Here is a 144,179-nt window from a genome sequence, read left to right as displayed (position 1 = left end):
ATATATATACATACATATACATATAGAGAAAGATACAGCGAAAGAGAGAGAGAAAAAGAGAGAGCAAATCAGGATGGGAACTGAGGAGCTGGTTGAATTAAGACCGAAGAAAACCTCGGAAAGAAAAGGGGAGGATGCGGTAGGTCATTGAAACAGATTAATAATTTGTAAAGACAGAAAGAAAGTGGAGAAAAAACAATCACGCCATATCCACGGAATGAATGGTGATAAGTGGGGCGAAGCTCGAGAGGGGGAGATCATCGGTAACCGTAACTCTCCCGTGAAAGTTCGCCCATTACATCATTAAGAAAGACGTAAGACTGTGTGCGTACATTGTACAAATCAACGTTTATTTTCGGAGTCAATGCTCCCAGGCCCAGACCTGGTGAAAGACCCCACGCCACCGAGGACTACCCCGCACCTCCACCACAATTTGTCACGTAGGATGGGACACAACGGTAAAGAAAGAAGAAAGAACTTTTATCTAGGGCGAACTTGTGCCCGAACAAGACGAGAGGAAACGAGCAAAGGTCCTTGCGTCTCGTTCGATCTCCGAGAACGACTGCCTGCGTTCGTGGCGTGATCTCTTGCGTGATCTCCCCCTCGCAGTGCACGTGCGCTCGCGCCTCCGTTGGCGAACACAGACAAGCTCGCGCTCCCGGTGCCGAGTTTGCGCTGCCGGTTGCAGCCGGTTCTTGCGCGTGCAACGCGGCCCACTTTGCGGCATCTCCGAAAGCATGCGGCGGTCACGTACCACGAGACACAAGGGATGGACAGACCCATGACTTAAGGAGCTTCGCCCCTAAAATGCCCGCCGGGTGTGATCCGATCCCACGACCTCCAGAATACGCGTATCGTGCGATGACCACTACTCTAGGGGAAAATTTCCCAAATTTTTCCCTCGGGGGAAGACCCACTAGGGTAAAATAGCCCCGCCGGTAGCGGTCTTCGCACCAGACGCGTATTCTGGTGGTCATGGGTTCGGATCCCATCCGGATCCCACCCGGATCCACTTTTTTTCTGTCTTTCCAGATTCTTCATCTGTTTCATTGCCTCTCACGTTCTCCCCTTTGCTTTCCGATGTTTTCTTGACTGCCAACCCTTGTTTCTGTCTTAATTCAACTAATGTTATGTTATATACAGATGTAACATTCAGGGACAAGAAAGGAGCGGAGTGGGTCAGGGAACAAACGCTTGTTAAGGGCATATTAGTAGAAATTAAGAAGAAGAAATGGACGTGGGCAGGGCATGTAATGCACAGGCATGATAACCGTTGGTCATTAAGGGTAACAGAGTGTATCCCTAGAGAGGGCAAGCGTTGCAGGCGGCGGCAGAAAGACGGGCAGATGAGATCAAGAAGTTTGAGGGGATAAATTGGTCGCAGTTAGCACAGGACCGGGGTAATTAGAGATTATTGGGAGTAGCCTTTGCCCTGCAGTGGGTGTTGTTGATGGGCTTTTGATGATGATGATGATGATGATGATGATATATGTTTTTATGTTAACAGCACCGTCGTAGGCTATATTAGAAATTGCTAGAAGTTGTGAAGTGTTCTCATTTATTCAGTGTGATTCTGTTCTTCTTAGTACACAATCATTGTGGAAGTAGGTTGTATGATGTCATATTGTTTAGTGAAAGTTAAAAAAAACATCGCGTGTATTTCGCAAGGCCATTTTAGCTACCCTGAAGAACTGGTCAGTCATGATAGTCAGAAATGTTTCTTATGTACAGCATATGTTGTGATGAAGTGCTCTACCTGCTCTTGGTCTGATGCCTTATACCGGGGGACTCGGGCTCCTCCAAGTGAAACTCTTTTCACATTTGCCTGAGCCCACCAGCATCTTCGTGATGTAAATTAAGAACTTCAACTTGAACCTTGAAGCCTAATATCAGTGACCAAGCATAACTTGCTGCCATTTATTTCGGCATTACTTCGTTTGAACCACGGAAAAAGTACTCTTAAAAATAGTGTAATTGTGTGTTATTTCCGGTTAGTTTCAACATGAACCGCAAGTTCATTCGTTTTTGCCTTGCAGCCATAACGCATTGATGCGGGAAGACTGAAGAAATTATATTGCGTAATTAAGCCTGCTTACGTGGTTTAAAGGGAAAGCAATTTGATTTCCGCTGGCGATACTCACCAAAGCCTCCTTTCCTGCTACATTGTGTTTCCGTCTTTTGGCTTATGTTTCTTCGTTTTCGGGCGCGAATTGCTCTGACAGGCAGACTACAGTAACATTGCACACCATAACTTATCGATAATCAGAGTTCTGTGTAAGTGGTATGCTTGTGGTCTACGCTCTTGTCGCCAAGTTTCCGTCTCACGCATTGTTACGAGAGCGCTAAACGCACTAGGCGTATCCTGATACGTGTCCCGCCACTTGCGATGCGTGATGTAGCGTGATGGAAACGCTTGTCTGTTCTGCCGTCGATACCCCTCGTTCGAATCTCATGCAAACTCAACCGTGTGTTCCTGAAGCAAACGTTTACTGACTTAGTCGAGCCGAGTTTCGCCGTCACCAGCAATTCAACTTCATTTGGCCGCTTCTGCGGCGTAACCTTGGCATCGCATAACGCCACTCGCCGTGCCGTGCTAAGCCGTCATCGCGTGGGCAAGCCACCCCAACACCCTCCGGGATTGGCGCATGAGCTCCCTGCAGCTGGGTTGCCTCCTGACCCCGTGGCCCGCCGGGAGCCTGGCAAAGAGGAAGGAGCACCGTTCTCGCCTAGTCAGTGCGAGTTTGGCAGAGAAAGCGAGGCGGGATCGTCGTCTGCAAGCGTTGTGCCGTAGCAGGAAACATTGAGGAGTCGTTGGCGATGGGCGTCTGACCACCCCGCGCACATCGTACGGCAAGCTGCTCACCAAAACTTAACCAGGCTAAACCAAGTCTTCGATTTGCATATCAAGGGTTGGCCATTGTTTAACTTCCGGTCATTTTTTTTTGTAGCAGGAAACAACAACGCCGGCTTTTTGCCCAATGTGGCACTTCATTCTGGAACTTACGACTGTGACTATAAGGGATTGCTTTCGAGAACGGTTCAAAAAGAATGCAGCTGCAGATGTCAGGCCAGAAAGAGAGATCTTTAAAAGGTACAAGGCGGTGGAAAGATATCTGGTTCTTGCGAATTCGGCAATGTTACAAATTAAAAATACATACGCAAAATTTTGGTGGCTGAAACGCAGTGTTTCTGGTAGTTGTAGCCCCAGTTTCGGTATACATGAGGGGATACGACTGAGCAGTGAGGATTAGAATTGGCAGAAAAAGCGCGGCTGCCTCTAGTGTTGCTTCACTCCTGTGGTCCGACTACGCGTTGTTTTTACTGGGGTGCTGTTCTGTCGAGGGGATGTTTCGTCGCTGCGCGGGTTTGGTGGTGTGCCGCTGTGTCGGTTACTGTTATGACACCGTGCTGTCTTCTAAATTTTGTTTTGACGCTTTCTCTTTTCTCACGTTATCCCCGTCGTTGGTAGGCAATTTCGGAGGCTTATCTCTTTCTTAGCACTTTAGTAAACCTTCACTAGAAGCCTAGCTCTTTATCCCCCTCCCCCGTAGGTATTGGGGGGGGGGGGGGGGGATTAACAGGATTCATGCAAAGGGCGATCATAACGCCATAAGGGGAAACTGCTCCTCGTCGCCTATGAAACACCAGGCCGTCTAGACGCACCCTATGTTCGCCTTCTTTTCTCGTCCTACTAAAGAACCGCAGAATCAGCAAATGTGTTTCTCGTCCCACTAGAGAAACGCAGAATCAGAAACATCCCACGCAAAGCATACCAAACAGCCATTACGTTCGAACAGAATACACAAAATATACGCAACAGAGTGGGTTGCAGTAAAAAAACTTCTGTTTTTTGCAAAAATGATTAGGGTTACTGTGTCTTCAACCAATGGTGTCAACGTGAAAACCGTCGACTCTAGCTTTCCCACTGAGGCCAAAACGAGAAACCGTATTAGCCGTTACTCAGCAGAATAGAATAAGTTCTCCAAGAAAAACAGAAGATGTCGATTGTGGAGGTGCCTCTGCGGCCAGGTGTAAAACACTCCGCCAGGTCACGATGTGCGAAGGCAAACTGCTTTACCCCAACATAGGTTGCACACCCGCGAGAGAGAGTGACTAAGAAATAGTCAACGTTCTGCGCACGGCCTCAGCTTCGAGGTAATCGGAGAAATTGCAGAACTTGTCTCGCTCTGTCCATGCAGCTGCCGCAGTCTTCTCCTCGAAGAGTCGGAGCCACTTGTCAAAGGGAACATCGTCGCTTGCTCCCGAGTACTTGGGGATGGTGATGGCTTTCTTGGATGTTGTCATGATGCGGGGTTGCACGGTAAATTCTGTCGACTAGTGTAACGCAGGAGACATGGCATCCGTCGAACCAACACCTTTATTACAAAGCTGTCTTTGTAGAAACAGTTTTTGCGGTCGCAAACAACTAGTTCATTAACACATTTTAAGCCCCAGAAAGCTTTGCGATGAAAGATTATTATAATCTTTGTATAGGCGCGGAGTTTCTGGGAGCAGGAACTGCAAGCGCGTTCGACGACCAATCTTATCATTAATTAGGGCAACATGACAGCGGCCGATGAGGATAGACGGAAGAAGTGTCGAGCCCGGAAGGGGAGAATACAAATGTTTGAACATCGGGGCTGTTCTAGCACTGCCCTTAAAGGAGCCAGGAAGACAAAATACAAGTTTGGTTCATTCAAAAGATTGCCTCGTTATATCATGCTGACACCACTTTCAACGTAAACTTCGCTCAAATAAGCTGCATAATTAGGAAAAAGTGGAATGGTCATGCGACCCACTAGCTCAATTCCCGCAACAGAACCTATGATGTCATACCAGCCAGCTCTGCGATTTGCGGAGGCCGGAAAAAGCAAATGCAAATTAGGCACAACTTGTAAGCTTGCCGAACAAGCTATTTGCGCTTAAATTTAGGGCACATTCTTTTAAATCAGTAAGAATGGTGGGACAAACAGTGGAAGTTACGAAAGCACACGTAAACATAGAAGTACCGATGCGTACTGGTGTTGGTACTGCGCGCACTATGCTTCGCGCACTATGCTGCGGGGCTTTGGGGTTGTATCAGACGACACTGGCCGACTGACGCAAGGGACGATGTCTTACGTGACCGTATTTGTCGAGCGGGCACCATGTTTGACGAAACGATTATTGTCTCCATGAACAAAACAAGCCAGGTCTAAATACGTTCACAAACATACCAAAGGCAGAAAACGGCTTGCCTCGGTGTGGTGGAGACATCTATAGGTTAACTAACAGTAAGCAAGTCTCCGCTCCCACGGCCGGACACGCCTCGGGAGGAGAAGAGTCGAGTCTGGCCGTGCCGCACCACACTAAGTTTAGCTCCTATGATGTCATTTCAAACGTCGTTCGAACACACGTTTTGGCGGGGTATCAAAATTTTAGCTTAAATAGATTAATTTCGCAGCGAATAAAGCATTTTTTCTTCAAGAAAAGCGCGGGGGCACTATAGAACACGAACTCTTTTAAATATAACAAACTTTTATTTTGTCTTTAGGGCTCCTTTAACGTCCGTCTCTGCGTGTATCCTCTCGCGCTCTCTCCGCAGCAGGTTTCTGCTCCCCCCAAAAACCGGTTCTCGCATATTAAAAATCATACAAAAATAAATAACAGGTTTTAGGGCCTTCTTTTCTTGATATCGAAGTCTTATATTGCCAGTGAGAAAATTTATTCCGAGAAATTCAGTTGTGTTTACAAGGGAAGCCGACTTTATGAAGATCGGTGTAAGCTTCGACTTTGTAGGCTAGGTCTCTCACATTGCTTGTCGCACAGCTAAGCCTGACCACCAACGGAGGGAGAATGATTAGAGAAACAGGTTCTTACTCTTGTGCTATCTAAAGTATTCCGGAAAAAAGTACATGGCAATTAGCCGATAATACGACTCTACCATTGCTCCAAGTTTCATTTACTTATCGTGAGTAGTTAGTTCACAGTGAAGTTGTAAAGGTTACAGAATTACTGTATGCTGGGCGTGGCTATCTACGGAGGGAGTATGCTTGTAGAAAATGGCTGTGACGGTAGTTTTTCTGGAACTATTCGGAAAAAGACTATATGACAGTGAGCTGCTAAGAGGACCGTAACATTATCCACTACAAAGAGGCCGAGAGTCCATAGAATATTCGTAGCTCCCACCTGGATGATCAGCTATAGTTGATTTCCCGGGCGCAGGTGGCTTTACATGCCCAGGATGTCCTCGACTGAGGACGCACCCCGCGCGAGAGAACGGCTCCACCATCTTCCGTTCTACTCAAGACAAACATTCATTCCTCCTCATCCTCCGTTCCCTAAAACCCTGAGAGTTTCGTTGAGGGATCAGAGCGTCCTTGCAGGTGAATAGCGAAGTTTTATGTTTAGGCGAAAGGACAACCTTGCGATTTTGTGTACGTAGGAAACTCCTCCCCCATGCGCATGCGTGAAAAAGAAACGGTTTGGAAAGGCGTTAGAGCTAAGTGGGAAGGAGCGACAGTGTCTCGTCGCAGAGGGCACGCAAAGCGAGCTACTTGGTGAAGCACAGCTGAAACGACCACCGGTGGCAGGGGGTAGCCTGCGGAGGTTTAGGCGGAGCCGCCTCAACGTAACAATGGCAAGCACCGCCCGTTCGCTACTTCGAAATGGGTAAACCATGCGTCATATGTACTCCTAACCGGCAAACAGCTTGCGATCAGCGACGCCGTGAGCAGGAACGGAACGAGCTCGTCTACGCCGTTCCCATGCTGCAGCCCGGTTGCATCAACAGGCCAGAAGAGTAAAACACGGCTAAACAACGCCAGCACGCTACAGCCTCACTGGTTAAACATCTTTACGGAGTACAAGAACGCATTTTTCTTCAATGAGCATATATACCCGGAAAATAGCCCTTTAAGACTTTCTGTAAATTGTCGGTCGTTGGCAAGGAATGAATATTGACGGCACCCGTTGCCCATCGCGTCTTGTTATGATACGTTTTTCGGGCTTAACAATGCTGCGAGGGAAAGGCGCGAGCAATGAGCAGCCAGTTAGAAATTCAGCACTATTAATAAATAGGGTTGTTCGCTTTCGGGCTTTATATGTTTAATATCGGGGGTAAAAATCCGGTGCTATTGTTAGACTTATATTGGGGGAAGTCATGTTTTTTTTTTTTTTTTGTAAAACTATTCCGAAATTCGTTTTTTTTTGTTAAATTTATATTTGTACTACTTAATACACTCCGATCATTTTATCACAAAGTAACTTTAATCTGTTGAAATTGCTGACTTTTTCAAGCTGGTGATCGGGAGGACATCAGGGTTTTCTAGCAAATGCTTTCCGAAATTTGGCGTTTCCTTGGAAATCCATCAGTAATCATGACAGAAAACAGGATTAAAATCCTCTAAGAAATGAAACATTTTACTCACCAAAAGCTGGTCATCGATGTTTTGCACATTCTTGTATACATGCCTTATCATCTGCATGCGCTACACGTCGGTCTCCGTTCAAGACGTGCGCGACCATTGAACGTATCCCCGCCGGGAGAAAGTGCTCTCGTCACCAAAGCTTCATTTAGCTAAGAACAATAATGTCAGCTCAGTATTTGCCAGCCTGGGGCATCGAGTGGTAGAGTTCGAAAGTTGTGTTTTTAGGGCTTGCTTTCAGCAAGTACTGGCTGAGAACGGCGGGCCATCAGCGCACGATTGTGCAGATCGCAACTTCTAAAAGGCCCAATGGGGGGAAAAATCTCGTACAACCAGATGGTCTGTTCCGAATGTAAAAATCGGTAAAAACCAGGTTTTACCAGAAAACGAGCTCCCTGTTAGTAGAGTGCCCAACTATGGCCTTACTGCGTGCGCGCCTTTCCTTCCGGTTACTACTTGCGCTGGAAGCTTGAAACATGTACCACTTGCTCGGTAATATTCAAAATACAAAAAACTGGTTGCTGCAATCATAGAATGTGGAAAGTGGCCTAAAAGCCATCGAGTCAACTATGAATTTGTTGTATTGTTTATTCCGAGATTTTCCCAGAATCAGTTTGGAGCCGCTACATTACAGTGAAACGGGGCGTTTTTTGTTTTTTTTTTTTTGGAAATGATCCAGATCCACCAAACGAGATTTTCAGGAACAAGGGGAAGTTTGTTGGCGCACCTAAATGCAGCGCTGTATTATATATTACATATCAGCTAGGGGAAGTTTATGGTCATGAGTAATTAAAAATTACTCCGTTAATGTGAGCCCTTATAGGGTTAAAGTTTGGATTTGTCTCATATTGAATTAAAACTCTTATGTTGGCGCAGCTTTCTTAAAAAAACTTCATTTAAATTGACTTTCAAGCGTGCTGCTATTGAGTTTTGGTGGAAACGGTGTTAAACATATACAACAGCGCTTCAAGAAAAGCAGAGCTATGACTGGAGAGCAGGTGAGTACCATAGGCATCATTAGCAGCTCTTTTCGGATTCCTTCCAAGGATAATTTTCTTGGGCACGCCTAAAAGCACTCACGCAGTAAGAAAGCTCTGCATTGCATCACCGTGAATTTCTAAAACGCTTCTCAAGAAGGCTGCTCATATCTTCCTCTTAATCTGGTGCAGTGGTTCGTACCCTCAGAGGGGAGGACGCGGGCTGGAGATTTGCCAGGGCTTGTAAGCGGCGGCGATTTAGTTAAGCCCTAGAATGGTAAATATGGGAGTAAAACAAATAAATATAACCATCTGGACTTATTCTGTAGGGACGAGTAAGATGAAATGAAATCATGGAGCTATAAGCTGGATTCACAGCTTATAGCTCCAGCCCCCTCCTCTCAAAGTAAAATAAAGAATTGAATTGAATGCGACTGAATAAAAATTGTTTTACATCTCCAAGTTTTATTCTGTTTACTTCTTCTTCCGTTCACTTCATCGTTGACATCTGGGGAAACATCTTTCACCGATCTCCTAATTGCCGCCAGAACTTCCAAAAATCCAGCTCCAAAAAGGAAAAAAACTAAACAAAAAGATTACGAGAACACCCAAGAAACAGTCTGAACAGTCAAGCGAAAAGCAAACTCGCACTGGGAAAATGCATTTGGCTCATTGTGATGAGTGAAACAGCACGACCTGGCTCATTTTCGGTACGAACTATGACCTGCGTACCCGTTTTCATGGCAATATCTCAACTATTTTCTTTCCACTCCTTTTTAGTGGAAAATTGCCGAGTTTTTCTTGCCACTGCAGTTTTATCCGACTGAGTTTCAGTTTCTGGATCTGGCTCATTTTAAAAAAAAAATAAAAAAACGCCTCAAATGTGCCCAACGCTATTTTGGGGGATTGCGCAAAAAAAAACTTCAAAAGCAGCTTTACCAGTCGGAGTTCCGTTCACTTTTTATTAAAGCGTTTGCAACGACAAAAAAAAAAAGAAGACCAAAATTCCAAAATGTAATACCTGCGTTTCCGCGACACTCAGCTTATTTCCACGGATTAAGCTGCATTGACATATCACATACAGACATTATTTACCACTTCCGCTCCTGACGAGAAAACCCTGGGGGCTGCTAAAAAATAATTATTTAATAAATTTTTATCCCCTCGATTTCCTATACTTGGAAATTCACAATAGTTTTGATTTCGGTAGAGGACGCCGCAACACGTACATGCCCAAGATACGACTATATTCTTCTTTTAAAGCAAAGCTCCTTTTAAAGCCTCTCACTGACCATCTCCGTACAGAAACACGCTCTTATGAAAGGGAATATTTTCTATTAAAAGGATGATTGTGGGTGAAGTGCAGAAAAATTAAAATGCTTCATTGCGAATGTTGGGGACTGCTCCGTTAGGCCTCTTTCGCAAAAGGTTGATGTGTAGCAGAGAGACGAAGTGACGCAGGTGTGCGACGGAGCAATGTATATAGGTCTAACGTCATATTCTGTGGCCAAAGTCGATCGCCGGTACCTACAGCTCGTCGTCCGATTAGAATGACGGTGCTCTCAAAGCCGTAAGGCTGTAAGCCGCAGGACGTTAGGCATAACGTCACATTCTGCTGTTTAACACATTGAACCGGTACCCACTCCAAAAAGCCCTTACTGTACGCCAAGAAGCAGGTACCGAACCCCACCAAAAACCCAAACGTCACGCTTCACACTTTCGATGCTTGATTCGCGAACGGAAGCTTCAGAGGTTTTGGTAATCTCAACTGAAAACGGCTCCATCATCCGGACGACTACCGGGCTGTTCCCACACTCAAACGATTCGGGCATAGCATTCTGTACTTTGTCGCACTTGACAGAACCCTGATGCTCTGCGCGACACATGGGCAGGGCTAGCGCTCAGGGAACAAAGTAAGCTGGCAGAGAGACTCACACAGGCACGTTCCTAAACTGCTTTTGCCCTGTAAACTAGCTCGGAAAGAAGGAGAGGCGCACGGACGTGTGTTGCTTTCAACAGCGAGTAATCAGCCTGCACTTACTCGCGCAGTAAAAAAAAAAGGTCTTGCTGCCATGGCGAGCGTCAAGGTTCAACAAGTCGATTTGATTGTGAATGCGTTTCTTTAATGACAACACACTCAGCGTTGTGCAGAAAATTGAAATTAATTGTCCGGTGAAGGTAATGGGTGGCACTGTGAGGCAAATATTTTGATTCATTTCATGGGACAATGTGTTCTCTCAATGTCACGAAATTGAGTGCTGCCAAAAGAATGAAATATATTTATGCGCAATACCTCTCGTGCCTTAACAATAGAGTTTTTGAAGCAGAATTGTATTATTATGAGGGCAAATTTTTTTTTTTTTTGAAAAGTCAAGAAGCAGCGCAATCAAGTGCCGTAATGGTGAATTCTAAATTTTCTAGGAGCAATTTCTTTTGGGATATCAGCGCGCGTCCCAAACTCCCACTTACGGCGTATTAGTGCAGAAATGCTTTGTATTATAATACAGCATCCAATAATTATTGTACACCGTTTTTATTAACGTGCAATAGACGCTCGGTTCGTGGCATTTTCCTTTTGTATTCCCCCGGGAGCCTACTAGAAATTTCTCTTCCCGAGCGCCTATGAATCATCGCTCGGCCGCTGGCGTGAACCGCAGACACAGCGAAATCACGCGTATCAGAGTACAAAGTAAATAACAAAAAATAAATGGCCACTGCTTCGTGACCATGAGAATGCTCAAGATTGGCCCGGAACCACGCACCGAACCAGCATCGAACCGCGTCGAACCCTAGAGAAGCGGAATATTCCAGCCGACGGCGACGAGAGTTGTGTGTGTTTTTTCGTTGCGTTGGTGCGGGTATAAAAGCAGCGCCTGCGTGCAGACAAACCAGCACCGCTGGAATGTCGTAATGTTGCCGTGGCTTTATGTTGCGCTTGCATTATCATTGGCGACTAGCGTCTTTGAAGACTACAGCGTGGTCGGGGTTTTGAATTACCATGATCGCAATCGGACGGCCGGGCCCACGCCGAAGCAGCGCTTCATAGGTAGCATCGTCCCATGACAGCGTTGCATCATCCGGCCCGGTAGGTGAATATTGTACGACTTTCTTGTCTTGCATATGCATCGAACTGTTTTTTTTTTTCTCCTCTACTCCGATACATTTGTTGTTAACGCGTTTTGCCTGTAAACGTGCAACTCTCTAGCATGTGTACTGTACCATACACCGCCTGTTCAAACATAGCTCTCTTTGCTAATCCATTCAAGCGCCTCTCTCATTCTTTCCACTCTGGTGTGCGAAAGCCGCGCATTAGACGGTCACCCCCACGTCACCAGTGCCCTTTAAATTCGGTCCGGTTGATGCCTCGCCGGGGTTGGCTTTCCACGTCTTCTTGACAGCGCATCCTCAAAAGCAAACGGTGACAGTGCGAGTAATGTGGGCGTGTTGCTATTAAAGCCATATATTTTCTGAATTCCTTGGGAATATACCGGTAGAACAGACCGTAAAAAGCAATTGGGCATGCCATTTCGGTTAATCTTATTACATACAACTGTCAGTTTGCCGTCTCCGTATTACGCGGGGAAATTCCTGCCATACAGTCTAACTTTTTTAACGCTTAGCAAGCGCGAGTGTCGGCGATTTTTTGCACGCTTGTTCCAAGCGTGATGTGCTTTCATGGTGAAAAATCACGCGTCCTAAGCATGACTCGTGGGATGTGTAACGCTTACGAAGTGTGAGTAAAATGTATTTTTGCACGCTTGTTTTAGGCGTGGTGAACTAACACGCTGAGCGCTCACGATTGCAATCCGTGACTGGCGGCCATCTCATCGCTTAGTGAAGGTGAAAGGAGGATTTGTACTTACCCGATGCGGCATTCTCCAGCTGTGTATAATACGCCTCTCTGACAGCCAGGAATCGTTTAAATAAAATCTGAAAGAAGATAATAGTTGCTGTGCCGTATTTATAGTCTGTCTAGCTTGGGGCACCCACCACACCTATAAACACGGCAGAGCAAACGTTATCTTCTTTTAGCTTTCTTTTTGAAAGATTTCTGGTGGTCAGAGAGGCGTATTATACACACCTGGAGAATGCCGCATCGGGTAAGTACAAATCCTCCTTTCACCTTCACTAAGCGATAGGAAGGGCGCCAGTCACGGATCGACAAGTCTCGCATTGTGATTGCGGCGTTAATGCTTCGTTATACACTGCCCCAAACTTAGTAGTGTTAGCAGAATAAGGTGGTTAAGGATTGCCTCTGAATTTCGGTTGATAAACGGTTGTTAATTCGGTTGAAGGCAGTGGAAGGCAAACATTCATAAAGCATCTTGAACAAGTGTAACATGCTAATCCCATACAGTTAAGCTTGTGATGTGCATTCTTTCAGCGTCATTATCTACACGTAGGTGAAGAAAATTGAGGGAAAACGTCTGTAACTATTGCTGCGAAGGTCTAGATTCTAAAACAAAGCAGAGGGACAACACAATCAAGACATTTAAACAAATTTTAAATTTGACTGAAACTTCTTTATTCACAATAACTTACAAGAATGCTTCCATACAGAGAAATCCGAGAAATAAAGACAGCAACTATAAAATAGGCTTCTGATGAACTCTTCATGCCGCTTTAAAGCAGTGCGTGAGCGTTGCTATGACCTTAACTCAGTCGAAGTGTAATTACATCAGCAAATCCAGTACCATTTTGAGCGCCCATGGAATTTCGTCGATGCCATCATGTCTTATTGCTACCCGAAGGAATCCTTGCAACTGCCCAAAAGCAGACGGATACGTAACGTCCTCTATGTAATACACACACAAACACACCACGAAGGCTTTTTCCACATGACGTGTCCAGTTGCAACTTCACGATTTCTCTGGGTTCTGCAGCATACCAGCTTCTTGTGGTCGCCTCATACAGTGCACCGGCAAGCGATGTCCACGGGTGAAACCTGGGAAAGATAAAAAGCTGCTTCAATATAATTGTTATACACGGGGTTCAGCTATCATACACCAAGATTTTTAAAAACAGCAGCGGCGTAACTCGAAGAAAGTTTAGTGCATAGTGTTTCCAGTACAGTGGAGTTGTGGCCCGCCCACGTGGTAAAACAGCGCTTTCAAATAAGCTGATTCAAATACCTGCTTTGCCTGTCACACGCCCGAAGAGGCGGTGCATCATCCTGATGATGGCATACATGGAAGGAGCAGCAACAGCAAGTTTCGCGGGGAGTATGTGGCAGAAGGCACAATTAAACTCTGTCGCGATTTGTTCTTTTTTTCTCTTCTTTATTGCATTCCGGCTAACTCAAAGGGAGCCTGTTCGAGGGCAATGCTTTATGATGCGGGCTAAAGCGCAGTCACGTGTTATTTCTCATATTTCGCCGGCTTTTCTTGTCAGTCAGAATAAATTAGCACGCAATAAGCACGTCGGTTAAAATACCGCAGTCAGATGTCTCTCGTGGGTACCTACAAGTTCCTCATTGACACTTTAAAGATTGGGACAGCACTTCTCAAGTTTAAAAACAATTGCAATTAGCTAATTCAATATCATAAACAAATAAATTACTGGCCGCTACTCCATTTTACTGGAAACATTATGCACCAGGTTTTCTTCGCGTTACGCCATCGCTCTTTTTAAATATCTTGGTGCATGATAGCTGGAACACCCTGTAGACTGATGCGTTCGAACTGTTACACAACATACAAACTGCTGCTGCGATGTGCAGCATAAATGCGCACATCTCTGTAGAATGGGACACGATTTTCAACTCTTCGTAATGTGCACGTCGACCTTGTGAATTGCGGTATACAATATTTTTCGTCGTTTTCTCAGTGCTCTGCGGGGAACGGAGAAAACAGGCGGCTCTTTCACCGGAGGTGTCGCTCCTCCTCACCCGAGAACGGCCACCGACGAGAACCGCGAGCGCGGCCGCGAAATTTACCTCCAGGGAGCCAAAGATGCCTAGCGCGAGGCGCCGAGACCGGCGGAAACCGTACGGCGAAAGAGAGAAACGACTCACAGCCACGGTAAGAAGAAACGCATTCCTTCCTTCTTTATGGTCATACTTCCCGGTCGACCGCATGACCCGTGTCCAACAGAAGCTTCAAAGAGAACTAAGCCTGGCCAAAATGCGATGTTCCGAGGTCAATAGGAAGACCTACACAATACACTAAAAACGTCGTTATTCCGAAAATAGCTCTAAAATACCAAGTGAGCAAAGGTGTCAGTAAATAATTTGATTACCCGGGTGTTCCAAGTGACCGCGGATGACACCTAACTGCCCACTGTAACAACACCACCCGGAAAGGAAAGTGCAGTTCGCCGTGTCACCCGAGAATTCCCGGCAGTCGACACTCGGTGTTCTGGCACCTACCGCGCGGCACACCACACGGGCCAGTCGATGTCAAGTTAGTCATCACGTTGTTCCTTTTTCGCCACATTTTACCGCAGGAAAGTGAGCACTCCGCACAGCACACACTTTTGCACAGCACACACAATTGCAGGCAGACACGACGCACAAAGCGCCTGCTTCAGCCGATGCCTCCAACGGCTCGAACTCCGTTTTCCCGCCAAAATCAATGAAGCGAGCGCCGCCTTTCCATGCCTTCGCATTAAAAAAAAGAAAAAAGAAACAGGAAGTGTGAGTCACACCTGTATGCAGCAACCCGTCGCGTGGCACCATTGGGGATATGTATCACGGTATGTACATACGTAATGAAGAGAGGCGCGATCGCCGGCGCTGGGTTTTCTTAAGCGTGATTTTTCCGGTTCAAACGCATACAATCCTGCTGTTGCGGATCGGACACCTCGTTGCCGGTACGCCGCCAGGAAACGAAGCCGTGGGTCCCCTGATCGAACGTCCCTTTTAATGGCGATGACTTAGTTAGAATGATGATGATACTCATGCCCTCGAGCCAGGAGCCACATCTTCTTCCTCTACGATTTCCAACACCTGCATCACGCGTAAAAGAAATTGAATGTGGGTTTTCTTGTCGCGCGTCACGCTTAGAATGTAGAGAACAACGCGTATTTTAAAGGGACACTGAAGTGAATTTGTCAAGCTCCCGTTTTTGCTTGCACTGCGTAGACTGGCTCAAATTAGCACACTTTTCATCGTTTATCCGGTTGACAAATCGGTAATTATTTTACAAAGCGCGAAAGAAGAAAAACTACCATGCGCGGTTTGCGGCGGCCGCACCGCCGCACCAACTAAGGCTGTGACGTTGGGAGGAGGGGCGCCGTGATTGGACGATGCCCAAGGTTAGCAATGAAACAAGTTTCGGTTTCGGTTTCGGTTGTGTAAAACATAACCAATGGCGTTGTTGGATGGGCATTCTCAATATCTCAGTAATCATCGTACCGCGCTTCTGCCATGTTGTCGGCTGTAAAATGCACAAGATAAGCCACCCAGGACGGCTTGTAGTCGTAGCATTCACTAGCTAAGACCTACGCAGTGCATGAACGCCCTCCGCGTACCCGCAGACGCCCAAATGTCATGCGATTTTCCCCCATATTTGGTGCTTGCCTCCCTCATGCCTGTATCGTAAAAAGCGTGTTCGCACCAGGCCAAGGGTCTGTTCATTCTGGCCTGTGCCCACTGCCTGCAAGCAGTCGGTGCTTATGGCAACAGCACGCCAACGAGAACTCGCTAGCGCGCCAGTGCCAGCCTGCGCGCGTTTTGTGAATTAGTTCGTGTAGCCGTGAACGTTGCGGCCCAAAAAAAGGTAAACTCAATATAGAAAACATCGGCGGAAAACAAAAAAGTTAACTTACAAAAAAAAAAGCACGTACCCGCGGGGATTCGAACTCGTGACTTGCAAAACACTTGCGGTGACACACCTAGCGCCCCAGACCACTGAGCCACGGAGCGGGATACGGAAGTCTTGCTAATATAGGGTATATATTGTACAACCGGTTTACACTTTTATTTAGTTTTGGCATTTCAAGCAGCTTAGGTGACTATGTGTTGTACCCCGCTCGTGCAGTAAGCGTCGCCCGAGTTTCCACAGTGGCTCACGTCTAGCAATTGCATTTCGTAGACGGAAAAGCGTTCGCAGATGCGTAGTCGTGCTGCTGACCGCTGTGCTTGTTCGCCCAGCGCAAAAAGTGCTTCCCGCGCCCTAGTTTTACGCTGTACGGTAAAAAATATCAGTTGATTTTATTTCCTTAGTACCTATATTGACTTCGCTGACTCTTCTCCCGCCTTCAAGAGGCCTTATATTTTCCTACTGGCGTACCAGTCAGCGAAGCGTCGCATGTGCGCTTGAGCAGCGCTTGCGTGAAGCGACCTTGACTTGGAGCTAGATACAGTGTACAAACAAACCAAGTAAAGAAAGGCACATTTTTCCATTCACAAACGTGTCCTGGCTTCGTTTCAACTAAGCGAACGAATTGCGACCAAGCAATTTTTTTTAACCTCCTTGATTGCGACGACCCGCCGGCGGCCGGCCGACGAAACGCTGGGCCGACTGACTCTGTCTGAAGGCCGGGGAGCCGTGCAGTACCGCAGCCAATTGCCAGCTCATCCCCTCCTGACGTCACACGAAACCGCCACAGAAAATGGGTGAGCGTAAAGAGAGGAGGACAGCATTTTCGAATTAGTTTTTCTACTAAATAAAATCGCGTAAACGCGCCTAGAGTGGTCGAAACATGGCCTGGGGACTCCGGACTACAATTTGCGCTAGTAATCCCGCAATGTTTACATATCACTTCAGTGTCCCTTTAAGTCAGGTGGTGCTCAAAAAGAAGTGACAACAAGCAGCGTGTTTCATGCTTACTACGCGTGACCAATGTTAGAGAGACACACATATAATTAAAGTATGTTTAAGGCAGTGTGCTAATATCTAAATGCTCCAGTTCACAAGTTTTATTTGACTGTTGTTGGTGTCGGCAACTCTAATATTGCTGGGGTCAGTAATACAGCTACAAGCTCGCTGCAGGAAATTCGCTTACAATTATGGTTGGGTTTGTTCGGTCAACCAGAGTGTGCCAGAGTGGCAGGTAGTAATGTCGCCAACTGAGGGAAGGTATTCGCGAAATGCATCTTTCAGTACCATCCCATTATTAACGATTTTTTTTACAGCATCAGTTACATTCCTTCAGGGCTGTATACGGGTTTGGGGGTTCGAACCCCTCCCGAAATCTTTTCCAGCCAGCACGTAAGCAATATACTTACTGTTGCTTTCAGCAAAACTGCCCCCTGCCCAAAATCTCTACATCCCCCCCCCCCCCCCCCCGAAAACAAATTCTGGCTATGGCCCTGCATTCCTTAATACAGTGTTAAGTACTCTCCAAACCTTTCACGTGTGTCATGTTGAGTTCAATTAATCTGAAAGATGATTCTTTTTTACATTCCGAACATGTTTAGTGAAGAGATTTCTATACTTTTTGAATGCTTCGAGGACTTCACGTGGTTTATTCAGTGCAAATGTCTCATAAACTCGGAACGTTCGTTATGTACCCGAGGTGTTTGACCTTTTTTGCATGTTTGATACCACTTGACAGGAAATCACTGCAAGTAAGTTTCAGATAACCCTTTTTACATAAGCCCTACACTTAATTGGGATCGTTCGCTCCGAATGTATTCTTCCAATTCGCTCCGATTAAGAAGTCTCCATGAACGCACTGTGTGTCAGCTGTGATGTGTCGTAGGGGGCTTACACGAGGGATCCGACAAGCGTTTCCGGTCGACATCTTTAATTTGGACGAAAATTTTAGATAATAATAATATTAATAATAATAATAATAGTAATAATAATAATAATAATAATATAATAATAACAATAATCAATCAATCAATCAATCATGTTTATTTACGTGCCCAGGAACAGCCAGTGGCCTGAGTGCTGGTGCACGGATAGTTACATGCAAACAAAATGCAAGAAACATATTGCGAGAAACAAACAAGCGACAAGACACATACAAATTGAAGTAGCGAAAATTACAGAAATAAAGCACAGGCGGAGCCTGGGTACAGGTAAAAAAGAAAAAAGAAGATGCCTTTGTGGCTCAGCTTATTGTAATGAATACACAACAAGCAGAGAACAAAGTTTGACAGTAAGACGACGAAGACAATGACAAGAGTATAGAGACAAATGATAAGACAAGCATGATAAGTAAACAGTTTCAAAAACAGGCAACTATATTGGTTAAACACAACCGCAGAGAGACCAAATTTCAGCAATAAAAAAAAAAAGAAAAACGAACGACAGAGATATCATAGATGTTTAACATACTGTGTTCAACAGCGCAGTACGGTAAATTGTAAAGGAGCTTTGAAAGATGTCGAGGCGTTCAGATAAGCGGTTGTAGCAATTCTGTATTCTGCGCACAGGAGAATGATTGGAGTTGCGCGCAGCGGTCAAGAAAGGGCGATGCGACCTGGTGGGCCTCTGTGGAACACTAAACTCTAAACAGTTAAGCAGGTCCGCGCAAGAAAGGTCACCATGAACAATTTTGTGAAGAAATGTAAGGTCTGCACGCATACGTCTGCAGGTCAACGAAGGGATGGAAGTAACTATGGGTAAGTCAGAATCAGGATGAAAACTGTGATTGTAATGACGGTGCGTAAATATGGATAAAAACTTCTTCTGCACACGTTTTATTAATTCACTACTAGATTTGGAGATGCCGTTCCAGGCAACAGAAGCATATTCTAACTGGGGGATACATATTGCATTGTATAGCATTAGAAATGGATCTGGAGAAGAGAATTCCTTTGTAATCCGACACACATTTCCAAGACTTCGGAGCGCTCGGCGGGTGATGAGCCTAATATGAGAAGAAAAAGAGAGGGTACTGTCGAAAAGAACCCCGAGGTCCCTAATCTCCTCAACCCTTTGCAAAGGAGCTCCCTCTATACTGTAGGAAAACAGTAGACGATGGGTTTTCCGGCTGTACGTGACAACCTTTGTTTTAGCTGGATTTAAAATTAGACAGTTTTTGCTGCAATAATAATAATAATAATAATATGACTTTATTTTCAGCAAAAAGAGAAACTGTACAGAAGTCAGGCCTACATATAGCTCCTTGTAGACAGGAGGAAACATACGGGAAGTTTTTTGTGGAAAAAAACACGTTTGTGTGTAAAGAATTTGCATAGTCTTAAATGAATTAAGGTGTTCTTCTTAGGCTTGCAGAATAAATTCCTTTATTTAAAAATTCCAGAATTGGGAAAATTTTGAAAATTACCCAAGTGCGGGGCTTCTTTTCTCGGGAATCTAAGCAAACTAGGTAGTTGCAATTTTTTAGTCTCATTTGTCTATCCTTGTTCAATCTTGGTGCAAATTTTAGTTTGTGTGCTGACGCACTCCACTATGAAAAAATCCCGGTACTGAAGCAAAGTAACGCGGTTTGGTATTTTTTCAAAGCCAAAAAAAAAGGCCACATTCGATGTTTTTCTAAACTTTCACAAATTCAAGTCAAGCTCGCTCCCTATCACCTACTTCAAAAACACGTTGCACTTTTTGGTATTTTTCAGCTACAAAGCGCGAAATATGGCCTTCTTAGCAGTATTGCGGTGGCATACCCAAGTGGTTTTTAAGAAGCTTATGATCGCAATGTAGGGCGAGAAATGGCTGTTACAAAGACAAAATCATAAAAGAAACGTTGCATTGAGCATGATTTGCTGAAGTTAAGCCTGAATAAAGTAGCCAGTATTTCAACAAGTCGTAGAAAAGATCTCCAAGTGGATAATTCAAGCAGGCCCATTCGCTCTTTTGGAAGCGTCTCTTCATGCGCTGCTAAAAATTGTTGTGCGCGCTCTATAGGCCCACTCGCGTATACAGAGTTGGTAAGATGAGATCCGAACTTCTCGGAAGCGACCGGAGGACACATGGTATTCTCGGCCCTAGTCGAACTTGCAGCTTCAGGTAAGAATTCTGGCGGAAATAAATAAGTACTGAAGGATGGCGTTTGAACTTCCTGCTTAGTTCCAGGAAGATATGATCTCACGGTTACCTGCAAAACTAAAAGTATCAAAACAAAACAACTAACCATGACCTTAGCCGCCGGGGGCGATGACAGGATCAGCCGTCTCGAAGAAACTGCCCTAGCTAGCAACAGTTTCTGCGTGATCATCACCTGCGGCGATTCACGCACATCCACAAGTCAAAGCAGGCTAATAGCCCAAGAGCAGTGAAGAGTGCGTGCTTTGGGCTGTATATTTAAGAGGGCATGAGGACAAAAATGTATCGAGTAGGAATTCCCCTAGCGTGAAAGATCTGGACACTGCTAAAAAAGATCCGGCTAACCAGCATGTACAGGGCCGTCCACTCTTGGTGCGAACACGGCGCAGCGTGGCCGCGCTCCGGGGAGTGCCAGCGCACAAGCCACGGCCGCGCATCAAAGCTAAGCGGCGCAGGCGCATAGGGGCTTAGAGGAGGGTCTCGTGTCGTCTGCTAGTGCGGTAGCGTTGCTTTGCTATCAAGCACGCCTAACTCTCGGCATGCTTAGCGGCTTAGCGCGCCGCGACCGCGTTGCAGGAAGGCGCACTTTCCTAACACCGTCGCGTTTTGTAGTTGCTTGCTTCATGCTTCATGCTTGCTTCATGCTCTTGCTTCATGCTCAAGGGAACGATGGTAAAAACGTCAGGCCTCATCGGTGCTAAGTGCTGTGAAGTAGCACATAGCGCCACAGAGATCCTCGGGAACCAGTTCGTGTACTTAAATTTTAAGTGAACCGACAATTGCACAAGCGTACCATTCCTGAAGTGTAAAGACAGTGCGAATACCAGATCGGAAAACTGAAATGCATATAGTTGGAACATAAGGATACTTTGCAGTCTTGGTTCATTACAGTCATTGTTGTATCCCTCCGGGGGTCCGCTGCTTTTTATCCAAAACATTACGCCGGTCATTTAAAGCCCAGAACTTAAAAGAGCCATGTCTCGAGTTGCGTGGGTGAGACCGCATCAATTAATAATTACACACACGACCAAACAAGGGCTCGGAAGTCGGACTTTCAGCATGGGATTTATGTGCAATGTACTTTATACGCGCCCATTTCAACAAATCATGGTAACCGCAATGTTTTTAATTACTAATTTTCTCTTTGTAATGGTCATTTCTAGCAGTGTTGTACGGAACGGCGTTACAAGGAACGGAGTTCCTGGAACTAGTTCCTTTTTGGAGGAACGGAGGAACGCCACCGTTCCATTAAGGGTCGGTAGAACTGTAACGGTAACTCGTTACGTTTTTGAAGGAACGGCAGGAACGGCGTTCCTGCCGTTACATCGCTAGGATTTGGCTGTTTTTGATGCCAAGGCTCGAGTACAAAAATCCACAAAGCGCTACTGCGTTTCACTTCCTATAAGATGGTCAATTTGCCCGCCCTTCAGCCGTACGTGCTTCCTCGAAGGTCAAAGGCAGAATAATAACCACGCAGCAGGCCGCAGCTTGTGTTTGCTTTCATGCTGGTTGCTTGCGCGGCGTTCGACGGGTAAATAGCGTAGCCGCGAGAATGCTTTTCACCCTTCATCGTTTGTCTGGGGAGGCCAGAATGCGCGTCTGGCCGATAGAATTGTTCTCTGGCTGGGAAAGAATAGAGAGTTTTAGCAGTCCGTCCGTTCTGTCGTATGCGTTGTTACTGGGTTGACCGGGACCCGGCTGGGCACTTGGGCATTCGTCGCGGTAGGGGAATTATTGATTTGATTGATTGATTGTAGGGTTTAACGCGCCGACGCAACGCAGGCGATGAGGCGCGCCGTAGTGGAGGGCTCCGGATTAATTTTGACCACCTGGGGATCTTTAACGTGCGCCGAAATCTCGTACACACGGGCGTTTTTGCTTTTCGCCTCCATCAGAAAAGCGGCCGCCGCGGCCGGGAATCGAACCCGCGACCTCGTGCTCAGCAGCGGTAGGGGAATTAGTTCCGCGGGCCTGCCTTCGCCATGTCCGTGCCTCCGCAACCTTCCTACTCGCCCTTCCGCGCGCTCAGAAGCAGACCGGTCCCGCCCAACCCGTTAACAACGTAGCCAACGAAATGGACGGACTGCTAAACGGGATCCGGACATTTCGGCGTCGGACATTTCGGTCCAGCACGTTTCTGTGCGGACATTTTGGTGCACGACGTCTTGACCCAGACATTTTGAGTGAGAGGATGTCCCAGGCATTCTTTGAACATTTTAGCTTTAATTTTGTAATTTCGTGACTTATATGATTTTACGTTCGAGACTTGTGCTTGCGCCGCCGTTCTTGGAAACGAACGCTAAACCCTGACGGAGCACTGCCACGTGAAACCCAATTTCTGTAGCAGATGGTAAAAATTAACGTTGTTATTTCGGATCCGTTCAACCATTTTTCTGTTATTTTAACATTCTTGTGAACAACCCTTATACTTAAAGTGTTACCAAAGCGCTTTCCTTTCACTTCACCCAATGGTGCAAGACGCTGCTGCTTTTAGTCTATTCATCCCACCCTCCAGGAAAACTTCCGCAAAAAAACAACAGAAAAACGAGTTCGATTAGGCGCGTGTGCATTTCGGTTTAATTAATCTCTCAATCAATATCGCCTTCGTTGCATTCGGTGTCAGTTCTACTTAAAACTAACAAACCAACCAACGCACTTACGGTGGCGTTACTTAGTGGAGGGGAAAGCTGAGCCCCGCCGGCAATCATCCCCCTAAGTCGAGAGAGAGGGGTGTCACTTGTGCTTCAACCATTGAGTCGACTGGACTTCGAAAACTTGAAGGCGACTGTTGCCGCTCTCGTCACACTAGCCTTTTTTTTCTTTTTTTTTTGCTCCTTATTTATTTATTTATTTATTCATACTGTAAGCCTAATTAAAGGCTCATACAGGAGTGTTACAGTGCAAAAATATGACACTTTAACAAATCTCTTCAAATGTGTTAGCATACAAGGGCTAATAAAGGCGATGTATGTTTATATTTGACAGGTCAACACACTTTCATTATTATTGAGAGTTATACAATGTTTCAACTTTAGCAACAAACATGTCCACAGAACGCGCTTCAACAATTTCACTAGGTAATTTATTCCATGTTTCTATGGTTAGTGGAAAATAGGAAAATTTGAATATGTTACTACGAGGAACAAAAGGCCTGATATTACAGCTATGGCTGGTTCTACGTGAATGATAAAAAGGAGGCCGGATATACGAGTGTTTGTCTATGTTTAGGGCGCCGTGATAAAGAAGATAAAGGAACTTTAAGGATGACACCTGTCTGCGGCATTTTAAGGTTGGTAGGCAAGCTTGGTTGCGGAGTGCGGTTATGCTATCGTACCGTGAGTATTTCGAGTAAATGAAGCGGAGGGCCATATTTTGTATGTGTTCTATCTTATCAATGAGGTATGCCTGGTGAGGGTTCCATACTACGCTGGCGTATTCAACAACGGGACGTACTAGCGTTGAGTACGCTGCTAGTTTTGCTTTCGGGGGGGCCGCTGATAGTTTTCGTCGCAAAAATCCTAGTTGTCTCAATGCTTTAGCGCATATATTGTTTACATGTATATTCCACTTTACGTTTTTAGCAATTGTTACACCTAGGTATTTTACACTGTCCGTCTGAGTTAAAATATGACCTTCTATATCGTAATTAAAACATAGGGGCTGTTTTTTCTGGGTTATAGTGATACTTTTTGTTTTGGTTGCGTTAATCTGCATCCCCCATTTGGCGCACCAGGTAGAAATGTTCGCTAGGAAAGTGTTTAGTTTCATTTGATCATCAATGGTCCGCACAGCCGTATAGATTATGCAGTCGTCTGCGAATAACCTCAGTTTTACGCTCGGATCAATGCAGGTATGTATATCATTCACATAGATCAGGAAAAGAATGGGGCCTAAAACGGATCCCTGGGGTACTCCTGAGTACACTTCAAGTTGGTCCGATCTGATGTTATTAATTTCTACATATTGGATACGGTTGCGGAGGTAGGCTGATATCCATGAGATAACTTGTGAATTAATGCCTATTGCTTGAAGTTTACCAATTAGTTTGCAGTGGGGGAAGCGGTCGAAGGCCTTTGACAGGTCTATTAGGATTGCATCTGTTTGTTCATTGGAATTAATTGTCGACGAGAAGTCATGGATGATTTCAAGCAGTTGGGTGACTGTCGAAAGCCCTTTACGGAAACCATGCTGTCTATGATAAAGTAGCTGGTTTTGTTCAAGATATGTAATTATTGCCTTATTGATAATATGTTCTACAAGTTTACAGCAGCAACTTGTTAGTGATATCGGCCTGTAGTTATTTACCAGAAACTTATTCCCGTCCTTGTGAGCTGGTTTTATTTTAGCGCAGAGCCAATCTGATGGGAGCGAAGCCGTTGATAGTGACGTTCTGAAGATGAAGCATAGAAAGGGTGTTAGTTGTTCTGCATATCGTCTTAAAAAGGAGTTCGAAATATTGTCAGGGCCAATAGATTTTTTGATGTCAATATTCAGCAACAAGTTAAGAATTCCCGGTTCTGTTATCACAATTTCAGGCATCGCAGATTCGTGATAACATGGGATATGGACTGACCCGGGCATGCGCGAGAAGACGGACTGGAAAAACTCGTTAAAAGAGTTGACGACAACACGAAGGTCCTGTACAACACTTCCATTGACCTCTATTTGCTGAACAGCGTCATCACGTTTTGACAGATAGCGCCAAAATTTTTGAGGCTCATGATTCATAAAGGTAATTAGGGTTGTGGAAAAAAAGTTGCTCCTGGCGTTTTTCAGTTTAGCGCGCAATTCGTTGGAAAGTTGACGAATTATTGCGGGGTTATCTCTACGCTTGCGCATTCGTTGCACTTTTCGTTTGAGATGAATGATGTCACGTGTTACCCAGGGTGTGTCACGCTTTGATCTCTTTGTTTTAGATGGAATGAAATGCTCCTCACAATATTCAACGGCATGTTTCAATTTCAACCATATATTGTTCACTGTGTCGCAATTGTTAGTCACGAAACCATCCCACACTCTTTCAAGGTAATCGATAATGGTTGCATCATCTGCTCGGTTGTACATTTTAACTACTGTTTTCGAATTGCAACTGTCACGTCTCAATCTAGAACCATGAAGAAATATCTTTATCAATAGCAGTTTATGGTCAGATATACCCTCCTCGACACTAATTTCGGAGTCTATAGACTGAGATACAAGGGCCAAGTCAAGAAGTGAAGAAGAAGAACCTTGGATGCGGGTGGGCTGTTGAACTATTTGCGATAAGGAAAAGCTAAATGCGGTATTCAGCAGTAGTTGGGAGCTAACTGCCTCCTTGGTGCTTGCTGAAAAGTTCGTCCAATCAATACCTGGTAGATTGAAGTCGCCGGTAAGTACTACTTTTGGTCTATGAGACATCATACTATTTAGAAATTCATGAAGTTGATAAAGATAGTCATCAGAGGCATTAGGACGCCGGTAAATGCCGCCTATCAGTAGCGCTGAATCATTTATTTTGAGCGTGCACCAGATGCTTTCATGATTTGGAATGCCTTTTTCAATATGGAAGTCTATCCCGCGTTTAATTGCGATTGCCACACCGCCGCCACGACCATCGCGGTCTGCGCGAAGAAGGGCATACGTTGCAGTCACAATTTCCGAATCATGCACATCCGCGTGTAACCATGTCTCCGTGATTATGACTACGTCAGGGTTGTACATCAAAATGAGTTCTTCTAACTTATCCGTTTTGTTAACTATGCTTCTAGCGTTAAGCGATAGCATACACAGCGTCACATTTTTCTGGTTGTGTCACGCATTCTGGCTAGATGTAGCTATGGGCTGACTGCGCTGCTCACGGCTTAATAGTACCCTCTTATTTTCGGCTATATTCCAAGTGTATACGTCGTCGTTGACCTTAAGTTTGTCGAAAACAAGTGTCACTTTATCCCCCCTTGCGCGCTCATTTTTAGCGGATTGCCATAATTTACCCCGTAGTACCCTAACAGGCTTTGAAAAGTCCTCAGAGATAGATACACTCGACTTTGTGCCTTTGAATTTAGAGCAGTTGCGTAGGACAGCCATTTTTTCCGTGAAGTCATAAAACCTCAAAATGACGGGGCGTGCTCGTTCGTCAATTTTCTTTCCAATGCGATGTACACGTTCAATAGATTTTACTTGAACCTCTAGAACGTCGCGAAATATTTCTCTCGTAATTCGCTGTTCGAGATCAACATTTTTTCATCCATGACCTCGTCTAATACAAAAATTACGATGTTGTTCCTACGGCTTCTATTTTCTAAGTCATCTACCTTTTTGTTCAGTTGGGCGACTCCTTCACATTCCTTTTTAACGTATTCTTCACATTTACTTACTTTGTCGCCCGACTGTTTAAGTGCCAACAGTGCAGCTTCTACCTCCGAAAGTCTCTGCTGCAAGTCTTTCAATGCCGTTTGTAATGCGTCCTGCGATGCTTGCATTTCTGAAATAGTTTTGGCCATCTTTTCTAATTTGTCGGTGCCAGGATTCTCCTCAACGTCGCCGCTAATTTTTAGCAACAAACGAATCACTCTGACACACTCCATACAAGAAGCGAAAGCACACCGGGGGCTCGGCAGCACCACAAAACACAGACAGTTGCTTTTTACAGAGTTGACATAATGCGACTTTTCACCAACCTGTACAATGAAGAGTACATGCGTAAGCATTGTGCTCCTGGCGGTGCCACCAAGCCCACTGAAGTCTTCGCGAGGTGCGTGCTGCCTTTTATGCTGCTCGGAGGATGTTGTAGGTGTCGCTGGCTGGCCAAAGGGTTGATCCGATAGGCAGGCAGGAGATACGACGTCCACGTGTGGCGGCAGCGATGACGTCGTTGTAGGCAACAGCAAGATACCACGAGGGAATTCGCTGCGTGATACTGCACCAGTCACTGACGCCACGTGGCCAGCAGGCGCCGGAAATCTGCCGTGGCTGCTTTCTTGAGCACCCAGCAAAACCTGTACAATGAAGAGTACATGCGTAAGCATTGTGCTCCTGGCGGTGCCACCAAGCCCACTGAAGTCTTCGCCAGGTGCGTGCTGCCTTTTATGCTGCTCGGAGGATGTTGTAGGTGTCGCTGGCTGGCCAAAGGGTTGATCCGATAGGCAGGCAGGAGATACGACGTCCACGTGTGGCGGCAGCGATGACATCGTTGTAGGCAACAGCAAGATACCACGAGGGAATTCGCTGCGTGATACTGCACCAGTCACTGACGCCACGTGGCCAGCAGGCGCCGGAAATCTGCCGTGGCTGCTTTCTTGAGCACCCAGCAAAACCTGTACAATGAAGAGTACATGCGTAAGCATTGTGCTCCTGGCGGTGCCACCAAGCCCACTTAGAGCAGTCAGATATAATGGGAGGAAGCGATGTATGCCTGGGGTGTCCATGATATGCGCGACTTGATGAGTTAATTCTTAGGGGGTGACTGAAGGCGCAGAAAGAGCGATTCCTGGAGTGGGGGTGCCGTCGATATGACCGCGACGCGCGGAAGGGCGTAGCCAGCAAACGATAGCGGCCATTGTGTTCTCAGCGGCTTTTTGTGTCACATTACAGAGGTTTCCTGCGCCCATGGTGAATGTAAAGCTTTTTCTATGTTTTAAACGCGAAGTGGGCTATGTAATTGTTCTGAATGTATCACCCAATTTCTGCAAAAGCCTCCACTAAGAGGCTAGCAGTATGTTCCAAATAAAGAATAAAAAATCACTGCGGTGACGCTTCGGAGACAAAGAACTCCACCACGCATGTAGGATTTTCAGGGAAAACCGAAAATAATATGGCTGGAAAAGAAATCTGGTCGAGATTCGAGCGTGCAGGCGGGAGGTGGAGGGGGGGGGGGGCACTAGAACAAAGAATTAAAATGTGGTAAATGTAGGCTTGTAAACATTAAACGAAGGTTGGTTGTCCCGAACACAATGGCTGGATTTTGTATGCACAACCGGTACGCGCTTAATCAGCATTTAGGACATTAGAACCTGCGGCTGTTTTCGAAAATGCCCGGTTTTCCTCCCCGACAATATCCTAGACCAGTGTTCGCGAATTCATTTTAGCAAGGCAGCCCAGCCTGCGTAATACTCTTCATTATGTTTTCTTCATTCCCTTACGAAAATGTCATATGTGGCCATATATAAAATTGCCATATATGGCCACGTCAGGAATTGGGCATATGTGGCCATATATGGGTTTGCCATATAGGGCCATATCTGGCTTTATATGCCCAATTCCTGACATGGCCTCATATGGGTGACGTCATATATGGATGTGCGCCATATATGGCCTTATATGCCCAATTCTTGACGTGGCCATATATGGGTGAGGCCATACATAGGAAAGCCATATATGGCGGCCTAATATTTTATATAGGTATATATGGATTGAGCTTGTGACCACATGGATGGCATATATAATGAACTTTAGTTAACAGCAGCAATTACTGCTGCACCCCAAATGCTGACAAACACTTCATCGCATACTTTCCACATTTTATTACAAAAATTGCTGCGTGTGCAGGAGAATTAAGGTGGCGGCAGGTTGCTTTGTTGTGGCGACGGGTCAGTAGATGCATTCTTCTTGATGGAAGCACAAGTTTCTCTTTGCATTTATTTAGATTTACCTCTTGTATTTAGCTGTGGCTTTCCTAAACCCTGCAAATGAAATGAAACAAATAGAATTATCAGTAGCCAATGTTTAGGCTCTTTTTAATTAATCCTGAAAATAAATTCCGTAAAAATTACTGTCACCACCTCAAGAGGGCCTGAATGAATTTCTTCCCCTTGGAAATACCTTTATTCTGTCTTACACTCTTCACAACAGGATACAGAGCAAAATTGTTATTGATGATGCTGAAAGGTAATTCCTTGCAATTTTGTCACCATGGTCCATGTTAAAACCTTCATGGAACTTTTATAATGTCAATTTTCCGTGTTTAAATTAAGAACTCCTAATTTGGACTATTCCGCGTGAGGTTTAAACAAATGCTCTTCAGCTAATCATTTCGTCAAATGTAAATGCAAATTGCAGCCCACAGAGCATTTTTTCTGCTTATGTAGATAAAAAAAGCGGCCCAAAATGGCATCAATTCCTGCATGGAGAAGTGTCTGCTGGATGGCTGGAATGTGCAAACATTTGGCGTTTAAACCCTTTCTGGAGAATATAACGAGGCAAAAAAGCACCTCATTATTCCACCCCACTGTAGTGCTAACACCGAAAATAACAAACAGAAATGACCAAAAATTCATCAACAAAATTCAGCAGGAGAGCATGCTCATGCAAAGGGCACATTTCTCGGGCAGATTTGACATGGGGATAGTGCTACTAAGATTTCATCAGCATATTCAACGACTTTTCTTTAAAGTATAATTCAAAGCCCCGTGGATATTATTTTGTGAAGATGTGTAAGCTGTATTTAAATACCCAGTGGGGTACAGATGAACGACGCTATAACAAACGCTAATATAGCGAATTATCAGCTGTAGCGAACTTAATACAAACTTGGGTTGGTCAGTGGCACTTTCTTTTTATAACAAAACCGAAACACTAAGCCGTGTGCTATACCGGCTGTAATGAAGCAATATCTGGCTAGTACAAGGCTCGAAACTCGGAAGCTTGCATATAAAAGCAAAAAAAAAATTAAGATAACACAGTATTTTGAAGAAACTGGAAAAAACTCCCGACGTCCAGAACAGCACAAGTACAAAACGCTCTTCCGTGCGTGGACACTGTGAAAAACTTCATCCTAAACCGAGCTGTGAAACGGCACCAGATAAAGGCCGCATCCTTAATTAAATACGAACGCAAACCTGTTTTGCCAAACAAGCGATGATGTTGTTTTTTCACATTCTCATGTTCCAGTCAATTACCCAGCGAACGCATAAACCCTTTACTTTCGCTTCCCGATTGAGTGACAAAAAAATGCGTTATCTTCCGTGACGTAACTAATGCGGCAGGCAGCCGCACGATAAAGCGGTTTCAAAGAGAGCGCCCACTAAGCGCACAGACTGCGAGGGTGCGTCAGCCTCCCAACAAAGCCCTGTGCATGCACAGAGTGGCGCGCGCTCCCGTGTTTATATACTGACACAAAGCATTCGACTGTACCTCCGCCGAAATAGCGGCCCGCACAAAGTTTTTGAAAAATAGATGCAGGAAAAGGCGGCAAAACAGGGAAACACTGAGTGTACAAGTTAACAGCTCTGAAGAAAACTGAGCGTCACCACCCTTACAACTTTTGGAAACGCATTAGCTACAACCTCAACACGTATGTACGCGCACGACAAATTACCGAGTAGAAGCCCTTACGTTAATACAATTTTCTTCAGCGGAAAAGGGGACGGAGAGTGTGAGCAGTAAAACAGCGCTTGTATTAAAACAAGTAGGGTTGCCGCGGCAACTTTACGAGAGGTTTTGGAAGCCTAAAGCATAGAGTGATAGAACGCTTCAGACGTGCCACCCAGTTTAAGCGAGTCTCGAACCAAACGCCGGTTCCACTGGTTCTAGCCTGTTTATACCGATCGAGGCTCGGATATCAGTTGTTTGGGTACACTTGTTGTACCCGCGAGAGCAAAGGCCACTGGCTTGATCTGTATGCGTGGCTACACGGGTAATAACCGCATCCGCGAAGTGAAATTCGCATACTGAGAAAAAATATTACCTCCAATAAGCAAAGCCTTCGGTGCTTGACCTACAAAAGTGCGCCTTGGGAGCCAGTTACACGTGCACGTGTAGCCTCTTGAAATGAGAGCGCAATTCTATACCAAAATGAGGAAAAAAAGCTTACCCTGGAATTCTCGGTGACAGTGAGGCTTTCTCGCGGCACCGCGTGTATCCATGCATGCCTCAGTCTTTCTTTCCTCGGGAACTTGAACACGTGTACCTTCGTGTCCGCGGTGTAGTCGCCGCGGCATCGTCGTACACAGCACTTGCACGGCATCTCAGCGTACTTCCTTTGACATTTCCAAAATTTGCAGACGTGGAGACACTCACAGAAACACGCAAAAAACGAGCGACTCGACGGCGAAGAAACGCACGTGGAAAAAGACACGCCGTGGAATGCCGAATCTGCGGGACAGTAGGGGCACCCTGCAGCCGGACGTGTGATTCCGAGAAGTCGCGGAGGGGTCATCGCCTCCGCGGGGCTAAGGTGGCGGGGCTCGGGTGCGCGAGTGGGAAGGACAAAGAACTGAAGCTTTCTCCCTTTCCAATCGGTGTACGTACCCGAACCCACCGCGAGCTGCCGAAAGAGAAAAAAGAAAAACGTGCAAGGCTAGACAGCATAGCCGCTCCCCAAGTGGAAAGCTGAGGGGTGCCGCTTTGTTTATTTTGTGGGAGACGCCGCCCAAGAATGGCGAAAAGGTCCATTATCTTTCAAGATGCCATGCGCTAAAATTGCCATAAAGATGCCATAAAAAAATTCAAAAGCGGCGGTAGACCATTGTAAACACGGGTAATTGACTTAGCTAAAAAATAGCGAATATAAATTAACTTCTCATAAATGAAAAAAAAAAACGTGTGCTAAAGAAGTCAATCGGCTGCATAATAGGTGCCCCAGGAAGAGGTATTAAACAATAATATAGAAATGTAGAATTTTTAAAAATACCTGGCAAAGATCGAACATGGCATCAATCAAAAAAATAAATTCACTGCTCCTGATCGTTGTCCATAACCCACGTTAAGCGGAAATAAAAATATAACGGCTGTCGCAAACAGGCAAGCACCGGATAATTTGGTCGCCGAAATTTGGACACCGAAATTTCCGCACCGAAATATCTTGCACCGAAATGTCCCCGAGCCGTCTGGAGTGTATCCAGTGCTCCCTGAAAAAATTCGCCTAAGAGCGTTTTTTTTTATTATCTTTATCTCCACATAATCTGCTGCCGGTGGTGTTAATATTCTTATAATATACGTAGTTCGATGTGAGTTTGAAATGTCTCACTTAATTTCTACCCAGGATTATCCGAAACTATATTTTAATTTAAAAACCTAATTGTAACGTTAATGTAACGACACGTTCCAACTTTCGAAGTGGAACTGGAACGCGTTCCTTTCGCAATAAAGGAACTTGTAACGGTAACTCGTTTGAAAATTGGCAAGGAACGAGGAAGGAGCTTTCGTTCCTATTTTGGAGGAACGTGTACAACACTGATTTCTAGCCCTTAATTACGGTCATAAACTTCTTACAAACAACTAACAAGGACGTATTTCGCCCTTTGTAGCTACAAAACACACACATACTGCGACATGTTTCGGATGTAGTTAATAGACAGCAACCTTGCCTTTATTTTCTGAAAGTTTGAGAAAAATAGAAGATGGCCTGTTTTTAATTGGCTTTCAAAATATACCGAAATGCGTTACTTTGCTAAAGTGCAGGACATTTTCCATAGGGAAGCGTCTTGACCCCATACACTAAAATTGGCACGAAGATTGAACAAGGATAGAAGAATAACACTAAAAAACTGCAAATACCTAGCTTGCTTACAGTCCGAGAAAAGGCCCATAATAATCTACCAATAGAAGAATAACACTAAAAAAATGCAACTACCTAGCTTGCTTACACTCCCAGAAAAAAAACCATGTTAAACGACCAGATTTAGGGGAAATCCCCAAGGTGGAGTACGTTTCTGCAAAGGAAAGTTTGACATCCACGTGAATGCAGACGTACGGCTACAAATGCAAGCAATACAGCTTCCTCAGAAACTTCGCAGTTGATAAAAATTCATCCTGGTCCAGGATGAAAGCCGTATAGCTTTCCTTTGTAGCCGTACGGCTGCATTCGGGGGGATGTCAAACTTCCCTTAGCAAAAGAAAAACCCATATTTAGGCAATTTTAAAATTTTTCCCAATTTCGCAATTGTTATTTAAAAGAAATCATTTGCATCCAAACAAAAACACGGTAATTCATTTGAGAGTATGCAAAGCCTTTACATACAAAGATATAGAGTGATAGCTGCAGTAATTTTAGTTTTACAGCGGTAAAAGGTTTCAACTTTTCGCTAGCCGCTCAATGCACCAGCAACCTGAGCCGGTTTTGTGAATTTTTTTTTGAGAACGGGAAAAACAATTTTCCACACAAAAAAAACTTTTAACATTTTCTTTTTTTTCCTGTGCGCAAAGAGCTATATATAAAATTTCCGACAAAATTAAATACGCCGACCGGACACGCTTGTCCGATCTCTAGTGGAAACACCCTGATACATGAAAATTGCGAACACCGTAATGTAGGTGTGCTAAAGAATTTGATTTATTACAACAAATCTATATTAAAATTTTACCCACGATATAAAATCATCGATGATTATTTTACCCATAGTCCAATTAAAGACTGCAGGCCCGATTTAGTCACCTGATGTTTAGTGCAACGTCATTAGTTCTAATACTGCACCACCGGCTTGTGCTTCCAGATCCTGACATCTCTTTGTTGTGCCCAAGCTTTTCGGTCCAATCACAACAATTGTCTCGTTCGGTTAGCTGTCTTGGTTCCCATAGGAAGCCTCAGCGAGGCTTGGTGCTGGTCTACTGGTTCCATCCCCGTTATCTGAGATAAACCGGGGTTGGGGTGCTTTCCAACCTTCAAGCTGAACGCATACCACGTAGAGGACGAACCATTTCGCTTCTTTGCAACGGTGTCTGCGATGTAGTGTTCTCGGGGCTTTTACCGAGATATCGTAAAGGGAACCGCTGGTGCGTAGATGGCCTCCCTGGTTCACTGCGAACGAAGGCGGGAGCAGCCGCGATGCGGGTAGCCACCCCACGCTGTTTCTCGGCACTTGATTCTGCTGCTTTGGGGCCGGGAACTGTATATCGGTCGTGAATCTGTGGAAGCTGCGAACGACAACTACGGAAATGGTGTCGGTGCCGTTGTTTTCGCCCCTGTCGCCCTCCATGTCTAGTTCTAGAGCAGCGCGGCCGTCCTCTTGACTGCGACACTCTATATCGCTTACGACGCATACCATGTGGCGACGGACGCCGACATCGCCAGTGTCACCAAGATGGCCGACACTTTCATGATCCACATGGTAGGCCTGCGGAGCGTCAGAAAAGCTGCTTTGAAGCGTTTTAACCGATGTACTCTGGGCAAGTGCTCTAAGTACCACACGTGGTAAAATCGCGTCTATCGCTGTGGCCGGGTGTGAAGTCTGTTTACCAAAATAACAGGTACACACGTGCCGTGCGAGGAAAAGGCTGAAATGTCAGGCAAGACATAGTCGCCGGGCATGCTAGACACCTTGGCACTTTAAACAAGGTTACCGAGCAAGATGCTATTAGGCGACTAACAAAGAACTTATTGCTGTCTAAATGACACAGGGAGCTTCGCAGAGAGCGGTGACTCACAATTCTTCCTGGGCCCGGTTCCTTGCATGGCCATATGGGTTCTCTTCAATGCTGACAGGATGCAACTACGAGCGAACTGGAAGGGTGGCTTGTGTTTTACGAACGGCTTACTGCACTGCGTATACAGTGCAGCCGTGTTTGTAAGCGTTTTTGATTACCAATGACCGTCAAATGCAGATCGACCACCGTCGCAAAGGACAGCTTCAACGAGGGTGTGCTTGATATCCCTAACGCCCAAAGTTCGTGTTGCATACAACCACCACATGAAAGACTTCGTTAGTCAAGCAGTACAAGTCGAACATAGGAGTCCCTAAAAGAGTTGCTATAAACAATAAACACTACACTTGCCTTCAAACAACTGAACGAGGAAATTACAAAAATAGACGCAGTCATGCAGTGTGAAGTTTTGACGTTTCCTGGCAACTCAATGGTTGTATCCGCAAACACGGTCAAAACTTCCAGCTCTCACTCTCTTAGCAAGACACCGTCCGCCTCAAATAGTTCCCGTCCATTTCCCCGTCCATGGGGAGCTCCCCGTTAACGAAGATGGACGATGCACGATGTGCGTTGCAATCCACTACCTCCGGTGTTGTGCCAACTAAGCAGAAATGCAGGCTGCGAGCGACGCCTAGTGACACCCCGAAACATACTGAGCAGCAGTGGTGCGGCGTCCGATTGGCGAATACGGGTGATAAGAGTGGCTTGCGTGGGTTGTGACGTCGCCCCGTGCTTTTTGAACCGGAACTGCTTAAAACAGAAGCGAAAATACAAGACTGCCACCGCTTTGTCTGGCTCTTGGTTTTGGCAGCCCGCAGGAAGCCAGAATGCAAATCCGTGGAGGAAACCCATGTTCTATATCCAATACGGGCTGGCTGTCTAGCAAAAAAATAAATATGTTGAACATATGCACACTCAACCACCAGATAGCGGTGTTAGTCAGAGACAGCAGTTTAAGGGACACATTATCGTAAATCGGTTTTCGCAAATGCCTCGATTAACAACACTTTGTTTGGGTTCCTGAATACCCTCTGCAATATTGGGAGATGTTCAAATAATTTGGACGGCTGAAATTTGACCACCTTACTTTTGCCTCCAAGTCCACTTGTCGTGTGTCCCTTCTCCCGTCACTTCTCCCTTCTCCCGTCAGCTCCATCGCTCACACGAAGGATGCGACTGTCGGACGGACATCAGTGTTTGCAGTCGCCTATCTCTAAAGCAGGGCTGCCGTAGCGCATTGCTGCCGTAGCGTAGGGCGTAACTCACATTGAGCGCAAAACTCAGAACTCACACGGACTGAAAACTCAAAACGTACTCAATCAAAATGGACTCAAAACTCAAAATGTACTCAAAACTCAAAATGAACTGAAAACTCAAAATGAATTCAGAACTCAAATGGCCTCACAACTCTTGCGTCCTAAGAATTTACTGTGGCTCAGGTGGACTCTGATTTCATTACCATTCAGTGTTGTCAAATTCACGCGTGGTAAAAATATTACGGGTGCAAATTCGTGAGCTCAAACTCTTGCATTCGGCACGACATTACACCGTAGCTGCTGTGAGGTCGGAAACAATTTTCGTTGCCGATTTAATGCAGCTATACCTGCTGCCCATGATGACTAGCGCTGGTTGCCAGCAATTGTACGTATACATTGGATACCAAACTCTTGATGTAGTCTCCGTGTTCGTGTGTATGACAGAGGCGGTCCAGACTCGATTGTGTGCTGGGTCCCTGGGTCGAAACCAGCAAGATTGGGTGAGGGGATGTGCGCTCACTGCTCCGTTCATTTATGTCGAAGCTGTTCAGGGTTACCGTTCCGTGCATTCTTGCTCTGCATCCTGAAAAAAACGCCTTGCCTCAAAGCGAGCTGTCCCCGCGAATCTCTGAAGCGCGAGGCGTTCATGGATATGCCTTTGCTTTTTAATGGGTAGCATTCTTTGCCGAGTACCCCCCTCACCCTACCCCCACCAGGATCGTGTAACGCCCTGCATTTACACAAAAATGCAGATATCACGGAAGTTCAACCTGTAATAATTATAAAAGCGTAAATGTAGACAATTGATCAAACTAAATGTTAAAAAAATAAAAAAAATATAATAAGAAAAAAATATCTGAAATGGCGAACCGTGTAACACGGAAGTCATGGATAGTCTCAGATTGGGTTAAAATTCAGAGAGATGTGGCGCTAAAGAATCTGGGGTATCAAATTGAGGGTCTCGAGGAGGGAAATACGTGAGACAAACAGAAAAGTGCCTCGTTGTTTGCTAAGGCACTTGTATTAGTTTTTATTAGCATTTGCTAGGTGGGATGAACTCTCGTAGCTCGGATCAGCACCACGCTATCGTTGTAAGCAATTACCGCCACCGTACCCAGCTGTTAATTTCCAGCATGCACGCATGTGCGTGTGTTAGTGCGAGTGCGAGTGCGAATTCGCGTGCGTTTGCGTTTGCGTTTGCGTGTGCGTATGCGTGTGCGCGTGTGTGTGTGTGTGTGCGTGTGCGTGTGCGTGTGTGTGTGTGTGTGTGTGTGTGTGTGTGTGTGTGTGTGTGTGTGTGTGTGTGTGTGTGTGTGTGTGTGTGTGTGTGTGTGTGTGTGTGTGTGTGTGTGTGTGTGTGTGTGTGTGTTGCGTCAGTCATCTGTTCTTTCATTGTGTTTGATATGTAGTCGTTGGAGAACTGCAGAGCCCGAGTTAACTCTTTTCCTTTACATTTATATTATGTGCGAGTTTTGATATCTTGCGCTGATTTCTCATTGTAATACAATCAGTTCGAACGCACACACAAACTGCGCTTGCTTATTTTTCTGAAGTGTTTTTCTTCTGTCGCAATGTCTGTTTGTCTTGGTGGCTCTGTTGCCTCCCTATCTCCTACACTCTAGCTAGGAGTTAATGTCTCACATGTAATTGGCCAATTCTGGATTCGAGTGCACGCTGGTACACTGTGGGAAGGAAATTGCGGACACGAAACGCGGCCACAAGGCTTATTCATAAAGAAATGTGAAATTCGCCTTTCTGATGAGCTCTGATGCCCCCTGTTACTTATGGTCGTCCCCAATTTCCACAACACCATTTGTCTCGAAGGATTAGCTTGTTTGTTGTGACACGGGGAAATGGAGGAAGTAACGTTTGAATGACAGCTATTAGCAGAGAGTTTTTGAGTCTGGTGATTTAAGTTCGAGATTCGGCATGGCTTTTGTTCTGATTCCATGCCATCCTGCCTCGATGATTCAGCAATTAGACGCCAATATTTTTATTACTATATACCGCATTGATGGACATCTCTGGACAAGCCCTCGCATCTATATAGCACAACTGCCTTACGGGTTGGCAGAGAATTTTGGTTAAACCCTACCCAGCAATTAAAGAAAGATACTATTTGCTATATCCTCATATCTATAATCAGAAAGCATTTTTATATTTGTCCATCGTGATCCCCCTTGACGAGACCTTTAATTTGATACCCCACACACCCTCGCAGGATCATATGGAATTCATACCAGTCAAACTAAACATGACTCTCAGGACTGTAACCAGGAAGCAGTATTTAAATGCCCCACGTGATTGCCCTAACTGAAACCTTCAATTTGACACCCCACATGCTTTAGCGGCCTCACCTTGAATTTAACCCAATCTACGACTCATAATGACTATCTCATGATTAGAACCAGGAAGCTTTTTTTATTTGTACCACGTGATTCCACTCGTCAAGACCGTAAATTTGATACTCTACACACCCTAGAGGTTACTTCGAATTTTAACCCAATATAAGACTCGCCATGACTATCTCATGGTTATAACCAGCAAGCATTTTTGTATTTCTCCCACGTGATTCCGCTCATCAAGACCATTAATTTGATACCCATCACATCCTAGCGGAATCAATTTGAATGTTATACCAATCAATGACTAACCGTGACTATCTCATGATATAGCCATACCGCATTTTTGTCCCACGTGATTTCCATCATCAGAACCTTCAATTTGATGCCCCGCAGACCCAGTGGTGTCATTGTGAATTTTAACCTAATTTATGACCCACCTTGAGTATGTCATGATAATCAGGAAGCATGTGATTACCCTCATCGAGACTTTTATTTTGATACGCCACACGCCCTAGCGCGATAAACTTAAATTTTAACCGGATCTATGACTAACCATAACTACGTCATTATATAACCATAACTCATTTCGTACTGATTGATTCCCCACATCGAGACCTTGAATTTGATTCCCCAGATGCCCTCGCAGCGTCATTTTGAATTTTAACACAATCTATCACTCATTATGACTGCCTGATGACTACAATTAGGAAGCATTTTTTTATTTACCCCGCTTGATTCCGTTAATCCGGACCTTTCATTTCATACCTTACACGCCTTAGCGTCATCAGTTTGACCTTTCACCCAATCTAATGGGGTCATTATTCTGTCTAAAGGGGCGTTGCCCAGTCAATTCAACTAATTCATTTGAAACAGGAGAAGGGACAGCCCCCGCCCCCTTTTACCCCCCGCTCTCACCTCTTCCTTTGTGACCCCTAGTATATCAAGCCGTTAACAGTAGCAGGGGAACAACAAGAAAGCAAGCGCCGCAGTGTGCTTTCCCACCACCTTTCCCACCCTCTTAGTGGATCCATCGGGAGGAAAAGTTAAGACAACCCAATTTGATGACCTCACCAGTCAATTATCACTCACGCGCCAGCCGCAAAAACTTGGTATACAGCAAGTGCTTATTGTCGTGAAAATTCAACAAGAAAGTAAAAAAAATTAGACACCCCCTCCCTCCCAACCGATCACGCGGATCGCGAATGGTGCCGTACCCGCAGGTAACCTGAATTCCGAGCCCACAGAGACGCATGAAACTTAACAGCCAACCATAGCTGCCTGCTAGGCTACTCATATGTACTCAAACTCAAAATGGACTCAAAACTCATATGTACTCAGAACTCAAAATGTACTCAAAACGCAATATGTACTCAAAATCAAAATGAACTCAAACTCAAAATGTACTCAGAACTCAAAATGGACTCACACTCAAAATGTACTCAGAACTTAAAATGGACTCGAACTCAAAATGTACTCAAAATGGACTCCAACTCAAAATAGACTCAAACTCAAAATGGACTCAGAACTAAAAATGGACTCAAACTCAAAATGCACTCAAAACTCGAAATGGACTCAAATTCAAAATGTACTCAAACTCAAAATGGACTTAAACTCAAAATGGACTCGGAACTTAAAATGTACTCAGACCTCAAAATGGACTCAAACTCAAAATGTACTCAAAACTCAAAATGGACTCAGAATTCACTACGTCTCAGGCGTACTCAAACTCAGTCGGGCTCACTTGGCTCAAACTCACTCAAGCTCAAACTCACCATGCCACACTAGCCTCGCGCTCACTCAAACTCAAACTCACGCGTGAGTTTGAGTCCAAATGAGTCTGAGTGAGTGGACTCATGAGTGAGTTCGCCGTCCTCTGCTAACGTCACCAGTACCATTCAAGGCCATTCCCTCTCTATACAGTGTGTTGCGACGATAACTGGAACACTTTAAAAATTTTTCCTGAGCGATCCGCCGCTCTGTTCACGCTCAAACTTCACAAAAAGGTCGCATTTTGTGGTCTATTTTGTTTGACATCGGGAACAACAACGGTAGTTACCTGTTTATTCTGAAAATAAATAAAAACGATTTTCGCCTATGGGAAAATGGCGGTGATTTGGACGTGCGAGCCCGAAAACCGGGTTTTCTGATCGTCTGTTAGCTCATTTCTAGGTGCATTTTCTGATCGTCTGCTGCACCATTTGGCTCCGTACGTGAATCCCAAACATGCGTTTCACTCTGCAGGTGGTTCCGTCGTTCCAACATCAACTTGCGCTGGCTCGCACGTCCAAATCAGCGGCCATTTTCCCATAGGCGAAAATCGTTTTTATTTATTTTCAGAATAAACAGGTAAGTACCGTTGTTGTTCCCGGTGTCAAACAAAATAGACCACAAAATGCGACCTTTGTGTGAAGTTTGAGCGCGAACAGAGCGGCGGATCGCTAAGGAAAAATTTTTAAAGTGTTCCAGTTATCGTCGCAACACCCTGTATATCACCTCCGAGGTAGAACATCCAAAATTAGGCTTACAGCGTACAAGGCGCTAACTGAATCGTTGCTGACGTATGGCATCGCATTCAGCGGCACTTGCTAGGAAACAAAAAAAAAACAAATTAACGAGGCTATTCGGAAAATAGTGAGGCGCACAACCTGCGGCACAGCGGCACAGTGCTGGTACGAAAAAAAATGCCACGCTTGGGAGGCATTACCAGTTAGAATACTGTGTGAATATGTAGTGTAGAAGAATAACTATTTCTCTAAAGAACTTAAAGTTGCGGGAAAAGGGAGTGTGGCACTGCGGAAAACAGGGTGCTATGTGAATTAAACCACGCCTGCGCACTAACTATAAAAAAGACCAGTAGGATACTATGTTCCCAAGTATTCAATGAACTGAGTGATTAACTATGTACGATAAACATGAAACGAAAACTGAACAGCACGATTAGAAAATTGTGTGCAGGTTCAAAAACATTGACTAGGTAATGACGCTTGACACATGTGGAATCTACATCGGCTTTGTATTCAACTTTTTTTTTATATTGATACCCTCATATCGATGCATACTATCAAAATTGTATTAGGTTGTATTCCTGTAAATAATCGTGATATCGATGTACCGCTTTCTTATAAGTTTTTATAGCATTCCACTTTACACCATGTAATACGAGTTTTTAATATAACAAAAAAGTTGGCGTATGTTTCGGTGCAAAAACGGATCTTTTTTTCTTTTTTTTGTTTATGTTTCAGGCACTGAGAAGTGTTCGCTGTGTCTCCGCAGACTCCTTTTTAATTGTGCTACTTTTCTGGAAATCTAATTAAAGTGTGTTGTTTCAGCAACTCCCTGTTCCGTTTAGAAGCACTGAATGCTAAGATTGGTCCGAACATTTTTCCTGTACAAAGGACTTGAATGAATAAATGAATGAATGAATGAATGAATGAATGAATGAATGAATGAATGAATGAATGAATGAATGAATGAATGAGACTACCAGAACAGCGAGCTGTTGGGCACTTGCGAGCAGTTCGCCGGGTGCCTAGAGAACCGTGGAGCTCTGGGTGCTTCCTACAACTGTTTTTAGCTGCCTTCGTTCAGCTCGGGAATATGCGTCTGCAATATGGATTGGCACGACTAAATCTAAAAGCGCCGGGGTTGACAAAGCACGAAAAACGCCGTCGGGGCACCTTTGTCAGCTTACGGGAAATTAATGCGAGAGAAGTATGACTTAGTTTGCGAAAGTCATGAAGGAATTGTGTACGGCTGCACTGTGTCTGCGTAGGTGAGTTGGGACGCAGCGACACCGTTGGAGTATCAGAGCTGGCGTTAGCGCTTTCTATTCTCGCTGTGTTTACGCCTCCTTTGCTTTGGCCTTGTTGGTGCATTTGTGTGGTGGACCGCGCTTACCCGGCGCAGATAGTCAAGCACTTTCCATCAGCAGAGACGACAGCAATCGCTCCGACTACTGCGATGAACACCACATGGACTTCCCCAGGCGTGCTATGGAAGAACGAGGGCATCGCACTGCTTTTGTGTCTCTTTTCTCTGTTGAGTTAGTCGTTGATGGCGTGCGGCATGTCAAATTATTCCACTGTAGAAGACGGAGAACATCCGAATTTTTCGACTCACGGGGATCGTTTGACATTGCCTACTTCCGCGCCTAACCTTCCTGTCTCAGGACACTGCCCTCGGGAGTGCTAACTTGCCAAAAGTCTCGGCGCGATAACGGCGACCGCACATGTTCTTAAAGGTGCAACGACAATAAATTTTTGTTTTAGGATTTTTTCGCTGGTATGGATGCCTACGCGCCGACACATCTTAGAATTCCACATTACATGGTCGATCTAAGGGTTGATCATTTTTCCAGCCTCATTTTCTCCTGTCAGTTTCGGCTTCTATGAAACAAACCCGGAGGCGGCCGCCATGACAGAAGGGCGCTCTTGACGTGTCTGTTCTCCGAGGCAAGAGCGCTCTTGGGCAGACAGGCGGAAGACGCATGCGCCCGGCCCGCACTTTGTCAGTCGGAAAAAAGTTGAAGATGATATCAACGTCTGTGTCTTAAGAAGTATACGGCGCGATACATTTATTTCTAGTACGAGCCCGAGTTGAGGGTTTTCCTCTTCTTCTAGACCGGTGTCGTCTGGATATCCTGTCTGTTACCCTGGTGGTCCACCGTTGGTCGCTTGGTCTATTCGTGAAAGTCGCGAGTTTTAGGGCTCTCCAAATGATGGCGTTTATATGGTTTCCTTCGGTGCGGGCACGTTGCTGATAAGGCAGCCTCTGTGATATCCGCTCATGGACAGTGGCTGCATGAAGCTTATCTTATCTTCTTTTTTCATCACCGCCTTTTTTGGTTAGGCTGTTATGTTAGGTATTTATTGAAGATATTGTTTTTTTTTTCGGATTGTAAGGTCGGCTCTGCCGCTTCACTCTAGAGCCATGCCTAGGATTCTTATGGGACTGTTACACCCGCCGCGGTGGCTCAGTGGCTAAGGCGTTGCGCTTCTGAGCAACTAGGTCGTGGGTGCGATTACCGGCTGCAGCAGCCGCTTTTCTGATGGAGGCGAAAAGCAAAAACGCCCGTGTGTACGAGATTTCGGTGCACGATAAAGATCCCCAGGTGGTCAAAATAATCCGGAGCCCTCCACTACGGCGCGCCTCATCGCCTGCGTTGCGTCGGCGCGTTAAACCCTACAATCATCATCATTATGGGACTGTTATCTGGGACGACATCCGTACCTATTTTAAGGGTAATGTTTAACCTGGCCGCATAGCGCCGTTCGACTTTTGCCAAACAAATCTCGCGGCGAAGACAAAGCCGCGGGAAATGGGAAACGTAGCTCGTAACTTCGTAAAATTTTGCTGCTGAGCCCGAATAAGCAGGTTCGATTTCCGGCCGCGAGGGCCAGTTTTCTGACGGACGGGAAAAGCAAAAACGCCCGTGTGAACGAGATTTCTCTGCACGTTAAAGATCCGCAGGTGGTCAAAATTATTGCAGAGCCCAACACTACGGCACGCGTCATCGCCTGCGTTGCGTCGGCGCGTTAAACCCCACAATCAATCAATCAATCAATCAATCAATCAATCAATCAATCAATCAATCAATCAATCAATCAATCAATCAATCAATCAATCAATCAATAAAATTCGTAAAAATAAATGTTGAATATTTTGTTTTATTATGTAGTTTATTTCTGTTCGTAATCTATGCCTTCCTGGATTTTGGAAACTTGCGGTGAGCTTTTGCCCCCTGTTTTCAGTTGCTCAATTTTCGTGCCGGCATCACCTACGGTAGAAAAGAGGGCATGATTGCTTAGTGGATAAGCCGTAGCGCCATTGAGATCAAGAACTCTGGTTCAATTCCGTGCCATGGCTGCCGTTTCCCTGATAAAATCTGGGAACAAAAACGCCCTTGTGGCGAGATTTCGGCGCATGTTAGAGTTTCCCAGGGTGTCTAAATTAATTCAAATCCTTCAACTACGGCACGCCTCGTAGCCTAGGTGTGTCTTCGGCACATAAAACTACCGAAACATCTTAACACGATAGCGTTATTAGGCTTATTTTTGATTTCCCATTGGGGGCTAGCCGTCCGCTATAAGCCGTGTTCATCCGCTGGCCATGGCCGCAAATGAGGCATTACTCCAAAGTACCTCCTACCGGAAGAGAGGACGGCCACCAGGGGGCCATGCAGTTATGGCGCGCCCCACATGAGCTCCTGCTTTTCCTCGCCGTCACCACGGACTCCAACCTCACCACGGCCTGAGTTTGGTGTCACTCGACGCCCTACAACTTCCGCTTTCGACTGACACCGGGATCTTCGTGCTACGGCTACTTTCGGCGGAGAAAGCGGCCGCGACCTTCCCCTACAGGTGAGCTGGCCACGCTAAGCCTAACCTCACCACTTCGCCTATCGGCACACCGCACTCTCTGCCGCGCACGTGCTCGTGGGATCCAGGGGGGGATCCAGCGTCGGCCATGCACAGCTCCGAGACGACCACTTTACCTGACGCTCCGGTCCCCCCACCCTCACAACAAGACGCTCCAATGGCCATGGACGCCCAAGGTGACCCCATGGGCACCCCAGCCGAAGGCGATATCGACCTCCCCGGGACTTCTACCACTACCGCAAACGACAACCGGTGGATAGAAGTACGTCGACGCCAACGAGCCCTTCGACCCCAACTGCAGCCGGTGCTCAAGGGTCCTCACCCACCGCCACAGCACGAAGCAATCACCTACGATCGCCACCGCCACCAGCCCCGCTTCCGCCGGGAGACATCAAGATTGTCTTTCGACCCTGAGGCGGATTGGACTTGAACTCCCTCAACCCCCTCACGCTAGCCACCCTCCTGCAAACGCAAGCCTTCCTTCCCCCTCATCAGCAAGATCAAATAAGGGTACATCTGCGTGCGAACTTCGTTGTTATCAGCACTCCTCTGGAAGACCGCGGCCGTCAATATTCGGCGCTCAACAATCTCCGCATCAACAACCAGTTATACCCCCTTTGAACACACGTGGCGGCACCAGCAAACTCAACTGCCGGCGTAGTATCCGGTCTTCCTTTGGACAGGAACGCTGATGACATCCTCAACGACCTGATACACTTTAACCCCCAACTTCACATCCTCGATGCGCGCCGCATGGGCTCCTCCACACTCACACAGGTTACCTTCCATGGATCCAGGGTTCCATATTGGATACGCTACCATATGGTAACACTACGCTGCACTCACCTGAAGCGCAAGACTGAAGCCTGCCTGCGCTGCCGGACCGTTGGACACCGGGCCGACGTATGCCCCTCACCAGCACTCGACAATCGCTGCACCATATGCGGCACTCTCAACCCTTCCCCGCAACACATGTGCAACCCTCGCTGCATAATTTGCTCCGGCCCTCACCCAACGGGCGACCCAGCTTGTCCACAGCGGTAGCGAAGACCCCCGACCACCCGCCGCCGAATCATCGTGGACCGCTACAACCTAGCGTTTTCGGCACCACAAGGCAATCCCTCGTCTACGAAGAAGGCTAACCTGACCAGCCGACCTCCCCAGACACACCCGGGAACCCATTTCCAGCCATCCACCTTCATGCCAGCTACCAAGCCACCCCCACGGACATCGCCAGGGCGCCCTGTTTTTCAAGACTCTGCAGCCCGAACCTACGCCCAGGTGAGCGCGCGAGGGCAGACACCCCTCCGTCCTCCTTCATCCCCACCACAGCACTTCCCCCGCTCTTACTACCTCAACACCAATCCCCCTGACAGCAAGAGATACAAGCAATGCCAATGTACAGTTACTCCGAACTTAAAGTAGCGAACTCAAACAGGAACTATTGAACCCATCTACGAATGCACCACCCGCAAAGCGCCAGGCAACCGACCCCACCACCCCCTCTCCCCTTACCATCCCACAACTTACCTCCCGCATAGAGGCTTTGGAAGCCCAGTTACAATCCCAAGCCTCTACTATCACCCTCCTTAAAGCTCTAGAGAACCTCTCCTCCCAAATGTCCCGCATGCAAGCCAGCATCCAAAGTATAGCCCAACCCTCCCAGCCCCAACTTTCGTCTACCCGTGATGACTCGATCGACCTCTAAACAGTTAGTTATCTGGCAGTGGAACTGCCGAGGCTTTAAGTCCAAACGCGCCCTTCTCACAACATACATTGACCACCACGCCACGCAACCCCACATCATAGCTCTGCAAGATCCGGGACCTAACGTCAAATGCACGGGGTATAGGACACTCCAAAAAGAATCAGAAATAGCATTACTGGTCCACCGCAATCTTACGGCCGATATTGTGGAGCTTAACGGTACTTTCCCTCCTCACACTCTCATAAAAACTATCGCTAACGATTCGGTCCGGACCATACTATACATCCTCAACATTTACAGCACCCCACGATTACAGCACCGCTTTCATAAGCTCTTCATAATCGCACTCGCAGAGGCAGCTAATGCCCCCTCCTCATCGTAGGAGATTTCAATACTCCCCACCCCGCACCACCCGAAAAGGCCGTCTCCTCTGGGAAGACACTCACACAACCCGCCTCGCCCTAGAAAACGAACCACACATACACACGCACCTTGGCAATAGTGTACAACGCCACAGCACACCGGACCTAACGCTCACACATAACATCAAACGAACAACATGGCAACACCTTGACGACACCCTCAATAGCGACCACTACATCATACAAATTCTTCTTCCGCTCCCCTCACCACGCCCATGCAGACCCACCTCATGCACCCTTGTTAATTGGCCCAAATTCCGCACCTTACGCAGTGAGACAGTCCAACTAACTTCCCTTCCGCAGACATTTGACATTAATTCTTGGATTGAGACCCTCAAAGCCGACATCAATGCATGCACCACACAGGCTCCCGTTACAGAAACAGCACCTAACCAAGACGTGCACATGGTTCACCTCCTGGAAGCTCTTGCTAGTCTAACCCTGCGCTGGAAAAAACAGCGTTACAACCGCCGCCTGCACCTCCGAATCGCACAACTCAAACAAGATGTAGAGAAATACGCCCAGCACCTCCAGAATTCACGCTGGCAAACCGTCTGCGATTCATTACACAATCGAACCGGCCTGAAACGCACCTGGAACCTCCTTCGCCACCTCCTCGACCCCACGACGACCAAAGCAGAAACTGCATCTCGGCTAGTTACGCTAGCACACAACCTATCAAACTCCCTCCCGAACCCCCTCGACACCCTGCGCGATATCTACATTGGCCAACCACAACCGCAAAACCATGCACCCCCCTAACTCCAAACTAGACGCTCCTTTCACAAAAGCCGAGATTACGGCCGCCCTGCACTACCTAAATCGTAACACCACCCCAGGCCCACACGGTATTACATATTGTTGCGACCGGGCGGGGGCACCCGATCCGTTCTCCGTGGCCTCCAACATACGATGGGTAGCGTGTATGATGCGAGCGGCCAGCCGGTGTTGCAGCCGTGAAGAGATCCAGAGCAGTAGGATAACGTAACTGTGTACTTCATAGCGAGAGGTGAGCCGAAGCCAAAAAAAACATACAATGCCCCGACGGGCGAGGTTACAATACAGGACACGAGCAGAGCGACCGCATGGATTCGCTACTCAGAGAGGAATGATTTTCAACGTTTGTGCTACTTCTATTTATACCCAAAAAACGCCCCCAGAGTAACACGCCACGAACATCACAAACACACACACACACTCTTTCCACAGTTCGCGAGTCATGGCTTCGCCCCTCGTGGCGTCCGAGAGAGGGGAGAGAGTGTCCTTGAAAGGTGCCGGGGTCGCGCTATCTAAAGGTTGATCGTGCCGATAGCGAAACGTCTGAGCCGGGTATGTCAAGGCGGGACTCTCCGACGCGCAGGTGCCTGAAGGGTGTGGCGCTGGCAGCCGCCGGAGGCACGTTGCAAAGCGAGGTGATTGACCCGGCATGGCGAGGCACGAAAGTACGATTCACCGACACGCGGGCGCACATGGTCGATTCCCACGTGGCCGCTGATGCGGGAAAACACGTGGCGCTGGCCGATTCGTAACAGCTTCTCCGCCGGGGGTCCGAGATCCCGATGGATAAGGGTCTTCAACCGTTGTCCGGAGGGATGCTTTCGAAGTGAAGTGCTCAGCAGACGCTCGACTCCAGGCCTGGGCTGTACGACACCGTGCTGGAGCTTCACAGGGCCGATCACTGGACGAGAAGTGGCTCCCCAAGAACATCTCTGGCTTGGTCAGGCAAGCAACAGAACAACACAGGAAGACACAACCGCATCGCCGGCAAGTGCGAAGACAAATCCACACTGAAGATCTACCAGGCTTTTAGTGGCGAAAAAATACGCTAATAACTAACTACACTAGTTATTTTTTTTTTTGCCCAGCAGTACTTTAGACAAGTGCACAAACCTGAAAGGTGACATTTCGCGTGATTGGAAATGTCCCACACACAAAAAAACGTAATCGAAAAGGCGAAACCTGCTTCAGGAAAAACAAAGAAATTTGAGAAAGTCAGGCGTCAACAGGCCACTTCTCGCGCCGAGAGCTGCGATTTGAGCTCTCGTCAATGCCTTGAGCATTGACCGCACTTTTTGCAGCCGTTCTCTCAACGCTGCTGCGACCGCGTGAAATGACACCGGTCCTCTTGTTCGACAAAGGTCGAGCGCGCGGAGGAGCGAGCGGGCTTTTCCCCCGTTCATACGTTATGCGCGCACTGCTTCTAGGCGGCGTTCCCTCGACGCGATGCGACTCACGGCTTTGCTCGCACTGCAACACGTGCCACAATTACGCGCTGAAGTTTTTGCTACCTCCTCGTTGCTCGCCTTTTTACGAACGCGTTCGGCAAGCAAACGCCGGAACGCGTTTGCGTTCCCCCCTTTAGGCTGGTCGGTTCCCGACTTCGGTGCAGCTACAGGCGACACCGGAACCTCAACTAGCTCAGCCGATTATGGCCTATCGACGGGAGCATCAGCTGGGAGTGAAACGGGCACGACGAGCCCATTAGACACCTTGCAGTTCCCAACAGTCACTACTTCGTCGTCCCTCGCGCTTTCGGCGACAACCTCGGCACGCGAAGACCGAAGCGTGTTTCCGTTTTCCTTCCTTCCTGCCAGAACCACACTACACCTAGGCTGCCCTGTCTCAAAAGACGGCTCAGTTACCAGCGAACTGCGCGCGTTCGGGTCGACAGCCGTTTTCAAGGGTTCCCGTGATCTAGCGCACTTCGAACATATCGATGAAACATCTCCCCTCAGCGTAGGGGCTTTACACACAGTGTACTTACGCTGCCCTCCGTCGCGAGCCTCTGGAAATACCCAATCATCACTTTCTGTCTGAGTTTCGCCATTCCTCACAGAGGTGGCGTCCCTATCGTTACTCGAGCTCTTCGCAGCGAGCCCAGCTGGTTCTTTCCTCGACAGTTTCTCAAAATGGTACCCCTTTTCCCTTAACAGCTGATCCGACCTGTTCGAGAATATGTACTTGTACTCCGGAAGTAGTTGTGGGGATACTGCTGCCTGTGTCACAAGTTAACCAAACGGACCTCCGATGCTGACCTTAGCAATCGGCAGACGAACGTTTCGTGCACCCACGGCTGGCTTCACCCAAACACACTGCCCAGTTAGCTGATCCGGTTCAATGTACGAAGGGTGGACCATGTCTACCGTCGCCGCGGAGTCGCGTAGCACTCGGCACGGTTTACCATTGACGACTAGCTCCCGTACGTACGGCTCTAGAAACTGCCTGCTGTCCTCACTCTGATCTAGTACGTGAAAGACTAGTTTTCCTTTCTTACAACTGGCAGCGAAATGTCCCGTCTCGACGCAGTTGTAACACGCAGCGTGCCTGCGCGCTTCGAAAGCTTTCTTTCTGCGCTGCTCCTCAGCGTCTGCTGCTCTCTCTTCGTTATCGTGGCCAGTTTTTCTATCCACGAGAACGACTTCCCTTGCTCCTCCGTCTTCCCGGGGAGCTCTGCCTTTCGGCCCTGACTTATCAGGCCTCGGCCTGAACTCTTTTTGGCCGTCTTTCGGCCCCTGTGCACCTCGACGTGCGACGAACTCGTCGGCTAGCTGAGCTGCCTGATCCACAGTTTTTACCCCTGGCCTATCTTGCACCCAGAGTCTTAGGTTCTCTGGTAGACGGCGGTAAAACTGCTCAAGACCGAAGCACTCAACTACCTTGTCGTGCTCTCCGAAAGCCTCTGCCTCTTTGAGCCACTCTTCCATATTTGCCTTCAGCTTGTAGGCGAACTCCGAGTACGACTCGCCCCTAGCTTTCTCGGCTTCACGAAACTTCTGGTGAAACGCCTCTGCTGACAGGCTGTACTTACGCACGAGGCTCGACTTGTCTTTTTGGTAGTCCTCCGCCTCCTCCTTTGGCAAGCGGGCAATCACGTCGGATGCCTCACCTGGCAAAAGCGTAAGCAGCTTTTGCGGCCATGAGTCTCGGCTAAACTGGGCCCTCTCACACGTACGCTCGAAGCTGACCAAAAAAAGACCGATGTCTTCTCCTACCTTGTAGGGTCGCATTAGGTCACACATTCGCAACGTAGGTCGCTCAGTCGCCGCAGACTGCACGCTGCTGCCACTCTGACGTCTAGGTTGAGACGCCTCGAGGCTTCATTTCTATCTCATGCTGTCGCTCCCGTTCCTTCTCCTCGCGTTCCTGTTCTCGCTTTCTTTCCTCGCGTTCCTCTTCGCGCTTTCTTTCCTCGCGTTCCTGTTCTCGCTTTCTTTCCTCGCGTTCCTCACGCTGGCGCACAGCCTCTGCAGCCTGACGTTTAGTGGTTTCCCTGCCATTGATCGTCTCAATGCACTCAGACAGCTCGTCATCGTCAGCCCCAACAGCGAGTATAGCCTGTATCAGCTCTGGCTTTCTCAGCGCGTCCGTAACATCCAAGCGCAACTCTTTTGCAACCTCCAACAACTGCGGTTTTTTCAACGCTTTCAGATTCATGGCCAGTCTAGAGTACTGCTTTCCCACTGTTCCAAAAATGTTTTGCGCGAATAACCCACGCGACAAAACAGACGCCCTACCAGCTATCCTTAGAAGCCTGGTAAAACTAAGTGAAGAAAAGTCCCGCACTCACCCTTGACCGCCGTGAATTCTGCGAAGTCCGAAGCCGCCTTGACGTCCGTGGTGTTGGGTCTCGCACCGCTGGCTCCAGGTGTCACGAAGTTGTCATCCGACCGCTGCCAACCAGTTGTTGCGACCGTGAAGGCCGACTGCAGCCGGGAAGACGTCCAGAGCTGATAGGCAAACGTAACTGTTTACTCCATAGCGAGAGGTGAGCCGAAGCCAAAAAAAACATACAATGCCCCGACGGGCGAGGTTACAATACAGGACACGAACAGAGCGACCGCATGGATTCGCTGCTCAGACAGGAATGATTTTCAACGTTTGTGCTGCTTCTATTTATACCCAAAAAACGCCCCCAAGAGTAACACGCCACGAACATCACAAACACACACACACTCTTTCCACAGTTCGCGAGTCATGGCTTCGCCCCTCGTGGCGTCCGAGAGAGGGGAGAGAGTGTCCTTGAAAGGTGCCGGGGTCGCGCTATCTAAAGGTTGATCGTGCCGATAGCGAAACGTCTGAGCCGGGTATGTCAAGGCGGGACTCTCCGACGCGCAGGTGCCTGAAGGGTGTGGCGCTGCAGCAGCCGCCGGACGCACGTTGCAAAGCGAGGTGATTGACCCGGCTTGGCGAGACACGAAAGTACGATTCACCGACACGCGGGCGCATATGGTCGATTCCCACGTGGTCGCTGATGCGGGAAAACACGTGGCGCTGGCCGATTCGTAACAATATTCAGCTCTCCGAAGCCTCGACACCGCGTCCATCGATACTTTGCTCGAACACTTTAACGACTGCTGGGCTCATAGTAAGCTCCTAGAAACCTACCGCACAGCCACCGTTACCCTCATCCCGAAACCCCATAAACCACTAAATTCTCCAAACCTCAGACACATTTCCCTCACCTCCTGCATCGGCAAACTCCTAGAACAAATGGTCCTCTCCAGATTAGCTCAACATCTTGATGACATCGATGCTTACCCTCACAATATGTTCGGCTTTCGACGCCACCTCAGTCCCAACGACATTCACCTCCAACTCCACCAGCACCTATTATCGAACCCGCCCGAACGAGACACTTCAGCTGTACTAGCCGTAGACCTCACTAAGGCTTTCGACAATGTTAGCCATTCCGATATTCTAGACAACCTCAATTCTTTGCAAGTCGGAGAGCGCTGCTATGGTTACGTACGAGCAATCCTCACGGACCGCACAGCAACTCTCCGACTTGGTCCTTTGACGTCCTCTCAATATCCGTTACCCGCCAAATGCACCCCGCCTGGCTCAATACTCTACCCCACTCTTTTTAATGTAGCTTTAATACCCCTTGCTCAGGCTCTCCTACAAATACCCACACTACACGGCGCTTAGTACGCCGACGATATAACGGTATGGATGTCACGAGGCAGCGACGCGCATATCCAACACACACTCCAACTAGCGGCCACAACAATCACAGCGGCTGCGGCGGCGGCAGGACTATCCTGCTCCCCCCACAAATCACAGCTCTTTCTACTCCCACCCACCCACCGACCCAAACAATGGACACCCAACATCCAAGTCGCTTTGTTGGGCTCTGCCATACCTCTAGCAAACCAAATCAAAGTACTAGGGCTCATATAGCCAACAAAATCGACAGAACACACACACCATCCATCAACTCAAGACCCACGCAGACCAAATATCGGGGCTTCTGCGGCGCGTCACCGCTCGAGGACATGGCCCGGAGTCCCACTGCCTCAAGATTACCCACGCCCATTTCACCCCACGCATCACGTATACCCTACCATATCTAGCCATCACCCGCACCGAAATGACACGAACAGAGGCCACACAACGCGCGCTATACCGCATACGCTACAGCTACCCCTCAGCGCTGCTTCGGACGCTCTCCTCCACACGGGCACATTTAATACACCATCCGAACTTATAGAAGCACACCGACCGGCCCAACTATCCCGCCTTGCCCTAACCCAAACCAACAGAACCGTCCTATTCTCCCTCAAAATTAACCCGCCCATCCACCACTCCCCACCCCTCCTCATCCCTACAGAATATCGAGAGGTTCTCTATCCCCTCCATATCCCCCGCAACATGCACCCCACTTATCATACAAACCGTCGCCTGGCGCGGGAGCGATATCATGCCCAACACTTTCATCCCTCCTCGGACACGGTATACGTTGATGCTGCAGAACAGCAACCCCGCCATACATACATCATAGCAGCAGTGAACTACACTCCAACCCCCTCTGCCTCAGCCACCATCCGCGCTGCCCATCCCCACGAGGCGGAGGAAGCTGCAATTGCCCTGGCCACCACCCTCCACCTCACCCCTAGCCTCATATTAACGTATTCACAAATGGCCGTTAGAAATTTCTGCAGGGGCATCATTTCGCTCCTCGCCCACAAAATTCTCTGCTCCCACCCCCCTCCTGACCGCACCAGCTCCCTTTTGTGGACTCCTGGCCATGTGGGCTTTGGCGGCGCGGAGAAGGCACACGAGGCGGCCCGAGCTTTGATACACCGGACCCCTCAGCAGAGCCCCCTCCTCGCTTCACATCCCCCTCCTCACCTAGAGCCACTGCTCACCTTCCGCGAAATCACCCTCCATCACAGGCTTTCACGCACCACCCTTCCACCCCCTCACCCCTCGTTATCCCCGGTTGAATCATCCCTCCGGAGACAGATCCAAACCCATTCCCTCCCCACTTGATCCATCCTCACCCACATATCGCCATCCCTCTTTCCCACCCCCGCTCGTCCACACTGCGGGGACTACGAAGACACCCCCCACGCCATCTGGCACTGCCCTGCCCTGCTTCTTCTTCCCCTACCCAACCCCCCCGACTCCTGGCTGTCTGCCCTCGCGCGCTCGGACGCCCAGTCCCAGTGCGGCCTGGTCTACAGGGCTCGGGCCTAAGAGCTGCGCTTCCTCGGCTCCACCGTCCGAACTAACTTAGCCTGGCCAGGAATAAAACGTCTCTCTCTCTCTCTCTCTCTCTCTCTCTCTCTCTCTCTCTCTCTCTCTCTCTCTCTCTCTCTCTCTCTCTCTCTCTCTCTCTCTCTCTCTCTCTCTCTCTCTCTCTCTCCTACCGGAAGATAAAAGTATAATTTTCGGTAATTAGACAAACTCAGGAGCAGATCCAGGACATCCACCAGACGCAGAAGTAAATTAAGGATACGAATTAAGCCATACTGAACGAAATAAAACGCTTCGACAAAAGGGGGACGGCTCTAGAGGAAAAAGGCAAGGCTCTCAAGGAACCCAAGCATTATACTGGGGGGAAGCTCTAATGGAGGAAATGCTCGAATATGGCGAGTAGCCCCTTATGTACCACAAAGCCCACATTGCGAGCATTTCCCAACTCAAAATTTGGCAATGGAACTGCATAACGAGTAGACCGAAAAAAACAAAATTTCCTGCAATCCAGCTTCATTGAGAAACCAGGTGTCATTGCTCTGCAGTAAACTCAAGCTGAAACTATAAGCCTATGGGGCTACGGCACGCATTACCCGAACTGCTATCCTTCTCATGAAGCAGTTGGCCACACAGTTGCACCCATCCAACACTGGATAGAGCACACCCTTGTGGAGATCATACCCGAAAAAAAGAAACGTTGCAGAGCCTGTTAATATTTAACATCTATAGTGCACCCACCGAAAACTTGGGGGATTTCGTAAGATTGTTTCTTGTGGTCTTGAAATTGATCGCGGGTCACAAGATCATGGTGGTACGAGACTTTCCTGCACACCACCTGGCATGTGGTTACATAAAAGGTCATTAAAGGAAGGATAAAATGTCCACAACGTGGGTCAACAACACCGCCTTACGCTGTGGAATGATCTCCAATGCCGCACGCGAAATGGCAGCAGTGTGCCCAGAGACAGAAGTGACACAACCCCTGACCTCACTTTCACGAGGAGCATCACCCATGCTGAATGGCAGAGACTCGAGAAGAATCTCGTTAGTGAGCACTACATTATTCAACTATAAGTTAACCAACGGCGGACACCTCGCAACAGGAAAGGCAAGAATTACAGACCGTAATGCCTTCCGAGAAGAAAATGACTAACAAAAGATTGACAGACATGGATCTCGAAGAATGCACGACTACTATGAAGGTTATCCAGCGCTGAATTTTTCTTTCACAAGAACGAATAACGGTTGATTCCTTCTCCTCCTTCGATAATTCACGTGTCGAAGCCACACATGCGTTAAGACACCCGCAGTACTGCAGGGCAAGGGATTAATTTCGACAACATGGGGATTTTCAACATGCGCTGTATTCTCGGCACGCAGGCGTTTCTGTATTCTCATTCCATCGGGCAAATGCCGCCGCTGCAGGGAACCGAGCTGCGTCCTTGGGATGAGCAGCGCAACGTCTTACCCACTGAGCCACAACGGCGTGTTTCCCATTCGCAACTTTCAGCGGCTATAGGTGGCGCCAAGAGATATCCAATATGGCCGTTCGAGAGATTATAAGGCTGAACGGAGTGCATGCGCTGTATGCTGGGTGTGCACAGAGTGGTGTGCCACCGGTTCACCGTAGCGGCGCACGACTAACCCCAATATGACAGATGGAAGGAAACGCTGCCCTGCAGAAGGCGACCAGTTAGCGACGCGGGGTCATACGCTGCTGGCTGAAATTCGGCAATGCCATGGCTTGCGTCGTGATTTTTCCCTTTTACCGCAACTAAGTTCTGACGCCTGCTTTTTTCGCACACTCCGCAAAATGTCGCTGCTTCTTTGCGATGTTACGTATTATTTGGAGGCCCACTTTTTCTGGTTGCGGCTACGTTTTATCTATCTGTTGGTGCAGTGGTTTGGCGCCAAGAAGTTCTGTGAAGTGTGCCGCGCAGACTGCCTGTCTTGCCCGCGTGGTGACAGCGTATCGCATCGTCTCTTTAACTCGCGTCTACCCCAACACGAAGGCAGGCGTCGCGAAATTGTGGTGCTTTTCTCGGCACCTCCCTTTGTGGCAGAATCGGCGCGACTGCGGCAGTTTGCGACGACAAGAGTACCATATATTGTACTAAGCTTTCACTGTCCGAGCACGACGCATGCCCTCGTGACGGGTTCGACGTTGCGACCGCAGCTTGCGACTACTACGGTAACTTTGTGATGTCCTTAGAACGCGTCACGACTATAGTGCCGTCTCATGACGCCTGCCTTTGCGACGTGGCCCACGCGACAATGGCAGTGCGCGGCGACTGCAGCAACATTTCGCGGTGCCTACCTTCGCGGTGGGATCGACGAGACGACCGCAACTTAATCATGTGTACCATCTCGGGTCAAATTCTGACAGAGGTTCTCAGCTACAAATATTTCGGCTTAAGTATAGCTAGTCATTTGTCTTGCAACTTGCATGTCGACAACATATGTTCAGCTGCCCTTCGCAAATTTAGTTTTCTAATACATAAACTGCATAACTGTACCGCCAATGTAAAGCTTCTTAGTTAATTTTCTTACATACGACCTAAGTTAGAATACGCCAGCATTTATGAGACCCTTACACCACGTTTAATATTAACAAACTTGAGCGGGTTCAAAGGAAGGCAGTTCGCCTTATATAGTGTAAATACGTACCACCGGATTTACCTTCCGCACTGATGTCTGCAAAAGACATTGACACCTTTGTGTCCCGCAGACCCGAGCAATTGGTCGATTTTCTTTAATTTTTACCGAATTGTAAACCCGCCATCGATCCATCGCCCTACTTATCTTTTCTATCAAAGAGGAACACATCATCACCCCAATTTGCTAACCCCATTTTTTGCCAGAATCGGTGTCTTTATGTACTCTTCTTCTGTACGGACAGTGTCTGACTAGAACAAGTTACGCGCACCTCATTAATTGTAAAGTATGCCGAAGGAATTGTATTATTTCTGTGTAGAGTACTTCACTACTCGCGTTGCAGAACGAAGTGTATTGTAGTGCTGCAGAACCAAGTGTATTCGGTTGTAGAACCATGTGTTATATTTTTGTATGGCGCACGTAATTACGTGTGTTGTGTATGTGACGTGATTTCCTGCTAGAACCATTTAGGGTCCGCAGTATTATTATAATAAAAAATAAAGTGTAGGCCATCATCCGGACAGCATAGAAGGCAGCCCTCCACGTCGCAATTTTTACCATGAGACCAACTGACAACCGGTCGGCCGCGAGTAAAACGCAATGGACACCACAGATGGGTCGAGAAGAAGAGGAGGGTTTTTACCTCTATGGCTGGAGAAGATACGAAAACACACAGGCACAGAATACAATCGGGAAGCGCAGCACCGGGGCGGGTGAAGGTCAATGGGAGAGCCTTCGTCCTGCAGGGGACTCAACGTGCTTGTTCTTGACGATGATGATGATGAATAGGTCCTCAAATCCTGTATTTAAAACGCGTTGGATGAAAAAAAAGACAGCTCTCGTGGCATCAACGATGTGGCTCGGGAAACAAAATCGGTATGGAACTGCATATGCAAGACGGGCACACGCCCGAAAAAGTATAGATTGCATGCCATCACGGACATGTCCCCGATCCCGCGACTCCGAATGAAAACTGTGTACCAAAAAAATCCTGGGCCATATTCTCTAACGTGAAACCTGGGGAGCGGCGAAGTATATAGTGTATAAGTGTGTTCTTGGCGCCTCGGCATTTTTTTCAACGGAAATAAAACCTGAACGCAAAACCTGGGTAGGGGCGAACCATGCAGTGTATAAGTGTATTCTTGGCGCCTTCGCGTTTTTTCCCACGCAGATGAAATCGTTGATGGTTATAGGTTTACAGCTTTGCTGTGGGTCTGGTGTCTTAGAAGAACGAAGCGTTCTAGCACGAAGTTTTGGAAAACGAGTTTCCCGGTGTGTTCTTCTCGAACACGTTACATTCCAGCGTGAGGCCTTGTAAAACGAGTGTCCCGGTGTTTTCGTACCGTGACTACATGATACTACGACGACATGGGACGACGATCACATGAGACGCCGACAGCCCCAGCCCCTAAGGGGCTTCGTCCCTAAAACATGGATCGAAGGCTACAAAAGGACAGGCGATATGGCAGGATCAACTTAATTCGAATAAAATGCCCGTATCGCGAGAACACAGTATACGCTGACTCCAGTACGTACGAAAGTAGGAGGCAGCAGTTTTTGTAGATGTCTCTGGGAATCTTTCTGACTGCATAACCCTCCTACATACAGGAACAAATAAGTGGAAGTTGGAGCCACCCGCTTGGTAATCCAACTAGCGGAAGTATGAAAGAGAAGCATTTTTATTACCTCTACAGATTTTCAAAGGGCGTTATACCCTTGGCTGGAGGGGAAATACGTGAACGCTTCGGCAAGATACTCCCATCCACAATGAAGAAAGTTGACAACGTCACCTGGACAACCGGACAGAAGGGTGTGGAGGAGAGCAAGGCGGCGGCCAAGAAGCACGCGATCTCACGTTCCATGCAAATTGTGTCCCCGACCAATGCACTCCCCCCTCCTCGAAAACATGAAAGCCGCTCACACTAATGCGTAAGACTTGAAGGTAGCGAAATTGTACAAAACCTTCACTACCATCACGGTGGTTAATGTCCACGAGTGTTGCCGATTTGCTTCTTCACTGCCGCAACGATCTTTACTCCATCATGTTGGTACAAGTGTGAGCTTCCTTCATTTTTTTTTTGAAGTCATAATCATTGAACATCACCTTGGAGGGGCGTACGCCATGACGTGAATTTCTCATTCCGAGCAATTGTTGCCATGATTACGGCGAACGCTGGAGTCTTTCTCGTTCTGAGCAAGTGTTGCAACGATTGCGGCAAACGGTGGTGTTTGGCCAATCTTGGCCAATCTCCACAATTTGGTATGCTGGGCTTGACCGACGGGCACCAAAGACGCTGGGCGGTCGCCGCGAGGCACGAGCTCACGTGCGCTCGGTATTTTCTTGCATTTTTAACTGCGGACACGCAAAATAACAATTTTCTAAACAGCTTCGCTGTTAAAAACTTCAGAAAAGTCTGCTCATCTTAAGCCTACGAGCACCATCTTTCCGCTGGCTACAAGGGGGTCTAAATGACAAGTAATTCCAAACTCTGTGGAGGATAAACCAACAGAAGAATCTACGTATAAATTCAAGCGAAGATGGTCGGTACGAACAACATACATCATCATACATCCACTCTCTTCCACGCAACCGGGCCATGTTCACGGGTATGCTCAGGGATAGCAATACGAACATTACGCATCACACTTGTATCGAGAAATGGGAGGGGGCTTTGACCAGCTCATTACCTCAAGGTCAGCTCAAGGTGATTGAGACGGCTGCATCTACCGGCCATGGTGGCTCAGTGGCTAAGGCGTTGCGCTGCTGAGTACGAGGTCGCGGGTTCGATTTCCGGCTGCGGCGGCCGCTTTTCTTATGGAGGTGAAAAGCAAAAAATCCCGTGTGTACGAAATTTTGGCGCACGTTAAACATCCCCAGGTGGTCAAAATTAATGTGGAGCGCTCCACTACGGCGCGCCTCATCGCCTGCGTTGCGTCGGCGCGTTAAACCCAACAATCAATCGAGACGGCTGCATCTGGGGCACTAGATTTCACGACCCACCCTTGGGCTCCCTATATCTGTTCACCTCCTATTCCTAAACCTCATATCCCGCTATCTCTTTTTGCAAAGAAGTAAAAACAGCCAGTCTGGCATAGACCTTAAAGAATATATTGTTTGAAACACTGACACTGCCACTTTCTCGCTCAAACTGAACAACACCCCGCTACCGCAACCTTTCACGTTCCCATCTTAAGCCACAGAAGCACAGAGGGCCTCTGTTTCCCCAAAACAAAGCCGATTAAACACTTCCGCTGCTAGCCCTTCCCTCTTCGCTTACTTCAGTGCTCCTGAAGCGTAGATCATAAGCAGCCGTTCCGTTCGACAACGCTCCCTGCACGTCGATCTCATGCTATGGCGTCGTACATCTTAAAACCGAAACTTAGATATCACCTGCAACTTTTTTTCTTCGCGTTACCGCGGGTATGAAAGCAGCGCCCGCGCGCAGACGAACCAATACCGTTTGAATGTCGCGATGCTACGTTGGCTTTCGACTTTGCGTGCATCATTATTGGCGACCAGTGTCTTTGAAGGCTGCTGCGTGCTCCAGGGTCTTGAATCCCAGTGATTGCCATCGGACGGCCTGGCCCACAAAGAAGAAACGCTTCCTAGGTAGTCAGCATCACCCCCCGACAATTGCGATTATGCAGCCCGGTCGATCAGTATTGTAGGACTTTCGTTTCTTGAATAGGCTTCGGACTGTCTGCCAGCAACTGTTGAATAGTGTGGAATGCAGGCCAGCCACCCGAGTGGCTGGCCTGGGTTCCACGGGCGCTGGCTCTTTGAGCCGTATGACCGAGATTTTTTAGACTTGCTCAGGGAAACTTCCTGTTTGCGTACATTTAGACTCCCTCGCCCCCACCGTTTTATGCTGCAGAGCAAACTTTAGAAATAAAAAAACTGTTTTTTTCTCCTCTACTCTGTAGCATTTCTTGTTAACGCTCCTTGTCTGCACAACGCTTAGCTCTCACGCAGTACTGTTCTTTAATTACCTCTCGTCGATGTTCATACTGTCGTGCCCGTACCATACTTCCCCTCTTCAAATATGTCTCTCTGCGTTGTTATTCCATTCAAGGCCCTGTCTCACTCTTCCAGCTCTTGTCGGCAAAAGCCCCGCATCAGACGGAAACCCCCTCGTCACCGGTGCCCTGTAGATTCAGTGGTGTTGATTCCTCGCCGGCATTGACCCCGAACATCTTCTTGACAGCGCACCCTCATAAGCTAACAGCGACAATTCCAGGCATCCCCAGCAGGACGTCTTATGCGAGCGTTAAAGAACAGAAACAGCCTGGAACTTTTGCATGGGCTGTTCCCGTGTCTGTATCGCTTTTTTTAATTCTCTCTGTCGAACCTATATATAGCATCAGGCTAGAATGTTTTCTAGATATGTTGAGAATATAGAAAATGTACTTTATCGCGGCATCCAGAAGGGCTTGTCAGGAGCCCAAATGGTAAATTGGTTCGACCAGAAACAGAAAGAGTGTCTCCACCAAGAAGAAGAACGAGAGAAAGAGCTCGTGAAGAGGCTGAGAGAGCTAGACAGGCAGCCGGACCAGAGTTTGAGAGAGCTGAGAGGGATAGAGAGAAAGAATTGCAAACAAAATTTCGGCTGGAGCGAGAGAAAGCGGAGGGAGAGGAGAAAGCACGCAAAGAGAAGCTAGAAACAGTGAGAGCACCAGTTGATGCTCAACGCTTGATGCCCGACTGCTCATCAGCAGATGAAAGCACGAGAGGTGGGAATTGTGAAATTCACCTCAGTACCAACCTTGAAAAGGTGAAGGGAGGCCAGAGCGATTTCGGAAACGCGGTAGCGGACCGAAAGAGAAGCAAGCAAAACGCTCTGCCGACGTGTTACTTGCGTAACAAGTCTGCGCATAATGCCAATATATTCTAGAGCAACTTTACGTGAGGTAAGGCTCTCAAGTGTTTTATGTGCGGACTGGACATAAGGCTGCTGCATGCTGGAGCCGCAACGAAGAAAGGCATGAGGCTTTGCGCGAATGCACGCCACTCAAGGCACCCAAGCCGGGTGACGTTACTGATGGCTCTGCGGAGCTAAGAAGGGGCAAGGAAATCCACCTTGTGGGCGCCATCACGACGTCTGGGTTGAAGGTATTGCCGTTTGTTGCGGGAAAATTGTCGGGCAAAAAAATTACCCTTATGCGCTCCACTGGCGTCAGCGCAGTTATTGTGCGAACAGGCTTAGTCCGCAAACAGTAGTTCACTTGGGAAATACCCCCAGTGAGCTTTTTGCACGGCTCAATGCGAGAGTTGCCGGTAGCCCAGATCGAGGTGGAAACTTCCTACTACAGCTAAAGTGTAGCCACCCTTTGTACCAAGAGGTCCATGTACGACCTTATCGTCGGCAACACCGACGGAGTCTGTGTCCCCGACGACCCGATAACTTTAACGGCCCAAAAAGAGCCACCTCCCTCGGCGGTCGCAGAGCCAGTTATCGAGGAGCCACGCCCCCATTTGACTGCTTGAGATGCAGCTGTTGCTGCCGTGTCGTACGACAAGAGTACCAGCACAGTAAATTGCAAAGTGACTTTCTCCGGAATTCGAACACAATAAGGCAATTAGCCCCGTGGTCTCAGCTGACGACTCGAATAGGAAGTCGAATGACGAGAGAACCCCATACCAAACTGGATCGCACTCTGCATGGAGAGATCGCCGTGCATCAGCCGCGCTGACCATCGAGTGACTTCATAGGTGGAAGAGAAGCGACACATCTTCACGGGAGAAGAGCCCGTTCCCGAAAAGCCCCATTCCGATCCCTCAGATGGAGGCGAAGGTGTGCCCGTTTTAATACGAGCACCAGCGAAAACGAAGCCGGCACGTTTCCGGCGCTTAAAAACTCCAGCCCCTACGGAGCCGTCACGAAGGAAAAGAAGTGCCGAAGGGCATGGAAAGAACAAATCATTGAAAGCCGGCCTTCCAAAACTCGGCAAGCGGCTGAGCTGCCGGAAGAAGGAGTGCAGATTTGAACTGTTGCGTAAAAGCAAAAGTCTCTACCGATATTTCGCCGAACAGGCGGGTGTGAAGAAGCGCCATTCAGTTACTAGCCGTCGAGAAACCGTCCGAATAAAGGCGTGTGACGCTATGTAGTGGTTGGTCGCTCGTACTTTAAGCCGAATGACCGGACACAGAAGGGTCATTCCGTGCCGAACGCTCCAGCCGTATAGGGACCGGGCGGCCGTTGTATGGCACCACCGTCGCTTCAGCGAACAGCGCCGCCCGTGGCGAACCGCTCGTCAGTGGAATGCCGGTGGCGGTCAGCGCTGCGTTATTGTGCATGGCTTTCTCTCGTTCTGCTGCGGTGCGGATTGCAAAGCGTACGTAACCACAAGGACTTTTTTCGGATCGGTAAATCTTGAGCATGGATGTGACCTTTACGAGGCATGCCATGTGAGTGATTTACGCTCAAACTCGGTATTTACAAATAGCAGACGACGCTCAATGCGCCAAGCTGGAAGTCAAGCTGGAAGTGAAAGTCCGTTCCTTCATGTAGTTTTTTCATGCCTGCATGCAGTGCAACGTATCGAGGAGTATATTGCAGTTAAATGCTCCCACAAAGCCGGTGTGTGCAACCGATCCAGGAATGCTGCGGCGCTGGGCCTTTGGCAGTTAATGACAAAACGGCGTCGTCGTCGTGCACAAGCGAAAAACAAAGTTGGGGGGGGGCCTTCTAAGATTTGCCTCAAAACAAAAACAGACGACGCTTCCGTAACTTCATTACCTACGGCTGAAACGTGTTTAATTTCACAGAAATGCTCTTACTACAGTCATCGGTAATCGCTGATAGAATAAATACCGCATGATAGTAGAACTTTATTGCTTGTCGTGGTGAAGCATTGATTTATAAGAATTGCAATGGTTGCTGGCTAGTTGGTAAATGGTTTTTCAATAACCAATTCCTGAGTGGCTGAAGGACGCAAGACAGGAGGGTGCCCGAAGCCTGTACTCAGCTTCACAGCTGAATGCTGCGGTTACAAGCTGCCACCTACGCTTGAAAAATCATGCACTCCTCCGTCTAACGACGATGATGGTTTATCGCAAAGCTTTCTCGTATGGGTTTCCTTGGTTGCCTTCTGGAGTTAAACTTTGACTAGTTGAGCTTCGAATTTGACCAGCACGCAGTTTGGTCTTTTGATCGCAGCGTCTTTGTTTGACCATTTCCCATTCATTTCGCACGAAGAAAGCTTTGCGTTCAACCATCGTAATCATCAGACGATAGGGGTTAGATGATTTTGCTGTTTAATTTTGAACTTCCATGCACCCCTCTCCAAATCTAAAATTTTTCCAGCGTGTCGAAAATGTGTGTGTGCTGGAGGACTCGGATTGATGCACCCATATTTGAGACAACCAATCGCGCGTTTTTGGTGCCTTCACAAGGCATCACATGATTTTTTAAGGTAATCTGTAAAAAATACTTAAGCATTAAAAAAACACCGGCTGACGTTAACACTGCCACATTTTTTAACTATCGGTGCCAGCCTTTATTCCACGCAGGTGGTAAAACGGGAAGAGGAGGAGGAATGGTTTGCGGCTTGGGCTGTTGGGTGGTTGAATAACCTTAGCTGTTGAAAAAGTGACCACCACAAACGTGGGAGTTCCACTTCGGCTTTCAGGCTCCCATGCTGTCACAGTGCCGGTCCGCAACGTTTATACGGCTACACGGTAATCCATATCGTACGCAAGTGCCTTTCTCTTCAAAGCACACGTATCGAGGTATCCCAGCGCTAAGGCTGGCGCGGAAACCGTACTCATTGAAACCAGTGAAGATAACTTACAGTGGTAGAAATGAATACTAATATTCCTAATAGTTTTATTCCTACTCAGATCGCGCGGAGCCATGGGCGCAGAGCGTTGCGAAAATCGCTCATGTCAATGTAGCCCATTCCCAACCTTAGAAGCATACAATAAGTTTGCGTAGCCGTTAGTGCATTTAAGGAGAAATGAATACTAATAATAGTAGTTTTATTCGTACTCCGGACGGGTGGAGCCAAGCGCAAATCGCTGCAAAAAGCGCTCATGCCATTGCAGCCGATACCCAACTTTAGAAGCGTTCGACAAGTTTACGTAATCTTTACTGCATCTAAGAATCCAACACATCTGTCTAGACTTCGTTTCATCTCACATGTCCGCTCACAACACCACCAAAACATTCAAAGCACCGAAGCAAACACGACAAAAACAACGGGAGGCTGTGTAGTCCAATGCACCGGCTCATTCCACTGACGAGGGTAGCGCCGAGTGGTGGCGCCACCCGTCCAGCTGCCCGGTCCCAATACAGTCGACCAACACGGATTTCTGCAGTAAACGTTGTGGCTCATCCTGCCATGGCCCACAACGCTCCCTAAAAGTATATTTGTCCAAGCAATGTTTTTTTTTGTAGTCGTGGTTTTTATCTCCAAGGTTGAAACCAAACATTTCACTGTCAAAAAATTTATAACTAAATAACTCCTTTTTCAATCGCCATTGTTTTTATGGGCTTCATGTTAATGCCCTGGACTGCCGTATGCCACATTTGTAAAATATTTTTGCTTTTTTTTATTCGTTCCACTGTTCAGAAAATACACGATGTTATGCATTTTGAAACATTTTTTTACCAAATGCCAGCGTTCTCTCAGCCAATGAAGCTTTTTTTTTTTCTTAATTCCAGAATTGTGGACAATCTGTTCAAAATATATTGAAACTGAAAAGAAGGGTAGATGAGCTGCGAACACATTTGTCAAATTTGGAAAAATCTGCTTTCAGGCACATATTCACCCCTGAATTGCGCATTGTTGTGCTCGTATTAAAAATGTCAAATACAAGGCATTCACTACCGCTCGTAGTAAAAATATCAAATACAAGGCATTCACTAGCACAGCTCATCGCAGTTTATTTTAAGAAGTTTAATCGGTGCTGTTTTTATCTTAGCACAGAAAAAGAATTGAATTTGTACACCGACACTTCACAACGTTGTTCTGCAGAGCGCCTTCTATACATGGCCTGCACCTGCCTTCATGATCGACGTTCGAGCAAGCACTGCAAAAATAATTTTCCCTGCAATGTTATTCCGTAGCGTCAATAGGGGAAAAGGAATAGTTTGCGTGTTGGTGGGCAAATTTCAACATGGACCTACCGGTGGTGCTTCTATTGGTCGTATATTTTCTCTCGGAGGACAACGCACTTGAAGCGTCGGTAAAATCATTTGTTGTAATGTCCTGCTGGCTTGAGCAAATCACTGTGGCTGTATCTGCCTTTCATGACGAACTGTTGGGACTGTTGGCGAAGGAGTTACCTTCTGTAAAAAATGTATTACTTCTGAGAAGGTGCTTCATCCCAATACACGAAAAAGAAGAACTTCCTTAACATTTGCTACCACGACAGCGAGTTCCGTTTCTCTATAGAGTGAAAGGGTTAGGCTACTTCACACGGCAAGGGGACATGGGAAGTCGCTGGCACGGAGAAGCGTCTGACAAGAAGGGCCATTCTGCGGGGGACTTACCAAGACCAAATTATGACACCACATCAACTGTTCCTGTGGACGGAAGGGACCATCCCCGGAATTACGGTGCTTTTTGTGCCATATAATGGTGTGGAAGACAGAAAAGCCAAACTCGCAGAAAGACTCGAAAAAGCACTTTCTGTAGAAAACACACAATAATTCTTTCACTGTGAGCCGTCATTCCTTTCTACTCTATCGACGGTTCAAACCTGGCACGAGACTTCAGTGAAGGTCCGTGTCTCCAAAGAGTTGTCGTGAGGAAACGTTACTGCCAACTTCATGTTTTCTAACAAAATTAAATATGTCCTAAAGAACAGGATGAATACGGCAACCCTACGGAAACACGTGTCACGGTCGTTTTTTCACGCGAAAGCGTTATTGGCTCATTTTTTGATTTTCCCGTGCCTGCTGGCCATCCGGTATCAGCCGTGTTCATCAAGAGTCGGAGGAAATGCGTCATCACTACCACCCGGGAGCTACGACAAAGGCGGACAGAGGCGAGGGCTCGCCTGAATCTGGAATATGGCTCAGCGACTACTGAAGTGGAACAAGGAGGACAATGATACTACCGCAAAGAGGTAAGGAAAGATATGCGTTTTAAGCAGATTCCCCCCTGTGCAATGACGTTCGTTCTACGCCCAGTCGCTGTTAGCATGCTCCGCAGACATGGTGACCAGTCGTGCGCGCAACGGACGCCACCGCACCAAAGAGCGTCTTCCCTGGAAGCCACAATAAATTGAAATTTTCGGTAATTTACGAGCCGAAGCCACAACAGCGCTACAAGGTGCACTGGACTCCGGATCAATTTCGACCTCCAGGGGATCTTTAACATGCACCGAAATGTTGTCACACGGGCATTTTTAATGCGTAGCATTCTTTACCGAGTAACGGCTGCATTTCCATAAAAATGCAGATATCGTGGACGTTCGACCTGTAATCGCTATAACAGCGTAAATGAAAGTAACTGGCCAAACTAAATGTTGAAAAAAAATAAAATAACGGACGATGCGCGGAACCGGTAACACCCTGCATTTCCACAATAATGCAGATTTCGCGGAAGTTCCACCTGTAATCGTTATAATAACGTAAATGGGGGTAATTAGTCGAAAAAAACTTTGAAAATCTAAACTATACTAAAAATATAAAATAATTACGGCAAATGGCGAACCGTGTAACGCCCTGAATTTACAAAATAATGCAGATTTCGCAAAAGTTTCATATGTAATCGTTATAAAAACGTAAATGAAGATAATTGGTAGAACGAAATTTTGAAAAACTAAAAAATAATAAAAATATTAGAAATTACGGAAAATGGCAAAACGTATAACGCATGGCACTTCCACAATAACTCCCAGTCGCCAGCCCGCGTAAGTGGCGCAGACAGAAAAAACCATGTTTAAACTTAACTGGATATTTGTATACTTTTTATGCTGCTTCAGGCATTCCTCAATCTTGCCGACGTCTGTGTGACAAAGCTTTTAAAGAGTTACTTGAACGTGATCTTCGTGACCTGGCAATACAGATAACCGAAGAAAACCTTAAAATGGAAATTTACTACGGGAACACATTTATCGAAGGAACTTTGAGTAGTCGGAAACTAACACCAACCTGTCTTTTACCGTTCGAGCGTAAAAGTAACGAGCGAGAACCAGTGATGTAGCGCGTCGCCGAGTCTAAGCACCCCGCAGTTCAATTGCTTTCGTGCAATAAGCAATGCTGTTACCGTTGTTCCACCAATTCGATTTTCTCCCTTCTGGTTTACTATGAAAGCGCTCAACAGTAAGTTGGCGGTTAAAGCTTTGCGTAGATGAGAATTTACAAGAACACACATGATTGCTGGATTACAAATGTGGACCGGCTTTCATACGACAGTTCTTAGTTGCGCGGTTTTTGCGTCTTTGGCTGGGTGGGCAAAGTGTCCGACTTCAATGCAGGCCGGCCAGGCGGCCGCGCGTTCGAACCACACGCGGGGAAACCTTTTTTTTCTTAAAGCGGCTTTGTGCCGTGTGATACGAAAAAAGGTAAAATTGTGAAGGAAATTCGACAAAACAACGCAACTTCAGCCGGAAAACTGAGTACAAACAGGACAAGCAGCCAGTAAGTCCGAGTTGTGCAACAATGGTTGCTAGACAACTGAAGCGGTCGCGCCACCGGTAATGTGGATACAAAACTGTTTATACCAACCAATAAAAAAACTTTTTTTTTAACTATCCGCTTTACAGCTTTACAGAATATTACACATTAAGAGTGTTTAACTCTAGAACGTTCTTAAAATGACGTCACTGCTAGGTAATAGTGCGAGTACTTTAGACTTCAATTTTAGTTTAAGTTTATTGTTGGTGTAGAAATGTTACAGAGCACAAAAACTCTAGGAGGACCCATAGTGATAGATTGGGGAGGGGCCTACATAGTCAGACTAGAGAGGGAACTCCTACGAAAGCCATACTGAACTGAAATTTCAAGGTGAAGCATCAATAAGACAGGTTAGGTGCCTCATAAATCTTTTCTCCAAGCCTAGGAAAAAACATTTTTACAGGTAAAACCGACACCAACCAGTAATTGGAAATGCCATTTCTGTTAACCTTATTACATACAACTGTTACTTCGCTTTCTGCGTCTTACACTGGGAAATTCCTTGCATAAACGTATAATAAAAGTAGGAGTAAGGCAGGGTGCTAGTATCTAAATGACGCTATTTAGAGCTTTATTTTAATATTGTCGGCGTCCGCGGTTCTACTATAGCTGGGGTAAGCAATTAAGCTACGAGCTCCCTGTCAGATATTGGCTCTGAAAATAGGCTTCGGTTAGATCGGTCAATGATTTATCTTACACCAGAGTGGTAGATCGAAACGTCTCCAACTCATACCACTTATTCGCTAAATGCGTTCGCGAATTCATGGCCTTGGAGTACCATCTCATTATTAACCATTTTAGCTACAGCCTCAACTGCATTACTAGATACATTGGTAAGTACTTTCCAAACATTTCCTGTGTGTCGTCGTGTTGAGCTCAATTGGTTAGAAAAATGCATCTTCTTTTACAACACGAGCATGTTTAGTGACACGACTTCTATACTTTTTGAATGCTTCGAAGGCTGCAGGCGATTTATTTACTGCAAATGGCCCCTACATTTGAGTCGTTTATTATGTACCCAAGGTGTTTTACTTTGTTAGCATGTTTGATACCTCTTGAGAGGACAGCACTGGAAGTAAAATTAAAGAAATTTTTTTAACGTAAGCTATATATATGCTTAATTTGGATAATTCACTGCGCATACGTTAAGACTCCGCTTAAAAAGTCTGTACGCACACATAGTGTTTGAGGAGTAGTGTGTCTGTTTGAAAATTCCGAACACGGTGATTTAGATCTGCTGATGAAATTTGCTGATGTAATAACTGAAAATTTGCTGATGTAATAACATCAAAAATTCAATAAAAATTTTATCCCCCGTAGATAATCATCGACGATTTTTTTTCGCGTGTTCTAGTTCAAGACAGTAGGCACGATTTATTTGTGTAGTCCAATGTTACCGCAATTCGGTGCAACACCCTCTTCGTTCGAACACTAGACCACAGGCTTGCACTTCCAGAGCCTCACACCTCGTTCTTGCGCCCAACTTTTCCGGTCCAATCGGGAAAAGTGTTGCGTTCGCTCAGCAGTCTTGGTTATTCTAGGAAGCTTTAGCGGGACCCTGGGTTGGTCTACTGGATCCTCTTCCCGTTGTCTGGGACAAACCGGGGTTGGGGTCGTTTGCCTCCTTCCCGCTCAATGCACGCACCCCCGAGGACGAACCGTTCAGCTTCGCTGCAACGGCGGACAGTTCGTATTCCGATGTAGTGTTGTCGGGGATTTTACCGGCAGAAGGTAATGTGAACCAGTGGGGCGTAGATGGCCTCCCTGGTTCACTGACGACGGAGGGGGTAGCAGCCATGATGGCGGTAGCCAGCATAGGCTGTTTCTCGGATTGGGTCGTGAATTTGTAGATGCCCCGAATGGAAACTCCTGAAATGGCGTCGGTGCTGTTGTTTCCGCCGGCGCCCCTGTCGCCCTCCATGTGCAGTTCGAGAGCCGCGCTGCCGCCCTGTTGACTGCGCCTCTCTGCCTCGCGTAGCACGCATACAAGTCCGACGGACGCCGCCATCGCCAGTGTCACCAAGGTGGCCGTTGCATGAACGATCCACATGATAGGCCTGCGGAGCGGCAGAAAAATTGCGCTGCAACTTTTTCACACCGATGTACTCTGGGCTAGTGCTCTAGGTGCTACACGTGGCAAAATCACGTCTGCCTCTGTATCCGGGTGTTAACTCTGTTTACAAAGATAATAAGTCCAAATAAGCCCCACAAGTAAAAAGCAGCAATGTTAAACAAGACACAGTCGCCAGGCGTGCTAGTCACCATGGCGCTTTAATCAAGGGCACCAAATAAGACGCTACCACGCGACTAACGATGAGCTCTATGTGTTTTTAATTACAGAGGGTGCTTCGCACAGCGCGGTGAGACACAATTCTTCCTGGCGCCGGCTCCTTCCGCGGCCATGTGCTTTCCGTTCAATGCTTAGAGGATGCAACGACGAGGGAACTGCAAGTGTTGCTTGTGTTTTACACATGGCTTACTGCACTGCGTTTACAGTGCAGCCATGTTTTTTTAGCGTTCTTTGAGCACCAATGTCCGTGAAATGCAGATCGACCACCGCTGCAGAGGACAGTTTTAACGACGTTTCGCTTCATATCCCTAACGCCTACTCTTCGCGTTACATAATACTGTAAACTGAAAGGCTACGTTCGCCAGGTTGTACATCTCGAATATAGCAGCCCATAAAAGCGCTACAATGAGCAATAAACACTACACTTAATTTCGAACTACTGAACAAGGAAATTACTGAAATAGACACAATCATGTACTGTGATGAATGGACCTTTTTCTTGTAGCGATCTGCGCATGCGCGGGCTTCCGGTCCGCCATTCTTGGCAGTCGTTTCGGGCGAAATAAACAAAAGGGGGCCTAATCAGCTTGTTGCTTGGAGAGCGGCTATGCCTCCTAGGGCTGCACCTGTCTAGTTCCTCTTTCCGGACAGCTCGCAGTGTGTACATATGTAGTACAGTCATGGACAATTCAAATACGAACCGCGGAGCGCACGACCGAAGGTATCGCTGCCGTCACCTGGCAGCGGCCGTCAAAAACGCGCGGACATGCGCAGTTGAGATGTCGGGAGCGAGGATGCGTGTCCCACTGCGATATGTTGCCCTCTGCTCGCTGCGCCTGCTACCGTGACGTTTATGTGAAAGGCACGGGTGCCAAGTCGGTGCGGGAGGGACTGCAGGACCACGATATTTTTCACGGATTCCCCGTAAGAAAATATTTGGGGGGGGGGGGGGGGGGGCATGCCTGGCTGCAGTTTAGGTTCGCCGTGGCGGCCCCTAGGATGACCGGTACTGGAAAAATTCATTCACGTTTCCAGGTCTACAGGTCAGTTTAAATGCATATCTCTACCAATTACTCAGTCCCGACATAATTTTTCCGAAATGACTAAATGAGCCATTTGGGAAAACAGTTAACCCAGAATCAAACAACGCCTTGGTTGTATCCGCAACATGACGAAAACTTTAAGCTTTTACTCTCTCAGGAAAACCCCGCCCGCATCAAATAGTTACAAATAGCGAAAAACGCAAGCATGTGTAAAGCCCTCGCGACAGAGTTTTCAGTCGCAGACATCGGAAAACTCTCGTTAGAAAGATTCTGGTCTGGGAACAAAAGCATCTTTATTGTTCTAAGCTCAGGATGCGGATCGTATAGAGCGAAAGCTGCAGTCCATGGGGAGTTCCCGGTTAACGAAGACTATTGAAGGACCAAGTGCGTGCAATCCCCTGCCTGCGGTGTTGGACCAGCAAAACAGGAATGCCGATTGTCAGAGATGCCTCATGGCAGCCCTATGCCTACTAACCAGAAGTGGTGAGGCGTCGAACTGGTGGATACGGGTGATAATAATGGCTCGCATGGGCTGTTACGTCCCCCCGAGCTTTTGTGGACCGGAAGTGCTTCAAGCGGGAGCGAATCCCGCAGGAGAGACAGTAGGGTTCCTCGACTAACGCTGTTTTGGTAGCCACCTGGCTGCCAGAACCAAATCTGAGTGAGTGCCGAGAAAATAAAAGGCTGCCACCACGCCATCTTTGTCGTGGTACTGGCAGCCCGCAGGAAGCCAGAAGTAAAAAACTGAAGAAGCCCTTGTTCTGTATCCAATAGCGCTTGCTGCCACGCGGCTGACTTTCTCAAAACGAAATATGTTCAACATACCCACACTCACAACCTTAAGTTAGTGGGGTTCCTCGGGGACAGCAGTTTAAGGGACACGATTACTTATAGCAGTTGTGGCAAATGTTTCGATGAACAACAATGTTTGATTTCCTGAATACCCCCTATAGTAGTGGGAGATGCTCAGAAAATTTGTACGGCTGAAATTTGATCCCCTTACTTTTGGCTGCAAGTTCACTTGACGTATGTCCCTTCTTTCGTCACTTCAGCGTCATTTTTGCACGGTGAGCCACAAAGCGTTGTTACGGACCTTGATCATTTTTCTACTGGCAGCAACAACTTCACCCCTGAGGGAGCACAAACTGGGCCTTACTTGGTTGCCTTGGGAAGCGACGGCCTGCGTCGGGGCCGCTTTGAGTCTCTCTTGTATCGCTTGGCATGCAGCCGCTCTCGGGGGACGACGACCACATGGGAGGGCAAGGGCGTGGCACAATCCGAGCCCAGGCTGTTCAGGAGGGATCCGCTATACTTTGTCGCGCCGTTCTCGTCCTTGGTTTTCGGAATCAGCTTGGCACCCGAGGACATGCAGAACTCGTCCAGCTCCTCGCTTTTCTGCAACACGATGAGCGAGCCGGCGACTGAGTTTTCTGCTTTGCCCTTTCAGGTAACCTTCAGATAGAAATTCGGCTTTACAAACAAGTTAAGCCGTGGAAAGGAAGGGCGCAGTAGACGCGAGGCTGCACAACAGGCCCAAAACTACCGTCGTTAAAGTAGACGACAAAGCCGACGGAATTGATCCCGCCGACGCGTCCGCCGGGGTGAGCAGGCTCCGGCGCACGGGAAAGGCTGGGTAATTGAGCCCATTTGCCGCGCCATCTACACTGTGCTCCGGGAGTGAAAAGCGCCCTCCTCCTCCCCATCCGCGTTGGGAGTTTTTGTGGCGCACACCAGAGGTAGAAAGCTTTGCATTGAAATACACAAGAGACGAGGGCGAGAAAAAGGGGAAGGTCGCGTCACCATAGAGCTCGTATATTGTTTTTTTATTGTGATTATTCTTTCCATGTGGAAATTTTCCCGATCACAAATTTGATGCCCGATCCCTGAACGAAAAGCGGTCGGCGCACAGTAATCGCCGAATTAGTTTCATGACCTTGCTCGTCTGTAGGGCGCACCTCACAAGCTCTACTTCTATTCGGGAAGTAAAGCCCTCCATACAACGAATTATTTATTCAGTCTCCCTGTGTGCTCTTACTCCGCTGTGGCTTGCTCTGCGCCACTGGAAGGGCATTTACTGGGCAGGCTCTCTCCAGGACAAGCTCCACGTCTGGCTACCCGATTTATTTTAACACTGTCCAACAAACGTCCGAGCAAGATGCCTTTGACTGAATTGTCTGTTTATCCCATTTTCTCACTTATTTTGTTCTGCACAGGAAGATGAGCGTTTCAAAACGGAACATGTGTGCCAGCTACAAGGATTTTTAGAGCTTTTGACGGTGTACTTCATTTCAACGTTCACAACTTGGGTGTATAAGCTTTATATTCAGTCTAACGGAATTTGTATCCGATCTTGCATAGCTACAATTTTAAGTGCCCTCTTCTCGGCATCCCTTTATCGCATTCCGCGTGACCAATTGAACATCCCAAAAGTAACCAAAATATTCCGCCCCGTTGATGAGTGTTTAGTTGTTTCCCGGCAGCTACGGCAGCTTTTTTAGTGAAGGCGAAAGGCTAAAACGCCCGTGTGCACGAGATTCCGTCGAACGTTAATCCCCAGGTGGTCAAAATTAACCCGGAGCCCTCCACTACGACGTGCCTCATCACCTGCGTTGCCTCGGTGCGTCAAACCCTGCAATCAATCAATCAATCAATCAATCAATCAATCAATCAATCAATCAATCAATCAATCAATCAATCAACTTTTAGTAGTTTTTAACACCGACAAAGCGGGTCTCGAATCGTAATGTTTCAGGCACTATATATAGGTCAATTTTGTCAAAGTTTTAAGCCTCTGGTTTTAATTTTTGGATCTCCCGTAGAAAGAACTATCGGGTTTTTATATCTGAAGCCTAATTTCTCGTTAATCACATCTGCTGGACGTACGAGCCACGTGTCAGCAAACCGCTTGTACCTTTCGATTCATCCCATTCTAAGCTTGGAAAAGATCCATCATAACAATGTGTTTTAAAAATGCGCTGAACATGTCTTCTTTTAATCGATGCAAGATAGCTTTTGTAAAGAGATTAACCGGCTTTTGATAGCGGTGTACCCAAAGCAGCTGTTAACATCCGTAGCAGTATTGATACTGCAGAAATTAAAATGAGAGGGAACAGGACAGCCAAGCAGCCGTTGAACGCAACAAAGGGAATAAATTAACAGTGATTCCCTATATGCACCGCATAGCCCACAATTTGAAAATGATGGAAAAACGGTTGGTTGATTGATTGATTGATTGATTGATTTGTTGATTGATTGATTGATTGATTGATTTGTTGATTGATTGATTGATTGATTGATTGATTGATTGATTGATTGATTGATTGATTGATTGATTGATTGATTGATTGATTGATTGATTGATTGATTGATTGACTGACTGATTGTGGAGTTTAAGGCGCCCACGCAACGCAGGCGATGAGGCGCGCTGTAGTGGAGGGCGGCTCCGGATTAACTTCGACCACCTGAGGATCTTTAACGTGCGCCGAAATCTCGTACACACGGGCGTTTTTGCTTTTCGCCTCCATCAGAAAAGCGGCCACCGCGGCCGGGAATCTAACCCGGTCCTCGTGATTAGCAGCACAACGCAACGATAGCAAAACGAGCTAATGTGGGAGTTGTGTTTTCTGCTCCCAAAAATCTTTCGGCCATGTTCTTGAGAGTCAATTGCCGAAACAACACTGCAGTCTTGCTCTGTTAAGCACGGACACCGTTTTGTAGAGTGCGTTGAAGGCGTTTAGTCACTTCCACTCTTCTGTGAGAAAACTTATGCAGGCCAAACGGGACGATGCCTTAAGGAAATAATAAAAGAACATAACTGTGATGTACAGGGCCGTCCACTCTAGGTGCGAACACGGCGCAGCGTGGCCAGCGCACAAGCCGCGGCCGCGCATCGAAGCTAAGCGGCGCAGGCGCACAGGGGCTTGGAGGCGGGGCTTCGTGTCGTCTGCTAGCGCGGGATAACGCCGTGCTTGCTTTGCTGTGAAGCACGCCTTACTGTAGGCAAGCTTGTAGCGTCTAAGCGCGCCGCGACGGCGTTGCGGGAAAGCGCACTTTCCTTACTGCGGCGCGTTGTGTAGTTTCTGCGTGCGGGAACTCAGAGCTTCCGCTTATCAGTTCCGCGGTGCCGATTAAACGCAAATATTGTTGCAAACATCTCTGTTCTGGCTTGGTTTGGTTCAATGAGGGACGCTGTATAGAACGGCACCGTATAGTTTCGGTCACTAAGGTTTATTTGTTGTGTACTGGCATTACGCAGAACATAATTGTCTGTGAATTTCTCCTCTGTGGAATTTTGGTCGCAGCGGCTGGGTTGCAATCTGCCGAATTTTGTCCCGATTTGTATGGGCTTTTTTCATATATATGAATATCGCGCATCGTCGAGATGGTTCAAGCAGTCGCCCAGCCAGGAAGTCACGCCCCCAGCACAATCGCCTACTCTACGGTCGAGTCCTGGACTGGTCCCACTCTAGTGTGTTAAATTGTAATGCATACGTCATTGGTTGCGCTCCCTACATGGCTAGTTATTGGGAGACAGTGGCTCTTTCTTTGTTGCCACCTGTACGTACCCTCCTTTCTTGTATTACCCGTACTTCCTCGCAATGGGCCTACGTGAGAAATGAAGCTGTGGTCACCAGCTCCATGCTACACAATTGTGGAACAGCATTTCCGTTCTTTAGGTCCACAACTTCTGCATTCTTCTCTTTACTATCCCCATACACATGACCTAGCCAAATGCCACGAACAGAAAAGTCACCAATATGTTCAATACGTTTTCAATATGCTTAACAATGCATGCAATGCCTTACATTAAACATACACTTGCATTGTGGACTCGGCATATTCTGATTTCTTTTATCGTTTACGATATTTCTTGTCGATTTTCATGAGCTCGTTGATCACATTCGAAGTCGCATCGAGCAATCCGGGAGCATCTTCAAGCAAGACCGAGCATGTTAATACTCCGATCAAAAAAAAAAAATCGGGAAATTAGCACTCACGCGCAAGACTTCAATGGCGAAGATGTAGGTGAGCTTTGCTGGACGCAGCTAAGTTTTAATATCATTGTTTATTATCATAGTTGCGGTGCTAGTAATCGCCGTCATATGCATCAAACACGTCGTCGTCTTCCTCGAAGCGAGTGGTAGACGGAAAGTCGTCCTCTGCATTATAGTCTTCAACCAGCTCTTCGTCATCGAGTCAAGGCAGCGGTTGCAGGATCTGCAAGTCGTCTCGGGAAGGATTGGCATCCTCGTAGCCATGTCTCCAATTATCCATAAAGGCTTCCAGAGAATGTGTCGGCGGATGTGTCCAGAGAATGTCTCCGGCGACCTCTAACAAGCAGGAGGTTTTTTCTTTTCAATTTTAGCATCGGATCTTTAGCACTAACGCTGGAGTTTTCTTACATGCTCGGTAGGGATTGAGGACAGCGCTGGCGTTTTTTTTTTTTTTTTTTTCTGAAGCCATTGGGCGAGCCGGGGACTCGGCGTCTTCTGCAAGGGATGCGCTCACGAGTGCTCGGCATGTTCTCCTCCTCGAGGTTTTTGCCAGTTTGTTATTCTCGCTAAATCTACTGCGCGTGCCGGGAACGTTCGGAGGTTGCCGCAAGGCACGCGTCCACGAGTCTTCAGAATTTTCTCGGTTTTTTTTTTTGCTGCAACGGCGATCTTACGGCCAGTAACATCTCCGTTGTTAAAAAAGCCGGCCGGACGGCATATCCGGGCATAAGGCCATCTCCATTAGAGAGCACGCACAGAAAATACCGCTTTGCTCTCTTACCCTCTTTAATTCTAGCGTGCGGTGAAATCCCGAGAAACCGCCAGGACTTCACCTGGCCCACCGCGGTGGCTCAGTGGTTGGGGTGCTTGGCTATACTGAGCCGGTTGGACCCATGTCCGATCCCAGTAGCAGGTGCCGCTTTCAAAAGAGGCGAAATGCAAGAACGCGCGTTTGCTGCGTGGTATCAGTGCACGGTAAAGTGCGTTGGGTGTGTATTCGAAGCCCTTCTCTACGGCGTTTTCGTAGCAAGAGTCGTTTTGTGGCGTTAACCCCTATAACTCGAGCCAAACCAGTTCTGAAATGCCTTCAACCTTCAACAATATTTGCGTTTAACCGGCACCGCGAAACTGATAATTGGAAGCTCTGAGTTTCCGCACGCAGAAACTACACAACGCGCCGCAGTAAGGAAAGTGCGCTTTCCCGCAACGCCGTCACGGCGTGCTTAGACGCTACAAGCATGCCTACAGTAAGGCGTGCTTCACAGCAAAGCAAGCACGTCGCTCTCCCGTGCTAGCAGACGACACGAAGCCCCGCCTCCAAGCCCCTATGCGCCTGCGCCGCTTAGCTTCAATGCGCAGCCGCGGGTTGGGCGCTGGCGCTCCGCGGAGCGAGGCCACGTGCGCCGTGTTCGCACCTAGAGTGGACGGCCCTGTACGTAGGGTGATTAGTGGACACTTAGGTGTCGACTGTCGGGGTTTGCGCTCTGCGTCCCAGTCTTTCACAAAACACACGTCATTGTAAAGAGGCAAAGCTAAAATACCGAGAGAAATTATTGAGGCCGCAGAAATAGAGCGCCGAAAAGAAAAAATGTGTGAGCATACTCTCGTTGACCCTCTCAGAAAAAGATATTAATTTACTGTCCCACAGATAGTTCAGCACGTGTTTGTGGAACAAGGCGTCGGTGCGGTATGAAGACTGCTTGGGTCTTCTACAGCACTCATGTTATTTCTGCTTTTCTTGTATTTTTTGACTGTCAGCATATATCGGTGACATGCCAAAAAATAGAACTTCAGTTGTAAGCGAGCGCTCGTGCTCGTCAATTTCTTCTTGTTGTGTTTCGTCTGTGCTGTGCTGTTCTTTTTTTTTGTAATTATGAAACAACTTGCCCAAGCTTTAACCATTGCAAGATGAGCTACTAGCTCTAATCAGTTCCTCCACCCCCGCAATTAAATATATTGTCGCGTACTATAAACACGCAGATGCTGAGCCGGGGTCCTTGAAGGAGACGACCAGGTCAGAACAAGCAGCCGGAGCCTCTTTAATCGGATAGCTCGAGCACAGGGTTCCAAGCGCGAGCGCCAGAGCTCTGAATGACAATGATGAGAGAGCACGCGCACTCAACCACTTCTTCGTCATCACAGTCGTCTCTTGGCGCCGATGAAACACGTGACATTTACCCCCCCCCCCCCTTCCAAAGGAAGCATCGTCCCGATGCTTGTGTGGACATACCGACAACCGGAGTGGGTGTGTTATGTCCTTGAAAAATAAGGTTTCATGCGCACTACGTGCACTACGTCCGGGCGCAAGCGACGCCGTCTCGTTGAAGTGCAGTCTTCGGGAACCACGGTGTAAGTGACGTCGCTAAGTTCTTGAAGGACACGGTAGGGACCGAAGTAACGCTTTAGAAGTTTCTCCGACAGCCCTCGACGTCTTATTAGGGTCCACACCTATACACGGTCGCCAGGTTCAAAAGCGGCGTGCCTGTGGCGGGCGTTGTACTGGAGAGAATCCTGCAGCTGCTGTTTTGTGATTCGGTGGTACGCTAGCTGCCGCGCTTCTTCGGCTTTCTGGATGAAACTCTGGACGTCCTCGTCGCCGTCGCCGTCATCGTGAGGCAGCATTGCATCAAGCATGGTTTGTGCCTCGTGTCCTTGGACAAGTGCAAACGGTGTGATGCGCGTTGTTTCTTGCCGGGCGGTGTTATAAGCAAATGTCAAATAAGGAAGAATTTCGTCCCAGCATTTGTGTTCCACATCAACGTACATGCTCAGCATGTCAGCAAGGGTTTTGTTCAACCGCTAGGTCAGGCCGTTCGTTTTCGGGTGGCAAGCTGTTGATTGCCGGTGGGAGGTACCTGTGAGGTTCGTTGTGGTGCGTACAAGGTCGGCATTAAACGCGGCTCCACTGTCTGTAATAAGAATCGACGGGGCTCCGTGGCGCAGAACGATGTTTTCAATGAAAAACTGTGCCACGGAGAGTGCTGTGCAGCGCTGAAGCGCTTTCGTTTCTGCGTACCGCGTTAAATAGTCGGTGGCGACAATTATCCACTTATTGCCTGCGTGAGAGGTTAAAAAGGGTCCTTTTCGGTCTTTTCGGTACTTCAACCGGCTGCAGTAATCCAGCTGGTGGGCCCTGCGGAGTCTTGCGTCGTTGGCATTCACGGCACGTCCATATGTACTGCTTCACGGTGGCCGCAAGGTTCGGCCAGTAGTAATTCTGTTTTATCCTGGACGTCGTCCGAGCGTAACCCAGGTGGCCAGCCGCTGGGTCGTCGTGGCACGCCCGTAGTATTTCAGTTTGAAGACACGCGGGGACAACTAGGAGGTAGTCCCTTCCGCAAGGAGCAAAGTTTCGCTTGTAAAGGATGTTGTTACGCAAGCAGAAGAACTTCAACCCTCGTGCGAAGGGCCTCGGAACGTTGCTATTCCGGCCTTGTAAAAAGTCTAAAAGGGGCCGCAACTCCTCGTCCTCCATCTGTTGCTGAGACAAGATGGTAGCGTCCAGCGCTCCGAGGAAGGCCGTGTCGTCATCATCATCTTCATTGTCGGCGGGCTCGACTGGCGCTCGTGAAAGGCAGTCAGCGTCAGAGTGTTGCTTTCCGGACTTATAAATCACCGTTAAGTCGAACTCCTGAAGTCGGAGGCACCAGCGAGCTAAACGTCCCGTGGGGTTCTTTAAATTGGCCATCCAACACAGGGAGTGGTGGTCGCTTACTACTTGGAAAGGGCGGCCGTAGAGGTAGGGGCGAAATTTCATGACCGCCCATACAACGGCCAGACATTCTTTTCCCGTTGCCGAATAGTTAGTCTCCGCCTGCGAAAGGTTTCGGCTTGCATACGCGACGACTCTGTCCGCACCGTATTGCGACTGTACAAGTACAGCTCCAAGACCGACGTTACTAGCGTCTGTATGGACCTTGGTCGCAGCTTCGTCGTCAAAGTGGGCGAGTACCGGCGGCATTTGTAAGCGAAACCTGAGTTCTTCGAAGGCAGCCTGGTGCTCCCCAGTCCAATGGAAGGTGACATCATTACGGGTGAGGGACGCTAACGGGGCCGCGATGTTTGAGAAGTTTTCTATAAACCTCCGGTAATAGGAACAAAGGCCTAGAAATCGTCGAACAGCCTTTTTGTCCGCAGGGGTCGGGAATTTGGTCACCGCTGCTATCTTCTCAGGATCGGGTTTGACACCGGCGTGGCTGACAACATGGCCCAAGAAAAGTAGCTCCTGGTATCGAAAATGACATTTTTCCGCTTTCATCGTGAGACCGGCCGATCGAATGGCCTGAAGAACGGAAGATAGCCGTCGCAAGTGTTCCTCAAATGTGGGTGCAAACACGATGACATCGTCGAGATAAACCAAGCACGTCTGCCACTTAAAGTCAGATAAAACAGTGTCCATCATCCTTTGAAATGTGGCAGGTGCGGAACACAGCCCAAAAGGGAGAACCTTAAACTCATAAAGACCATCTGGTGTTATGAAGGCGGTCTTCTCGCGGTCGCGCTCATCAACCTCGATTTGCCAATACCCACTTTTCAAATCCATCGATGAGAAGTAACGGGCATGACGAAGCCTGTCGAGGGAGTCGTCGATCCGCGGCAGCGGGTACACGTCCTTTTTTGTGACTTGGTTAAGCTTCCTGTAATCTACGCAGAATCGCAATGTCCCGTCCTTCTTTCTTACCAAAACCACGGGGGACGCCCACGGACTCCGAGATGGCTGGATAACGTCGTCTCGCAACATCTGTTCTACTTGGCTTCGGATGGCGTCGCGCTCCTTGGTAGATACACGATACGGGTTTCGGCGAATTGGTCTCACAGCGTCGGCAGTAATAATGCGATGCTTCGTCAGTGGTGCTTGACGGACAGCAGACGATGATGAAAAACAACCTTTGAAGCTCATTAGCAACTCACGAAGGGCTCGCTGCTCCGCGTGAGGTAAGCTCGAATTGATGTCAAGGATAGGATCGGGAGAGCCTTCGCCAGGTTCAGTGCCTTCTAATACGAAGCAGTCATCGTTGCCCGAGATTTCCTCGAAGTAAGCAACGGTGGCACCCTTAGCGACGTGGCGGCGTTCCTTGCCAAAATTGGTCAGCAATAATTCCGCACGGCCCTCGGTGAGGTGCAGCACGCCTCGAGCAACTGCGATGTCGTGATTCAGCAATAGGGCGTCCATACGCTCGGTAATACCATCGACGGTACAGCGAACATCACACATCAAAGAAACTATCATGCAGGACCGCGGCGGCACGTTCACATCATCGTCGATAACACGCAACGGCGCACGGCGTACTCCATGTTCTGGGCGGCGATTGCTCGCGGCGAACTTAATGGAGCGTTCCCCAACATCGATAACAGCGTTGTGCTCACTTAAGAAGTCCATTCCTAGAATTAAATCCTCGCAGCACTCGGGGAGGACGACAAAACTTGCAACGAGCTCGGAGTCGCCGATACCGATCCTGGCGGTACATTTGCCCACAGGCGTCATCAGGTGACCACCAGCCGATCTAATCTGGAGCCCGAACCACGGTGTCTTTACTTTTCTTAGGCGATCAGCGAGTGTTTGGCTGATTACGGAGTAGTCCGCACCAGTGTCGACTAAAGCAGTTAATTGGTGCCCGTCTATGGAGATTAAAATGTCCGCGCTGCCAATTTCACCGATACTTATTCTACTCGCCGTGCGGTCAGAAGGCGACGTCGTGGCTCTCGTCGGCGGGATACTGGGGGCTGTCGGCAAGGTCGCGTGTTCTGCTGGGGACGCTGCGTGTTCGGTCGACGAGGCCATCGTTTGTAGTATCGGCGAGGTCGTGTCTTCGGTCGGCGGCGTAGTTGGTTTTCGAAGGTCTTGACAAGGCCTGCCGGTAGCAACCTTGCCTCCTGAGGTTGCGGCGGTTAGTTTCCCCGCCCAGGGCTAGGGGATCTTTCACGCGGCGGTCCTCGGGGGTCTCGACGGTCAGGTGACGAGCCGCTAGACGGTGACTGTGCACGTCGGAGGATCGTCGGGGGAGGTGACTGCGAACGTCGGAGGATCGGCGCGGGACTTTGTCTGGCAGCAAGGTAAGCTTCGATTTCCGCAGGTCTTTGGCCAAAGCGAGGTTGTGAGGCGGCGGGTGAAAAGCCACGAAGTCCAATTTCACGGTACGGACAACGGCGGTAAACGTGGCCTGCTTCGCCACAGTGATAGCACAGTGGCTGGTTGTTGTCATCGCGCCAAACGTCCGTCTTGCGCACCTGCGTTCCATACGAACTCTGTTGTTGGGACCGAGAGTACGTGGCGGAATCTGCTCTCTGGAGTCGGGGGTCGGTTCGAGGCGCCAGGGGCGGCAGTGGCGTTTGTGCGATGGGCAGCTGGCGACGGAGAGCTGTTACATAACTCGCCTGTGGCGGCTCTACCTACTGCTCCGCGATCGAAAGTGCTTGTCGGATCTCTTGGCGAACCACATCAGCAACCGAGGCAGGCGCAGGTTCCAGCCCGCCAATCCCACTCAATTGCAGCTCTTCTCGTACAATTGAGCGGATGACGTCTCCAATGGTTGTGTCATTGGCCATACTTGTTAGGGCGCCAGCAGTACCGGACGAAGTGCGGTTCACGCGGTTGAACTGCCGGCATCTCTCTTGCAGGGCTCGCTTGATGGCTGTTGCTTCCCTGACGAAGTCTTTCACCATGCGAGGGTTTCGTACGAGACCTGCGAAGAGCTGTTCTTTAACGCCGTGCATCAGGTAGCGCAGCTTCCTCGGCTCCGACATTTCAGGGTCAGCCCTCTTGAACAACCGCGCCATGTCCTCCGTAAACATAGTCACGGTTTCATTGGGTTTTTGGATCCGCGACTCCAACAGCCGCTGTGCAAGGTCCCGACGGTCTGTGGTGGCGAAACTTTCCAGAAGCTCCTGCCGGAATTCTTCCCACGTAGACAACCCCGCCTCGCGGTTCTCGAACCACGTCCTTGCACCATGTTCGAGCGCGTAATAGACCTCACGCAGCTTTTGGCGAGCGTCCCACTGGTTGAACGATGCGACCCGCTCAAACTGCTCCAGCCAATCCTCGACGTCCTCAAAAACCTCACCGTGAAAGATGGCCGGAGTACGAGGCTGTTGGAGAGTCACCTGGGGAGTAAGTGCTTGCGCCATTACTTGAGGTCCCGAAGCCTGACGTCTAGGTGCCGTGAAGTCATGGTGACCGTACTCTGGCGACAGTCCGCGTTTGCGACGACTAGCCCGATGGGCAGGTGTGTGGACAGGGCTAGGCCGTTCCGGGCTGGCCGAAGGGGTCCTTTGCATGGGGTAGTTGTACCCAGCAACCTCCACCAGTGTCGCGTACTATAAACACACAGATGCTGAGCCGGGGTTCTTGAAGGAGACGACCAGGTCAGAACAAGCAGCCGGAGCCTCTTTATTGTTGTTGTTGTTCCTGTCGATGTGGCGCATACCCACTCTTTAATCGGATAGCTCGAGCACAGGGTTCCAAGCGCGAGCGCCAGAGCTCTGAATGACAATGATGAGAGAGCACGCGCACTCAACCACTTCTTCAGTGTGAGGTCACTTTAACGAGTATCAGATGCAGAATACCGCAGCTTAATTTTTATTTGCATCGCGCTGGTCTCACCTCCTCCGGTCTTTGCGCTGCTTGCGGTGAAATTGAAACAATTGAACACTTTTTCCTGTACTGCCGCGGTTTTTCTTTCATTCGGAAACGGTATCTAGCCGCACCAATTCAACGTATTGGCCTTCCGCTGTCGATGCCGGTGCTTCTTCCGTTCGGGGCCACATCCCTGGGGTTTTGTCATAGAGGGATTATTGCGGCCATTCACGCGTACATATCAGAGACCAGACGCATGTCCTGCTAACTCGGTCAAAATTTTTTAGCCTTTTCTTCCAAAAATTACATCATTCACTGATTCATTCCTTAGATTTATTATATAATTCGGTAACCGTCTCCCCAATTCCTACAGGCTGATTATATAGGGCCATGAGGTGGGCGTTTTAGCCCCAAAAAGCCACTCCGTTTCTTGGCCAATCCCCCACGTGGGTATGTGCCACTAGAAAAGAATCAACAACAACAACAACAACAACAACTTCTTCGTCCTCACAGTCGTCTCTTGGCGCCGATGAAACACGTGAGAATATTTGATTTGTGTTTGTATTGTTTCCAATACATAGAGAGGACAGTTTTTTTACGCTCACTATAAGGTTTACATGTTACTATAGCATAAAGAAGGGCGTTTTAAAATAGCCTAATTACTTGCATCCAAAGAATCCTTGTTTTCAAATTCTAGTCTACGGTGCGGGCTCTGTGGCTAAGGCATTGCACTGCTGAGCACGAGGTCACGGGTGCGATTCCCGGCCCTGGCGGCCGCTTTTGAGATGGAGGCGAAAAGCAAAAAATGCCCGTGTGTACGAGATTTCGTCGCACGTTAAAGATCCCCCGGTGGTAAAAATAAATCCGGAGCCCTCCACTACTGCGCGCCTCTTCACCTGCGTTGTGTCGGCGCATTAAACCCCCCAAAAAAGTCTACGGTGCGTCTTTGTCCAAAAGTCGCAAGCTGGCAACACCTAAAAGGTGCACCCTGACAAAGGTCCACCTGGCATGTATCGAAGCATACTTCAACTACACAACGATATTCAAAGCGCTCCTGCAACGCAATGCTCAGATACACACAAAGAAATAAGTAGCCGTAGTATTAGAAGTAAAAAAGGACTTTCAACTCTGCCAGTGGCTGCATATCATTTGAATACATTTACAAACAATAGGTCATAGCAAACATTAAACAGAACAGTATTCCTTTTTTGCCGGAAATGTCGGGAGGAATCACTATTTAGAAGGCAAAACAGGCGATCCCGCCCATTTTTAAGCTCGGTAGATATAAGCAACTCATTTCTCTCTTTGTTAAGTCCAAGTGCGCGGGTTCGATCCCGGCTGCGGCGGCCGTTTTTATGCTGGAGGCGAAGTGAAAATTCCCATATGTGGAGGTTTCGCCGTACTTTAAAGCTGCGCAGGTGCTGGAAGTATATACTCACCCCTCCACTAAGGCGCACCTCGTAGCCAAGCTGCAGCTTCGGCGCCAAAAATACGCGGGAGTAGATTTTTTACGGCTGTCTCTAGAGTGCAGTCGGACGGTTCTATAAGCACTCCAGTAAAACAACGTCCACCGGTTTTCGATGAAAACATGCGGCGCCTGTGCACTACTTCACCCTAAAATAACGTAATGTAACGTGAACTACCCTTGCATAACCTTTAAAACAAAGAATGATAAGTTAAACACCGATAATTAACTTAAACCATGAAAATTAAACTAAAATTTAAGATGTAAAAAACAGAAGAGGCATAACCAGGACTGGAACCTCCGCCCATAGTAACAGGTAGCTAAGATGGAACCTCTACGCAACAATGGCAGGCGCTCTGGTCTGTGTCAGTCCAGTCTTAAAAATTCGAATGTCGTCGAACGGCACTCTAGCAATGGCCCATGTACTGAGCTGGAGTGCCGTCGGATGGCACTCTAGACTCTGCGATTGTTTTCCCTGCACAACAGCGCTTCTTCGGATACACGCTGGTGTAGAACCTTAGTGATTAGGTGAACGTCTTACCATCTTGAGAATTTCCTTTCTTAGCGGTAGTAGGAGCTGGAACAAGGAGCGACCATGCGGACGCTCACTCCACAGCGTCTTTCTCTTCCGCCTCTAACGACTGACCGGTTCGCTGTCTGCAGTCTCTAATCGGCAATTCGGTGTTCCCCGACTTCAGTGGTTTAGATCCCTGTTCTATGAGTATTACCATTTATGCGATTCCTACTAACTAGGTCTTGCTGTTGCACCGCTTTTCAAGCATTGGACGATTCCGAAGATGTGGCGACTACTAATGCATATGAGGGTACGAGGGCCACATCAACTTACCGAGGACCACATCATCGTCATCGTTACCACGACCACCATTATCACTATCACTGTCAGGTAATAGCTTCAATTCACCGAGTGTGGAACGAGTGCGACGGAGAACTGAAGTTCAGCGCCAACACCGGCAGTAGTAACCGCAAGGGAAACAAATTGTCAAGTGGAAATACGGCGACTGGGCTATAGTGAAGTCACACAAATTTATGACCGATACGTACGTGTGGGACCACAAAATACCTGTCTCAGCACACCACACTAGATCTGAACACTTGACAGGCAGTGCCTTGAAATTTCTGTTTGGTTCGGCAGCCATGTGGCTCCAAGATGGCTCGTCTCCTCGTGAGGTCAGCATCGCAGCTTCGACTCGGTTATCAGGCGAAATTTGAGTACAGGACTCAGACGGAGCGAGCCCGACTTGAGGCTATTAACAGTGCCGAAATGCGCACCATCACCTGCCTCCCTATAATTACCCCGGCACCATCTCTCCAGGTTGAGGCTCAGTTGTACACGCTTGACGAGCTGGTTGAACAACGTCGCTCAGCCCGTATGCACAGACGTATTTTTGTTGCAGAAGCAGCGTCCTTAGCTAGTTACATGAGATGTTTCCTACGTGCTTCACCAGATCGCCCTGTAACCAGGCCGCTATGGCTGTATCAACAGGTGACCGACAATCAACCACTGACTCAACTTCACACCCGATCTACCGGAAAAGCAGGTGCGGTAGAAACACTACTGACGGCTGAGACCTAGTACGTGGCGGTAGGGTCCTTCATTGGCACTGGGGCAATGGATGGCGTTTTATCTACGGTGATGCAGTTTTCCGTCTACCCAGACGCCTCTCAAACTTGCCTATACCAAACCATCCGCACCCCGCCATCTCTACTGGCGGAGCTCACAGCCATTAGGGATGGCCTACAGCCACTAACGCCGTCCCTGGAGCGCGCCCCAGTGGGTTCCATCCTGCACCCTTATACAGACTCCGCGGCGGTGATACGAGATTTACGCCGAGTATCCAACAATTGCACTATTTCGAGGGACATCCAAACACTACTAGGCACGTACCCCGGCCCTCTCCGGCTTTTGTGGTTTCGGCAGAATACGCTCCCCGCTCACATCGCAGCGGATATGGCTTGTCACCCTACGTCCATTACCCGGTCGCTGCGAGTGTTAACAACCGGTCCACTTCGAAACTTTTTCCAACAAAAGGACGATCCGTGTCACGCCACACGTGCCCTCATCCCACCGTGTGCAACGAGCCTCCCCAGTACACTTGCTCTGGGAATAGGTTCAGCTGCGCAGACTTCGCGTTGGAGTGGTGCTTTCCCCTGCTGTAACCCGGGCGTGGCCACCACGCTACCATGCCCCGTTCGATGACGCCTGCCCCTTCAGCACAGCTGACGCTGAACAAGCTGATGCGGATCATTTAATATGGCGTGTCCTTCACTGTAGTCAGCCAGAAGTCGCCACCTTTGAAGCATAGGCCTCCATCATGAAAGGCCCCCGACCTCCAGGGGTGGTTCTCGGGACCCCACCCCCTCTCCCTTGCCTTTCTCGGAGGGATAGGTGCCCATCTCTATCTATCGATCATTCTATCGCGAATACGAAAAGAGTGCCTGATATTGAACTTTTTCACGAAACTGAGCAAGGCTTCCTAGAAGGACTTTAAAATCAGGGTGTGGTTGCAGTCAAACTAATAGAAATCAGAATTAGTCACAGAAAAATTTACATGAAGCAGTCACAACTTTTGTCAGAAGTACTCTTCCTCGATCTATCAACAACCCACTTCGACGTTTCGAGCGTTGGCACTACGGACACATATCTAATACAGGCAAAGGGGGGATTAAGTTGCACGTTGAAGGTATTCTGAGCATGACTTGCCTACAGAAAAACCGCAAAAGAAACGTATATTCAAATGCTCAACCTGCGAAAGCAGTCGTAGAGCCTATTCCTGGTGCTGTGGAGCTTTGAAAAAATGAGAAGGTAATACTACAACTGAAAGTAGCCGAAAATATCTTTCTGAAAGTGCGTAAAAAGCGTTTTATGCCGTCTTCATGGGGATATGCCAATGCCTCTGGACCGGGTGCGGAGTGGCGTCTGGTTTCGGCTGCAACCCAGGTCAGGGGTGCTTCGTCCGTGCTTATCAGGAACAAAAGGAAGCTAGCAGGCGAAGACTGGTAGTCGGTTTATTGCGTACTCGTTTTTATACGCAACAAAGAAAGAAAGAAACAGGTGGCGTGTGCAGTGGACTGCTTGCGTAGGCGTGCTTGCTCAGGCGCGCTTAAACATGACAAATCTTCCTTTCTCTGAAGGAAAAATAAAACATTAATCAAGAAATCGTAACTGCGGGATTCGTACAAAATTTTCTTCGTAGCCTAGTCGTTGACGGGCTCTTCTGTATCGTGTCGATCTTCTCGGCACTTGCGGCTGCTCCGAAGGCGGGGCCACCGGTGGAGCTTGTTCTGATGGTGCATCGGAGTTCTCATCTGCAAAGTCTTCGGCGGAGGAGCTGAGAGTCTCAGTGGTTGCGAGCAGGTGTTCTCGGTTACGCCCCGAAATGTTGCCGACTTTCGTCACGCCGTGGTACGACCGCGGTCGCGTCATGCTGATCACCTTGGCCTCTGTTGCCCAGTTCTTACCACGTATTCGGGTGACTTCCCTTTCGCCCAAGGGCTGGACTGGACTACCCGTTCAGCGTGTATGGCTGCGCTTCTGTACGGCCATTGGTGGAACCTCGCTGAAATCAGGCAAGGGCGTGCGTAGCCATCGACCTCGAAGGCTTCGAAGCAGCTCTTCTTGGGACTGTCGTCATCAAACGAGCTGGCCCTGTAATTCAGCAGTCCCAAACAAAACCCGTTGTTTCCTTCCGTTGTCTTTTTCAGAATTCTCTTCACTACTTGCACTCCAGTCCTTTCTCTGCAAGACCGTTCGATCACCTGAACAAGGGACTCGATGTAATGTGCTTGAAATCGAACTTTCTCGCGAACGCCGCAAATTCTCGGCTGGCAAACTCCCACCCGTTGTCGGTGCACGCTTCCGGCGGTAAGCCGTATCGTGCAAATACCGCGCTCAGATTTTCGATAACTGCGGAAGCCCACGTGTCGTACAGTGCCTCGTGGCCTCTACCACCAGAAAATTTGATAGCGTGCCATATGCACACAGGAAATCTTTGCCGGCGTAGTGAAAAATGTCGAGCTTCACTCTGAACCCCACATGGTTCGGCAGGGGTCTCATCACGACGGGCTAACGTTCTTGCTCATAAGAATATTTTCTGCAAGCTCCGCATTTCCTGACAACCTCTTCGACGTCTGTGCTAACTCCTGGCCAGAAAACTAAAAATCGAGGTCGAGATTTGCATTTATTTATTTATTGCCATATGGCCATGATGAATCATATAGAACATTTCACGGCGCATGCTTTTCGGCATAACAGCTTTTCATCCTTTCAGGAATACGCCGTTGACCAGCGATAGTTCTCCTGCGAAGTGTTTGAGTTCTCCATCCACGGTTTGCCTGTTTTGCAGGCATTCAAGGGCACTTCTCGAGTACAGTCGGCCAAACGCTGGTCTATAACACTCGAGTGGTGTGCTACGGACTGCCCGGGAGACATAGTGATAGCGCCTGCTTTGAGACCGGTAGAATGTGGGCATGGGCGACCTGTATTAGCGCAATGGGCGTGTCTCTTCTAGGCTTCCGCACCTCCTTCGCCGGTAAAAGCGCTGCCTGTGCTGCCGGGCCGGGGAACAAAAGCGGAGATCAACCGCGGGCTGCGCCAGTTTCCCGTCTGCATTTATAGCTTTGGCGCACAGCGGTTACCTGCATCATGTCGGGTGCACAAAAAGTAAGAAGTTTTTCTAGGGCCTGCTTTTTCTGCGTGGAATGTAAGTCGAATTACAATACAATTATCTTTTTAATATAATAACGCAAAATTGGGGTGTTATGCCGAAAGACTGTTCCTTTATGAGACAAAGTGGGGCAGTTGGTACATAGCTCGTAACCAAATATAGTGCGAACACTGAACACATACAGTAAAGAAGACAAACAAATGTGCTACGTTAGTTGCGAAGTATATTTGTTTGTCCCCCTTACTACGTGTGTTCAGTTATAACGCTGCAGTTTTTGATCCGGGTAACTACATATAGTGATTTGTTGAGCGACGCGACAAACGTAACTATGAGGCGGGCTAGTAGGGTGGCAAACTGTCACCCACACTAAATGTCTCCATGGGATTACCTGTAATTAATAGTTTTTTTTTTAATATTTCCCATCACTTGGCCTCATTCCTTAACAGGCCGAGGCCGCTCAGAAACAAAGCTGACAAGACGCTCCTAGCCTAGGTAAAGATTTTATACGGAACTGCACAGGAATGTAACAACATACCACAGTTAAACCTGGCTAACACAAACAACTGAAGTAAGCAAAACAACATAAAAACAACCATCACCCCGTCATTTGTAAAGACGCGTGCAACAAGGCCAATTTTGCCGAACACAGAAATGCATGCCCAATCACAAAAGCCATCCCCTTTACTGCTCCCACAAAATCAGATCGAGCTACGTGCTGCCGTGAAAATGCGTGGAGCCATGCAGGAGGGACAGTTCAACTATTGCAGCCCTTCAAGTACACTGTGGCCCCTGGGCAACCTTCCACTCTATTGGCGGTGAGCGCGACCACGCGCGGCGCTGTGAAGCGCGCCTCCGTGACGTCCGCTTACGGATTCTCACATTTGTCGTCTGCTTCTCTCCCTGCTGTTTCTTTGCGCACGGTTGAGGTCTGATACTTGTCCGCACCACACGTTGGGCATGCGTAAGTTTTTATTATAATAATAGACTTAAAATCGCATACACTACCTCAAGGCACGAGTTAAAGTATAGTTTTGGATACCGCTACGGAAGAAACATTGCCGGCGTCGCCCTATTCCTTGCGAAGCCGGTCCTGTGGGGAGCGCGAAGAGTCGGAGCTAGGCGTCAGCTTCTGTATTAAGCAATCTTTCGAACAAAGGCAAGAGTAAGACAGTCGCTTTATTTCTTGGGTTGCGATGCTCGTGTACGGGTCCGCTGCTTCGAACGTAGCATTAGATTGTTGAGTCTTGATAAAATCATCTCAAAAATACTGTAGGAAAAGAAGCCTACGCATTTTGAATACTTATCGAGGAGCTCTGAGCGCTGAACCTCGCGAACAAGCTAGAAAGGACGAGTTACACTCAATATTCTAACCGATGCTCTGAAAAAAGTTGTTCTCTCTCTCCTCGTGTGTTGTAAACCGGTGCGGGATACAGCTTGATATTATTCAGATCTGTCAGAAGCTGGCAAAAATAACTGAATTACCAGAAATGCACTTTTTAATGCACTAAAGCATCAATGCGGCATTTTTCTAGCACGGGCACTGCTGCCCCTCACAAGCGGAGTGTATCAGACGACAGCGGCGCGATTCCCTAAGCTGACGCCAGAGCCAGGGGGTGCCACTCAAACATCTAACCGCCAATACGCTTGCGTGTAATTACTTGGGTGTACGCTGCCGAAGCATCATATTGCCCATAACCGAGCGCCTAGGCAAGCTTGAACTGTTCGTTCACAGCCGCTGTGACATCCAGCGGCTCGCCCAGCTGGTTACCGATGCTGGTGGCAAGTTAGAGATCCTTCTGGAGATGCTGCAGAGGCGTGCTTCGTTTGGGGGGTCACCTCAAGAATCATCGCTCCAGTTTTTTGGCTGATGATGGTCGCTCAGCTCAGGGATCTCTAGAAAGTCTTTCTGGCGGATGCCTGCATGAGCACTTGGCCATGGCTTCCACAAGGCTGGCAAATGTCGCGCCGAGCAGCATTTTCAAGGCGAGGCTCATCTTGACGCCGCGGACTACATCCTCAGGTAGAACGAATTCTTTCCCATGGCCTCGAAGCAAGCGCCAGTCCTTCAAAAGAGACCGGTCTCCGGCAGCAAGGATGTCGAAAGAGACTTCTTCCGCAGGCTCCTTCGACCTAAACATAGGGGCATCCAAGTACCGATCCCGTTCACGTCGGATCGCTGATGAGGTGTCCTCTGATGTCCCCGTGGCTATAGATGAAATCTCCATGAAGCCAGTGTTGTCGCCGATTGCACGCGAGACGCCGTCTCTCCCAAAGACCGCCTGTTTGGCTGCAGCGCGATCGGAGGCGCAGCAGAAGGTTATGTCGCACTCTGCCACCACCACTGCCGCTTTGGGTTTTGCTACTGCACCAACTAAAACTGGTGCAGTAGAATAGTATAGTAGAAGAGTAGTAGTAGATTAGCAGTAGAAGAATAGTATAGTAGGATAGTGTAGTAGTAGAAGTTGCGACCCTCGAAGTCCGTCTTATCCCAGACAGCGATTTGGGAGCCCACGCTTGGGAGGTTCCTGATGGTCGCCTTTTTCATGTCTCCCAGGCCGAGGAAACCAAACTTTAGGCGCCATGGGCTCCCCTTCTGCTGCCAGTCCGATATGTCCTCCGCCTCGACGTCACGGCTCGTTGGAGTCGGGCTTGTCAGCGAGCCGGCTGTTCGACCGAGAGGCGTCGCTGCCCAGGGGCGCCGTTGACTTGTCATTGCCCTTCTTTCTTTCTCCCGCTACAGAGGACGGGCTCTGTCTTTTTGGCGAAGTTCGCATCAACGGTTTCTTCTGCATATAGTCTTTTGTCCCCTTTGGCTCTTTATCAGCTGGCGTGGTTTTCTTTCGGCGTGTCAAAGATAGCCGATACTTCCCGAAGATCCCCACGTGCATTCATTGTGAGTTCAGAACCCTTGAAAATGATAGCTGCGATTTCCCCATCAATGCTCGGAATGCTAGAGCCCTGCGTGTATGTTAGCTGATGGCAATAGTGTGCGGCAATGTCCAAGGACTCCTGAAACTTTGGCATCTCCACATAGGGCTTCGCGTACTTATCCTAGCCAGCTTGGTAGGGCATCATGCCGTCCTCTGGTATTCACTCGCAGTCACTCGTTCCAAATAAAAAAATTCCAGAGAGCTTGCACACACGCGCAAGACTTAAGTGGTGAAGTTGTAGGTGAGCATTACCGTACACATAGTTACGTTTCAGTATCATTGTTTATTTACATAGTTGATGTGCTAGTAATCGTCGTCATATGCTCCGAGGTGGTCTTCATCTTTGTAATGTTTTGCAAGAAACGCTTGTCTGTGATATTGGCCTGTAGTTAGGAACAGTGCTTTTCAGGCCAGTTTTATGTATCGGGAACATGTTCGCAATTTTCCATTCTTCGGGAAAGATACCGTTGCCCAAGGACTTTGTACAAAGCAAAAACCAAATAAAGTTAACACCTCGGCGCAAGCTTTCAATACGTGGGGGCAAATTTTGTTACGACCGATTTTTGACTGAACATTAAGCCCGTAAAGCTGTTTCACAACGCGGCCGTAAGTGATAACGAGGGGTGGCATCGATTCAGTATATTTTTGGGTAGTTTCGGGAAAGGTGCCACAGAAAGGAGAATTAAAGCCAGATTAAAAGTATGAATTAACACGTCTTCTCATAGTCATCGATGACTTTGATGCCATCCACAGATAGCTGTGTAACACCAACCTGTTCTAGATTGTTCGATTTTAGAAACTTCCACAGTTCCTTAAGGTGGCGCGGTATTTTTTGACCTATTTAAGCAAGGAGTCTTTGTTTGGTAATTCTGACTTTAGCTTTAAGTTCACTGGAGAAAGCTTTCATTTTTTTTAAATACACGTCTACTGCTGTTCTTTGAATAGGAATTGAAGAGACTACGTCGTTTGTTTACAGAGCGCCTATTTCCCTATTAAGCCAAGGGTTACCATTACGTTTTTTACACGAAACCACGTTAGATGGAAGTTGTATTTCTATTAGTACTTCTAACTCTTCCACAAAAAGTATCCAGGTGCTTTCCCTATCCAGAGAGGATAGTGTTAGCAAAGCCAGGCAAAAGAGAGCCCGGTTTGTGTGATAGATCTGAATAGTCTCTCTTATCGTATTAGTACACTTTCTCGGTCACACACATTTCCCGTACCAGAGAGACTGGAAATGATACTACAGCGCAATCATAATCGCTTACGCAGTCTCAAGGGCACGTGTTCGATTCCCGGCCACGCCGGCCGCTTTTCAGATAGAGGCGAAAACCGAAAACGCATGTGTGTTCGAGATTGCGGCGCACGTCAAAGATGCCGAGGTTGTCCCAGTCAATCCGAAGCTCTCCACTACGGCGCGCCTGATGTCCTGTGTAGCGTCGGTGCATTAAACCTCATAATCAATCTTCCCGGCTGTGGTGGCCCCTTTTCTGATGACGCCCGTGTGTACCACATTTCGGCGCACGTTAAAGATCCCCAGGGAGTCAAAATTAATCAGGATCCCTCCACGACGGCGCGCCTCATCGCCCAGAGGTCGGCAAACTCACTCATGAGTCCACTCACTCAGACTCATTTGGACTCAAACTCACGCGTGAGTTTGAGTTTGAGTGAGCGCGAGGCTAGTGTGGCATGGTGAGTTTGAGCTTGAGTGAGTTTGAGCCGAGTGATCCCGACTGAGTTTGAGTCCGATTGAGTTTGAGTACGCCTGAGACCTAGTGAATTCTGAGTCCATTTTGAGTTCTGAGTACATTTTGAGTTTGATTCCATTTTGAGTTCTGAGTACATTTTGAGTTTGAGTCCATTTTGAGTTTGAGTCCATTTTGAGTTCTGAGTACATTTTGAGTTTGAGTCCATTTTGAGTTTGAGTCCATTTTGAGTTCTGAGTACATTTTGAGTTTGAGTCCATTTTGAGTTCTGAGTACAATTTGAGTTTGAGTACATTTTGAGTTTGATTACATATTGAGTTTTGAGTGCATTTTGAGTTCTGAGTACATAGGAGTTTTGAGTCCATTTTGAGTTTCAGTACATATGAGTAGCCTAGCAGGCAGCTATGGTTGTCTGTTACGTTACATGCGTCACTGTGGGCTCGGAATTCAGGTTACCTGCGGGTACGGCACCAATCGCGATCTGCATGATCGGTTGTGAGGGAGGGGGTGACTGATTTTTTTTAGTTTCTTGTTGAATTTTCATGGCCATAAGCACTTGCTGTATACCTAATTTTCGCGGCTGGGCGCGTGAATGATAATTGACTGGTGAGGTCATAAAAAAGGGTTGTCTTACTTTTCGTCCTGACGGATCCACTAAGAGCGTGGGAAAGGGTGGTGGGAAAGCGCACGGCGGCGCTGGCGTGCTGGTTGTTCGCCTGCTACTGTTAACGGCTTGATAAACTAGGGGTCACAAAGGAAAAGGTGAGAGCCGGGGGGAAATGGGGGCGGGGGCTGTTCTTTCTGCTGTTTCAAATGAATTAGCTGAATTGACTGGGCAGCGCCCCTTATGACAGAATAATGGCCACATTAGATTTGGTGAAAAGTGAAACAGATGAGGCTAAGGCGTGTAAGGTATCAAATGAAAGGTCCGGATTAACGGAATCAAGCGGGGTAAATAAAAAAATGCTTCCTGATTGTAGTCATCAGGCAGTCATCATGAGTCATAGATTATGTTAAAATTCAAAATGATGCTTCGAGGGCATGTGGGGAATCAAATTCAAGGTCTTGATGTGGGGAATCATTCGGGACGAAAATGAGTTATGGATATATCATGACGTAGTTATGGCAAGTCATAGATTCCGTTAAAAATCAAGTTCATGACGCTACGGCGTGTGGCATATCAAATTAAAGGTCTCGATGAGGGTAATCACGTGCTTCCTGATTATTATCATGACATAGTCAAAATGGGTAATAAATTAGGTTAAAATTCACAATGATGCCACTGGGTGTCCGGGGCATCAAATTGAAGGTTCCGATAAGGGAAATCGCGTGGGACAAAAATGTGGTAGGGCTATATCATGAGATAGTCATGGTTAGTCATTGATTGGTTTAATTTCAAATTGATTCCGCTAGGATGTGATGGGTATCAAATTAATGGTCTTGATGAGCGGAATCACGTGGGAGAAATACAAAAATGCTTCCTGGTTATTACCATTAGATTGTCATGGCGAGTCTTATATTGGGGTAAAATTCGAAGTGACCCCAATAGGGCATGTAGTGTATCAAATTTACGGTATTGACGAGGGGAATCACGTGGTACAAATAAAAAAGGCTTCGTAGTTCGAATAATGAGATAGTCATTATGAGTCATAGATTGGGTTAAATTGAAGGTGAGGCCGCTGAAGCATGTGGGGCGTCAAATTGAAGGTTCCAGTTAGGGGAATCACGTCGGACACCTAAATAATGCGTCCTGGTTACAGTCATGAGAGTCATGGTTATTTTGACTGGTATGAATTCCATATGACCCTGCTAGGCTGTGTGGGGTATCAAATTAAAGGTCTCGTCGAGGGGGATCACGTGGGACAAATATATAAACGCTTTCTGGTTATAATTATGAGGATATAGCAAAAGGTATATAGCAAAATGTACACACACTCACACGCTCACTCACTCCCTCACACTCACTCACTCAAACTCACTCACTCACTCACACTCACACGCTCACTCACTCACTCACACTCACTCACTCACACTCACACTCACACTCTCGCTCTCACTCGCACTCACACTCTCACTCACACTCACACTCTCACTCACACTCCCACTCACACTCACACTCACTCTCACACACTCACACTCTCACTCCAACTCACACTCACACTCCCACTCTCTCTCTCTCACTCCACTCATACTCATACTCACACTCACACTCACTTTCACTCTCACTCAACTCACACTCTCACTCTCACACTCTCACTCACACTCACTCACACTCTCACTCTCACACTCACACCCATACTCTCCCTCTCACTCACACTCTCACACTCTCACACACTCACACTCACACTCTCACTCACACTCACACTCACACTCTCACTCTCACTCACACTCACACTCACACTCTCACTCAACTCACACTCTCACTCCCACTCTCACTCTCACACTCTCACTCCCACTCTCACTCTCACTCTCACACTCACTCTCACTCACACTCACACTCTTTCTCTCACTCTCACTCACAATATCACTCTCACTCACACTCACACTCTCACTCACACTCACACTCCCACTCTCACCCTCACTCTCACTCTCACTCACACTCACACTCACACTCACTCCCACACTCACTCTCACACTCACACCCATACTCTCCCTCTCACTCACACTCTCACACACTCACACTCACACTCTCACTCACACTCACACTCTCACTCTCACTCTCACTCACACTCACACTCTCACTCTCACTCAACTCACACTCTCACTCCCACTCTCACTCTCACACTCTCAATCCCACTCTCACTCTCACACTCACTCTCACTCAACTCACACTCTCACTCTCACTCACACTCAAACTCACACTCACACTCTCACTCTCACACTCTCACTCTCACACTCTCTCACTCTCACTCACACTCTCACTCTCACTCCATTCACACTCACACTCTCACTATCACTCACTCTCACTCTCACACCCTCACTCACACTCATACTCACACTCTCACTCTTACTTTTTCTCTCACTCACACTCACTCTCACTCACTCTCACTTGCACACACTCTCACTCTCACTCTCAGTCACACTGACACTCTCACTCACACTCTCACTCACTCACAGGCACACTCATACTCTCACTCACACACTCTCTCACTCTCCCTCTCACTCACGCTCTCACTCTCACTCTCACTCTCAGTCACACTCTCACTCTCACTCACTCCACTCACACTCACACTCTCACTCACACTCTCACTCTCACTCACACTCAACTCACACTCACACTCTCACTCTCATTCACGCTCTCACTCTCACTCTCACACTCACAATCTCACTCACAGGCACACTCTCACTCACACTCACTCACACTCCCATTCCCACTCTCTCTCTCTCACTCCACTCACACTCACACTCACACTCTCACTTTCACTCTCTCTCAACTCACACTCTCACTCTCACACTCTCACTCACACTCACTCTTACTCTCACTCTCACTCACAATCTCACTCTCACTCTCACTCACAATCACACTCTCACTCACACTCACACTCACACTCACACTCTCACCCTCACTCTCACTCTCACTCTCACTCACACTCACACTCACACTCACTCTCACACTCACACTCACACCCATACTCTCACTCTCACTCACACTCACACACTCACACTCTCACACTCTCACACTCTCACACACACTCACACTCTCACTCACACTCACACTCTCACTCTCACTCACACTCACGCTCACACTCAACTTACACTCAACTCACACTCACACTCACTCACACTCTCACTCTCACACTCTCACTCCCACTCTCACTCTCAGTCTCACACTCACACTCACTCTCACTCAACTCACACTCACTCTCACTCTCACACTACCCTTACTCGCACTCACACTCAGACTCAAACTCACACTCTCACTCTCACTCACACTCTCACTCTCACACTCTCACACTCTCTCACTCTCACTCTCACTCACACTCTCACTCTTGATTGTGGTGTTTAACGCGCCGACGCAACGTAGGCGATGAGGCGCGCCGTAGTGGAGGGCTCCGGATTAATTTTGACCACCTGAGGATCTTTAACGTGCGCCGAAATCTCGAACACACGGGCGTTTTTGCTTTTCGCCTCCATCAGAAAAGCGGCCGCCGCGGCCGGGAATCGAACCCGCGACCTCGTGCTCCTCACACTCTCACTCACACTCTCACACTCACTCACACACTCACACTGTCACTCTCACTATCACTCTCACTCACACTCTCACTCCCACACCCTCACTCACACTCATACTCACACTCTCACTCTCACTTTTACTCTCACTCACTCTCACTCTCACTCACACACACACTCTCACTCTCACTCACAGGCACACTCATACTCTCACTCACACTCTCTCTCTCTCACTCTCACTCTCACTCACGCTCTCACTCTCACACTCTCACTCTCACTCTTACTCTCACTCACACTCACACTCAAGCTCTCACTCTCACTCCACTCACACTCACACTCTCACTCACACTCACACGCTCACTCACTCACTCACACTCACTCACTCACACTCACTCACTCACACTCACACTCCCACTCACAGGCACACTCATACTCTCACTCACACTCTCACTCCACTCTTACTCCACTCTCACTCACGCTCTCACTCTCACTCTCCCTCTCACTCTCACACTCTCACTCTCACTCTTACTCTTACTCTCACTCACACTCATACTTACTCTCTCACTCTCACTCACACTCTCACTCTCACTCATTCACACTCACACTCTCACTCTCACTCACACTCTCACTGTCACTCACACTCTCACTCTCACACTCACACTCGCATTCACTCTCACACTCTTACTCTCACTCTCACTCTCTCACTGTCTCAATCTCTGTGAGGCCATTTGAGTTCTGAATTCATTTTGAGTTCTCAGCCCATTTTGAGTTCTGAGTCCATTTTGAGTTTTGAGTACATTTTGAGTTTGAGTTCACTTTGGGTTTGAGTTCATTTTGAGTTTTGAGTACATTTTGAGTTTTGAGTTCACTTTGAGTTTAAGTACATTTTGAGTTTTGAGTCCATTTTGAGTTTTGAGTCCAATTTGAGTTTGAGTACATTTTGAGTTTTGAGTCCATTTTGAGTTTGAGTACACTTTGAGTTTGAGTACATTTTGAGTTTTGAGTACATTTTGAGTTTGAGTCCATTTTGAGTTCTGAGTACATTTTGAGTTTGAGTCCATCTTGAGTTTGAGTCCATTTTGAGTTCTGAGTACATTTTGAGTTTGAGTCCAGTTTGAGTTCTGAGTCCGAGTGAGTTCTGAGTTTTGCGCTCAATGTGAGTTTGAGTTTGAGTGAGTGCAGATGTGCTGCTCAGCACTGAGTCTGAGTTTGAGTGAGTGGTGATTCGAAAAAAAAATTGTGAGTGAGTTTGAGTGAGCCGCGCCAACTTTGCCGAGGTATGTCATCGCCTGCGCTGCGTCGGCGCGTTAAACCGTATACAATCTGTCAATCTCATAATCAATCAATTACGCCAGAAAATATTGCAGTTTTTTGAACCGAATATTCTTAATTTGAAAAAAAAACGACGTCTAAAATAGAAGGTGTCGATGCATACTGTCTTGTGGGTTCAGTAATATGCCGAGTCAGACCATTCGTTCTAACTAAACAGGCAAAATCTAAAGACAGCGCTGTTTGATCTAACACTGGCTTACCCGATTTCCATTGGACATATTGGCATATTAAAGTCACCTCCCAAAATTACAAAATTCAGTAGAGTTGAAATAAATGATGACAGCTCATTAAACCAGTCGGTACTCTGTCAGCCTGACTGGCGGTAAAATGAGGCTACGGTCAAACTGCCACCACTGCGCTTTGTAATATCACATCACACTGATTCGCAGACAGCCGGAGATGGAATGGCTCTAGAGCGGTGGCACGTTTTAATAAGTACGGAAAAACCACCCCCACGAGTGTCTCTATCACGTCGATGAACGCAATACTCCAACGGGAAAACTTGGTCCCTGATCGACTGATGCAGGCGTGATTCTGTTCCATTGACGACGTCGGGGGATACTGAAGACACCATGGAAGTGAACTCATCGACTGTATCTTTCAGACTACGGCAGTTAACAAAAAAAAACCAGCTAATCGGGTATGCGAGATTGACGGCGACGTTGACGGAGACGTGTAGCTGTACTTCTGAAGTTAACATTAGGGGGTGCGCATCAATCGAACCAAGCCGGAGTCACCGGGCTTCTACGCCTCAACAGGCTCCAATGAACCTGCTGCGTGAGGATCACTGAGCCAAGAGCTGGAGCCAGCCGCAAATACCTCAAACGCTTTAGACTTAAGATGGGGATTCCTAACCAAGGAATTGGAATCGCCGTCCCAGCGATAGAGTGCGTCATCAATGAAGGCATGATCGTAGCTAACTTTGCCTAGCTAACCATTTTTCTTGACAGGAGCAGCACCCTCCCAGGGTTTTTTTTTTTCCAAAAACAATTCACGCTTGCAGACAGGTCTTGCTTTATCGTGAACCCCTAAGATTAGAAACTTGTGACGTTATCTTCGACTTATGAATGTGAGTTGACAGTTTAATAAGTATAGGGTGGGGGCGTCCGTCACATAGCTTTGCGATACGATGGCAGCGATCTATTTTAGGGCATACAATTTTCAGGTTGTCCGAAAAAAAACTTTTGAAACCCTAGCAATGCACCTTTTCCACTCCAAGAATAGCGCTAGTAGCGGCGAATACGGAAATCACAATTGATGGCTCTTTCGGCCACGATTGCCGGTGACGCTCTTGTCCAATATTGCTAATCGCGGGACACGCCTGTGGTTGTAGCTAAGAGGCTTGCTTTGCACGCACATCGAGCTTCGCTTTTTTAGCTTCATGCGCAGAGGTCGCTGTTCGGGTGCGCTCATGACGAATTTTAGCACGTTTCCTTATGCCAATGATTGCCCGTGTTATGACTTAGCGCTTTCGGAGGGGTCTCCGAATGCAAACCAAAATCTCTCTGAAGTTCGTCCGGGTGAGCCAACGGCATCCGTAAAAAGCCGCAATTGCGATAGATAAGAGTGAGCCACCAGAAGTAATGGAGGCGCTCGCAAGCGCATGCGCAGATAAAGTTTGTGGAAAATGTCCATTAGCGGTATATCATTTTCGCGAACTATTTTATATTAGCCATACAGAATAAAGTTATCACGGCGAGACCGGTTTTCGAAGTCATGGTTTTTTTAACATGAGCGCGTTTGCCACGCCTCTTACGCTATCTACAGGTTTCAGAGCCGTTGTGGTGAATGTGTTTCGAGAGTGACCAAGCGCTGTTCCAGCGCTTCAAACCGAGAGTTCAGTGATTCGTGCAAAATTCGTGATATCGGCAATATCTAGAGCCAGCTGCTTCTGACCTTTAAGAAGCTCAGAAAGCATACCACCAATTGTCGATTGATTTAGGGTAGAGCTAGATGAAGCAACGTTTTGGTGAGCCAACATACAATCCGATTAAGAGCGAGTCAAGCGAACAGCAGTGTTCTGCTCCGAGCGGTAAAGGAGACAGTTTTGGGGGTCCGGGAATAAATTGGACGTCCCCGCCGAACAGCAAGCGACCTGGTTGATAAATTTTTTTTAATTGCGATAGTATGCTCGTTGGCATAAATACTATGCTACAAGTATAGGTTAAGAAACGCAAGAAGGGAGCGATGGTGGGGTCCCCATATCCACCGATGAAGGTCAGGTGGTCTGCCAGTGTGGAGGCCTGTGCCTCGAAGGTGTCAAGTTCTGGCCGCTTACAATGAGGGGTACGTCCACAGCAAGTGTTCTGTGTCGGCCTATTCGGCAGGAGCCGTGCAAAAGGGGCAGTTCTAGTCGAACGGGGCTTGGTAGCGTGGTGGCCACTCCCGGGTAACAGCGGGAGAGAGGGCTACCCCAACACGAAGTCTTCGCAGCAAGGCCTCCTCCAAGCGAGCACGTCTGCTAGGGAGGTTCGTTCCACACGGTAGAATTAGAGCTCGTGTGGCATGATGATCTTCTTTCCATTGCAAAAACTGTCCTGGGGTATCTAATGTCAGTAAAGGCAATGGTAGTGGAACAAATTCAGTGTGGCAGGCACCATCCGCCGCAATGTGAGCGGGAAGTGTATTTCGCCGGACCAACGAGAGCCGCAGAGGGCAGGGGTACGTATCCAGTATGTCATGAATGTCCCTCGAGATAGCCGAGTTGATATTCACTCGACGTAAATCACGTATGGCCGCCGAGGAGTCTGCATAAATTTGTAAAGTAGTATTGATTGTTGGGTCTAACGCGCCGACGCAACGCAGAGGATGAGGCGCGCCGTAGTGGAAGGCTCCAGATTAATTTTGACCACCTGGGATCTTAACGTGCGCCGAAATCTCGCACACACGGCGGTTTTTGCTTTTCCCCTCCATCAGAAAAGCGGCCGCCGCGGCAGGGAATCTAACCCGCGTCCTCGTGCTCAGCAGCACAACGCCTTATCCACTGAGCCACCGCGGTGGTGGTGGTGGTGGTGGTGGTGGTGGTGAACGTTTATTGGAGCAACAGGGGAAGGGGAAGGGGTGTGGGAGGTCTCCTTAGTCCAGAAGGCCTCGTGACCGCGCTGACTGGAGAGCCCGGGAGACCAGGGCCTGCTGGCGGGCTGGGTCCGGGCTGGTCAGCTCAGTCTCCCACTGCTCCAGGGAGGGTGAGGGGAGGGGGTTAGGTGAGTATGGGCAAGAGAATACTAGATGGTAAGTGGTGAGAGGGGTATTGCAGTGCTGGCAGTGGGAAGGGTAGATAGTGGGGGCGATATGGTGTAGGATGGCGTGATTGAAGAATGTGCCAGTTTGTAGTCGGCGGTATGTGTAACATTCATAGTTGGTGAGCGTGTGATGAGGAGGAGGGTATGTTCTTCGTGTGTGGGTATAGTCATATAGAAGGGCATTGGAAGTGGTGTAGAGGGGTGTGAGTAAGTCAGGTGGGGATAACTGAGGTGTCCGGCTCGCCGGCTCCTTGGATGGGAATGCCCGGAAGTGAAGCGCTCGGGCGGCAGCATGCGCTGCTTCGTTCCCTGGGAGTCCAGCGTGACCAGGTGCCCAATTGAGTGTGATGGTAAGATCTTCGGGCAACCGTTGTAGGAGAGGGATGGCCTGGGGTGGGACAAGGCCTGCTTGGTAGAGGCGGCAGGCCTGCTGGGAGTCGGAGATGATTGTTAGGGAGTGAAGGCCTGAGTGGGTTGTTGCGGCGTGGGCGATTGCTAGGGCTTCGGCAGTGTCGACATTGCATGAGCAGTATGTAGCCGCAGTTGCAATCTGCCCTGTGGAGCTGAGAGCGACAAGGGTGGTGCGAGTTGATGTTAGGTCATGGGCGACATCGGTGTAACGAACCTGAGGGTCGGCTTCATATTTCTTATTCATGTAACGGACTCGTGCCTCCCGCCGGCCTCGGTTGTAGGTGGGGTGCATATGCTGTGGTATGGGAGTCACGCGCAGTCTTGTCCTGATGGTGGGCGGGAGGCGTTGGGACTGCTCCGCATGATTCGGTGATGGCCAACCCAGCGCTTGGAGCACTGCCCGGCCTGCTGGGGTGAGCGCTAGCCTTCGCAGTTGAGAGGCGCGTTGTGCCTCAATATGCTCAGCAAGGGTGTTATGTAGTCCCAACTTTTGCAATCTATCATTTGATGTATCGGTGGGCAGGCTGAGTGCCACCTTGTAGGCCTTGCGAATTAAGGCATCAAGCTTGGTGGTTTCGTGCTGCTGAAGGTTAAGGTACGGCGTGGCGTATGTCATTCTGCTCAGTAGGAGAGCTTGCACTAATCGGCATGTGTCCGGTTCCGTGAGGCCGTGATTTTTACTGCGTATCCTGCGTATAAGGTGAGACAGCTGTGTGATGGATGCCTGCAGTTGCGGGAGGAGTGCTGCTCCGGTGCCGTCATGATGAAAGGGTACTCCAAGGATCCGGAGAGTAGGCACTGTGGGTATTGGTTGGCCTAATATAGTTACTTGAGGGTCGGGGGTGGGTAGGGTAGCGAGTCCTCTGGACCGTGCCCTGAGGATGAGGAGGGCGGATTTGGCTGGTTCACAAGTGAGGCCTCTCGGAAGAAGGTAGGAGATGGTTTCGCCCACGGCTTGTTGGAGAGCGTCCTGTTGTTCGCCGCTGGAGCCAGAGGTGGTCCAGAGGGTTAGATCATCCGCATATAATGCGTGTCGGAGGTTGGATATCTTCGCTAGTTTGTCCGGTAGTTGTAATAGAGCGATATTAAAGAGCAAGGGGGAGATTACCGACCCCTGAGGCGTCCCCTTGGGGGGCGTGGTGAGAGTTGGTGAGGTGAGTGAACCGAGCTTGATGGTTGCCGTGCGTTCGCTGAGAAATGCCTTGACATAGTTATAGGTTCGGGGGCCACAGTTGGTGCTGTTGAGGTTATCCAAAATTGCTTGGTGTGTAACATTGTCATAAGCTCCTTTTACATCAAGGGCTAAGATGGCCCGCGGCGTTGTACGGCTCAGCTGGTCGAGCACCTGTTCCTTGAGTTGTAGAAGGACATCTTGCGTGGACAGCTTTTGTCGAAATCCAAACATGGTAAGGGGATAGAGGTCGTGTTCTTCGAGGGGGTTAGTAAGTCGTTGGTGAACCAGGTGTTCAAGCAACTTTCCGATGCATGAGGTCAACGCGATAGGACAGAGTGATGTTGTCGAAATGGGTTTGTGCGGTTTGGGAATAAGTGTTATCTCCGAATGTCGCCATTGCTCTGGTAGAGTTCCTGTTTCCCAGTGATGGTTAAAGAGTTGTAGCAGCGATTCTAAGTCTGCAGTACCCAGGTTGCGGAGGATGCGGTTTGTGATGCGATCCTTGCCTGGTGCAGTATTGCGCGTTTGAGGTTGGCGAGGATGGACTGCAGCTCACCTATGCTAAACGGGGCATCAAGAATAGAGTTGGGGCAACGGGTAACAGCAAGCGACCTACCGAACACATCATGTGGTAACACAAACAAGCAAAAGTACTTGGAGAAGGTACCAGCAACACTAGAGGATCGTCAAATTTAGTGCAATACGCGTTCTTACGGTAACCCTCCTCCCCCCCCCCCCCTTCCGAAAGAATGAAGCGGTTGAGCATTGCACCGGCCCTGTTTTTGCCGCCTTCCCCACTGAAGTGGACCGCTGAGTGCAACGCTTTTGAATTCTGTAGGCCTGACGTCACCGTCCGGGATTCGACAACGATTGGCTGATTCAGGGTAGCGCCAGTGTAACTATACACCTGTCTAGGGACAACAGATATGCCAAAAGACACGCTGTAGTCATCCCAGGCTTAAGTGACCGGAACAAAACGACGATTGGAGGCTGAAGAAGGAATTCATGCGTCGTTCAACCGTCTTAGCAGCCGGGCTCAGTAATGTTCCGTGGTGCGTTGTGGCATGGCAGGAACCGGGAGCAGCGAAACAGACGAATAACTGCACGAAAAGAATGAAGCGGTTCAGCAATGCGGCGGTCCTGTTGCCACCGCCTTACCCACTTGTTGTTTCAGCGCCCGACACGCTTGCACGTATCTGCAAAACTGTTAACATAGAAGTTGAAAAGGCTGGCTCTACAACAAAGCACGCTACACGTTTCCTTGAATGTAATGTCACTGTGGCGCATAGAATTTGTTACTATATGCTCTAGAGGGGAATCTGGCGCTAGCGTCTATACGGCTCATGTCAATGCCGTCTGTGTCGTCATGAGCCGCCATTATATCTTGCGCTTAGTTTTGTCATTGGCTCGGGCTGAAACGTTTAGTGGCCGTATATTTGAACACAGTGTCACAAAAACGCAAAAAATGGTGTGTTATTATATAAGCGCAAAATAAAACAGGCTGGTATTAAATAAAGCTAAGGAAAAAGAATGTAAAGCGTATTTTTGAAGGAACGGCTGTCGCCTGCTGCTCTGCACGCCAAACTGGTAGCTAATAACAATGTTAAATTTGGGGGAAACTCATTAGAGACTTATTTCCTTAATTTTATCATTATTTCAAGTCATAACTTGTTTGAAGAGCTTGGAAATGTATTTGGGTGTGCCTATAAAAACGTAGCCTTCTTGGTGAACCGATGCACCGACCGTAAGCTACAGTTTAACAAAACTTGTTGCTGAGCGAGTTGGTTCATACTTGAAAAAAAAAAGAAAACGCGGCGTAAAACAGTTGTGGACGAAGACAGGACGGATAGAGGCGCCCGTATCTGTCCGATCTTGTCTTCGTGGAACTACGTTTGGTTTCTTTTTCCACAGCGGTATATTACCCTCTCAGTCATACGTTGACCAACGTTAGGTACGATCCCGCACTGCCTGCTCTTTCACCGAACACGCAGTTGCCACGGCTCACTGCTCCCGCAGAACAGGGTCGATTTCGGCTACCTCGTAGCTCGTAGACGTGTTAATGCATAGTGAAGAAAGCAAATCCCAAAAACTGCTTAAGAATCCAATTGTCATGCAAAGCCCAAGCCAGAAGCTGGGGTCTTCCCATAACCCCCCACGACGACATGGATTCCCAGGTGCAGTCTCCGCTCTAGTATACTTAGTAAGAAACTCTATGGGTGTGGCGTGGGATTCCACTAGATGGGTGCGGGATTCCACTAGATTGTAGAAAATGCTACGTCGGATAGATTGGACGCTGCATTAATGAGCGATTGAGAGAGCACGGTTGCTGCCGTTAATTCATTGGCGGGGGAGGACACTTGGCAGATCACGGCTGACGATGCTCTTGCACGCCTGACTTTCAGGTGTGGGGAGCGCACTCGCGCCCGGCCCCCTCTCTCACTTAGAGCGCACGCTGGCGGCTATGGCCAAACCGGCTGATGCTGCCGGCACGGGGGCAACCTTCTCGGAGCAATGCGCTGCGCTGCCCATTGCCAACCGCCCCGGTAACACCCCGTTTCGGGTCTCGGTTCCCGTTTCCTCGGTGGATTCCCGCTAGGGGGCTGCAGTGTGAAAACACTCTTCACACCGGCTCTGTATTTTCGCTTCGATTTCTGCGAAATGTGCCCATGAACTGACAAAGTTTTGTTCTCCAGAGGTCGTTAACATCCTTCGGAACATCGTGTGTGCTTGATGTGAGAAGAAAATCGCTCATCTTTGCTTCACGAACTTCACGCGTATCTTCAGCTCGCTGTGCTAAGCCTACTTAGGCCAAGCTCGACCTGGGAGCCCGCCGAACGTCACCGCCACCATGCCGACGTGCAGTTAAGCTTACCGACAATGTGAGTGCCCGCTGTGCGCTACCATAATCTCCCGAAGCCTTCAGCGATGGAAAGCATGGTGGAAGGCGAAGATATTGACCCGGCGGAATTGTAACAGCCAGGCTGGCTCACCACCCGGCGCAAAATGCAAAATAAAGCGTCCAGAATTCTCGTCGTAGTTCCCGACAAAGGCTCACCCGCAACGACCGCCGGTACCAAAGGCACGTCGGAGCGAAGACGCCGCAAGCAGAAAACAAGTAATCCTCCCATTATTCCGCTGCCAGAGACGGATACCAAGATCGTTCTCAGTCCTAGAGGTGGACTGGTTCTTATATCGGTACCCGTTGCCACGTTGGCAGACCTCATAATGAAGGCCGCATCCTTAACGCCCAATGACACAGACCAAGTCCGGATACAACCTAAAGCAAACTTCATCATCGTCAGTACTCCCGATGAAGAACGTGCCAAGAGATACCCCAGGGTCACTGACCTCGAACTCAACGGGCAGCAGTATCCGGTCGCAGCTCATGTTTCAGCCCCGGCGAACACTGCGCTCGGCGTCATCTTCAACACCCTCAGTATAGACACGGCTGAGCAAATTCTCCGTAGCCTTATGTACTACAACCCCGACATAGGGATTCTGGAGGCACGAAGGCTCAATACCTCGGACATCGTCCAAATCCTCGTCGAAGGAACGAAGGTGCCTTTCTAGGTTCGGTACCGCGCAGCTACGTACCGATGCAAGCCATTCAAACGAAAGACGGAAGCCTGTACAATATGCTGGCGTAGTGGCCACCGCCAAGACGTCTGCCTTAAAATCGGCCCTAGCGTGCAAATGACACCTCCCCAGACCTCATGCTATCTGCCGGAATCTCACAAATGTAGTGGACGTGCACAGAGCATACGCTGGGTAGTGACCACTACATTATCCAGTCTGACATCCTTTCCGTGAAACAATACACAGCTTCGATCAGACGCACCCACATCACGGACTGGGACAAATTTCGCAGAATCAGAGATCAGCAAACATCCGAAGACCCCTCAGAGCAGATGGATTTAGAGAGCTGGACGCAACAGTTAATGAAGGATGCTAAAGCAGCCAGTAGTACAATTGATCCCGAAGTACCGTCAGAAAGAGTGGACTCTCGCCTGAAGCATCTATGGATGGCCTACCACAGCATGCGAAAGAGATGGCGGCGCAACAAACGCAACAGAGTCATTTGCCAAAAGATCTCTGAATTAGAAATTACAATACAAAATTACACCAAACAGTTGGCCAGAGAGTAATGGCACCACATCTGTGATCAGCTCAAGGGCGCGCTAAGTATGAGGAAAACCTGGACTTTCCTGCGACACCACCTCAACCCCCAAAATTATAAAACAGATCAGACCCATAACATCCAAAAACTTGTCCATCAAACCCCCGGCACAATCTCTCAACTCATGGATCACCTTAGGTCAATCTATATCCCATATGGTGCACGAGTGGTTCTCCCGGACTACAGGGGATATGTAAACGAATCCCTAGATGCGGACATAACTGAAGCGGAAGTCAGAGGTGCCCTACAACATGTTAGAACAGGCTCGGCCCCTGGACCAGATTCTGTCAGTAATAAAATGCTCAGGAACCAAGATGATATATCCGTCGCCAAATTAACTGAGTATTACAATCACTATTGGTGAATAGGCACCTTACCTAAGCAGTGGCGCGCAGCCAAAATATCCTTCATTCCCAAGCCGGGTAAGCCCATGGGTCTGGAACATCTCAGACCAATATCCCTTAGGTCCTGCGTTAGCAAATTCCTCGAACATCTTATTCCAGCTCGGCTTACACATCAACCAGACGGATGCACTACTATGTGAAATGGTAGGTTTTCGCCCTAAGTTGTCGACGCAAGACCTGTTGCTGCAATTCTAGAATAAAGTCATACAGGCAACCAGTCAAGTTGATAACACAGCACTGCTTGCACTAGACTTACAAAAGGCCTTTGATACGGTAGACCACAGGGCCTTTATGATCGGTCTAATCCACATCAACCAGGGTCGCAGGGTATACAATTATTTAAGGATGTTTCTGACCAACCGCACCGATACTATCCGAAGGGGCCAAAACGAGGGTGAACCGTACGACTTGGCTAGTAGGGGCACCCCTCAAGGGGCGGTCATTTTCCCCCTTCTTTTCAACTTGGCCCTCCTGCCGGTCGCCCATGCACTATGGCGGATCCCGCATCTCCGTTTTGACATACACGCGGACGATATCAGCCTATGGGTGGCTGGGGGAAGCGATGGACACACTGAGAACCCCCTCCAAGCAGGAGCACATGTGGTATCACAACAGGCAGCCCTGGCTGGCCTTAAGTGCTCACCTATCAAATCCGACTTACTGGTGCTTCCACAAAAAGAAAAGAACGGCTACGACACCCCAAATCCCCATCCAGGTGCAGGGCACACGGTCCCGCGGGTCCCTAAAATTAAAATCTTGGCCCTTACCATGCAGCAGAATAGATCTAACTCGGAGCTCATTAAGAAGCTGAGCTCCCACGTGGACCAGCTCATTGCTTTTCTCAAAAGATGATGATGATGGTTGGATGTTAATGGCGCAAGGCCAACTAGGGCAAATAGCGCCAAAACAATGGTTATGTATGACGGTTGAAGATGTAATCACTAAGATAGCTCAACAAAAGCAGAGATTAAAATAGTAAAATCAGTATGACAATGAGGATGGCTGGTGTAAAGGGCCAGGGTGTGATAGTGCAGGGCATGAAACTATTTGCAAGAATTACGCGTGATAGGAAATAAGCTGTAAAAATTTGATTTCGCTAAGAAACGTAAAAGTGCGTTGTAGAAGGACTATGGGATCATCCGCTAAAAACAGTGCTGGATGTAGTGGGATGTGTTGTCAGTATAGTCGTGGGAAATGTTTGCGTCTTGTTCTGTGGAGTGCTCTGCATGTAATGAGAATGTGAATTACGGATAGGCCCTCCCACACGTGCTACACAGGGGTCTTGGAGAACCAGTGAGCAGATGGGAGTGTGTTGCGTGTGTGTGGCTTATCCGCAATCTAGCTAGTGCAACTTCAATGAATTTGTTGTGTGAGTCAGTAGTGTATGGTCCTAGGTGTGGTTTAATTAGGTGTAACTTGTTGTCTGTCTGTGTGCTCCAGTCGGCTTGCCAGGTTCTGCGAAGGTGTTCTCTTATGTATGGCTTGAGGTCGGTGTACGGTAATTTTGTAATGTCTACTGTGTTCGTGTGTGCCACAGCGGCGGCCATTTGGTCTGCGGTCTCATTTCCTGCAATCCCACAGTGACCCGGTACCCAACATACAATCACTTCGAGATTTTTGGCATACACTGACATTAAAGCCTTAAAAAATAGATTTATGACGTGATTTTTAGAACGCTTTTGGAATGATAATGCGCGTAGAACGCTGAGTGAATCTGTGTAGATGATGGACTTTTGAATGTGATGTTGAGCAATATGACCAGCAACAAGAAAAATGCCATACGCTTCCGCCGTGAAAATGCTCGAATTTACATGCATCGATGTAGAGGCCGGAAAGTTGAGTCCGCGCGCAGCACAAGACACCGCGATGGAAGTTTTGGATGCATCACTAAAAAATTCTGCAGCTTGGTATTTTTGCTGCAGATACTGAAAATGTTGTGAAATCGCGATTTGTGGTACCCTGCTTTTCTGTAGTTGTGTAAACGACAGGTCACACGATACAGGGCGAAATTGCCAGGGGGCTATAACGTCAATGGTAGATGTTCTGAACGTGTCCAAAAAGGAGATTGATAGTTCAGAAGCTTCCCTTCTCACCCTAAGTGGGAAAGGTAGAGACAGAGATGGGCGATTTAAAAACAGCTGTGACGTGGATGTATCAATAAAAACAGGTTTAAAAGAATGGTTGTCGATTGATGATATTTTACAAGCATATAAAAGATCAACATAAATTTGCTGGTACTCCAGGCACTGGTCGGCGACTTTGGCTAGTTTCGGTTTCCGAAATTGTGGCGATCCTAGCGGCACGGTGCTGCGGCGTGGCCCTTCCCTTTCCCTCAGTGTTTCTTTCTTTCCACACCGTCAACGCTTCCGCGCCTCCTCACGCATGCGCAACAGCTCACCGGCGCCAATATTTTTTTTTCTTTCTCTCGGCGCGCACGGCGGGCCAGTTGGGTACGTGCGTGAGCGAGCCGGCGTGCGAAGGGTTGCGCGGGTTGCCTAAACGCTTCCACGGGCGGAAAGTTTCGCTGCATTATAAAATAAATTCGAATGTATTCTAAACATGGGGCAGCGGAGGAAGGAGTGTTACCACTCCTGCGCAGCTCTGTGGTGCAGCAACACAGGGCCAAGTTTCGACCAAGTTTCTCGCCTTCTCCAAAGACGACAGGTAAGCAAATTAGCTTTGTACAAGTTATAGTGAATTCCTTAAAAGCCGACTGATTGCACTCTTCTGTTTTCAAAATAATTCGCGCATGTAACGTGAAGTTAATGAGACATGGCACTCGTCTTGGAGTGGAAACTAATGTGCAAATATATCCCAGCTGTGCAGGTACGCAAAGTTTTAGTAGAAGTAAACGCGTCTTTGGCAGGCACACACTTGCTCGCAAGATCAATTTGTGGTGGCATTGCCGCTTTTTGATGATTGCCTTAGTAACTGCTGGAACGTCGATTCAGTATACTTATCAAGGTATTTTTTGTTGTTTCGTGCAGCAGGTATGAGTCTAGGTTTGGGCCCCAAGTCGAGGATGGTTTGCGACTTCATTGGACGTTTCCTCCGGTAACTCTCCTCAATCCATCCAATGTCATCACGACGCACCTGCTCACAAAGAAGGCAAGCTCAACTGTACGCGCTTCTTGCCTTTCATGGCGTACATACAACCACATCGATTGATGTCGTGGAGGTGCTGCGCCCTAAGCATTTTTTCCTCCCCGTCTTGCTCCAAAACGTATATTTGCGGCGAAACTACTGCCAAGCGTTGCTTCAGAGCTCCGAAAAATCTGACGTAACTCCGCGGTGTTCAATGCAAGTCGATTTTCACATGAAGCAGTGGAAGGCCAAACCGAAATACATGCGTTGTCTGCAGCCGCCATTGCAAGCGTTTCGCTCATTAAAAAATAAACAAAACCAAGTAGCATTGCCGGCTTTGCTGTTTATTCTAAACTGCGCGCCCGCGCCTTGTCATCTTATCGCGAATGGGTTTGGTGTTCCATAGTTCTGAAGTTAGAATGGTCATGCCGTATCGGACAGGATGAGATAAGAGGCGCTGCCCAGACGCGAGTTAGAGGGTAGCTTGTAACAACCTGGCCGATATCTGCGGCTTAAAATACAGGAAACCTTCTTTTTTGTCTGGGTGTCTTCTCCCTCCCTGCTTCCCTCCCACCCCCGGTAAGCAGACTGTTAATTCACGCGCCATTAAAAGAAAAGACGGGTGCATTCGATTTGTGTTCTGTGTTCTACGACGTGCACATGGTTGGGCATTGTTTTTGTACGTAGATATAATCCAGCAAAGAGTGTCTACAGTGCGGTCATTGTGTTGCAACAGATTTTTATGGCTGTATTTTGTTGGTGTGAACATGATTTCTCGGAAGTGTATGCAGGTTAATGGGCGGGTCAACGCTTTCTTTCAGAGTTTGCGTTAACTCGCCCGAAAGGCAGGGCTTGAAGCATACGTGTGCGTGCTTTCTTTTAACATATAGATTCTCAATTATTGTGTCTCTGAACTGAAACGAATTTTTTTAATGTCTAAAGAACATTCCTGTCTCGAGGTGAGCCCAAGAAATAAGTATACATTGAGTGGAACTTTCAAGTTCTTTTCTTCTCCCGCCGAGGTGTGCGCGAAAAAAAAAAACTGTGTAGGGACTATGGAACTTTCGTCACCTGCGTTGCGTCGGCGCGTTAAACCATACAATCAATCAAGTCACTAGAACTTTCGAAGTTCTTCTTTCGTAATCAAGTATTGTGTACCTAAATGTGTATTCATGGCTGTAACTTTTCCGCAACTTTAGACGGAGACCGATACAAAAAGGGACTCGAAGACCTGTACCTGTCACCGTGTAAAGTTGCGCAAAAGTTACAGCCATGAATTCAGAATACCAACTAGCCCGCCTAACCGTGTTATTGTAAATGTGTATGTAGCACGTTTTTTCCCTATTGTACAATATTGTATGCCTATATTTGCATATGTCATAGTTTTGCTTAGTCCAATACTGCGTAGATAAAATGTATGTGCAATATATTGGTGTAGTACATATGTTTTCATGACTTCGAATCAAAGACGTCCTCATATGAATTTTGAATAAATGCATAGCAAAAATAATGTTTGTGTAACACTCCAATTATTATCGCCACAAAGACAACAATTCGACACCAGAAAACGTACTATTACCTAAATGATTTCTTCGTTCAATTATTAAACACGTTACTGCACACATAACAAACGACGGGCGACGGCCATTGCGATTCATCGGCGCCGCTCGTCCAACTTTCACGCCTGGTGCCATTGCCGAGCGGCCCATGAGGCAGCGACCGGCGGCAGACGCGAAAGTTGGATGAGCGTCGGTTTCAGGAGGTGGCGCGCGGTGGCACGGCCTGGCTGCCGCGGGATAAATGACGTCAGCAGCGTCCGCGACGTCAGAAAACGCCCTTTCCCCCCTCGCCACTCGTTGCCATGGCGATTAATGCAACGTTTCTGAGAGGCCACGTACTACTAGGGGAGGATTTGGCGCTGCTGGCGCGAATTACGTGGGACCATGGTGGATGCGAGAGAGGCCGCCCCGTGCTCCAGGCACCACTTGTCACACTCCACATACAGGCTTTGGACAGGGCTTGTACGGAAAGCACCACACGAGAGGCGAAGCCCTAGGTGCAGCACTGGGTCGAGCATTTTTAGCGCTGTTTTTGTAGCCGACTCGTAGACAAAACTACCGTAATCCAAACGAGACCCTACCAAAGCGGTATAAAGGCGCTGCAGGAGTTGTTTATCTGCAGCGTGTGATTGGTGAGACAGGACTTTCAAAATATTCATTGTTTTTAGACATTTTTGTTTGAGTTGTTTGATGTGAGATATGAATGTGAGTTTTTCATCCATTACCACACCCAAAAACTTGTGTTCCTTTTTAACAGGAATTGCTCACCATTGAGGCTTATTTCAGGATCGGGCCTTATTCCACGTCTCCTTGAGAATACGACACAGGTACTTTTTGTGGGATTAAGTTTGAAACCATTTTCGTCTGCCCAGCGAGAGAGTTTCTTTACCCCAAGCTGGACTTGACGTTCACATATAGATATGTTACAAGATTTAAAAGATATTTCTACATCATCCACATACACTAAACAGGAGATCGATGGAGGCAATGCTTTCCGAAGCGAATTCATCTTGACGATAAACAGCGTGCAGCTCGAAACTCCTCCTTGAGGCACACCATTTTCTTGAATGTGAACTCTCGAGAGTGCAGGCCCAACTCTCACACGAAATGTTCGTTTGGACAGGTAACTATCAAGAGTGTTCAACATATTACCTGTTACACCATACGATTTTAAGTCTGCAAGGATGCCGTAACGCCATGCCGTATCGTACGCTTTTTCGATGTCAAAAAATACGGTCATGCAATACTGTTGGTGTATAAAGGCATCTTTGATGTATGATTCTAATGCAACAAGCTGATCATTTGTGGATCGCCCTGCCCGGAAGCCTGCCTGGCAGCTCTCGAGAAGACCATTGTACTCAAGGAAGTACACGAGTCTCCTGTTGATCATCTTCTCGAGAAGCTTGCACAGGCAGCTGGTGAGGGCGATGGGTCGATAACTGGCAGGAGAGGAAGGGTCCTTCCCTTCCTTCAGGAATGCCACTACTATGGCCTCCCTCCAAGAGTTTGGAATCTGCCCCGAAAGCCATATGTTGTACAGATGTAGGAGTGTTTCAAGAGTGTCTGGGTGTAGGGGTTGTATCATGGTGTATGTGATTTTGTCTGCACCTGGAGCTGAAGGCTTACATGTGGTCAGAGCGGCCTTCAGCTCATGAATTGAAAAGGGGGAATTGTAGGAAGTGTGCGACTTGTTGTTATCGCGCAGGGACTTCTTTTCTACAGATGTCTTGTGTTTCATGAAAGTGTTTGTGTAGTGTGCTGAACTGGACACGTGTTTGAAGTGTTGTGCAAGCGTGTTAGCCTGGTCTTCCAGTGTGTCCCCTGTTGTACTAACCAGGGGAAGGCTGCGTGTTTGTTGTCCTTTTAGTTTTCGTATTCGTGTCCAGACTTTGTGTGTGTCAGTGTATGAGTTGATGGAAGTGAGGAAGGTGCGCCAACTCTCCCTTTTTGCCTCACGACGCACTCGCTTCCCAAAAGCCTTTGCCGGTTTAAAAGAAATTAGGTTATCTGTCGTGGGGTACCGGCGAAGGACACCCCACGCTTGTTCTGGGCCTCTCGCGCGCTGGGGCATGGACTTTTCGGCGGCGTCGACTATGTGCGCCGTGACGAGTTGGGCTGCTTCCTCAACGTGTAGGTGTTTTATGGTTGTGTAGTATAGTTTAGATGTTTCTGTGAATGTACTCCAGTTTGCTTTTGATTCATTAAACCTGTTATGGGAAGATGGACTGCATGGGCCTTTACCTATGTATGTTAGGGATGTGGGGAAGTGGTCACTACCATATGGGTCCGTGCCCACGCCCCACTCAAGACATGGAAAGAGAATTGCAGAACCAATAACCAAGTCGAGATGTGAGTACGTATTATGTCCTAAGTTATGGTATTTAGGCTGTTTTTTGTTGAAAAGGCATGCTCCTGAAGATGTAAGAAATTTCTCTATCAGGCGACCTCGGGCATCCGTTCTGGAGGAGCCCCAAAGAGAGTTGTGCGCATTAAGGTCGCCTGTTAGGATGTATGGTTCGGGCAGCTGGTCGACCAGCGCCTCGAAATCAGAGCTCGAAAGTGCATGATCAGGAGGAATGTAAATGGAGCACACCGTGACCAACCTATTAAATATTATTGTTGGAATTGCTACAGCCTCGAGGACAGTGTTCAGAGTGACAGGGTGGCAGGATAAGGATTTCCGGGCGACAATTGCCACACCTCCTGAAGAGTGTGTGCAGCCAACCCTGTCCTTTCTGAATACCATGTACCTATTTAAGAAATTTGTCTGTTTGGAATTGAGGTGAGTCTCTTGGAGACACATGAGACTTGGCTGATTGGCATGCAGGATATCATACACATCATCAAGATTTTTAAGGAGGCCCCTGCAATTCCATTGAATGATGTTTTCTGTTCCCATTATTTACGTTTAAGAATGAATGGAGTGTGTGTATGTGTTCATGTGCCGTCTTTCGGGGCTGTTACTCTGGGATTAGGCTTTTTAGGCCTGTCTGTAGGCTTGGAAGTCGGTGGCCGCTCCTTGCGCTGCGTTGCAGGCAGGAACGGCCCGACATCCATCTCGTCGTCGGATGTCCGAGGGGTGCCCGACGGACCGGGCCCCCCGGACTTGCCCCCCCCCCCCCCCCCCTCGGGAGCCCTTCGTTTGAGCCGCCACCGCCGAGGGCGTCCGGGGCACCAGAGGTGGCACGGGCGGTGCGGTGACGGTGGGAGCCGGTGCGGGGCCCGTGGTGTCCATCACCTCGGTACCCTCCAACGGACTGGAGGACGGGGAGACAGAGGCGGGAGCGGCACCGGTCCCGACAGAAGTGGTTTGCACCAGAACCGCTGCTGCCTTAGCAAGCGGCGTGGTGCCGGGTTGGGCTGCGTGAGGCAACCCAGCGGGGGGCGGGGGTGGGACCAGGTCAGACTCGCTGAACTGGGTCCTTGTGGAAACCAGACGCCGCTCCGCCCCCCGGCGAGCCGCGTCTGCGTACCTCCCCAGAGGGAAAGAGGCGAACCTCTTTCGCGCCTCTGGGATGGTGATGTTCTCCGTGACCTTGATGTTAATATCTTTTTTTCCATTTGAAATTTTTCACACTTGCGGGAGTACGCTGCTGCGGCCCCCCCCCCCCCCCCCCCCCCCCCCCCCGCAGTTCACACAAGACAGGGTATCGGATGGACAATTGTCGCTCGGATGATCATGCGCCGCGCATTTCGCACATGTCGTTCTGCCACGGCACGAGTTTGTACCGTGCCCGAACCGCTGGCACTTAAAACAGCGCCGCGGGTTCGGGATGTACGGACGGATGGAGCAACGGATAAAACCTGCATTGATGTGTTGTGGAAGAACTGCGCGGTCAAAAGTCAAGATAATGTGCTTGGTGGGAATCTCCTTGTCGTCTCTGCGGATAGTGATGCGTCTCACGGCAGTGACGCCCTGATCCTTCAAGCCGGCAAGGAGATCCGCATCCGTTTCGTTCAAGAGATCTGTCTCGGATATCACACCCTGCGAGCTGTTGAGGCTCCGATGGGGTGTGACCCTGATGTCTAGATCAGCCAGTCTAGTCTGGGCTAGAAGCTTCCTGGACTGCTGCTTGTCATTTATTTCAATGAGGAGTTCACCAGACCGTTGTTTTTTGCACTTATATGATTTTCCTACTATGGCTTCAAGATACTTGGCGATCAAGAAGACTGACTGAGATGCTAGAGGGTGGGTTGGATTGAGCGATTCCATCACAAGAAATCGAGAAAAATTATCCGGTTCAGGAAATGTTAAAGATGGCAATGGGGGAAAAGATACTTCGGTGCGGCCCCTTTTCAGGGACCGATCACGTTTGGGGGGGGGTTTTCAAAATGCCATATAGCATAGTATAAAAGCAGGGAGACTGGGGTCCTTTCTTCTTTGACCTTACCCTGGTAGTCAAAGAGGTCCCGGAGCTCCCTGCCTAGTGAACAGACAGGGAGCCCATCCGCCGGAGCTTGACCTGGGCTCCGACGGCCACCGCTCGTGGTTTCTAACCCTCCACCTATAAACACATCGCCACGGTTGGATCCAGCTTATGTTTGGGGGCTCGGGGTCCGCGGTATCGCCAGTACCGTCACCAAGATTGCTCAAGGTGCCCCGTGCGGGGTTCTCAAAAGAATCACAAATCGAAATCCTGGGATGGACGAAAGTGACCGACTTCGGCTTATCCAAGCCTTCTTTATTAGCCGACTTCTCTACACTTTACCTTACATTAGAACCAGTAAAAGTGAACTGGATAAAATTAATGGCCTCATTAGGAAAGCGTACAGGGCTGCCCTTCAACTTCCCCTCAACGCGTCCACCGACACGCTTAACAAACTCAGAGTGTATAATACCGCTGAAGAGCTCATTAAAGCTCACCTGTGCTCTCAGAGAACACGCTTAGAGCTCACTCTAACGGGACAGCAGATTCTCTCGCGGCAAAACATTGCGGTCTCGCAGCAGACTCAGGAGTCATTACCTACCCCTGCTGATATATTTCAGCAAATAATCGTAAAGCCTCTACCTAGTACCTAGGCACATGCATCCTATTCATAATTCGGCACGACGCAAAGCAAGAGCCCGGTCTCTCGCCAGGCAGCTCAGAAATATTTCGGAAGTAGTATACTCTGATGCAGCGGAGTACAGGCATCACGGGGCATACGCTATAGCGATCACCGGTAAAAAAGTACTGCTACACTGCACACCCTCACAGTCATAACCACCTCCCCTACTGTGGCGGAAGAGGCGGCAGTTGCCTTAACCCTCACACATAGGCCACATCCGGTAATTATAATCACAGATCCGAAAACGGCTGTTCAAAAGTTTTCCCGGGGACATATCTATCCCACGGCGCTCGACATTCTCAAGCAAAATCCACCAGAGGTCTCAGTGGGGCTCATATGAACCCCAGCCCCCACTGGCATGGAGGGGAATGAAACCGCACACGCTATGGCTCGCGAACTCACACACCGAGCCGGCGTGAGTATCGTTGCTCACCACGGGGCGCGCTCCGCCAGAGACCGACTGATCACATTTAATGACATAGCAGAGCACTACCACCTCTCGCATCGACAATTTCGCCCGCCTCATCCATCCTTTACGATAAGCCAGGCGCGTATTTGGCGGCTCTTGCAAACGGAAACCTTCCCAAACAGAGCTCGCCTCCGCCACATCCATCCGATAGAATTCCCTTCGTCAGCATGCCCCCTGTGTGGGGAGCACGCCTCACTAAGTCATTCCATGTGGCAGTGCCCCCAAGACCCCTTCCCTCTTATCACCAGCAGCGAGCAGTGCACCGAGGCGTTGGGTACCTCCGGCCGGGCAACACAAGAAGCCCTGGTCCAAAGAGCCACCGAAGTCGCCCCCAGCCTTGGGGCCGGTGGCCACCGCGCTTGTCTGACCACTTACTAGAAAGAAGTTTTCTCCTTCTCCCGTTTCCTCCGCGACCCCTCGCAGAGCGCGCTTGTAACTCCGGGAGGAGGTTGCGGAAAAACCAGTCCTCGGCAAGAGCCGAAGTCGGGGATTGGAAACGGGGGCCTGGTCGCTTTGGAAGGGACTACCTCCTGGGAAAAGGACCCCTCTGCCCGACATTTAGATCTCAACCCGCACCTGCGACCTTCACTTTGTAAGCCAAACCCTTTGTCTTGCCTTGCGAGAACGCTGCAGTAGGACAAGACTATCCTTCCTTCTGTGGCTGCTGGTTTGTTTGCACGCGCAACGATATTAACTACAATAAACCTGTTTATTGTTTTTCGAGAGTCCATGGTGTCATTTTTCGCCCGAACCCTGAGCCATGCGCGACTTTGCGCACGGCGGGTTGGGAGTCGCGTGAGAGCAGCCAAGTTTTACGGCGGGGACGATTGCGTAAACGCTAGCAGGTGAAGTTCGCTTCACCGGCTAGCCTTACTTAGGTGACCCCACACAGGGCACACGCCTCTTGCTCAGCTTTGGGACGCAACAAGAAAGAAAAAGCAAGGAAAATTACGATTGCGCGAGCACACTTCCTCTGGCCTTCCAATTTAAAAATAAAGCCTATATACAGCGTCAGTCACATTACATGTGAAGGCTGCGCTATCAGTCCATTTCCCAGCGTTTCTGCGCATTTATATGTATGTTGCTCATTCCCCAATAAAGTCCCAGGAGGTGTTTAGCGCACGTCCTGTGTAAGTGTCCCTTCTTGTGCTCCGTCTTGCCGCAGTTTTTGCCATGTCGAAGCATGATTTTCGCTTGAGGTAATACTCTAACCACCGCTCTTCGAATGTTTACACGTCTTTTATCGCGAAGTTCTACAACCGTTCCTGTTACTTCCCTATGCGATCAATTTCCGATCTTTCATTGAAGCAATAACAGCGTCAATTTGGATGCAAGGAAGCCCCGAGTGTACCCATGAAGAAAAAGAAGAAGGTTCCTAAACGAGGTACTGCCGCCGGTATATATGCTCTGCCCTTCTCCGCTACATTAAAAATTCTAATAGATTCACTTTATGAATGCTTATGGGTTCCTTTCGCCTTGAATTTTTAGTTTTCTTTTTTCTGTCGTTTATAGATCCAAAACTCTTTCCGACCGGCCTAAATTATTTATTTATTTATTTATTTATTTAAATACCTTAAGAGCCCAGAGGGCATTACATAAGGGGGGATACATACAGGAGGTTACTAAAGCATCAGTAAAAGAACATGTCAGGGAGTAACACTCAAGCTCCTCAAGCTCCTCATAATTAAATCAGAATTTTATTTTCACTGTCTTTGTTGATTTTCCAATTCCCTGATTGGGTATGCGCCACACCTAAAGCCGTAACAACAACTACAATTGTGTATTGCATCCGCCGGTAAGCTCGTCCGCTCCTAGCTTCGGCCCGTCACCGGCAAACATGAACAAGCCAGGACTGTGACACCACCGGCCTTTGTAAACGTGGTGATTTTGTCTACGTGCAGAACTTCAGCGCGCGAAGCTTTCCCTGACGACATCGTTGCTGTACCATTTCTGGCCATATCGCGCAAACGGTGCCGGTCAGAAGGAGCTTTCCCGAAGGCACCATGGGCTTCGTTACAGCAACGGATGGGCGGATGGACGTCGACGCGTCCTTTCATCGGCACAAAGCCACAAGAATTTTCGCAGTAATCATGACGGCCTTCTTCGTGGTGGTCATGGTTGTCGCTAAATCCCTCCAGCCGCCAAGAGAAGAAGCAGCTGGAAACAATATTACAGAAGCCCAACGCGTCTAGGCGGAAGAAATGGTTGGTGTGCTCCCTCGCCGACCTATAGACGAACTAGACGTGACATGAGGCTGCGAGCTTCCGACGACTGTGCGAATTCTGCCTGAAGCATGGCGTTTTATGAGGAAACGTAGAGCGCTGAAGTATGAAGTCTCGGTACCAACTAGCCCAACACCAACCTTTGGAGGGGTTTTAGTCGCACGTCCAGTTAGGGAAAGCTGTTGCATCTGCTTCTTTGTTGTGGTGTTGATCCTACCCGTTTTGCGTCGCCCATACTTCTCGGTATGACAGAGACACACGTTCTCCCGTCTCCAAGAAGGCAACAGATTTAAAACTGGGATGCTTAGCTTGGTTACAATTGTATTTTGCAACTTAAGATCCTCCAGTTGTGCTTTTGACACATCAAACAACCCAAATAAAGCTTTTAGAAGTGTCACCTTTATTTCCGTGATCGTGATATGCCAGACTGCGAAATTTTGAAGAATCCGATATCTTACCTTATCGCATGGTTGCCACCCGTGCAGTTTATTTATTTGCAATACGTAGGCGACAATCAGGCCAGTAAATGGCCTTAACCCATGCTAGAGTGTGGACGAATAAAATATCTGTGCTATCCGGGTTAAATAATTATATGGCTGCTTATTATAAATATGCTGCTAAATATCTCTGGGCACCTGCATATTTGGCATGGTGAATTTGATTATTCGTGAATGGTTTAAAGAAGGCACGAATCTCCGGATACCACCGTCAGCAGTACGTATTAATAGGCGAGCATTCTTCTGACCTAAAATCTATAATCACAGGCGTGCCCCAGGGCAGCATTTTGGGGCCCCTTTTATTTTCCGTTTACGTGAATGATTTGCATGCCCTCTTGTCAAGGCCGCAAGTTTCGGTAATCTGTTATGCGGATGACACCACTTTGCTGATCACCGGTAAAACAAGCGAAGAAATAGAAAAAATATCGGTTACAACACTTCCGACGCTCTTGGCGTGGACACAGCGCAACTCCCTAGTGATAAATGTGTATAAAACGACGGCAGTGCTTTTTCGTCCTAAAAACAAACTCGCTACCTCACCAAAGGTGTACCTTGGCAGAGACATAATCCAGGTGGAGGACAGTGTAAAAGTTCTTGGCGTACATTTTTCTCGAAATATGACCTGGGACTCTCACGTCGAACAAATTTATAAGAAAATATGTAAAACTGTTGGTGTCATCAATAAATGTAGGCATATCTTACCTGAACGAATTAAACTGTTATTATATAATTCACTACTTTTACCGCAACTCACGTATACACACTTGGTCTGGGGAACGACAACCAACAAGAACTTTAACCAGCTTTTCCTAGTCCAAAAAAAAGTTGCAAGGATAATAGCGAATGTGCCATATAATTTCCACACGCCTGAACTCTTCAAGAAGTTTAAAATAATTAAAGTTAGCAAGTACTACGAATACCGGTTGGCCCAGTCATACCTTGCAGCTATAAAAAATAACAACCGCTTTTACGAGGGCCTAGCGAAGTTAAAGAAAAATATTACAGCATACAACACACGCAATCCAGACATATGGTATACTCCTACACCCCACAACAACTACGACTGTCAATCCTTAACTTTCACTTTACCCAAACTGCTGAATAACTTCGCAAGTAACTCAATTGAGATCGGTAAACTCTCTAAATCGGTTTTGAAAGAATATTTTTTGTAACGCGTATTATATATCTGTTTTATTTTTGTTGTTACAAATACCTGTAACATGCACCTGTTGACTTCATTTTGCTGTTTCTGTTGCCCTGCTAACCATGGCTGTTAAGCACATTTTGTTATGTTTTACTTCACACGTGTTTCAAGTTCCTGTGCTGTATCTTTTAGTCTGTTCGGCCCGTTGCTGTCAATCACGTGGTGGGCAGCCGCCCCGTCAAGCTGCTCCGTGCAGCTTTTTGTGGCTGCTCCTTCCCCTGTACCCATCAGTAAGGCGAATAAAGTTGATTTGATTGATTGATTGATTGATACATAAACTGAAAAATATTATATTAACATTGATGTACCATTAACTGATTGTACACCAATAAAAAAGTCAGTCAAGAACATAAAAAGCAAAGAGAGTCGTAACGCTTCTTAAGCGTTCTTCTTCCCTCTTCAGTAAAGCCATCACCATCGCCTCCTCAGGAAGGACAATTCCATGTCACCAGCTCATTAGTCAAGTGGATAGCGGAATATGGTCGAGGATTACCTCTTTCCTGTGGAGTGTTTCCCTCTACAATGGCGGCAAAGACGAGATACATTACCGGTAGAGCCAGGCGGTACGCCGTGGTGATCTTGCTGTAGCTTGCTAGGCGGTCTTTGTTCCCGAACCACCACGGACTGCCGTTCTAATGGCCGCAAGATAAGTTCACGCGCCTCCGAGTGAGCCATCTCGTTGGGGTTGGACGTAGTTGCGCACTCGCCGATGTGCGCCGGGAGCCACTTGATGAGGATTTCTCTGTCTTGAAGCTTGGTCTTGCTGATGATCGCGGCCGCCTGGGCGCACACTCCACCCTTGGCGAACGTCCGCACGGCGGTTCTTGAGTGGCTGAGCACAGTGAGACACGGCCTCGGAGATAGCCAGAGCGATGGCGATCTCCTCGGCGTCCATGGCGCCTGTGCACCGCACGCATATCCAGAAATCTAGGACACGAAGCAACGATGCCCGTGGTGGCCACGACGCGAAGCACGCGCGTTTTCGATGGGAAGAGGCTGTTTTTTGCATTTAATTAAAAATCCAGCGCATAAATTAAATTTGTGAGGACGGGGAACGCTTCCAGGAATCACTGCGAACATTTTAAAGGCCACAGCACGTATGCGCACGCAACATTAGTTGTTCCCACAGCGAATGAAGTTTCAACAATGGGAGCCTATGGAAGCAGCTAAAATTTGGGGTCACTTCCAGCCACCTTTGAGCCACAAAAACGCGCCTAGTGCCAACATAGTGGCTGAAGTGCAAGTTGTGTTAACTGATATAGCTAGAGCAGGGACTTGGCTTCCCTTGTGTGCAAACAACAAGTCATCCCGCGTACTATAAGGCGTTCCAAATTGACAATATCTCAAACGCAGTCACTGTTATCGCCTAGCAGCTACATAAACGCGCTCTTCATTCAGCGCTTCTGCGTGCCGATCGCCGAGCGGTTCTGCCTCAGGCACTTCGCATTGGTTTCATTTTGCCGGTAAGGGATGTCGATTCGGGACCTCGCAGCTCTTTTTTTTTTTGCGATTTAACTTTGGTGGTGAAAGGATGACATTGTTGGTGATAAACGTTTGTACATCTACTGTGCCTCGCTCGTTTGCTTTATAAATTTTGCCCAGATATCCCTTTAAAGCCTATCTTCTCTGCTTATGAGAGGTATAAGCTCGTCGCGAATATTTTTACCACAGTTTCAATGTTTTTTTGTGTGGGTATGTAATCTTAAGATAGCTGGCTCTGATTCGTTTATTCAACATACAGCAGTTATCAACGAAAAAGTTCAGAAATTTAAAAGATATCAGAAGTGACAGAGGTCCCTGCGATAAATGCGATGAATGTGCTAGGTAGCGCCATCTACGCAGTACACGTGTACTAAAAATCTCCCAGTTGAGGAACGTTACAAGGGCGGCGCTAAACAACAACTGGTATCATGGGGGGTATACATGCGAGATGGACGATATCTCTGCGTTGTTTGCATGTTGCCCTTTTGCTTTGACCATACAGACGGAAAACTATTCCCCGACGCCTGTTGTTTCATGTCCCACGTGCAGCGAAGGCGCGCATGTTTTACATCTTGGTGCTGCGATCGCAATTTTACAGCAAAGCTGTAAATGGCTAGGATCCAGCAGATCGTCTCCGGTCCCAGAGCGATATAGACAGGAATCGCTAGCGAGCGTAGCGCCACGTTTCGGAGCCCCCTAAAATCCCCGGAATCGTAAAACTGCGCGCCACATCCCCGGGGCATGGAAACAAATCGTACAAAATTAAAAAGGTCCTAGGGCCTTCATAGAGCATGTGCCGTGATTACCATACCCGCGCTATAATAAATTTCTACCCGCGATTCCTGTGTGTTTTGTAGCGTAAGCTACACTGGCCGAGGTTGAGCTGAGCCGTTTCGCGTGTGCCGTGAAGCAGAGTTACTGGATATAGACAGTTGCGAAACTTCCCATAGGCCCCATGTATCGAAAGCCGGTCTTCGGTTGCCCCCCTGCGCCGGGGCAAGCACGGGGCAAGTTGACTAGCCTGTCGTCTGTCGGCAGAACGTTGAAGCAGTACTCAAGTGCTTGCGGTTGCTGCCGTAAGTCATACAAAGAAAAACCACAAAAACACAAATAAATTTTACGTAATTATTGTGTTTTAATGTAAAAAGTAATCTTTATTTTACAGAAGAATTTTGAATAATAATGGTTTAGCGAAGTTCCGTTTTTATCTCCTAGGTGCCGCGCACGTCGACTTGCCCCTGGGGTGCCTCGATGCGGGCGCGCATCGAGGCACCCTACTTGCCCCTTAGCTTCCACGGAGTGGGGGGGCTAGCGCCGCCCGGATTCTGAAGCGGAGTTTCGCAACTGTCTATATTGAGTAACTCTGCCGTGAAGGGCATTTCTGCGCAAGCGCGAGGGGCATTGGATTGGATTCGATTCGATTAGCTTGGCTTAGCTTGGCTTGGATTTGGATTGGATTGGATTAAAGTGGATTGTGTTGGATTGTGTTGCGTCATAGCCGCGGCAGACGCACTGGCGCCGACGCGTGCCCAGGTGTGCGCCTCAATTGCGCAGTAGCTAAGTTTGACGCTGCGTCGGAACCGCTTGATAGCCGTTTCCCGTGGCTCGTGAAGAGCCGTGCTGAGCATGCGCGAGGAGCAGTGACTGGACAGGACTAGACTTTCAGTTTATAACCAGGAACAATGCTCAATCGCAAATTACAAACAAACGTGTTTTGTTTCGTGCACCACTTGGACTACGACCCAGTCAAATCTCACGTTGAGGCCCGGCACCGCAGCTTTGCTGGCCATCCCTCTTCACGGGGTGGAAGGGCTCTGAATTTTCTTTTAGAGCAGTCAAGAATCGTGACAGGCGACAATACTAGAGGGAAGTCATGGTTAAATATCCTAACTACCTCCGCTAAAGGAAAAAAAAATTGGCCGCCATCCCTCCCTGTGAACGTGAACGTCCAGCGAAGCTGTATCAAACACCGCACATGCGGCTCATCGAGAGGGCGAAGGCGGCAGCAAGCTCTTCTGGGGTCCTGGACTGAGGACTCCACTCACAGCGCTCTTATTTTATATGAATAAAAGTTTTCCTCCTCCTCCTCCTGACAGGGGGTATGTTTTATTATTACTTAAAGGAGTACTGACACTAAATTTCTCGCTTTTGGTTTTTATGCTGTAAGTGGTCCAGTAATTACAAAAATCGAACCAGAAGCGGCCAGCCGCCAGCGTAGAATTAATTATAACGCATTTATTCCAATCAGTTTCAAATTCGGTCGTCGCGCGCCAAACGGTCGTTCAAATGCAGGACGGCTAATCTTACGACACGGTTTCCGTGACGTCAGGGACGTTTGCCGCATTGTCTGCTACGATTGCAAATAGTTCGCACTCGCCCGCGCAGTCGACATGTCTGAATAGCCAGACACGGATGAGTCGCTGCCAACAGACAGACAGACATACAGAACAACTTTATTTGGCCAGGCGATTATGCCGGCGACGTCTTCGCCCTCGGGCCCTAGGGCCCTATTCTCGACTGCACAAATTGCCGGCAATTCAGGCAATTTTCCGGAAGTTTTTTCTGATTGGCTTTCAATTTCGGTCACGTGCTTCTGGTTGACAAAGCGGTTGTGCGTGCTGTCGTCATTTTGACGTTTCATGTCGTCTACGGACACCAGTTCTAAAGTTTGCCTTATTTCTCGTTACTAAAGGCGCATAATTATTGGCCGGCAATGAAAAACCAGACTAAATGCAGCGCACATGACAACGTAAGTCTGTCTTTGCTATTCAACAACAATACTGCTTGTAATACTACTACTACTACTACTAAGTGGTTCGAGTGAAAAGGAAAAGAAGATGCACTGGGGATATTATTGAGCCCAGCTGGGGGCTCACCTGCATACAACCCAGTGCGGGGGGGAGGGGGAGGAGGGGTATATAAAGATTAGAGGAGAAAGGGAGTGATAAAAGGATAGGTAGGAGAAAGGGAGACACGCCCCCTCTGTGATTGGCTGAGAAGGCGTGACGTAATTTAAACAGTTGGCGGGAACGATTACGTCATGCATTGGCAACTTCAGCCTGCGTAAAAGTGACGTAATGCTACGTAACAGCTTGAAAATGGCGGCTGTTTTTGTCGCAAAATACAAGCAAAATAGGGCACAATATTGCCCCGGCTTACGGCGCCGCGAAATGTGCGGCAATTTGCAGCAGGCGCGGATTCTCATGCGTGCTGTTTAAAGCATGTTTCCTACCGAAACAAATTATAGTTTCAACTGCTTCCAAGTCAGCGATCATGGAACATACAAATAACATGCAGTACTTTGCTTTTATGTTTGGAAATGAAATAAAAATTTTTTGTTTGGCGTAACCGCAACATAAGAGGGCAGTACAAGCCTCTCCATGACAAAGAGAACCCAATGCATGGCATTTGTCCATAGTTGTCCTCGTAAGCTGTTGGGTCACATGATCGAACTCAAGAGAAAAATAACAATGAAAAGTGACTATTTAGTTCATTACAGCGCTGATTGCAGTCGAGCTTGACGAATGAGTGAATCGGCGACATCGGTGCGCTCCGCGGTTATCAGGCGTACCGCTTCGCTGCTCTTATGTGTCATAGAAGTGATGGTCGCGGCCGTCTTTTTCTGTGATCACGCCATAAACTTCTAACATAGCAGCAGACGATGGCGTGGTGGCGGTGGCGGCAGGAAAGGTGATAACGCAACAAAGCTTACATTGAAGCAGAGAGCCCAGCTATGTTAATAAAAGCGATTGAAAGAAATAAATAGATACGGTAAAAAAATTGTGTGATGTTCTTTAGCTCGACATCCGCCTTTCGCTCGCTTTTGGATCAACGTTACTCGATCGCCTTGGGGTGTTGGCGCCAAATTTGACCTCCAGAAATGTGTTTTTCTTGCCAGCCTCAGCTACCGTCTTAATTTTTATAGTACATGCGAAGTGTTTTTATATCTTTCTTGCACAATATTTGATACCTTGGTAGCGATCTTTATGAGTGACTCGTCAAATTACACTGCATGTCGTCATAGCTATAGGTGCAGCACGTCACTGATTGCTTACGTCGTGCTTGCGCAAAAAAACATGGGCGAAATTCCGGCAATTTGTGCAGTCGAGAATAGGGCCCCTCGTCCGTTTTTTAATATTACTGCGGCTCGAACCGGCGCAGACGGTTATAGCAAAAGCTTGTCGCCACTCTTCTAATCAATCTGATCGCGAAAAAGAAGTTCCACATGCGAGAAAGTAGATGTTAGTGTGGTGAAAAATTGTGCTACAAGTTGTCATCAGCGCTGAATTTAAAAGCGGCGTTCAGATGTAAGCCTACGCTGACCGGCAGCGGAGGTTCGGCGCTACGACCCAGCACTGCCGGCACCGCGGTGCGGCGAGCGGCCGAAAGATGGCGCCACCTGCGCGCTAAAATCAAAACAAGCCACGGCAGATGTCTTGGTCACCGATCACTGAAACGGCAATTATCACCAAAATAAAGCTCCACATGAGAAAAAGGGGATAATAATGTGGTTAAAAGTTGTGTAATGGATGGTCATTCGCAGTTGTACAGATAGCAGCGATCAAATATTCGCCACGCTACTAAGCCTAAAGTTCCCAACACCCAAGCTGACCCTTCGAGCGCCGAGCCCGCTGGCTTGGGCGACAGTTCTTGCGGCCGCCGCCGCACACGAACTCAGTCCACGTTTAGCGCTGCATGTCGTCGTCTCGTCAGAAATAAAGTTATTCTCTCTCTCTCTCTCTCTCTCTCTCTCTCTCTCTCTCTCTCTCTCTCGTCGAATGGAAAATAATGCATCTTGTCGTCGTCATCGATTTATTCGGACAGGCTACCACGAGCAGTACTTCGCATTCCGCGAGCTTGCCATAGCACAACTTGGGTGAGCTCGGCGACGCGCACCGCCGCGTCGCTGCGGTGCGCGTTGACACCGCGCAGTTTTCGGCACCACTGCGAGGGAACACCATGCGCCGGCCTCGAACTGAAGAGCAAAGACGTCGAACACGCAAAGTGCGCAAAGTTTACAAGCATTGCTCACACAGGTACAGTGCTCACGGATTGAAACGCGACACTGCGAGCGTGTGGCCGCCGGTACATGCAGCGCCGCCCGTGGAAGCTAGGTGTTGCATTGTGGTACACCGCGAGGATGAGTGCGTGTTGACCGTAGCCTTACTGCTTCCGGTTGCCAATGAGCGGGACTGTGGTTCCCCGCCGCGACAGCGGGGCGCTGCGAGCCTAGAGAGGAGATGCGTGTTTGTGCGCCGACAGTAGTAGCCCGGGTGTGCGCGCAGCTGATTTCGCAACAATCGTGCGCGCGCGCTCTTGTTACGCCCTTCCGATGCGGCGCAGTAATGTTCATGTAATGCACAGTCCCGCTCATCTGAATAAAAGAAACTTCTGTATGAAGGAACAGCAATCTTTATTCCAGGATGTAAACTAAAAAAAGGAAAGACGACTCTGCAGGCATGTTTGTGTGTGGTGCGGTGCATTAGTACTGCGTCGGCTCTCCTCTCTTAGGTGCGGAGTACCTCATGTTGAATTCCAATGGCAGATCCGGAGCGGTCACCGTGCTCCACCGCGGAGCGCGCCGACTCTGCGAAGAGCGGGCACTCCGAAGCTGCCTTTGGAACGCAGCCGCTCCCGCCGGAGCAAAGTGCCGAACCGTGACCGGAACAGGAAATCCCCAGCATCCTTTGCGTCGCGCAGACTGCGGGTGATCATGGCTGAAGCGAAACCTGCGGCTCGTTCCTCGACTCACCCGATCAACTACGACGATCGCTGAGCTGAATTTGTAGATTCCGCGCGTCGTTCGCAAGAAATGGATAAAGCAGGCAATCGTGAAGCGTTTTCTTCCTTCGGAAACAGTCCGCGCACACGCCGGCCGCGCCTGCCAGCTCGGAACACTCAGCTGCTCGAACCGGCGCTGACCACGGTAGCAACCGCTTGTCGCTGCTCTTCCGAATCAATCACACCGCTAAAAAGGAGTTCCACATGCGAGAAAGTAGATGTTAGTGTGATGAAAAAGTTACAGCCGTTCCACTCTACGTGAAAACTGATGGAAATGCAGAGCACTGATTCGCCATAATGGGCTGTAGCGCCGTTATCCGCTCACTGCTACCACCCGACGCATTTCAAATTTCCCGCCTTCGCAGTGCTCGCGCGCCCCCTGCCTGAAACTGCGCCAGCAGGAGTTCTGTTCTTTTTGTGCTTGTTTTCCCTCCCGCATCGCCGCCCGACGTTCACGAACGGCTGCGGCTTCTCGCTGGCGAAGTTAGGCGTCGGCGGCTCGCTTGCGGCGCTTGCGCTCAGCATCCGCAGCACGCCGCCGCGCCGCCTTCTCTTCCCGCGTAGACATTGTCGATGAAGTCGATGGTGAAACGTGCCGTGAACCCCCTGCCGCGGCTATGACGCAACGTGGAGCGGCTATGACGCAACGTGGCGCGGCGATGACGCAATACAATCCAACACAATCCACTTTAATCCAATCCAATCCAAATCCAAACCAATCCAATCCAATCCAAGCCAATCCAATCCAATCCAATCCAATCCAATCCAAGCCAATCCAAGCCAAGCCAAGCCAATCCAATCCAATCGAATCCAATCCAATGCCAGACCGACGGGGAGCGATGCGGACTACGGACGCCAACGCGGGTGACATCGTGAGTTACTGAAATGCTCTGCATTTAAAACTGTGCTAGGGATTATTGTCAGGGCTTATTTTAAAAGCGGCGATCAGATATCTGCCGCGATGCTAAACCTACTCTGACCGTCCGCGGACATCCGGCGGCGGCGTGCCTCTCCGCCTCTCGCTGCGCGCCTGGAGGAGGCAGAGGAGGCGAGCACTGGCCGGAAGCGCAGACGGCGGCGACGTTGGCGACGTCACGCGGCAAAAGTAAGCGCCCTAGTGAGTTCCGGCCGACTCCGCCGATTTCGGCGGAGCAAGTTTTCTTGCTCCGCGGAGTGATCTCGGCTGCGACGGCGCTCCCGATCTACCATTGGAACAGGATTTTGTTGCTCCCGATCTGCCATTGGAACGCGTCTGCTCCACGCAGAGCAGAAAAGTTGCTCCGAAAGTGCTCCGGATCTGCCATTGGAATTCAACATTAGGACCGCACAATGTCCGTCCGCGTCCGTGCGCATAACATTTACAATCGCAAAAAATCTCACAGGCACCGGCAGTATTCGAGCCTGTGTCTCGTAGACCAAACAGAGTTAGTGCCAGTCGTCTTACCCATTGAGTACGGCCGCGAGCTAGCATCCGGAAGTCAAATGGCTCACTCCCTCGGCTGTAACGGTGCGGAGTACCTACCTCCCAATGTCCCTCCGCGTCCATCCGTGCGCACACTCCCATCAAGCGAAAATCAATTTGAACCGTCAGTTGCAGCTTCATTTAGGGAATAATCAAGGTGCAACACGCGGCTCAAATCGAGTGACGGTCGTGGCACAAATCGGATGTCACTCGGGGCGCAACTTGGATGTCATTTTGAGTCCCCGTACTCCGCACCCTCGCCATCATCCACGGAGTGGAGATGCTGTCATTTTTTTAGTTTATATAGTGGAATAAAGTTGGCTGTTCCTTCGTGCAGACGCTCGTTATATTCAGATAAGCCTGACCATGCTTTACATGCACATTATCGGTGTCGCATCAGAAGGGCACGCGCAGCAAGAGCGCGCGAGCAGACGATGTCGCGAAATTGGCTGCGCGGACCGCCCTGCGGCTACCACCGGCGCACAAATGCGCTCTTGCGCTCCAGGCTCGCAGCGCACTGCTGTCGCTGCGGGGAACCCCAGCCCCGCTGATTGGCAACCGGAAGCAGCAAGCCTACGGTCAACACGCTCTGATCCTTGTGGTATACCACAATGCAACACCTACCTTCCACGGGCGTCCTCGGGCGGCGCTGCATGTACCGGCGGCCACGCGCTCGCAGTGTCGCGTTTCAATCCGTGAGCACTGTACACCCACGTGGCCTGCCCAAACGAATACCACCGACAATAGCAGCGCAGGATATCGTTTCGGTTCCGAAAATGACTATATGACGTCACCCTGAACCGGCCAGACACGCCGGCCAATGTTTCGTCACGCCGAAAGCGATTTCGCTAGTGCTGCCGATTTGTGGAAGCTCGCGGCCGGGACAATCAAAATCGATTTTAGATGTGATTCCGGCCTCGGATCGCTCGAAAATTTCTGTGAGGCACCTGTACAAACTAATGAAGCCAATTATATCATTTTTAGGCGTACAAATTTGATGTCAGTAATCCTTTAAGAGTAATGGTAGGGATACTCGCTTTCTGGTCGCTGTGTTAGACCGTGATTGGTTCCTTGACCATTTTCGCTATATTCTAATGCAACCGGGAAACACACGCGGGGTGAAGGAACGTGCTCCCATTGCCGCAGGCGTGGTTATAAACCAATGCGGTTTGCAGGTCAAACGAGAGTTTCGAATGGGATCAAACGGCCCTTTCGAAAGCAGCTGCAACCTTACCTTTACCGGGAACGCGTGCGAGGGTGTTCCCATTGTTCACAGGACCTTATCATCCATCATATGCGGTTTGATGCTCGTTGAAACGAATTTTAAACCATCTCCGTCGTTGGACTGAGGGGTGCATATTTATGTTTAATTACTTGGTACGTCCATGTACCCCTCTCCAAATCCGAACTGCTTCGACCGTGTCGGAATGGCGCAATCGTATTGACGTCGGCTACATATCGCGAGGGACCCAGGTTCGAATCCGAACACGGGAACCGTTTTTTGTCTTCCATTCCCCCACTATCATCACCATCGCCAGTGAAAGTTGGCTTTCCTGCAGTGTGTTTTGTGTTTACGCCTCGACATTTTCCCACCAACGAGAGGTATACAGCTTCGCTGTAAAAAGACCGAAGGTTCGTCGAGGAAGGCCCAGACTAGCCGTGGGAGCTTGTTGGAGGTAAGCCTTTCGTTTGGATTACATTTATTTTCAATTACGGATGCCCTGTAGCTGCCTGCTCTGACTGTTGTTTATGTAGCGGTAACGGCAACTTCGTGTTTCGTGCAGTGCTCTTTCTCTCCTTTTCCCTTTTTTTAGACACGTGCGTGAAAGCTTGTTCGGCAACGTGCGACGTATCGTTGTCAGCGGATCGTCCTGGTTCCCCCGTGTCAAGTGTTGCGTCCAAGCACACCACACGTAATCGAATTAGCAATTATCAAGCCGCTGGCGGTTTGTGAAATACTTAAGTTCTATACAAGGGGCCGGATTCTGCAAACTGGCGGCCGTCTTTGGGAATGACGGGGTTTTGGCGTTAGAAATGCGTGTTTTCCGTGGTTCGGGAGTCCTGTGATCGTAAAGAGCCGAAAAAAAATAGCGCTGCTCAAAACGACCGCTCGAAGCGACGCGACACTGGGCGCAAAAAAAAAAAAAATAAAGAAAAGAAAAACACAGAGCTATTTTGACAAGGAGGAAACGACAACAAGGAACGCGACGGTGTCGCTTCGAGTCACTGTTATTTGCCTTTGTAAATATACCTACAACATTTCGTCTTTTATTGCTGAGCTTCTAGGTGCTTTCATCTACATTGCGTGCGAACTGAAGCTACTCAATTTATCGTCAGTAGACGGGAATATCGCAATCCTAAACGCTATCGGCATGCTTGCTGCTAGCGCACGAGGGTTGAAAAGCAGGCGCTGGCTGTTTAACGAAGACCCAGCATAGCTGTGCTTGAAGCTTGATCATTTTGGCCAAGCATAATTTAGTGACAATGTGTAATTGATCATTTACAGAAGCAAACGCCCCATGCAAAGACAGAAAGCGCCGGACTGTTACATGCTCCAGCCCCCCCCCCCCCCCCCCCCCCCCCCAGCTATGATCTCAGCATATGAATGACAATTATTCACATGTTTAGTAACAGCGTAGGGCAGACAAGATGCAGTAAAAAGCTTTTTTTCGTGTTTCAAGTAAGCTCAATGAAAGGGCACCCGAGTAGCTTCGTCCAGCCCTGCTACAGAGTTGAGTGTGGATGTTCCCCGTGACTATAAATAAAACCCTGTAAGCACGTGTCATTTACGTGCTATTGCCGTTTTTGTTTCGCTTCGGTTTATAAATTACAAAATCATTTTTCTTTTATTTTTCCAGTCTCTGAAAGTTCCCCCTCAGGTTATGCTCCTGGTCGAATAATATCTACATTAAAGAAGGAAAGATAGCAGTTTGTAAACCCTGTTATTATGACATGGCTTGACATTTCATTTTTACAAACTGGTTCGATTTTCCACTTGCTATGGGAATCACATTGATTTGCAATGCGTTATGCATAGAAGAAAAAGCTGAAATTTTGAGGATGTGCAATGCCGTCAGGATTTCCAGTAGGGCATGAGCCTTTCCATGTGCTGGGAAAAATAAAAATGGTATTGCCGCTTTTAAGAAAGTGCAAAACTAGAGAGTTTTAGCCGGTGTGCCTGCGCAGAACGCTGAGGTAGCCAGCGGTTTCCCGGAGCGGATTTCACGCGCGCTCAACTGTCCGCACAACGGTGTTAAAGGGGTACTGACACCAATTTTCAGGGCTGATATTATTGTACAGTTCGTTTCCTTTACCCACCAGGATACCCTTCGTAAAGTATGAACAGCACGTGTCGCGTGGAACATATCCAAAATTGATTGCAAATGTAGCGCCGACGAGACTGCTGTGCTGGAGGCTTCCACCGAAATTGACATCGTGGGACATCAGGGTGTGGTAGAGCAAACGAGGTGACGTAGCCGCGTGCTTCCCTGCTCCGCGACGTCCACCCGGCACCCAGCTAATGGCAAGGCGGAACCGTCTGGTGTGTGGATGGAGCGTCACAGGGTTTCGCATACCCACGTGATAGCGGCGGCACCGTTCAGCGGAAACCGTGACGTCCTAGCGTACTTTTGGCCGCCAACGAACTCCGGGCTTTTTGTAACGGCAGCCGTTGACGGCGGTTTTCGCTGCGTTATAGTTTCTCATTTATCGTCCGCTCATGAATTTGAACTACTGTTTCATGATAGTTAGCCCCGTATCTAAACAATAAAAACATCACGTAAAAATTCGGTGTCAGTACTCCTGTGGTCTGTGCGACATAAACGCTTCGTTTTGTTTCTAAACTAGGGGTTATTTTTATCCTTTTTGACAGAAATAAGAGAATGTACCGGTTACCTAGGGGAAATAATTTGCCTCTGTAGAGCACCCAGATTATCCCTGATGTTACGACTGTAGAAAGGTGGCAAGAATGTGTCAGTATAGAAGGTCTCCAGTTCGGCGTTAATTTTGCTGTAGTCACCTTTACTGTAACCGTGATTTTTTTCGTAACAGTGCCATTGAACGCAAGCCGAAATGTTAAGGGTTACTCGATGAAGGTTATGATCGCAAAATCCATCTATGTGTATCACGGTACCAACTGTTTCAGGGGCGGTCGTCAGAATGAGGTCGGGGCCGTTAGAACCGCGAGTGCATTGGTTCACCATTTGAGATATAATGTCTAAGGTTTATAAACTCAATAGACGTCTTCTTCCAACCTACTAAAGATACTATATTTCAGAAGCCGGTCAAACAAACACCAAAAAGCTTTAATTGAAGGTCAACCCCGGTATTGAATTGAAATTTAGCGTGCGCTGCATCCTTGGACGAATGACTGGGACAGTGGAACAGACAAAGCTTATGTTGGTGCGCAAACTTGCAACTGGTTTAATCAAAGTGTTGATCGTTACATGCATGCATGCGAGGTAGTGGTGGGGGTACAATAGTGGTGAAACAGTGCTCACGTGTGCTCACGAGACATCGGATCTTTTCTTTAGCATTGAGATCTCCCTATCAGTGCACGATATTGATTGATTGTAGGGTTTAACGCGCCGACGCAACGCAGGCGATGAGGCGCGCCGTAGTGGAGGGCTCCGGATTAATTTTGACCACCTGGGGATCTTTAACGTGCGCCGAAATCTCATACACACGGGCCTTTCTGCTTTTCGCCTCCATGAGAAAAGCGGCCGCCGCGGCCGGGAATCGAACCCGCGACCTCGTGCTCAGCAGCGCAACGCCTTAGCCACTGAGCCACCGCGGCGGGTCAGTGCGCGATATTGTCGGCACGCTTAACACGTTGGCCATGTGCCTCCTAGAACATATTAAGAGCCCCTACCACCTCCCTCACTCTCTAGTCCCGAGATCATGACAGCACAGTTGCATGCTCCAGCCGCGCATCCACACCTAGCACAGTGGGCAGCTAGATGGACCGGCGATTGTAGTTGTTTGCAAGCGTTGTTGCGCTCGAAGTCCATCATTCAAACACCGGCCAATTTAGCCGCTGTAAGATGCGCCACAGGAGAAGGGAATTTTATAAACAACGCCAACTGCGCATTCGACGAATTAGCTGACGTGTTTTACGCCGCAAGACCATAGCACGTTCTGCGTGGTTTCCTTTAGCGAATTTACTTTTTAAAGCAAAGCTTTCTACCTCTACCCCCCAAGGGTTCTTTCGCGACCGTTGGTGTCACCAGAAAACCCCCACGAACAAATAAAAGAATTCACTGGCACCGCCAGGAATCGAACCTGGAACTAACGGTATAACAAAGCGAGAGCCCGTTGTCTTACCGATTTAGCTACGAGCCCACGCAGAAACGGGGGAGAAATGAGGTGCACTCACCAAACACACGAACGGGTTTACCCCCTGCATTCTCGGTGAATGCAACGTGATAGCTTCAAGCGACATCTCGCGCTGCTGTGCGCTCCACCCACGGCACGTCTAGCGGCCCTGTAGGCGGATTGCGCATGTGCTAGGAGTTACAACAATTAATGGAAGCGCACGCCAACGCATGGCATCTCTCTTATAGTACGCCAATGTGCTAAAGCCTGCGGCCTCGACTGTTCACGTAACAAATCACAGCTCCTTGTCGTACGCCCTCGCGCCAAACTACACACCAAGGAACACGTTAGAATACCCTTTGATGGCCATGCCATCACTCAAAGCCCCAGTATCAAGATCCTGGGCCTACATCTCCAGTCCAATACAAAAGCGTGGCGTATCCTTGCAGCGCCTCAAACACAGCATCAATCAAATCATGCACATTATCAGGCGAGTTGCCACCAAGAAGCGAGGCCTCAAGGAATCCGATACCTTTCGATCAAATTCAAGCTTTTGTCCTCTCGATAATCACTTACGTCAACCCTTGTCTTATTCTCGGTGAGGAGGACGTAAAGATGCTTTATATAATGATTAGAAAGGCGGTTGAGCAGGCCGTTCGTCTTCCCATGAGTGCGTCCACAGAGAGCCTGCTTAGCGCGGGGCTCCACAATACAGTGGAAGAGCTGATAGAGGGCCATCTTTCTAACCAGAAGTTACGACTGAGCATAACTGCGTCTGGTCACCGCATCCTTCAATAGATTGGCCGGGCAGCACAGAATGTCACTCTGCTTGATGTACCCCCGGACTCTTGGCGACAAGAACTAAAGATGCTCCCATTGCTTAGAAATGTGTACCCCTCACACGACGAGGGTCGCCTAGAAACACGGGCTGACGCGATCAACACCACCCTCGCTGGGGATAATGCAGTTATCTACACAGACGCCTCCCAACATCGAGGGCACCGGTACGCCATCATCGTGGCGAACTCCAGAACTAACCTCCTTCACCTTACCCTGACCTTTGCAGAGAACAACAAACTACCCTTATACAATCTGGCTCCTTCCCACACCTGGCGCGTCTTCACTTAATGCACAAGAATCGCTACAACGCTGAATGTAAATTTTTCTCTGAAGTAGAAACACTCCGCTACATAATCGGGGTGTGCAACTTTAGCCCTCAGAAGCCTCCTCTATTTCCGTAAACTACCCAACAAGAGCAATGGCAGATGCGGCTGCCCAGCCCCTCTCTGCCTACCCAGCTTCAGCTGGTGGACAGAGCACTGGCGACGCGGACTGCACATGGGCTCCAGTGATGAAGGAACCACTCCCCTGGGCAGCGCACTCGGCCATTTAGAAATCGGAATACAAGTGTTTTCTCCTGCTGCGCCTCCTCCACCTCCTTCGTATCTGCAGCCGATCTCATCGCCTCCGTCTCCCTCGGCAGCGACGGAGAAGTCAGATCATCTGACACCTGGTTTGAGCTCCCTTTTATTTCATTAAAAAAGTTTCCACTCATGCCCTTCACCAATACAACTCAACACACCACCGTTCATGCATCATGCATTGATTTAACCTTAGCAAGAATATCTCTTTGAACTAATAAAGGGTGTGGGTAAGTGCATTTCAATTCTCTATGGTTTCCGTAATGTAGAGCGACGTGAGTGAATTTAAGGGAAGTCGCATGGGTAATCGTTTTGGGTGCCGTTTACAGCTTTGCTTTCCAACCACATTCACAGGGTGGATTGGCGCGATTTTTTTATTCTGAATGTTATGTTCAGGTGTCAATAGTAAAGCTAACGTGCCGCAGTCCGAGGGGGTTTTCATTAAATTTCGCTGAACGGGCAAGTGGCAAACAGCCACCTGGCACAGCCCCCACACCTAACAGTCAGGAGGAATCAGTTTTTGAAACCGCTCCCACCCCCCGTACCCCCCAAACACGCCATCGTCAAGCAGCGTCGGTTGCGAAAGGGTCCGGCCCTTATCATTCTCAACCTGGGCCGGATTCATTTATCATTCCACTCCGGCGCAGGCCCATCCTTCTTCTCAACGCCTACTAAGGCGAAAGCTTTAAGTGCCCCAATCTGCGAAAAAGTGTTGTTGTCGTTGTTCGGTAGAAAAAAGGGCCGCCGCTGCAAAGAGTAAATATATAAAAAAAAACACTTGTCTTCCGATGGGATTTCACCCCGGGCCTCCGGCGCCGGAGAAAAACTCGTTCCCAACCACGCTGTCTCCGAGTTTGCCAGCGGTGGAACAAAACTTGTTAATCCTTTCTTTGTGGCACATACCCGCTTGGGGTATTGGCCAGGAATCGAGAGCTTTGAGAGGCTAATGTGCGCACTTCACAAAATTTACAAAACATTGGCTGACGATTACGATACTACCTAATGCGAAATGTGAGCGCAGCTGTTTAGCTGTTCGACTTTCCAAAATATGTTGAGGCAAATGATTTCGGGCAGACGTATATGTATGGTTACAGACCACTTCCATTCTTCTCATATTACTCCTTCCTCGTGGTGCGACTGCCACGCTAATCCGGATATCGCGGGAGGCAGCGAGTGGGTGCTGTCCACAGCTGCGTCGCAGACAGCTCCTGTGATGCAGCGCTTTGTTTCCACATTGGTATCGGTGGACCTGCTACGCATTACTGACCGCGTCATCGGCGAACACACAACGGCAAGTGCTACAGCTTTCCTCTCTCCGGTGTCCTCTTCTTTTGACACACGGCGGCTCGTGGCGAACACACAACGGCACGAGCTACACGTTTCCTATCTGCGCTGTCCTCATCTCTCGACACACGGTGCCTCGCGATGCCGCTAAGCAGTAAGCGAAAGGAGAGAAGCACAACCAGGTGAGCTGGGCTTCAGTTATCTCTCTCGCTGCTCCCCCCCCCCCCATCCCCTTCTCAGCAATGTATCGAGTGCAACAAGCTCCAGGCAGAAATCCAAACACTAAGGACAGAAATACAAACGCTCAAGAAGTTCATGGCAGAACAGACTAAGACCATTAACACTCTTACACAATCCATTTCTGCAGTCAGAGAGGTAACTTCTGAAGAAAAAACACCCCCACCTCCAAGCATCCACCCCCCCCCCCCAGACCAACAGTCAATAATCGAAAATAAACGCAAAATAGAGAACCAAGACGAAGACACCATGGAGACAAACCCCCAGTATGTCACCAGAGAAACATTAAATGCCAGCCTTGGTGATGTTACAGCCCCGATACTAACCCAACTCCAAGCCATCGCCTCCCAACTTAATCAGCTTTCGGCGCAGGTTCAGAATACTCAAAATAGAGTGGAGAGTCTCGAAACCCAGTCTACAACCCTCCCTGGCCGTCTTGCGCGCAGACAGAAGCCATATCATCGCCCGGTATTAAAGGACACGACTACTGACCTCCCCATCAACCATAATGACCACTAGTGCAAAATATAATGCGTGCTGTCCCACTGTCGTTTGGCAGTGGAATTTCAGGGGATTCAAACATAAGAACGGTGACCTTCAACAGCATATTGCTCATCAACAAGCACCCCCCGACTTAATAGCGATTCAAGATTCAACGGTGGTTGCCAAGCTCCCGGGCTATATTACACAGACAACGAAAGAAGGCAGACACGTGTGCACTTTAATTAAGAAAAACATTACTGCCATCCCCCACCAGCTCTCTAGTAACCCCCATGATTGCGTCCTTACATAGCTGGTTTCGCAGAAACTCAAATGTACGAGCAGTCTGTTCATCCTTAACATTTATTGTCGCCCCAAAAACAAAGCGCCGGGATTGGCAGACATGATCCGACAAGCAAAGTGCCTGGCGGGTTCCAACCCATTCATCGTTGTGGGTGACTTTAACGCTGCTTACTCTGAATGGGGATACACGTACGTCACCAAACGGGGCAAAGAACTATTGAAAATAATAGATGAGGAGAACCTCATTCTCCTCACGGAGCCAAGTGCGCCAACTCGTATAGGCACGAGCACAGCCCGGGATACTAGCCCTGACCTTACGCTCGCTGCACACGCCCCAAATGCCACCTGGAGCAATACGGAGGACAACCTCGGGAGTGATCATATGATACTACAGACGAAAATCCCAGGGCCTCAGTTCCGTAGGGTCATCGGGGTAGCAAAACTTACTGATTGGCAAGCACTACGCTCCCATAGAAGAGGTTAAACAGAAGAAAAGATAGAAGACATGTCACTGGGCGAAGACATTCGTGGAAGAAATCACGCACTACACGAAGAAACTCAGCTTCTCCGATGACATTCCAGCGGTCGACCCACACCTGCTTCATTTATTACAGGCAAGGCGCAGCCTTCTTCGCAGATGGAAGGTGCAAAGGCACAACAAGAGACTCCGAAAACGAATAGCTTTGCTCAACAAAGAGGCGCCAGCGTACGTGGCCGAGCTCTGTAGGCAGAACTGGCTTCAGATGTGCGATGCTCTTCTAGGAAGACTAAGTACATCCAAGACGTGGAACATCCTCCGCTACCTAATCGACCGTACTAAAAGTCGGAGTGAAACAAGTAAGACGATGCAAGCCATCATTCACCAATTTCCTGGCACGCAAGAAGACCTCTTACGGGAGCTACAGGCAAGATATTTTCCGCCTACACCCAGGGTGCAGTTGCCAGTGTACGGGGGACGCCCCAATTCAGATCTCGATAGCCCAATAACATCAGCTGAAGTGAGGGCGGGTTTTCTGAAGATCCGCCGGAACACGTCTCCTGGCATGGACCGCGTGTCGAACAAGGCCCTAACAAACCTGGATGACGGCTCCGTGGAGGCTTTGACTACCTACATGAAGAGTGTTGGGAGAAGGGGGTGGTGCCACCGGCCTGGAAAGAAGCAGAGATTCGTCTCCTTCCAAAACCCGGCAAAACACCTTGCACGGATAATATTCGCCCCAGCTCCCTCACTTCGTGCATCGGAAAGCTTATGGAACACGTCGTTCTTAACCGTGTGCAAAGGTTTCTTGAAACGACGGACCAAATGCCTCACTCGATGTTCAGGTTCCGCCCGCACCTCTCAGCTCAGGACGTACTAGTGCAGCTGAAGAAGGACATATTTGAGGCAGCCAGTCGCACCACACCCAAAGCGATCCTGGCTTTAGACTTGAAGGGTGCGTTCGACAATGTAACGCACGAAGCAATTCTCACAAATCTTGGCAACCTGGGTTGCGGGGAAAAGACGTACTCCTTGATCAAGAATTTTCTGTCTGGTAGGACTGCGATCATTAAGATTGGTGACATCCAGTCGTCTCCCATAAAGTGTGTCAGTCGTGGTACACCACAAGGGGCAGTGCTATCGCCTCTACTTTTCAACATAGCCATGATAGGCCTTCCCCGACAATTAGAGAAAATCCCCAACATTAAGCATGCCCTGTATGCGGACGATATAACGACCTGGATTGCCAAAGGCTCTCCCGGCGTTATGCAAGACAGCCTACAAACGGCAGCGGACGTCGTCCGCACCTACGCCAGCCGATGTGGTTTAACTTGTGCCCCGCAGAAGTCGGAACTTATAATAGTACAAAAATGCCGCAGGGACGTTTCAGACATCAAAATTTGGCTCGATGGCGTACTCATCAAACCGAAACCCTCAATCAAGATATTAGGGATGACGTACCAGGAAAACTGCAAAAACACCCTGCTTCTCAGCAGGCTCCAAGAAACCACGGCTCAAATTGTTCGGATGCTGCGTAGGGTGGTGAACAGGAGCCATGGACTAAAAGAAAACGACATGGTCCGTCTTGTGCAGGCCTTCGTCGTCTCCAGAATCGTTTACGTGGCTCCTTATGCGGTTTTGGGGACACTGGAGCGCGAAAAGCTAGACGTCCTTCTTAGAAAGGCATATAAACAAGCCCTCGCACTTCCTCCAAACACCTCTACGGTACGACTCACGGCTTTGGGACTGCACAACACCATCGAAGAGCTCATGGA

This window comes from Haemaphysalis longicornis, unplaced genomic scaffold (genome assembly GCF_048455015.1).
Source record: "Haemaphysalis longicornis isolate Haplotype H1 unplaced genomic scaffold, Haemaphysalis longicornis Haplotype H1 scaffold_1, whole genome shotgun sequence".
Classification (NCBI taxonomy): Eukaryota; Metazoa; Arthropoda; class Arachnida; order Ixodida; family Ixodidae; genus Haemaphysalis; species Haemaphysalis longicornis.
Note: the sequence above shows the minus strand (reverse complement) of the source record.